Source organism: Talpa occidentalis, unplaced genomic scaffold (genome assembly GCF_014898055.3).
Source record: "Talpa occidentalis isolate TD23 unplaced genomic scaffold, MPIMG_talOcc4v2.1 talOcc4.5, whole genome shotgun sequence".
Taxonomy (NCBI): domain Eukaryota; kingdom Metazoa; phylum Chordata; class Mammalia; order Eulipotyphla; family Talpidae; genus Talpa; species Talpa occidentalis.
Genome location: NW_023604861.1, coordinates 53,751,545 through 53,895,723, shown reverse-complemented (window position 1 = coordinate 53,895,723; position 144,179 = coordinate 53,751,545). Strand labels below are relative to the sequence as shown.

Below are 144,179 nucleotides of genomic sequence, written 5' to 3'. Positions count from 1 at the left end.
AACAACAAAAAATCCCACCCAGATTTTCACATGATATGAACACCACAATGAAACTCTAATGTGATTCTACAGAAAATTGCTAACATGATAGGATAACCCTCTTCCCCTCCTACCAATAGTCATATAAAAATTGATACTGTTTTTATTGTGCATGTTTATAATTGTGCTCACAAAAGAAATGCCCACTGCTATTGAGATGAGCCTCTATTTTGTCAGGATGGATGTATAAATGGTCTTGTTAGTAATCTCTTCAAGAGAGCTTAATTTCCCTTCTGTGCCTTGCTCATTATTTTACAAGCAACACTATATTGCATGTTAAAATACATCATATTCTGAAATGATTCAGAGTTAGCAGAGTAAATAATGTAAACAATATAATTTGTGTATAAATATCATGCCTGTATAATATATTTGGTTATACAGTTTTAACTGGGAAGCTCTATCAATTCAAAACTAATTTTCCAAGAATCAGAGAGATTAACATAGAATTTAAGTTCAGAATTTAAAGTGAAATGCAAAAATATTAAGAAACAAATGATAAACATGTGTGTACAAAGCTTTATCACTTTAGAAGTCATAAACATGAAAAAATTTGGGTTCTTTCTCTTTATTTCCTAGCCCATATTTAGTTCAAAGAAAAAATTTAACCTACTCTATAGTTCTGATTTTTTTTTTAACAGCACCTCCGACTTTTATTATTAGAAGCACCATAACACATTCTGATTTTATTTTATATATTCTTTTATAGATACAGATATTTTTAAAGGCTAGATTCATGTTTTGTTTTTACCCTTTCATTTACATTTCTTCCTGAAGATCCAAGTTTCCACCTAGGATTTCCTTTTGGTCTGAAGAACTTTTAGCATTCCTTGTAGTACAGATTTTTTTGCTGATCAAAGCATTGTCCTTTTTCCTTTAATATGAAAAACATCTTTATTTTGCCTTCATTTTTAAAAGACTTTTTTTTTTAACTGTTTATAGAGTTCTGGACTGACAGCTTTTCCTTTCAACATTTGAAGATGTTGTGCCACTGTCTCTGCCCTCCACCCTTTCCATTTTTCCATTTTTTTTTGAAGATTTATTTACTTATATAAGAACTGGGGTGTAGACCAGAGGTACAGGGCGGGGTGAAAGGGTTCACCAGAGACAGAGTGAGGAGCAGAACAGGCAGATGGACCAAAAGCACTGCTGAGGGGAGCAACAGGAGAGACAGGAGAGGTCTGCCACGCCATGTGGGTATCTCCCTGGCTGGCCGGGAATCAAACCCACACTGCAGAGGCTGCGGACAGCTTCACTGAGCTGCACTCAACCCACTGCACCACCCGGGAGGCCCCTTTCTGATGAGACATCCACACATTCAAACCACTGTTGTCTTATGTGCGATGTTTTGATTTTCTCTAGCTAGCTTCAAAATTCTCTCTTATTTACAAAAGTTTGACTATGATGTGTAATCATATGGTTTTTTTCTTGTTTATTTTGCTTGGAGTTCTCTGAGATTCTTAATTTTAATATCTTTCAATAAATTTTGGGATGTTTGGCCTATTTTTCTTCCAATATATTTAGACCTCATTCTCTCTGTCTCCTTTTTTTTCTTGGATTCTAATTGCGTACATGTTAGATATTTATATACTGCCCCACAGATCTGAGTGTCTCTATTTTTCCCTCAGTATCTTTCTTGTCATAACAATAGATAGTTTCTACTGCTCTTACATAGTTCTAATTTTTCTGATAAAGGCAATTTTGATTTTCTTTTTGGGAGGGAAATAATAAATACCAAAATCTTTTATTTCTCTCTTTTTGTATTCTGACTACTTGATATCATTATTGGGGATTACTTTTATGTATGAATTTCCCCTCGGGAAAATTTAATATTTAATATCTGATCACTTCTTTTCCCCATTTTCAAATCTAACTCTGAGGAACTATAAATTGGAAATGTATATTTCTCAGTTATTAAATGGGTTTTGTGCTGCTCTTGTAGAAAACAGTCTCTGCTTTAAACACATGATGATGACCGGAGAGGACTCCAAAACTCCAGCTCCCAGTTTCCTATCACTGGATGTGCAACCTGGAAAATGCTCAAGTGCTCTGGGGGCCACCCAGATGTGTTGATGACATTGGAGATCCATTCTGAAACAATTTGGAGAGGGTTTGGAAGTAGCAGAAGTGCAAACACTGAAGTAACAGCAGCTCAAACTCAATGGTGCTGGAAACATTTCCCTAGATAGAGGGAGCTATGTGTCCTCACAAACCCTGCGTTAACTTGTGGGCTGTCTTCTTCAGATGACCTAATATTTGTCACCTTTGATCTTTTAAACTATATGAAAACTTATCAACTATAGATTAGCTTTGGGGAGTTTGCATGCCTGCGCTGCATGCGAGCGCACATGCACATGCACGTGTGTGTGTGTATTTTAACTTGTTTTTACAATGTGCAGTCATATTGGAATTGCTATGGTAGGAGCTGTAGACTGATGGTTTATAGAAGACCTTGAAAGGTTTGGTTTTAAGTACTTGTGGCATAGAGTAGATTTGCAGATTTTTTAAAGAATCTGGAATTTGATAGATAGTGGAATTCAGTTGAAGTGCTAAGTATTGCTTTCTGAATTCCTTTATCTAAATTTATCTGAGTTAGTAACACATTTCAGAGGTGACTCAGATTCACAGTTTCCATCAGAGTTTTACATTCCGAGGTAGAATATTTGACTTCAATTTTTCAGAGTTGTAAATCTATTAATTCATCTTGCATTTTTCTTTGCTAAGAATCACATGAGAGAACTAGAGTTTGGCTAGAGGAGAAAGAGCAGTAATTTTAAAGTTTGGGCACTAGAGCAGCTGTGCAGATTCCACGCACTTCAGCTTGGGCAGGGGGTGCAGATGCCAGAGGCAGATTTGAAATATTTACATTGATGTTGGCAGCATGAGCAGCATTGGAGGCAGTCTGCGTTAGGAGTTGAGAGCATCAGTGGGCTGACTGGGGAATATGTCAGTACTCACAACAGTGTTTCTTTTTTTCCTTCAAAATTTTATTGATTTCTCTTTCATTTCCAAATATATAGAAGTTTGGGAGTACAACTTTTTTAAAAAAATGTTTATGGATCAAAAACACTAAGAGATCTACTTGGCACATTTCTCTCCCATTAAATATGTGTTTATGCAACAAATATACACTTCCCGTTGTTCAAAGGTGTTTCAGTTTTCTAGTAGACAGCTTTTTTCTGTATGCTCCCTTCTGTTATTTCTTGTAGCTTCTGCTCTCTCCCAATATCATCTCTCTCACAACATAGGCTTATTATGATGTTCTCTTAAGTCGTCAATATGAGGAACACCTTTTTTCCTTTCCTTTTCTCTTTTAGTTCCATATGTGAATTGCCAGATTATCTCCATTATGCCCAGTTTATTCAATAGAAGAGAAAACTGGGAGTACAACTTTACACCTCAACATGAGCACATGCTTCTCTTGCCTTCCACCAAAGCTCAGTGCCTTGCACCAGGACCCTAACTACTCACCCTAACCACCCGCCTCCTAACTCTCCTGCCTCTCCCCTCATGCCTGGTAACCACGATAGTTTTCACAAGTTTCACAAGTCCAAGAATTGTATATGTTATGTTTTGCTGGGTTTTATTATTTTTTTTTTTTGGTTGTTTAAATTCCACAAATGAAAGAACCCATACTGTAGTTGTTTTCTACTTTCTGACTCACTAACTTAGCATAGGTACCTCAAGATCTATCCATATTGTCTCAAAAGACACCATTTCAGGGCCTCCCCGGTGGCGCAGCGGTTGAGCGCTGGGTTGCGAAGCTGCCCGCGGCCTCTGCGGCGCCGGTTCGATCCCCGGCTGCTCCCCGGCCACCGGAGGAGGGTCCCACATGGTGCGCAGACCTCTCCTGCCACCCGCTGCTCCCCTCAGCAGTGTACTTCAGCCCTTCTGCCTGCTCTGCTCCCCGCTCTGGCTCTGGTGAATTCTCTCACCCTCCCGCGCTTCTGACTGTACCCAGTGCATGTATAAACAAAACAAACAAATATAATAAATAAATAAATAAATAAATAAATAAATAAATAAAAAACATGCCTCTATAAAAAAAAAAAAAAAAAGACACCATTTCATCTTTTTTTTTTAAATAGTTGAGTAATATTCCATTGACTGTGTATTGATATACCACAGTTTCTTTACACAGTCCTCTGTCAATGGGCATTTAGTTTCAATGCATTGGCTAATGATGTTAAGAACATAGGGGTGCATAATTCTTCTCTTAGGCAGATTTTGATAGGATAAATACCATACCTAGGGGTGATACTGCTGGATCCTAGGGTATTTCCATTTTTAGTTTTACAAGGAATCTCTATACCATTTTCCACAGAGGCTGCACCAATTTACATTCCACCAACAGTGTATGAGTGCTCATTTCCCTCCATATCCTTGCTCACACTTGTTGTTTCCAGTCTTTTTGATACAGGCTATTCTGACAGGTGTGTGGTGAGAGCTCACTGTGGTTTTGATGTGCAATTCCCTTGTAATAAGTAATGCTGAACATTTTTTTTTTAATGTCACTGTGGGCCATTTCTCTGTCTCCTTTGGAGCAGTGTCATTTTAGATCTTTTGCCCATTTTTTGATTGTGGGTTTGTTGTTGAATTGTGTGAATTCTTTAAATATTTTGAAAAATAACCCTTTTCATACACTGGGTGTGATGTGCAAATATCTTCTCCCAATCAGAGGTTGCTTTTTTGCCTTTGAGGTGGTTTCTTTTGCTGTACAAAAGCTTTTTAGTATAATGTTGTACCATTTGTTTATATTTGCTTTAGTTTCCTTTATCATTGGAGATAAGTCTTCAAGTACATCTCTGAGGTTGATGTCTATGGGAGTGTCACCTATGTTTTCTTCTATGTATTTTATGGTTCCAGGTCTTATATCCATGTCTTTAATCCATTTTGAGTTAACTTTTATGTATAGAGTTAAATAATGATCTACTTTCTTTTTTTTCAACATGTGGCTGTCCAAGTTTCCCAATACCATTTGTTGAAGAAGCTTTTCTTTCTCCATTGTTTGGTCTTTGTCATAGATTTATTGATCATAATTGTGTAGGTTTACTTCTGGATTCTCTATTGTATCCATTGGTCAGTATTTCTGTTCCTTTCAGAACTAACTGGATTGCTATCACTTTGTAGTATAATTTGAAACCAGGGTGCATGACACCTGCATTTTACTTCTTTGAGGAATACATTGGCTATTTAGGTTCTTTCGTGGTTCCATACAGACTTGAGAATTGCTCTATATCCTTGAAAAATGGCATTGGGATTTTGATAGATGTTGCATTGAATCTGTAAATGACTTTAGGTAATATGGCCTTTATTTTTTTAAAGATTTATTTATCTATGCATATGAAAACTGGGGGATAGGCCAGAGGTATAGGGGCAAGGATGAGAGGATTCACCAGAAACAGAGTGGGGAGAACAGGTAGATCTACTTAAATGCACTGCTAAGGGCAGCAGTGGGCAAGACAGGAGAAGTCTGTGAGTATGGCCTTTTTTTAACAATGTTTATTAATCCAATCTGTGAACATGGGATATTTTCCCATATTTTATCTCATCTTTTATTTCTTTTAACAGTATCTTATAATTTTCATTTTATACCATTTCTCTGGAAAAATTAATTCCAGTTTCCAGTTGACTACACAGAAATGAGCACAATTTGCTCATTAAAGTGGGAGGCCAGTCCCACTAATAAGTGAGTAATAACTCCCATGATAAGAGTGATTATTATAAATGAGTGGTTATTAGAAGCCAAACATGGTGGAAATGAATATGGAAGATGAGAAAATGTGTTAACCTAAAAAAATCTTAGGCCTCGTGATTTTCTTTCATTTCTTGATTCATTTATAGTCATGTATTGCTTAAGCAATGAGCTCAGAATGGTGATTTCGTTGTTGTGCCAACATTGTAGTGTTTAATTATACAAATTTAGATGAAGTATCCTGCTATACACCTAATGTCTATATAGGGACCATCATTGTAAATGTGGTATACTGTTGACCAAAATGTTATCTTGCGGCAGATGATTGTATATCATTCTTTCTCTGATGTTTACTGGTAGTAGAGTTTCATTTTGGGAACAGAAGTCAGATCAGATGTTTGTCAAACACAAACCTTTGTGTATGTAAATAGTTCCCTTGGGGCTTATTGGTCAATTAGATATTTACACATAGCAATTATTAGGTATTGGCTATGTTTGCATGCAGTGGCAAGTTGGTATCTAAGTGTTATTTCAAAGGAGTGGCACCTTCTTTATATTTATGCAAATATTCATTTTAAGATTCCCCCCCAATTGCATTAATTATGTTTTGGGGTTTTAAAAGGTTGTGATTTTGTGGATATAATCCTTGCTATAAAATAGAACTTAAAATTTTGGGGGCTTATATAAGTTATTCATTCAGTTCTTATTTACTCTGTGTCTCTATTGTATCTATACTGCTTATGAGATCCCAAACTAGGCCCTTGGGACTACACAACAAAATAAAATCTTGGTCTCCAGGATTTCATAGCCTAATTAGAGGGGTGGGAGGTCGTTCTTAGGAAAATAAATATCCAACTGTTTCCCCAAATATAAGATTCCTTATCCAAAAAAACTGTAATCTATTTGGATTTATTTCTTGATGTTTTTCCTGGTTTGAATTATATTTTTACTGTGTGTGATTTTTGAGTCACTCTTGACAAGGGTAATTAGAATGGTCCCATTTGGGGTTTGGGACTATAAATAGAGGTGAAATAGAAGGCATAATGGGAATAGAGATTCTTACAGTAAGTCTGTGTGAGAAATGAAGGATACTGAGGTCACCCTGAGGCCTGGGAATTACAGACTATGTCTATGAGGTGAAGGAGGTGGTCTTTGCACATATTACTTCTAAGATTCACCCCCCCCACCAAATTCTCTACTGGTTCAAGAGTGAGTTTGCATGGCCCCTCCTACAGGAAGCCTTCTCTGACCCTTATAACAGTAGTTACAATAATGTACCCATCACCTGTCTGATGATACCATGTTTAGATTATTTGTCTTGCCTGTAGACTGTAATATCACAGAGAAAAGAGACCAGTTCTTATCTTGAAATACCCAGCATATAGCATCATTTTTGGCCCATCATTGATACTTGATAAATCTAGTTTCTAAGGAATTTGGATTTTAATCTGTAGGCAAAAGAGAACCACTAAATTTTAACCTGTGGTGAAAAGAGAAATATTAAAAGGTTTGAACTTGAGAATCACATAACCAAAGGGTTACTTAGAGGATAGTGAAGACACACAGACATAAAGGATGCTTCCACGAGGTCACATTGACACCCGGCTAAGCTGGGGAAATGGTAGTTGAAACGCCATCCTTATTGCTTTATGAGTATTTTTGGCAGTTAAAAATCTGCACTTCCCCAAATAGTGATCCATAATGCAGTTTATTAGTGATTCTTCTCCATCAGTTTGTAATCGCTACTCTGTACCGGCCTTTGGCCAGGAAACTCAACCTCCCACAATATGCAAACATCAATAAAACTTGTGAAATTGCCCACACGCCACTTTTAAAGACATTTAAAATGTATTTTATAGGCAGTTTAACACTTTGCTGGTATTCAAGTACAGGTTGGCACTCCATAGACATCACCTTAAGTAAATAGACTATTAAATGTACAGGAAGAAGGGATGGCAAATGAGTCTGCATTTCAAAGGAATTTATTATATCCCATCAGCAAAGCTATGGGTTCAGGTTAGAAGACTAATTGCATAGGGTTTAATAATAATACAATAGTTAATGTTATTGATAAAAGTGGCTTTTACCTTCTTTCATGCAATATTTATTTTGTGACAGATCTGGTATTGGGCAGTACAGACCACTCTGTGGCATGGTCTGCGGGCTTCAGAGGAGCTCAGCATCTCTGGGGAAAACAAATAACTTGTATAAGGCACCAGGTGTGATTTCCATTATTATTGTGAAGCTGTACACGAGGTGCTAGGGAAGCCCTGAAGAGCTGCCGGGAGCTGAGTAATGCTGCTGCCTGGGGCGCAGGGAGGGTTTCCAGGAAGCTGACTGCCAGCTCCCATCTGAAAGGGAAGCAAGATATAGCTGCTTGCAGGCCTTCTGGGAGTGAAGGGGGATGAGAGTGAGAATTGGTGAGGCTGAAGGGGATATAGCTTGGTGAAGCCCGATTGTGAACAGCCGGGTTTGAAATTGATGTTACTAACATCAAATCAGGGGCCTCCCTGGTGGTACAGGGGTTAAGGACAGCTCTATTAAGCCATCACCAGCCACTGCAGCACAAGTTCGATCCCCAACCAGCCAGGGAGCAAACCACATGGTGCAGCAGACATCTCCTGACTTGCATTCTGCTCCCCTCAGCAGTGTATTTCAGTCGATCCGCCTGTTCTGTTCCCCAATCTCTCTGGTGAATCCTCTCACCCCCGCACCTCTGGCCTACACCCCAGTTCTTATATGCATAAATAAATAAATCTTTAAAAAAAAAAAAAAAGAACAGGGCCTCCCTGGTGGACCAAGGGGTTGGGACACAACCTATGAAACTATCTGCAGCCACTGCAGCACAAGTTTGATCCCTGGCCAGGGAGCTACCCACATGGTGCAGCAGACCTTTCCTGTCTCAGCCACTGCTCCCCTCAGCAGTGTATTTAGTCATTCTGCCCCGTTTCCCACTCTGTCTCTGGTGAATCCTCTCACCCCTCCCCCCACACCTCTGGCAAAAAGAACATCAAATCACACTCCCCTGTAATATTTACTGCTTTTTTCCATGAACAATATATAAGTACATATTCATAGAAGAATTTGGAGAAAACCATTTTAAAGCACAAATACAGCACTTTTCATCTCAATCCCTGGAAATAGGTACAGTCTCTTACACCTGCAGACTCATTCACTGTATGGCGTCCCTCAGAAGTGTGACCAAATCAATTTAGGCTTGGAATGAAGGACTCTGTGAGGAGGCTGCTTTTTTGGGGGGGTGTGCTGGCAAGGTGAAGACAGAAGACAGATGCCCAGAGGGAAGCAGATTCATTGGGAATGAGATATGGCTAAGAAATAAGTAGCAGAGCTGTCCACAGGATTTGGTGACCTGAGGGCTGTGGGATTAAGGAGGAGAGAGAAATAGGATTTCCAGGAGCTTATCTGAGTCAAGGGTGGCTCCATGGTCTCTAATCTGGGCCAGTGATTAGAGTGGTGCTGCTAGCAAATTGGGTTTGCAGGAAGAAAAACTGTCTTATGACAACTGATAGGTTCATTTCTTTCTCTTTTAAAAAAATTAATGAACTTTTAATTTTTAGAACAGGTTTAGGTTCACAGCAAAATCCGGTGAAAGATTTAAAGAATTCTCATATGCCCCCTCCCACCTCACGCCTCCCTCACTGTGGACAGCCCTCTACAGAGTGATTCATTTGTTACAGTCAGCAAATTGCTACTGTTAAATCCCTGTCACCTACATCCCACAGTTAACATAAGGGTTCACTTGGCGGTATGCATTCTGTTGGCTTGAGCAAATGTTTAATGATGTGTACTCATAGTGTCATATAGAATAAGTTCACTACAGGACCTCCCCAGTGGAGCAGCTGATTGAGCACAGAGCTGTGAAGCTGTCCGCAGCCTCTGCAGTGCAGGTTCGATTCCCGGTCAGCCAGGGAGATTCCCACACGGTGCATCAGACCTCTCCTGTCGCGCCCGCCGCTCCCCTCAGCAGTGCTTTCGGTCCATCTGCCTGTTCTGCTCCCCACTCTGTCTCTGGTGTATTCTCTTACTCTCCTGTGCCTCTGGCCTGTACTCCAGCTATTGTATAAATTAAAAAAAAAAAGAATAGCTTCACTACACCCCAAATCCCCTGTAATCCACCTATTCTTCCCTTCCTCTCCCCAATGCCCAGCATAGATTCATTTCTGCATTGGAAAAATCACCATTTAAGGATACTGGAGTGTATAAGTCAGTGATTGTCAACTTCTAATTACAAAAAATTTTTTTAACTTAATTTTTTTTTAGCAGGGTCCTTTCACCAAGGAAGCCTCATTAAGTAAAGCCGAATGAAGCAGGGCTGCTGTGGTGGACGGTGGCAACCACAGGAGGATAATCTCTTGCTTTGCCTCCCCCCTGGTGTCGGGCGCATCCCTGCCACTCACTTGCTGCTGGGTCTGAGGCTCTCTGCCCTCTCCAGAATTCACAGGAACACTGCTTGGAAGCTGCCTGGTAAGCAGGACTGGAGCTCAGAAGAAGGACTGTTAGTTCCCAGATGCAATGACCTCAAACTCATGCTTTTTAAGATCTGATGTCTGTTTTTTTTGTTTGTTTGTTTGTTTTTGCTCATTGTTTGTTTTGGTGCTCTTCCTTGCGGTCAGAACTGCTAGCTTTGATTTCACATCGCTGCCCTTGCTCTGCTAGTAGCATCTCTTCTTCCCTGTCCCGGTTTGCTGCTCTGATTTGCTATCAGCTTGGAGATTAAAGAAACATATTTGTCTAAACTGATTTGAAAGTAGGTTCTGCGTGATCTTCTCTGCACAGACTTGGTAACAGCTGTTTGGGCAGGTAGAAACCTCCATTTTGCTTGTTCTGTGCAGATGAAGTTGCTGGATAGTGATATTTCATACTTTTGTCACCCCGTCTCACTCAGGGTCCATTTACTGTCTTGCCTTATTCTTTCCGACTGATCTGGGAATTATACAGAAAGTATAGATTATGGACTCAGAAATTTCTATCCATTGGCTCGACTGCAAAAATAATAGCAGCTAGTGTTGATTAAAAAGAAGGGGATATCATAATTTTAATTCCTAATGAGTAGCTAATGTGTTAAGGTTGCTGAAATACTGATTATTTTTTAGCCAGAATATCCAGTCCCCCCACATTTTTTTTCCTTCTTTGTCTCTAATTTGTTTCTGAGAGTGGTTTTTCTTTTTTTGGTAACTTTTACATCTACAATGAGGCATTTAGGAGGAATAAGCAAAAGAATAACTAGTTATTAATAATAGATAATACCCCTATGTTTTAGTTTTCAGACTGCTTTTGCATACATCCTCTCAGCATGAGAGGTAGAGATTATTGTTTCAGTTTTGTACAAGAAACAGTAACCAGGCGTTTAATTACTTGAAAGTCATGGTTAGTGAAGGAGCTAGCATTTCCACTTTAGTCTTCTTCCTCCAAATTCTGTGCTTTATCCATTATGTCACATTGCCTCTTGTTCTTGGAAGCACTAGTTGTATTGTGGGCCCTTCCAGACTTGCAGAATAAAATATTCCACTTGTGGGTGGTGTATAATATTTCCAAGCATATACTGACAATGTAAATAATATGGATTGGAATGCTAGAAATTTATGCCATAGTGATCTTCTGAAGGTTGTGTAGACATTCTCTTATAACACAGTTATAAGTTGCTTACTCTTGAAATATCCAGTCTTGCTCTTAATGTTTAGAATACTACATGTAAAAATATATGACATCGTAAGTCTAACTTAAAAGTAATCTAGACTATTTAGTTTCCCTCTTACTGCTCTAATCTGCTCTACTTCCTTTTCACAACATCTAGCATAAATAAAATAATAGGCAAGCAGTGGGATAATAATTCCATTTCCAAAAGAAGTGGAAACTATACAAAATATAATCATCTCTCTATGAAAAAATAATTCTCTCACTGAAACTTGAGAAATGATGTCTAGTCACCATTGACATTCTAGCTGAAACTTCAAATTCAGTGGAAGGCCATGAGAATTGTTTCTGAAGATTTAGGTGAACATAGATCAAGACTTCCCCAGTGGCTTGCTAAGTATGAATCCCAATGACTCTGACTTGTCCTAGCACTTCAGATCACAAGCACAGCTGCCTAGTAGAACCAAGCCAAGTCTTGGGTTGGTCAAAAATATATCAATTTTAGTGAGGGTTTCTTGTTTTAGATGAAACTAAGTATTAATATGAAAAGAAATTAAGGTGTTGGAGGGGTACTATTTTATTTTTAAATATTATTTATGCATGTAAGAACTGGGGTACAGGCCAGAGGTGCTGGGGGTGAGAGGATTCACCAGAGACAAAGTAGGGAGCAGAACAGGCAGATGTACTGAAATACACTGCTGAGGGGAGCAGCGGGCGAAACAGGAGAGGTCTGCTGTGCCATGTGGGTTAGCTCCCTGGCTGGTGATTGAACTTGTGCTGCAGTGGCTAGCATTAGCTTGATAGCACTGATACTTAACCCCTGCACCATCAGGGAGGCTCTTGAGGGGTACTATTTTATTTATTTTTTTTTTATGTATTTTACCTCATTCTTCCTTTTTGTACAATATATGCTTTCTTCTCTCATCTGTAGTCCCCATTAAATTCCCATCACCAATTTATCTGTGCACTATCACCATAGTCCCTTATACTCTTCCTCCCCTGTTTTTATCTCTCTCCCTCCCCATCCTCTGCAGAATGTCTCTGATTTAGAGTTGCCTGTTAATTTTTGTTTTTTTATTATAGTATTTTTTTCCAGATCCCTTATTTGGTTCCCCTATATTTCTCCTATAAGTGGAACCATCCAATATTTTTCTTTTGCTGTGTGGCTTGTTTCACTGAGCATAGTGCACTATTGGTGAGAAGATTCACCAGAGACAGACTGGGGAACAGAACAGGCATATCTAGTTTAAAATACTGCTGTGAGGAGCAGCGGGGGATACAGGAGAGGTCTGCTGCACCATGTGGGTTGGCTCCCTGCTTGGGGATCGAACTCATGCTGCAGTGGCTAGAGATAATTTGATAGTGCTGACTTTAACCCCTGCACCAACGGGGAGGCCCTAGAGGATAAAAGGATAAGTCAGCATAAGAGATAAATTGCAATACCTAATACAACATTCAATGACACAGAATTTATTTTTCAAATAAAATTAGCAGGGGCATTTGGCCTTTGTAACTTTAGAAATTTGGATCACCGAGGAAAATTTAGCTGCCATCCCATAGATTCTGTTTTCGCCCCCTCAGTGTCCTCATTTAAAGCTTTCATTTGAGTTAAAAAAAAAAAAAAAAAGTTGTGCAACAGACAAATTAGGAATAAGAATTTTAAAAACCTGATTCCAGTCCTGATTTTGATGTACTGATGTATTGATAGTATTGAAAGTTCAGCAGCAACTCTAACTAAAAACAGATATTTTAACAAAAGTGTTAAGAACTTTTGAACACAATAAGGATAGCACAGATTTTAGGAAGAATAGAGCAAAGAAGACTAGGAGTAGAGTAGAACAACCTTGACTCTAATGGTATTTGGGGCCAGATAGTTTTTTACTGGGGCGGGGGTGGGGTATCCTCTACATTGCAGGATGTTTAGTACACCCTTGGCCTCTACCACTAGATTCCAATGGTATCCACTCCCCTCAGCCTGGCTAAGACAATAAAAATGTCTTTAGGCATTGTCACATGATTCGCCCCCTCTTCCCTCATTGAGAACCACTAATCTAGGATGACAGAATTGTAGCTGTGTTCTAACAGCAAGATGGGGACAAAAGGATGAAACAACTGAAATTTTGAGCAAAGGAGTGGAAGAAACTTTGTATTATTTAATATTTATTGAGCATCTTTTACATCCCGGCACAGCATTAGTGAGAGTTCTTTAATGGATAATGATAAATTGATAATAAATATGCAAGCAGTTGGAGCTAGAGATGAGTAAGGCAGACAGTGACTGACTTAAGACTGTTGCTTAATTGGCCCTGTGAAGCTGTCTGCAGCCTCTGCAGCGCAGGTTCAATTCCCGGCCAGTCAGGGAGATTCTCACATGGTGCGGCAGACCTCTGCTGTCATACCCACTGCTCCCCTCAACAGTGTATTTGGTTGTCTGCCTGTTCTGCTCGCTGTTCTGTCTCTGGTGAATCCTCTCACCCTCCCGCACCTCTGGTCTGTACCCCAGCTCTTGTATAAAAATAAATAAATCTTTTTAAAAAAAGAAAGAAAAACATAAACAGAAAAAAAAGACTGTTGCTTAATAGAGGAGAGACATATGGTCAAATTAATTACAACCCAAAGTGAAAATAAGAATGAATTTTTTATAGGTACTCACTTACAGAGGCTAATGAGTCCTTGAGCCCAGTTTGAAGGATGAAGAGCAGTTACCTCCTGGAGCGGGTGGGCTGCGGATGAGGCAGTGAATTAATTGCCCATGATGTTTTAGTGGCTAATTTAAAACTAAGGTGAGGCAAAGTTCTCCCCAGGTTGTCACCTCTGTCCAGGGAATAAAGTTCTCAGACCATAATTAAACCTGGACTGACTTCACAGGGCAACTAAATATTTTTCCTGAGGCTTAAGTAGAGTGATTAGTACCTAGCATGTCCCAGAGCTATGCAATTTTAGTGAGTTTGTATACTGTTTAAAATCATTATCAGCACAAGAGGATGAAGAGATGCAAATCTAACTCCCATAATAAATCAGACTCCCTGCCAAATTATATCAACAACTTGTTGATTTTGAAAAAGTTAAAGAAGTATTTTTGCTTCCTCTGGTTAACAGTTTGTTAACTGGGAGGTGTACTGTAATGGAACCTAGAAACAGATGGGACCATATGGTTTAGTTTGTGGAGTGGCAATATATTGCTTAATAACATAGCAGCAGTATTTGCTATTATATAAAAAGCCTACATTATTCTGTGCAATTTACACATATAGTCAACAGTAGTGTTGGTCTTTATACTTCCTTATTTATATTTTTAAAATTTTACAATGAAAAAGAAAGTAATGAGAGTCAAAGAATATCATCAGTGCCTTTATCTTAAACTGAACCCCATGTACTCTTGCTTGGCTTTTACTTACTGGCTTCTATCCCATTAGTAACATTAGTGTTCAGACTTGCTGATGTCACTGCCCAGTTATTTAATTTGACTCAATGTGATAAATGTGTTTATTTAAGATTTTGTTCAGAACTTTTTTGAAAGGTCAGTATGATACTTTTGCATTGCAGAGTATATTTTCTGATATTACTGTAAAATTACATTAGCTTATCAAGACTAATTATTTACATATACTAAAAGCTATGAGACTTCTGATAAAATGCAAAAACTATTTTCCCTCTCAGTTCAGAGAAAATAATTCATTGTTATTCATTCTATTTCACCTTATCTGATGTTTTGTTTTTGAAAAATAGAAAAAGCTCAGTGTGATAGTAATGAAATGATTTTTTGTTTTAGCACATTTGAATTAGTAAAGACTGACTTACAGTGGAATGGTTGTGGCTGCTCATGTCTAGTGCCAGTATAATTTGTTTTTATTTTATTTTATATGTATTTTACATCATTTTTCATTTTTGCACAATGTATGCATTTTCATCTTGGTTATATTCCCCATACAATTCCCACCCCCCCTTATTTTGACCTAATCCCTCCTCCCTGCACCACCCCCACCCCCGTAGTGTGTCTCTGGTTTATAGTTGCTTGTTAATTTTGATTTTTACTTTATTATAATTAGTCTTTTTTCTGATCCCTTACTTAATTTTTCTAAATCCCTGCTATAAGTGAGACCATCCAGACACAGAATCATTAATTCAAAAGGGCACCTGCACCCCTATGTTTATAGCAGCACTATTTACAATAGCTAAGCTATGGAAACAACCCAAATATCCAAAAATAGATAACTGGATCAAGAAGATGTGGTCCATATATACACAATGGAATATTACTCAGCAATCAAAAAAGATAAACTCATGGAATTTGCAGCAGCATGGATGGAGCTGAAAAGGATCATGCTCAGCGAAATAAACCAGAAAGAAAAAGAAAAATGCCAGTGTAGTTTTGAAAGATTCCCTTGGTGCTAGAACCCAAGGCTTAATCACCCCTCTTTTCTGCCATTTCAGCTCTTCTCTCATAGGAATTTTTCAGTCATGTGTTCTCTTCCTCACCTTTCCTCTTTGCTCCACTACCTCCACTCTTATCTCTGAAGAATAGATAAGGCAAGAGCCCATTCATTTATTTAGCAAATATTAATCACCTGCTATATCCTAGACCCTATTCTATGAGCTGTGATATGGCAGTGAACAAAATGAACAAAAATGCTTGTCTTAATAAGCCTATCGGCTGAGGCAAAGAGACAATAAACAATGAGATAAGTAAAATATAAAGCAAGATTGAAAAGGGAGAACAGTAATGGAAGGTTCTCATTCTCAGTTTCAAAAATTACTAAAAAAAATACTGTAAGAAGTTACTATAAAGCTACTATAATTAAAATAGTGTGGTAATTTTGGGCGTATGGCTAGACGTGGACCTTAATGGAATAGAATTGATAGTTTAGAGATAAATGCAAACATCGATGACCAATTGATTTTTGACCAAGGTTTTAAGACCTCTCTGTGGGGAGAGAGTAGTTTCTTCAACAAGTGTAGCTTTTACAGCTGGATAACTACATGCATAAGAATGAAGTTGGACCTCTACCTCCCACTGTGTACAGAAATTAACTGAAAGGTAAATGATCAATAACTTAATGGCCTATGAAAGCTAAAACCATAACACTACTAGAAGAAAACATAGGTATAAATCTTCGTGACTTTAGATGTGACACTGAAATCTTAGAAATGACACCAAAGCACAGGGAAAATTAAATAAATTGGATGTCATCAAAATTAAAAACTTATGACTATCAAAGGGTATTATTAAAGTAAAAAGACAATATAAAGAAAAGGGGAAATATTTGCAAATTCTGTATCTCAGTGTCTATATTCAAGTGCTTTTACACAAATGGCTAACAATATATGAAAAAAGGTGCTCAACACCATTCATCCTTAGGGGAATACCAATCAAAACCAACCTAATTGGTGTTTGTAATGAAACAAATGAAAAACTACTGATAGTATTGGTGAGGATATGGAGAAATTGGAACTCGTATATTGTACTGGGAGTGTAAAATAGTTTAGCTGTTATGGAAAACAGTTCGGCATTTTCTCAAAACATTAAATATAAAATTACTGTGTAACCCAGCAATCCACTCTTTGTTCATCAAGGTATATACAAAGTATATACTCTAAAGAATTGAAAACAAGAACTCAAATATTATTACATCAACGTTCATATCAGCACTGTGTACAATGCTGCTACCTGAAGGTGGGACCAGTGCAAATGTTGATGATGTTTGAATTAATGAACAAAGAGTGAGACCTATATCTGTATCTGTATATATCTATATCAGCCACAAAAGGAAATGAAACACTGATACATGCTACCCTGGGGATGAACTTCACAAACATTATGCTGAGTGAAAAATGTCAGATATAAAAGGTCACATGCTGTATGATTTCATTTATATGCAATACTAAGAATAGGTAAATTGATAGAGTATTGGTGATTGCCAGGAACTTGGGGGGCTGGGGACACATAATAAGGATAACCTGCTTAATGGATGTTGGCTTTTGTTTTATTGCACACATTGCAAATATACTAAATGCTACCAAATTATTCCCTTTAAAATGGCTGATTTCATGTAATATGAATTTCATCTTACTAAAACTCTTGAGAAGTAAAATGTATGGTATCTTAATGATAAGGCTGCTGGGTAAAATAAAGCAAGAAAGAGTTATGGGAAGATGGGGGTGGGAGGCTTGCAATTCAACATGAGGTGGTCAGGGACGGCTTCGCCTAGATGACATAAGTAAAATTCTTAAGAGGATGAGGGAGGGACACATATGCATACCTGAAAGAAGAGCACTGTAAAAATAGAAATGCCTTGAAGTGGTTGCATACTTGGCATGTTCAAGGGAAAGTAAGCAGGCAGTTGTGGCAATAGTAGAGAGCAAGGGAGAACTTAGAAGGAAGATAGGTCTGGGAGGTAAGGGGTGGATGCTCAGGTAAGGGCCGTTATAATGTCCACCAGGGTTGGGAAGTAGTGATGTAAGCCTTGTGAACTTTACTTTTACTTAGAGCGAATAAAATCATTCAAGGGATGGAGCAGAAAAGTAGCACAGAAGGATCACGACATTGACTTACGGGGTCCAGCAGGCTCTTTTGTTAGGAATAGACAGAAAGAGGAACAACTTTAAAAGCAGGTGGATAAGTTAGACATTGGTCTTATAATAATAATTTAATAAAATCTTTTTCTAATTCTGCTTTTTGTATCCTGTACAATTTCATCCAAACAGTACTAAAATTTCATCCAAACAATAGTTTCCTTTCCTCCTTACATGCTGATAAATTTGGAATTTGATCACATTAGTTTAGCCCTGTCCTCTGAGTTCCGGATCCTATATTTAACTGTCTGCTGAATTCCACTTCGATATCATGCTTCCCCCAGCCCTCTATCCATCTTCCCACCTCAGGTTCAGTAGATCCAAAATAGACTTCATTGACTTTCTCACCCCTTACTTTAGTTCCTACTCATTTGTGTCTTGATGAGTGACATACCATTACCCTGGACTCTTCCTCGTGTCTTGAACCTAATAGTCAAGATGTGTTGATATTCTAAATTTTTTTTCATATAAATTTCAAAATCACCCTATCACATTATACAAAAAATACCTGTGCGTATTTGGTCAACATGGTTTGGAATTTATACATTTGTTTGGGGAGAATTGAAGTCTTAAAAATGTTGAGTGAACAAATCCATGACCATGGTAAAATTCTCATTTCTTTTTGCAGAGTGTTTTGCAATTTTCATGGTGGAGTTCTTGCCCATTTGGTTTTTTGCGGGCGGGGGGAGGGGCTAATATTATTTCTAAGTTATGGTCTTCTGTGGTATTATAAATGTTTTTAGTTGTTTCATTTTCCATTTGTTTTCTGAGTAAACAGGAATATACAGTCACACATCACTTCATGATGAGAAAGTATTCTGAGAAATGCATCCGTAGGTGGTGTTGTCATTGTGTGAATGTCAGAGTGTAATTACATGGACCTGGATGGTATTTAGGATGACTATAGTTGCTCTTGTACATTTACCTTGTATCCTGCAGCTTGGTAAATTCACTAATTAGTTTCATTGGTGGTGAGAGGGCTAGATTCCTTAGGATTTCCTTTGTTGATGTTTTCTGTTTCCCGGGAATACGACTTTATCTTTCTAAGCTTTTCAGGAACTTTCTTATGAGCACCAATTGCTTTTAAAATTAAGGGAGTAGCAGCTCTCCTGCTCGCCTGTGACTATGCTGGTGTTTCTTTTCACCAACCTTCTCCATTTGCAAAGCAGCAGAAGCAGCCCTCCTCCCAAGCCTGCCTGCCTGTGACTAAGCAGGCATCTCTTTTATCAGACCTGTCCCTTGTAGGGGCTGCTCTTCCTGCCTGCTTGTGTCTCTTCAAGCATCATTTCTTTCCCTTCCCTTTTTATAATAAAACTGTCCTTTTAAAAATAAAAAATAAATAAAGTTTAGGGAGAATATACCATCTCTCTCTATTCGAGAAAAAAATAGAAGAAAGTTAGGAAAGACTGGACAGGGCAGGGAAGGAAAATTAGGAAAATCATAACATTGGCAAGCATACCACAGAGAGTTCCAGTGCATCTTTAAATGACAATGTTAGATATGTATTTTAGAAACCCAGTAATTTGTAGTTGAGATTTGGGAGGAATGGAGGGTGGTGAAGGAGACAGAGAGGAAGTGATGGTTTTGAAATTTGTTTAGAAAGTAAAATGTCCACAGGATTGGTGGCAGGATGGGTAGGAGTAGAATGAGAGAATTCGGGAAGAGTTAATTTTCTTCCTTCTATATTTGTCAATTAAAGACCAAGACCTTTAAAATTGGCTTTGGAACTGTGCATTGCTTTTGATGTAGGTCAAACTGTGATTCTTTTATTTATGTGATAAAAGCTTAATGTGAACTCTTTGGCTTTTGCTAAGATAGTCCAAAATAACAACAAACGTTTCAAGCTTTCCAGGAGAAATGCTATTTCTTTAATGTCTGAGTAAACCATCATCCATTATATTCAATCTAAATAACTGTACTGGGTAATATTCCCTAGGATATTATCTACACCTAGAATTCAAATCTTTACTTTCTATACCTAAAATTCAAAGTTTAACCAATATGTACCCATTAGTAGAATAAATTCTCTCTGATTACCTAAGTCTACATTGAATACATCTTTCTCTGGAATTCAGTTTCATCTTTATTTAACAATAATCCAGATCTAAAACTTTCAAAATCTAGTGATTATCATTCAGAATCATGATTTATTTTAAAACAATGGTTTTTAACACTCAGGGAACATTTGACAGTACCTGGAAACATTTTCAATCGTCACACCTCACTGTGCTACTGGTGTATAGTAGATAGAGGCCAAGATGCTGCTATACATCTTGTAATACCCAGAATAGACCCTCCCCAATCCCATCACTCCCTGGCCCCACGAGTGTCTGGCTCCACATGTCAATAGTGCAGAGATACAGAGATTCATGGGAGCCCATATTTCAGTGAGGGATATATATTCAGATAGTTACAGTGTTGTTTCCAGTAGTGGAATGGTTTGTCTATATGGGTGTAGTACATTGGGACTCATTAGAAAAGAGATGGCCCAGGAAAACTGAAGATGCAAATTTGAGTATTTAAAGTTGATGGGGAAGTAGAACAATTGAGCTGGTTAACCTGACCTAAGGTTGGCAAGTGCTGGCAGGAACTGACTGTAGGTGAGGGGGTGAGTGCAGGCAGATGGGCAGTTTGGAGCCTCTCACTGTCACATCATTCACAGAAAATTCATAGCCATCATTGCCACGAAAGTGAAACAGAGAGTATGATGTAAATCAATCAATCCTAAATCACAACCAAGGAGTGTTCTTGGGTGGCAAATCTATCAACAGCAGCTTAGATCATGGCCATCTTTTCAAGTGTTGGATCAGAATTTCCATGGAGACTTCTTGTGGAGGTTAAAGGCACCACAGCCACAGAGCAGGGCATTTCTGGAATCATTTCTCAATAGTAAGAATCCAGAATGTAAGACTAAAGAAGAAAGCTCTTGTTTGCACAATGGGAAAGTAGCAGAGAGCAGAGGCCAGATGGAGTGGAAAGAGTAGATGAATTTACAGTGAGAAACTGGTGGCTCCAGGGCCTAAGTGAGTGCAGGGCAGAGGGGTGGCCTCCTTCTCTCTCCATTGCCATGGAGAATTTTGACTCTGTTTGGTCAGATCTGTCTGGAAGGGTGACCCACCATCCCCAGGAGGGTGCAGAGGAGCTGTGTAGGAAGATTTCACTATTCAGCAGTTTTTCTTAAAAAAAAAGAAAATGGAAAATAAAAATAAAATAATGATGGAACATTACAATTGTTATATATGATAATATAGTAACATAAGATACAGCGTTACTAGTGCCACATTTTGTTCTACTTCTCTGCCTTAAGTATTGATAACTTGAGTTTTGTGTTTCATTGCTTTGTTGCTTACACCCTATGTAATCTTCCATTCTCTACTTTTTCCATTTATTATGCTTTTAAGATGAAGCTTTGTGATTACAGTTAAAATATAGTCAATATATTTTATTATCTATAATACTCCATTGTAACATAATTCTATCATTTATCCGTTCATTCTCCATTTGGTAGATGACTGGGTTGTTTCTCGATTTTTGCTCTTTTGAATATTGCTGTCATGAATATTATGGTATATGCAATAGTGTCACTAACACAGTGCCTTTCAAATGGTTTTGTTTTTAACTTTAACTCAATAGGACTATACACAAATTATCTCTGTCATTCTTTGTATCTATGTGTCTAGCACTTTTTTTTTTTATATAGAGGCATGTTTTCTTTCTTTCTTTCTTTATTTGTTTGTTTGTTTTTTGTTTATACATGCACTGGGTACAGTCAGAAGCGCAGGAGGGTGACAGAATTCACCAGAGCCAGAGCGGAGAGCAGAGCAGGCAGAAGGACCGAAGGACACTGCTAAAGGGAGCAGCGGGCAGCAGGAGAGGTCTGCGCGCCATGTGGGACCCTCCTCCGGTGGCCGGGGAGCAGCCGGGGATCGAACTGGAGCCGCAGAGGCCGCAGGCAGCTTCGCAACCCAGCGCTCAACCGCTGCGCCACCGGGGAGGCCCTGTCTAGCACTTTAAAAACTTCAAGATATAATATTTTCCCCTTCTCTGAGCCATTACTAATAAAACCTAGTCTATTTATAAAAATGCTGATAGAGACCCAATAAATGGATTTCATGAATCATTTCTACCTGAGGTTTGAAAACTAGTCTATGTACCTAGTTGTTTAATTATGAGATCTTATGATACACAAATTTCAACTTTACAAGATGATAGGACATTGTTTTAAAAGTGCTTGATCCACCTATTCCTACCAGTTCTTGTTAATCACATTCTTATCAACATTTGGTATTTCAGACAAAATTAGGTTTTCGACAGGAAGTCTATTGACTTAGTAGGTCAAATGAGGACATGTTAATAATTTTTAGTTCTGTTTTAATTTTACAACTAAAATTGTTGAGCCAAATAAAGTGTCAGGATTTCTAGAAGACAAGAGAACACTTAATTGTCCTGAGTTCTGATTTTGTTGAGCAATTTCTTCATATTTTATTTGCTTAAAAGCACTTCTTATTTTTTTTTTTTTTGCTTTGCTGCTCAAGTGTGCAACTACTGAACTCACTCAATTGTGTTTCATACTTGATTATTTTAATGTTAAGCACCACTGAGAAATTATCTGCTAAGTAAACTTTAAATTTACTGAGAGAACAGCTGTGTTGTCCCTGATGCAGTATGACACATTTCATTCTAAATGAAATGGAATTTTTATGGACAGTTAGTAACGTCAATTTTAAGGCTCAGATGATTGATTAAATGTAGACAAGCAGACTGATGGAAAGTTTGCTTGCTTTTATCAAAATGTGGCCTTTTGTAAATCCAGACTTTAGGCTTTATAGTAAGAACTTAGTTCAGTTAGTTTTGTCATTATTTTTAATATTGAAGGTGTCTTTCCTGATCATTTCTTTATACTTGCTTCTGCATGCTAGTGCTTCTCCTATTGGCTTTTGCTGTGTTTCATGACTTTTTAGCACATAAAAATCTACTTGTTTTCAAGAGTCAGTGATTAACCCTACATAGGAAGAATTTTGCTCTGTACAATAACTGACTTTGTATCTTCCTGGCTAATGGGTGATCAGCCATCACCTTTGTAAGGCATGTACTTATGTCTGACTGGTGGCTCCAAAAGAGGTAAATTGCCCTCCTGTTTAATCATTCAATCATGCCTAGCCACCAAATAATGTCATTTTGCATGTATTTCAACAGAATTATCATCATTATTAACAAAAGTATTTCCATTATGGTCTTGCATTCTGTTATTCTTCAGGGTGTGTGTTTTTCTGGCCTGAAAATATACAGAGCTCATTACAATGGATGAGCTCACTTTTATTCCAGTACAGATTCGGTTTTTTGTTCTGTTTTGCTTTTGGTTTCTGGAATCCTTTCTCAACAGCAAGAATACAGAATGTAAGACTAAAGAAGAAAGCTCTTGTTTGCGCAGTGGGAAAGTAGCAGAGCGCAGATACCAGACAGAGTGGAAAGAGTAGATGAATTTACAGTGGGAAACATTAGGGTTCTAGTTGGTATAATGTCCTCACTTACAGCAGATCTCCATTTTCAGAAGGTTTCACCGGAGAAAAATATAGCAAGTTAGTGTAACTTAGTTCATATCCTAGATCCATCCAGCTACAATCTAGGGGAAGAGGAAAGCTGTCCTGTGGGTGCCAGCTACAGACTGGGGCCCTGTCAGGCCTGGGACAATGATGAAAATGTAGGGCTTCTGGTCTGACCTGGGGTTGTGGACTATTTGTGATAAAATCACTGTTTCCACCTTTGTTTAAAATAATAATAATAAAACAAAGTAACATCCCTCTCCCCATAAATCATTTAGTAAAGCCAAAATAGCCCCCCAAATATCCTTGATTGCATTTAAGACTAAATATTTTGAAGCAGTTTAATGGCATTGTGTTTTGACTTATAGCCTCTTTTAACCCCTTAAGTAATGAAGACTTCGGACCTGGGAAGCTATTACAGTTTTAGCACCGAGCACAAACTGGGCCTATGTTAAATACTCAATAACTGTTTATTGACTGAATCAAAGAATGGATAAAAATTTTGAGAAGTTCTTCGGGATGGCTTCCCAGAGGAGATATTTTTAAGGGCTCTTTAGAAATAAACTCTACTCCTTGTGGTACACCTAAGCACAAGGGAAGGTAATTAAAATGTTTTGAGAAACACCAAGCCAATGGCCATTTATTCTTCTGTAGGTTTACATTTCTCAGAGGACCCAGGGGGGAGAAGGAGGAAACATAAAATGTCGCTTGTGTTCATCATAATTACAGGCTGGAGTTAAGGAAATTAATTAAAATTTTTTGAGCAAGCCCCGTATATATTACGTATGATAAGTTTGGAATGAATAATAGGGACACTTTTGAAAAATGATTTTGTCTTTTGTGTTGTGTGCCTGTGATACACTGTGTCTCGTTATATCACTAGCTAACTTTCCTTTTCTGCTATGTTCCGGCAGAGCTGTACTGAGAGAGAGGAAGGGAGAGAATGAATATGAATGTGTATGTTGGAGGAGAGCTCATTTCTCTTGTTCCTAAGCTATCATCGGGTTAAAACACAAAGTCCAACCTGCTTTGAGGTAACTTTACAGCAATGAGAAGGAAGAAATAGTCTAGTTACCTACAAAACCAAGAGAAATATCCCTTTTCTAAATTTGAGCTAAGCTGGTCTACATACATAGCATCTGATATTGAGAATAATACTGCTTATCTGTTTTTTTAAGGACATGCTGGGAACATTTTTAAAAAGTGGTTGATTGACTACATTAGTAAAGTAATACTGCATTGCTTACCAGAAAAGCTGGAATCGTTGCAAAATTCTTAAAGTTTTAAGGATGTTTGGTGTTTTTATGGGCAAAGAGTTTATAAGATAGTGCCCCCGAAACAAATTTGATTTGTTCCAGTTTGCTAACAATGTATTCCTCTTTAGTGCCCAATGAAAATATTTAGATGTTAAGATGGGAATTTTTGAAGTTAGAATTATATTATAGAAGTAGAAATGTAAAGTGAGATCCCTGAATTCTATTAAAGGGTCCAGATTGTTTCTGATTAAAGAATTAACATGCCTTGGGAAGTAAAATTTTGAAGGTTAGCAGTTAACTCTAGGAACTGCAATATAAAGAACTTCACTTGTAAATATTTGTAAATATTTACTGAGTAAAATAATATTCCTAGAAAGGCTGTATTTAAGTCAGAATTTAGTAAATTGAATCATACTTTCATATTGATCATGATTCATTTTGTAAGACAAATATTTATATTTGTGGTAAACCCAGATTTTCATGGGTCAGGATTGCTTGGAGTAAGAATATCTTTAAGATGCCTTGTGTTTTGTAAGATCTGGTTTATTCTTTTTGAGGTTGTTAAGGTACAGAAAGTTTGACTTTTTTTTTTTTTAAGAGCAACAGTTATTCACCAGTATAAACAATTCAGTAAAAATAGATTTCTAAGGTTCTTCCATTTGTAATTGATAAATCGTTCGTGGTGAAATAGTTGGCCTTGATTCTTACTCTCCTTGAGAATGTGGAATGTTTTATAAACACATTAAGAGTTACAAATATAACAGGGAAGAAAGAAAGAATTGTACTGTCAGTGACGTAATATACATTGGTGTGTACATGAAATGTCAGTTAAAGCACTCTACTGCAAATAAACCATGGTAGAATTGGATCTAAGATAAGTATTGACTATCAGCAATACATAGTCTATTTTGTTGAAACCTTCTTTGGGTTCTACTATGAGTCAGAGTCTACTTTGGTTCTGTTATCTTATCTCTCTGCTGAGTTCTGATGATTTAACTGAAGTTTTAGGAAAAGTAAGTGTTTCCAGTGAATGGGTTGTAAGATTTTCACTACCTACTGTCCAATTGGGAACCCATGACTTACTTGGGAGTGAGACACATTTTAGAATTAATAATGCACTACAACTGAACGGATAATGGGAAATTCAGTTTTCCTTCCTGCAATATTAACAAGAATTGAACCAAGAGAGTAATCTTATACTGTTTCAGAATATTTTGAGGAAGAGTGGGGGAATAGTCAGTCTTTGTTAAATGTACAGAAAGAAATTCATCTATGAAGTAGAATCAGTGCTTTTAGAAAAAAAAAAAGGCAGTGGGAAAAGTAATTCCCACTTTTCAGTTTTCTCTTGTGATCTGTCTGACCCTGAAGGTCTTCTTCAGTTAATAGAAAATGCAAAAAGCACAGAAATAACATGTCTTCTATTCATCTCTCACCAATGTTCCCTTTCCAAAAGGAGCTAATATCAGTTTTTTTTGCACATCCTTTTTGTGTTCTGTGTTTATCTCCTGCACCTTCCTTTAAGCTATTATATTTAACAGACCAAAAAACAACAGAGTTAATGATCTCTTTCTTTAAGAAACAAATACTCTGTATTACCATTTCAGAATTCCGTTTTCCATATATTACCTTCACGGTCAAGTAAGACCTGCCTAAAACCCAGCCCTCCCATCACACCTGCTCACTTCCTTGGTCATCCCTCCTTTCTTACCCAAACGTACCAAATTCTCCCCACTGTCTATGCCACCCTCACAGAACTTTCACCTGGAATCACATTTCCACAGTTTTTGGAGAGACTGGCACTTCTTAAATTCTTAGTTTCCCTTACCTCTGCAGTTAGATCTTCCCTGTAGGTCTAGGTAACTCCCTTACTCTTACTTTTCTCTCTCCCAGTGCTATCTTTTTCTCCTGAATACTTCATGATTTGCTAATATTTGCTTGTTTAGTAATAAACAAAACTCTAAGCTCTGTGAGGGCAAGGATATGTGAATGCCTGAATGCTGTGTGTCCAACAAGGTGTGACTCCACTTTGTCATGTCTTTATAACAGACTGTCAACCCTTCAGTTTTGTTAACATGCCTTTTGAGAATCAATTTTGGAGACCCATCAGAACTTGGAGGGCTTTTGACCTACCTTCCTATCATGTATGTCCCTTCCCCCTCCATCCTCTATCTCATCGAGCTTCGACTTAGCCTTCTCTATCACCTGCTGCATCTCTCTTCCATAACTCATGTTATATTTTGTAGAAATTATCAGATCATGTTTTGTTTCTAAATATTTCTTGTGCATTCATCTTTATTGTTCATTTTGTTTCATTCTTCTTTGGCTTACCTACAAACAATATTAACAACCCCTCCTCTTATTCTTGTGACCATTTTTTTTTTTTTAAATAACCCACCCACACCCCTGGAAAGAGCTCTATTTTAATTATTATAATGAGTGTGGGCTGTGATGTCTTGGGGAGATCTTGGTAGGTTAGAGTACATAGTCTAGAGATGTTCATATTATCTGACAGTGGGAAGTTGTTCTGACCTAGACTGATACCACTGAACAAAGTTGGGTGGGGAGTGGGGATATTATTTATATCAATGTGGTGTCCAGCTAGAGATAAACAAGGAACTTTGTTCTACTGTTGGCTAAAACATAATGGGAGTGAGAATGGGATAATCTTTGTGAACGTTGAACTGGTACCCCTGGATAAATAGGAACTTTTAACATAGACAAGAACCTAAAGTGTTATTGTTAGTGAGATCCCAAATTTGAATAATTTCTTTACATTTACTCTTTCTATTAAAAATATATCAAACATACAAGTATACAGAATAACATTTTGAGTATCTGCTACCTTCCAGTTGGCTTTATTAAAACTTTAATTTTTGGTATTTTCTCTTCTTTCCTCCCTTAATGCCAAGAGCCTCTGTGCAGTGAGATAAGAGTTGTGTCTTGTAACAGTAAATTCACAGTTTTGAAACCAGTGAAAGACTATTATAAAATTTTGGAATGTGGCAGTGATACCACATTGCAGAAGGATGGTGGACTCTGAAAATTGCTTTTAAGGTATACGTCAGCTAGACAGTTTGAGGAAATATTTAGAATAATATTTTTCAAACTTTTAAATTTTCACCCACAATAACAAATATATTTTATTTGCATTATAATCTTCAGCACACATACATGCACACAGATACAGATAAAAACACACACACAAATACTCACACGTAACACATACCTCTAAATAAAAAGTTTTAATGAAATAATGCTTAGTCTTTCTTTGTTAACTGTATTGTAACATAGTCTATCCTGTTGCTTCTACTTGGTTCCAATAAATTGATTTCACATATCATTTATAGATAGGAATCCACAGGAAGCTGCCATAATTTCTTAACTAGGAAGACAATTTCTTAAAAATTGTATTTGAGAGTAAATGGGCAGCTTTGCAACCCAGCGCTCAACCGCTGCGCCACAGGGGAGGCCCGTATTTGAGAGTAAATGGGATAGGAATGGAAGGGAGAAGCTACTCCAGAGATGGTTGTAGTAATCTAGGTGAGCGGCGAGGTGAGCTAGGCCTCCGATATTGACGGAAATAGAAAGTTTCAAAATTTGAAAGATACATTCAAGGCATAATTACCAAGATTTAGGGAGTGTTGGTAACCAAGACTTAAGGATTAAGGGAGAGGGAAAAATAAAAAATGACTGAGCGTTTTTAAGTCTAAAAGATTTGAAGACTGTTAGCCTCATGTCCAATGTTAACCTTTTTGGAAAATGAACCTTGCTAAGTGAATTAAAGTCTTGTCTTGTGTTTCAGAATTGACTAGCCCATTCCAAGACTTAGGAGAAAGTCAGCGCACTTCCGAAATTGAATCGCGCACAGTCACTTCCAGAATAAACGGGAAACTTAGGACATTTCTGGAGAATTTGTACTTGCCACCTACTTCCATCAGACCCTGAAGGCAGTGAAGCCTCACTCTCTGTCCAGTTCCTGTTTGCCTAGGACGCCTGCAGTCCACCACTTATGCACTCCAGCACCCCCATCAGCTCTCTCTTCTCCTTCACCAGCCCAGCAGTGAAGAGACTGCTAGGCTGGAAGCAAGGAGATGAAGAAGAAAAGTGGGCCGAGAAGGCAGTGGACTCTTTAGTAAAGAAATTAAAGAAGAAGAAAGGCGCCATGGATGAGCTGGAGAGGGCCCTCAGCTGTCCGGGGCAGCCCAGCAAATGTGTCACAATTCCCCGCTCGCTGGATGGGCGCCTGCAGGTGTCCCACCGCAAAGGCTTGCCCCATGTTATTTATTGCCGCGTGTGGCGTTGGCCAGATCTCCAGTCTCACCACGAGCTGAAGCCACTTGAGTGCTGTGAATTCCCGTTCGGTTCCAAGCAGAAAGAGGTGTGCATCAACCCCTATCATTACCGCCGGGTTGAGACTCCAGGTAAGCTTTCTTCATGCCATTGCCATTTGAAAAATTAAGGGAGTGTGTCCCAGTTGATGAAGGGTGATGGGGCAGGACCAGGCTCCATATTACTAATGTGAGACAGAAGAGAGGGAGGTTCCATTTTGAGAAACTAATCCAAAATTGTGTGGTCAGAAAAATCTAGAAAGAAGATAATTTCATTTCAGTATACATGTGAGCTTTACGTGATCTTGAAAAACACAATTTTCTTTTGATGTATTTTGGAATTATCATCATTGTTTTCTAGTTATTGTGTCCATTGAAGGTCTTAATATGCTTTGATATGATTAACTGCTCAAAACAAAACAAAAAAAAAAAAAACCCCTTCTCCTTCAATTCAACTCCTTCTGAACTCAACAAAAGGTTTTTGGCTGCCAATTTCCTCAAACTCAGATAAGTAAAGGTATCTCATACCTGAGTCCAAAAATAGTGAAAGAGTTGCTAGAAATCCTTTGGGCCAGAAATCCTGTTCCCGGGCCTCCCCGGTGGCGCAGCGGTTGAGCGCTGGGTTGCGAAGCTGCCCGCGGCCACTGCGGTGCCGGTTCGATCCCCGGCTGCTCCCCGGCCACCAGAGGAGGGTCCCACATGGCGCGCAGACCTCTCCTGCCGCCCGCTGCTCCCCTCAGCAGTGTACTTCGGTCCTTCTGCCTGCTCTGCTCCCCGCTCTGGCTCTGGTGAATTCTGTCACCCTCCTGCGCTTCTGACTGTACCCAGTGCTTGTATAAACCAACCAACCAACCAAACAAATAAATAAATAAGACATGCCTCTAGAAAATTAAAAAAAAAAAAAAAAAAGAAATCCTGTTCCGAAAACCATGGGAGTTGGGGGAGATGGCAGTTGTTTTTAAATATGGTTTTAAATATAAGAATGTATTGTTCTAAAACTCTTTATACACCTGGGTGTGTGTGCACATATTTCACTCCATTTTTGGAGACATCTGGTATTTCTCCCTACTCTTGGCAATTCTGAGCTGTTGTCCCTAGAACGTATACATCTTTGTTTTCTTCCTTATTTCCTGCTTCTTTGTGGTCTCTCTTTGCAAACTTACAATAAAAATAGTTAATGTCTGAGCTTATGACAGAAACTTTTCTTTCAAAGATTTGAGCTACACTAAGTATTCAAAATAAACCCAATGAAATCCCAAAGAATTTCATTAAGAAATCCTTTCTCTCTATACTTAGATGAATCTTGAATAACACATGAAAAAAGGGAAAAAAGAAATACTTTCTCTTTACCTAATGGATTTGTAAAATGTATTTTATAAGAAATATCTTGTAAAATGCATCTGGTTTTCCTCTTAAATACTGGAAGACCTAATTTTAAAGGATTTTTGCTATTTTAGTTGTTTTCATATTCTGTAAGCTTCTTCTAGAAGTGGTGGTGTGAATACTTTTACATACAACAGATAGATCTTATCTCATTTTAGATTTGTGTTTTAGAAATGGAAGATGCGTAAAAATTGTATTAAATTTAAAGTACTTAAACTTCACAGTATTTTTTAAATTCCTAATTGATTTTTTAAAAGATTTATTTATTTATACATACAAGAACTGAGGTACAGGCCAGAGATGAGGGGGGTGAGAGGATTTACCAGAGACAGAGTAAGGAGCAGAACAGGCAGATTGATTGCTGAGGGGAGCAGCAGGCAAGTCAGGAGAGGTCTGCTGTGCCGTGTGGGAGCTCCCTGGTTGGGGATCGAACTCATGCTGTAGTGGCTGTGGCTAGCTTTATTGGTTGCATCTTAACCCCTTGCGCCAGGCCCCCTAACTGATTTTTTAATAGAAAATGCAGATTTTTTATTTAGTTTTCTGGCCATGTTTAAAGTAAATATTTTGAGAACAATGGAAATGCTGATGTTAAGTTTGTTTGGTCTCTATTACAAAGTTTCAGTTTTGCCTTTGAAATCTCTTAGTTTTGATTTTCCACTTTAGGAACATGAAGAATACGTTCTGATTTTCTTATCATTCACATATCCACTTAAATAATTGATTTCATTCCTTTTCAAACTATGTGCAGTAAAGGACAGTTTTTATTTTTTAAGTTTCTAATCTGTCAAAAATTGGTATTTTTACACAATACAAATTGATTACTAAGCAAATGAAATTTAAAAAAAAATTACAGAAAACAAGCCTAACTTTTTAATTATGCATTTCAATAGATATAAAATTAACCTGACAAGTTGCTATGAAGGTTTCTAAACATTAATTCTCATTTTTAATACTTGGATCTTCATGGTGTCATACCCAATAGTCGTGAAGTTTCACCAGTTCTCAGACAAGGCGCAGGCCTAGTAGAAGTTCAGAAAATGTTTTCAGGAGACATCATAATTTTACTCCATACAGTTGACAAGAGGTTATTTCAGAAGTGTAATTTCTTCTTTACATCGTATTGGTAAGGAGCAGCTGAGATGGAGAAGTAGAACTTAGTAATTAAGAATAGCTATTGCTATAGAGTGAATAATTGTGCCCATAGCCCCCATTCCTATATTGAAATTTTATGCCCAAGATGATGGTATCAGGAAGTGGGGACTTTGGGTGGTGATTAGATTCTGAGGACAACCCTCATGAATGAGATTCGTACCATTATAAAAGAAGCCGTAGAGAGGTCGCCAACCCCTTCCCATTTTGTGAGAACTCTGAGAAAGTGGCTGTCTGCAACCAGGAAGAGGGCCCTTTCCAGAATCCAGCCATGCTTCATAATGATCTCAGTTTTCCCAGCCTCCAGAACTGTGAGAAATAAATTTCTATTGTTTATAAGCCACCCAGACTATGGTATTCTGTTATAGCACTTCAAATGGAGTAAGACAGCTATGTTTTTAGTAGAAGTACTTAAAAATATGATCAGTGCAAATCTAAGGTAACTGAGCCAGTCAGGCCAAATAACAACCAGGGTGATACCATCGGTTTTCTCTGCAAAAAAATATTCACAACCTTCGGTTTGACCCACATGGGAAAAATATATTATCAAGATATATGCATCGGTAAAGAAAATACATTCTTTCTTTTCTCTGGGTGCTCCAGATCTGCAGGCTATGAAGAAATAGAAGTCTCCACATTCAGAAGGGTTTCAGGTATAATGTTTATCAATGTGAGGTATTAGCTGTAGATACATTACATTAAAACAAAAATTACAGAGATTATTCAAATTCTTCTTTATCCAAAGAAGAAATATGAGTGTTTACTTGAACATTGTTAATATTGTGATGAAGAAACATCTTTGAAAAGCCTCATGCCATTTATTATCGTGGTCCCTGGCTTTCAGACTATTCATGAGGCAAGTCATTTTTTTATTCTTGCATATTTATAGATACATGAAAGGAAATGTAATGGCTTATCATCCATTCATTTTTGCATAGTTCTGTTGAGTATTTGTTCTGTAGTGACATAGGGCAGTAGATACAAATACAAATATTGGCTCTTACCAAGGCAAGAAATTACTTGTTTCTCTGCTGCCCTCATATGTAGTGGTTTAGTTGAAAGTTTTTTATTTATCTGTTTGAGTTGATTTTATACCTGTAGAACTGAAAATTATTGCTTGTTAAGAAAGAAAGAAATATGGAAGTTAAATGATAGACTTTATGATTGAATTTATTGTTAAGGTACTGCATTATTATCTGTTTATTCCAAAAGATACATTTTATGAAAATTTTTATCAATACTTACACGTAGTAACAAATCAACATTGTGATTAAAGACAAGAATCACCCCTCATCTCTAGAAACAACTGCTTTTAAAAAATCTTTCTGTAACATTTTTATTGAGGTATTTTTATTTTTATTGTTTGACAGCCCTATATGATTTAGGGGAATAGGTTCATACCTCATCTGATGTGTGTTACCCCTTCACACTCACCCCCAAAGCACCCATAATCCTCCAAGGTAGTCCACTGGCCCTCCTCCTTTTTGTTCCTTATCTCCACCCTCCCGCTCTGCCTCAGTTATGCAGTCATGTTTTGGCTTAGTTTGGCCTGTTCCTTTGTGTTTTGTTTTTTTTTATTTCACATGAATGAATTTATCTAGTATTTGTCTTTCTACTTTTGACTTTTTTCACTTAGCACAATTTCCTCCAGTTGCATCCATGTTGTCACAAATGGCAAAAGTTCTTTCTTTTTATTATTTCACTATATATTCCTTGCGTATATATACCATATCTCTTTTCTGTCCACTTGTCTGTTGTGCACTTAGGTTGTTTCCATAAGTTGGCCATTGGTAAATAGTGTTGCTATGAACAAAGGAGTGTTGCATTGAACTTCAAATTAGTGTTTTTGCATTTTGATAAATAAACAAGTAGTGAGATTGCTAGAGCCTATAATAAATCTATTTATTATTTTGAGAAACCACCATACTGTTTTTCCATAGGGGATGATCCAATCTACATTTCCACCAAGTGTGTAGGATTTCTTTTTCTCTGAAAATTTGCCAATACTTAAAACAACTGCTTTTAATCATTCTTGCTTAGTTCTTTTGCTAGTTTCTTCCATTATTACTAAAAATTATGGAAGTAACTCTCAACAGTATGCTTACACATTGTCTCCAAGTTTATTGCCTTTAGATTATTTCACTGACACTCTAACATAAAAGGTGAGGATTTAGCTAATTTATGTATTACCTTCTTTCTTCCTCTTCTCATTCCTTGATATCTATATTTTGGTTTATGATTTATGTTATTTTTTATTGTTCTATTGGTTTCCATTGTGGGATTTGGGTGTAAGAACTGTTATCCCGTAGAAGAACATTGGTCCTTTGCCCTTTAGTGTCCAGCTTTGGAAGGCAAATTGGGAAGATGGAAGTGAGTTCCATGTCCATTTTTTTGTGGGTCATCTTCTGGGCTCTGTTAGAATATACATTTTGTTCATGGATATTTAAAATGCAAGGGGATATGACTAGGTATGGTTCTTTTTTCACTCAATGGGCTGTGCTTTTTGGCTCTTTTCAGTCTGATATCATAGATTCTTCTATAACTCTGGGAAATTTTCTTGTACTATTTCTTTTTTAAAAAAGATTTATTTATTTATGCATACGAGAACTGGGGAACAGGCCAGAGGTGTGTGGGGGGTGGTGAGAGGATTCACCAGAGACAGAGTGGGGAACAGAACAGGCAGACTGACTGAAATACTCTGCTGCGGGGAGCAAGCGGGCAAACCAGGGATCAACTCTTGCTTCAGTGGCTGCAGATAGCTCTATAGGTTGTGTCTTAACCCCTTGTGCCACCAGGGAGGCCCTAACTTCTTGTGCTATTTCTTCCATCACTTCTTTCTCTTGTTTTCTCTGCTTCTCTCTCTGGAACTTAGTCTAGAAAGGTAGTCCATTTAGTAACATGTCACACCTCATCAATCTTTATTGAGTACCTTTTTCCTGCCAGGCACTGTGACACGTAAGGAGTTGATTAGGAGCTAGAAATGCCTGGACAGTGCCTGGCCTTGAGAAGTGCATCCATTCCTAAATTTTTATATAGTGTCAAGATCAGGAATACACACTCTTTTTTAAGTATGGAATCCAAAAGGATCAACATAAAATAAAATAAACAGACTTTATTTCTAAGTTTTCTCATTGCTGCTTGTCTTTTACTTATTAACTTTAATTGTTACTCATATTTATGTTTTACTTAACATCTTATTGCCCTTAAATCTTTCTGGTAAAGACAAGTGGAATGTTTTTACTTTACGGCACGCCTGAGTCTTAAATTTAGGCTGGTTATTTAAATAATTCAACATGGTCTCTGAAGTGAAACTATTTTGGGATTCACTTGGGGTTTCATAGCGAGCAATAAAACTGATTTTGCCTTAAAAAAAACACTTTATTGGCAAAATGAAAGGAAGATGTGAACAGTTATGTCTCCAGAGGGTAGGCATTAAGGCAGCTTTGCTAATTTCTGTGGTAGGAATGAAGAGAGTCTCTTAGAGTATTGAGTTGATTTTCCTCCAAACATTCTGTTAATTGTGACATTCTGCTTAAGATTCAGGCTGCAAAGAGAGAGACCGCTGGTCTATTCTGCTTTATAAGCTCACTTTTGGGGAAGAGATGGAACCTTCATCGATGATTTCATAGTAAGCACAGAGAAAAGTAGAGGGGTGGTTCTCATAAGAGAAATAATGTTATTGTCAAAAACTGAGCAGACAAAACCAGCAAGTGTCCACTCTATTTTGTGCTGATGAGCCAATGTTCGATTCTAACCCGCTGGGTCCTTTCTCATCCTAGTGCTGCCTCCTGTACTCGTGCCAAGACACAGCGAATATAACCCCCAGCTCAGCCTCCTAGCCAAGTTCCGCAGCGCCTCCCTCCACAGCGAGCCGCTCATGCCTCATAATGCCACCTACCCGGACTCCTTCCAGCAGCTTCCCTGCTCTGCATTCCCTCCCTCGCCTGGGCCATTCTCGCAGTCCCCGTGCCTGCCCAGCTACCCTCAATCCCGGGGGAGCCCTGAGCCCGACATTCGCTATCAGCACTCAGGTCAGTAAAACTGCAGCCCACTGGGAGTATGAACCAACACAATTATTTATTACAGGAGTACCAGAATTATAATCACTGTAACTAATGTTCATGTAGTGCTTTATGGTTTACATGGCAACCTCCTGTGGGCCACTGGACTCTGTCCACCCTCTGAGATGATCCAGACTAGACCCATTTTGGAGCAGTTTAGCACTGAGCTACGACATGTCTTTTATCTGGTTTCTGGTTCTAATCCTTTGAAAGTGCTCAGAAATGAAGTGGATTGGAATGGCAGCCTTGGCAGTTTCCAGGGATTTTTTTGTGAAGGCAGTAGAATAAGATTGTAAATACTACTTTAACTCATGCAGGAAGGTTTCGCCTGAGGGCAAGCTAGGCCTTTCCTCAGCCTCTTATACAGTAATCAAAGGGACTTCTGCTTGCAAAAGATGTATACATGACCCAGAGGGGCAGAGTGAGGTTCCAGTTCTAGCCAGTGCATGCTTCCTTTGTGCTTTGTGAAGCCTGCACATCATCTTGAAGACAGAGCTGGTCAGTAAATATTTACTGAATTGAAAAGCATATGGAAGGGGAGAGGATGTGCATACCCCTCTGGGAAAGGGAGTCCATTTTCATAGTTAAATATGCTACCACACCTATAAAGTGAGTGTAAGGTTGTGAAGAAAGGACTAATAGGCAGAAGATAAGTGTGCGATAAGTAATATCCTGAGCTAACAAGTTCCTAAGGTATGTGTAAGTGTATTCGGTGCCTGATATTATGCTCTTCCTGATCCATTTATTCATATATCCACTTATTTAACAGCTATCTATTGAACTCTTACTATATGAAAATATTGCCGTAGAGTACTGAAAGAAGCCCTCTATTAAAAGATTAATTAAAAGATTAATGAAAATTGTCTCTGTCTGCAAAGAACTTAAACATGTGGGAAGATAGAGAAGTTGCCCCCTTCCCTTCCTGGTTATTCAGTTCTTCCTTTTGTACCATCAGCAATACATCTACTATTTCATATAGATATCTACTTTTACTTACCACACTAAGTATATAGTTTCTGTCTGTTGTTTCCTCCATTCAGCTGTCAGTGGTTCTCATTTGCATTTCTAGCACAGAGACTGAAACACAGTATTTGTTCATTAGTTGATTATTGAGTGAATGAATTACCTCCCAGGCCTCCCACTTGAAACTATAGCTCAGAGCTGTAGATGTAGATTTTACTGTGTCGGTAAGTACTGACTGAGTACTGACACCTGCTAAGTGCCAGGCCCTGTGCTGAGGCTAGAAGTGTGATGATGATTATCACAGTGGTCCTGACTTTTAATAGCCAATGGCTATTGAGAATGGTCATGTGGATAAGTAACAGTGTGATGAAGGCTGTAGCAGTCCAGGCATGCTTGAGGACTTGAACTGAAGAAGAGGGGGAAAGTAAGTGAATGTGAGGTCAAATCAATAGAACTTGATGTTGGGATGAAGGCTGTGATGCTGGAAGGAAACTTGGGTGTCATTCCTTGAGAGTGAAGGAAGGTAGTTGGAGTCTTACAGGTAGCTCAATTCACTGAGACAAGGACACAGCAGAAAAAAAAGTCGTTTAAAGACAAAAACTTGGTTAAAGGACAGAGGATAGTTATGTCACAAAATGCGTGTTTACATGAAACACATATGTGCTATACAGATTTTCTGTACTGACCATATTCCTGCAACTGGTTAGACTAACAGGTTGATGTTCTTTTTCCTCTTCCCACCCACAAAGGAAGGACCTCAACCTCTTTCCAGAAAATGATTAATTTCTCATAGAAGAAATAGTCTTTTTAAAATTAAAAGAAAATAATTCTTTTCTGAATGATTAACAGCAAACTGCCAACTCAAATAACATGTTCATAGATAAATAAGACTAAAAGGAACATTTGAGATACACTGGTTGAGCCCCTTGAATTATTAAGTTTTATTAAGATATAATTCATGTACCACACAGTTCACCTATTGAAAGTATGTAATTCAATGGTTTTAATATACTATATAATTTTAAAGTGTGGTAAAATATATATCATGTGAAAACTGCCACTTTAACCTGTTTTGAGCGTACAACCCAGTGACATTAAGTACACTGACGATGTTGTACAACCATCACCATTATTTCTAAAATTTTGTCATCACCCCAAACTGAAACCCTGTAACTTGTAAGCAATAACTCTCACTTTCCCTCTTTCTTCAGTCCCTATAATCTACTTTCTATCTCTGTGGTTTTACCCATATTAGGTACACCTCTCATAGAAGTGGAATCATGCATTTGTCCACTTGTCCTTTTGTGTCTAATTTTGCTTAGCATAGTGTTTTACAGTTCATCCATGTTGTTGCTTGTGTCTATACTTCATTTTTGGTGACTGAACAATATTTCACTCTTTGGATATACCACATTAGGTTTTATTTATTGGTTGTTGGATGTTTGGGCTGTTTTCACCTTTGGGTTATTGTGAATAATGCTGCTTTGAACGCTGAGTTGCAAGTATCTGTTTGAGTCCTTGCTTTCAATTTCTTTGCGTAGATACCTAGAAGAGGAACTCCCGAATCCTGTGGGAACTCTATTTTCAATTCTTAACTTTATAAGTAGATTTACTCAATGACCTGCAAAAGGGCCCATGTTGCTTAACTTTTTTGCCAAGGTTGTAGTTCAAGTTCTCACAAGGAAATGCCTTATCCATGCTTTTGCAGGGGATCCATAGACTTTTATTAAAACAATCATGCTAATTTCAACCTCTGATCTATCACCTCAGAATTTCTGAGGGTATAATCAGAAGTCTACATTTTTAACGAATTCCACTGGTGATTTTTATGCATACCTAAGTGTGAGAACTGCTTGAATGGGAAATTCAGTTCAACACAGGCAGACTGACCCAACCTTTTATGCATCAAACTCCACCACTAATGTAACAAGACTATTCTGACTGACACCAGGAATGTATACAGAAGGAATGTATTGTTTTGAGAGGTCATCACTACAGAAGTTTTCTTCTGCCTTGGGAGTTTTTATTGTCTTATGAATTCATTCCTGCTATGCTATTATCTATGGAGTACACCTTTTGTCTAGCCATGATCACTGTCCAGTCATAGAACTAATATTTGGGGAGAAGAACCCTTGTAAGTGTGCCTTATACTCAAGGTGTACAATCAGTTTTCATCTTCTCTGTCAGCTGACACAGAGCATCACTGTGGTCATTGTATAACCCATGACAATATAGGAACTGAAAACTGAGCCCCCTTCAAAGAAGGTTTGACTTTTCTCTCTTTTCAGAGCCAGATAACAGACTATTCTGCCTTTGAGAAGAGCTAGAATAGCCCCAGATTCGAAAAGCTTATCATGAAGTCATTTGAACTCAATGATTAACTCATAAGTCAGAGGGAAAACTAATCAACCCTTTAGTGCAGATCTCAGGACAACCAATTTCTTTTGTTGAACACTTACCATGTCACTTAGAATTGTCTTGTTAAGTTACTGGTCTTTCTTTAGCAATAACTGCTCTCCACCAAGCCCAGGAATTTAATGGCAAATAAGGTTGGATCAGCTGTCTTTGTGTAATTTTATCAGTTGACATTCCTTTGTTTTGCTGCTTTCTTTTAGTTGACACACCACCCCCGCCTTATCATGCCACAGAAGCCGCAGGGACCCAGAATGGCCGACCTCTAGATGCCACAGCTGATAGTCATTTAGTGCTGTCAATGCCTAATGGAGGTAAATTTGCAGATGAACAGCTAAATGTAGCTATTTTCAAGAGTATTTCCTATTTTCCCCAAGCAAAACATATCAAAAAACAAAACAAAGTGTGCTGGCCTGTAGTTTCACATGAGCTTTAAGGGGTAGGTAGCATGGCTTTGCATTTCAGCCCTGGCATACCTCAATACCATAAAGTGCGTGCTTTGTTTATCATACTGCTTAATAGGGTAAGTTGTTATTTTATTATATATTCTTTAATTAAATTTTTAAATTTTAACCTAACATTTAGTAGTTTTATTATTGATGTTGAGTATGGAATTGGGTATTTAAGAAGTAAGTGATTTTGTGCCATTTATGTTTTTTGCTGTAGGATTGTAGTGATATCTTTCCTAAAGAGGTGATCTTAGACATATATGTGATTAGGTTTTTTACCAAATTTTATTTATGTCTTATAAAGGCTAGATAAATGTTGCTCAGCTTTAATGTTTGACCACAGGGTAAACCTGTGTAAATGCAGATTTTGATTTCTCTAGACCTGGGTTGGACTCCAAGAACCTGCATTCCTAACAAGTTCCCAGGCAATGTGGGGCTGCAGTTCCAGGAGCCATACTGAGCAGGGAAGCTATAAAGGGGTTTACTATGTAATTTATCTCAGAGTGAATTACTTTATAAGTGAAGGTGATTTGTGAAATCAAATAATAACCCACTGATTTATTTGTTTCATAAATTTACATTTTAACGCATATAGGAACACACATTAGATGTAAGAATGACTAGAATATTCAAAGATAAGAAAGAGACCTGATGGCAGAAGAAGAAAGAGCTCTGAGCTCTGGTTGGCTACTGGCAACTTAAAACTGAAAATTTTGGGGTGAAAATATAACATTCAAGGATTTCCTGATGAAATAAATAGCTTTCTTTAAAATACTTCAACACCATAAATAACTTGGTATTCCTTATATACATGAAAGGGGATGTGAGTTTTATATGGAAGTTGTTTTTTTTCTTTAAGTAACTAATAGTTCTCCCTGGTTATTTTGATTTAGTTTTCATCATATCTAAACTATTATTTTTCATTTTAGTTTGTTAAATATTCTCTGCTTTAGAGATCCACTTTGGAACAATAATAGCAATAGCTGTCTTTCCTATATAAAGATGAGGCCACCTGCCAACTTCCTTTTAGCTGTGTTTCCTTTAGGGGTGATGAAGATCACATGAATCCATTCAGGTTGTTTTCCTGGCCCCTCAAAACATCTACAAGGACCCTGGTCTCTGTGCCACAGGGACATTAAGCATATGAGCTAATCACAAAAGCATCTGTTAAAGTGACCGGGTTGAAAAGATTGCAAAGCAGCATACCTGGTCTTGCAGACAGTTTTCTAGTTCCTAACATCAATCTAAGTTTCCTGACAGAATCATGAGGTGGGAAGGAAGCCCAGGCCTGACAGTAGTGATGTGCTGCTTCACTTTCTTTCAGACTTCCGGCCAGTGTGCTACGAGGAGCCACAGCACTGGTGCTCAGTGGCCTACTATGAACTGAACAACCGAGTTGGGGAGACGTTCCAGGCTTCCTCGAGAAGTGTGCTCATAGATGGATTCACAGACCCTTCAAATAACAGGAACAGATTCTGTCTTGGGCTTCTTTCTAATGTAAACAGAAACTCAACAATAGAAAACACCAGGAGACACATAGGAAAGGGTAAAAGCATATATTTATTCCTCCATATGTTCATCTGAGCTAAAAAGTAGAAATAGAAACAAGTCATGTGTTGTCCACATAACCTAGTAGGATGATCCAGGGCGGGTGAGCTGGAGAACATTCGCAGGTTACACTGAAAAATTATGTGGGATTTCGGCATATTAATCTCTCTCCCTGAGAGTACTGGAGTAGCATTTTCTAGGGAGTATCATAGGATGGGTATTATGAAGATAAACAAGATGATATATAAGAAAGCAGGATGAAATTGTTGAATAGAAATATTATGAATTATATTTGAATTGCCTGGAGATCCTAAATAGGATACCTTTTGACAAAGAGGAGTTCTGGCTGGCTGATTATTTCTATCATGTTAAGTTACCTTTGGACATAGGTAGATAAAAATCATGACTCTTATGTTCCGCAGCCTTCAGTAGATGACTAGAGTTCAGAAAGTAGGGGCAAGTATGTCATTACTAAAGGGTTAACATAATGTTTGTAATTAAAATTTTACTCTAGGTGTTTTGGGAGGGAGTCAGAAAAAGGAAACTCTATCTCTAATATAATTTTTACCCCAAAGGGAGAAATTTTCCATACTTCAAAGGAAATAATATTTTTATTTTGACTGAATTCTTAACAAATTTCTTTAAAAAAAAAAAAAAATTTCTCAGGTATGGTTCTACTTTCAGATGATTTTTATAAGAATCTGCAAATGAAACCTTAAAGCAGAACATTAAAACACAGTGTTGTGGAGCTGTTTATTGAGGGGCTCTGCAGATTGGTCTGTGTATTAGATTCTTACTGATACCACTTGATCTGAAAATAGAATTAAAATATTAAAGATTATAGGATATCTTCAGGGAAGCTTTCTGCAAGTAGCTTGTTCAAGGGCTGCTGATGCAGACAAGGCAAATTGGTTGTTTCTGTTTGTTTGTTTTGTCATTCACTGAAAGCTAATCTATAGGTCTAAGAAACCATAGGAGCAAGAGTTAAGACCGATGACCTGTGACAAAAACCATAAAACCTAAATGAATGCTCACCTGCATGGAAGGGCACTCCACCCTCACATGGTACCAAAGGCATTATCTCAGTTTTTTTCAGAGAACTGCCTTGGCATTGATTTCATGTGAAAAAAAAAATTTTTTTTTAGAGAAGTATAAACCATGCCATAAAGCATGGCAGAAAAAAAATGTTGGCTTGGAATATTTTTAAAGCAAGAGCTCTCAGTTTCCTATGAAGTCTGGGGCCTGTTTCAGGTGCTCCCTGCATTATTTGGTTCTGACCAGCATGACTTCCTAGAGCACCAGCCTGAATAAATTTGTAGCAAAATGCCCTGCTAGATTAGTGAGTAAGTTAACTTGAGCTCTCTGGAGTCAATTTGTAGAGACACAGATTTCAGAAATATATGTTCATTTCGCAATTATTTCTACACTTAGCCCAACTGTTCTGCCACCTGGGAAGCAGCAATGGGAAACAAATCAACAAACTAAACCAAACCAAACCCAAACCAAAAAAGCCAAAGAAACTTCCTGCCTTCACGGATGGCAGTAAGGACATGTATGCCAATAAGGAAAGACAGACAGGAAATAACATATAAAATGTCAAATGCCAAGTGTCTAAGGCAAAACAAAGGAGGGGAACCAAGTCTCTGGCTACACTTTAGAACAGCCAGAGAAGGCCTCCTTAAGAAGGTGACATTTGAATAGAGAACTGAAGAGGAAATTGACTATGTGGATATCTAAGGGGAAAGAGTTGCAAGCACAGGCCCTGAGCCTGCCTGGCAGTGTGAGGAACAGCAGGAAGCCAGGATGAGTAGAACAGAGAGAATGAGGGTGTGAGGAAGTCTTAGAAGAAGAGGCAACAGGGCCAGGTCACAGGGCCTGAAGGCCAATTAGATTGCTTCAGCTTTGACTATATGCAATGGGAAGATAGATTTAAGTTGAAGAATTTTTAAATTTAGAGATCTGAGTTTTCACTGCAAAAAGGATCCCCTGGCTGAAACATTGAGATTAAATTGTAGAGAGAAAGGGTAAAAGGTATCTACCAAAAATTTTCTTTTTATTTTATTTAATGGTTAGCCATTTCCTTACTCCTCAGCAATTTTCAGTTAGCTTTAGGCCACATCTGGTGTGTGTTCCCTGCCCCTGAAGTTAGCTAAGCTGGCTGGCCCTAAAGAAAGTTAATGCCTCCACCTTGTCAGCGTGCATGCACTTTGAGTTGTGTCTTTTCTAATAGCGATGGCTTCTGCTGATTCCTCCATGTTTTCCATCTAAAGGGGCCCACTGTGAGGTGGTGGGGCTACTATGAATCTCTTATCTGTAACCTTGCAAAACTAAACTGAATGAAAGGGAATTGAACCTATTGCTTTGATGTCATTTAGCAATGTGCTTCAAATAGCCGCTAGCAAGTTAGAACTAGCATGCCAGAGGCTACCACTGAAATATGGAATCAGGAATTTGCACCCATGGTTCTGTCTCTGGGGCCCAGTTGACCTCCTCTGCTGGAGGACATCACCCTTTGTCTTGGTCCTCCTCTTAGTGCATTGTTTGAAGAATGAATCCTTTGATGTAGAAGGAAAATACTTATCATATGCGCCCACAGTGATATGTCACAATCAACTCTGAGATGTTGAAATATAATGCCCATTACTGATAAGTACAGAAATTTTACAGTGATTTACTTTAAAAATATGAATCTGAGAAAATTTTGAATATAGAATGTCACTATTGAAGTCATTAAACTTGATGTTGCAGAATACTTAATATCATGAGAAAATATTCACATGATAGTAATAAATGAAAAGAGTTATAAAACATCCTGTAGTATATGACCCCAGTTTTGTTCAAAAAGAAAAGTTGAAAAAAAAGCATAGCAAATGTTACCTTTGATTATTTCTGGGCTGTGGATTTGTGGCTGGTTTTGTTTTGTTTTTGTATTTCTGTATCTTCTCTATTTTCTCTGGTGGGCCTTCTTGTGCAGGCAAGGAAGATGAGATGGGATCACTGCAGCAGCAGGGAGAGAAGCTCCATGGTGGGCCCAGCCCTGCCAAACTGAGTATGTCAGTGGCAGAGGTGGGGCACGCAGTGTAGCTCAGCTGGTCTAGATCGGCTTTGTTCATTATACTGTCCTCAGAGAATTAAAGTCTTAGTAGTTTTATGGGACCAACCTGACTGACTACCAGTCCAGAGGCGGATTTGTGTGTCCCTTTCTCAAGAGAAGTTGCTGCCATCTGCTGGAGAATTCCTACAATTACTACACAACTCTTGGAAGACTGAGCATGCCCTGGAGTTATGCAGTCGCAGCTGCAAAGACTTTGTCCTCTGAACCTAAGCCCTGGTGTGGATCTGAAATCTATGCTTTTATAGTCTTACATTTTTAAAAATCTACATTCAATTTTTTTTTATTTTGGAAAATTTCGAGTATACACAAAAGTAGAGTCATGAAATGAATCTTCATATTTACCATATCCACTTCAATGATTCAGATTCTTTATCATTCTTTTTCTCTATCCTTTCATGATATTTCATTTCCTTTCTCCAATATATTTGAATATATATCTAGCTATATAAGGAATTTTTGCCATTATTATACTTAGAAGTAGGTGCTATTTAAATGTTTCAGATGATCCTGATAGTCAGCCAGACTTTAAAAATAGTTGTGCAGAAAAGAGAATATCAGAGGCAAGATGATCAGTTACAAACTCAAGGGAAGGGGTTGTGTTTGTGTGAGTAGCTTTAGTTTTTATTCTGCAGAGAGTGGACAGGCATCAGAGGGTTGTGCAGAGTAGTAGGGTAATGACCTACTTTCTGCACACCATTTTTCCCTCCTAGTCATGAGGAAAACCATGCACATTCCTTCTGCTTTGGGACACTGACTTCCTTGAGAGCCTTTACATTCCCCCCCCCCCCACACACACACACATCTTTTTAACTGGCCATCCTCCCAGTCTTTCCTCCGTCATTTGTTTGTCATTCAAAACTATAAAAGAGGAATTGCAGTCTGACTCAGCAAAGCCAAACCTAATCCAAGTCTCTGGTCCTAGTTAATCACAGTACACCATTCCCTGATCTTATTAAGGTGGATACTGTCGCACACAAATGAAAAGAGAAAAAACACAACTTAAGAAGAAATGTGGTCCAAGGTGTGGGTGGAACTTGCTTGAGGACCACATTGTCTTTGGGTTCTTTGTCATCTCAGGTAGCACTTTCTGTGGGCATTTATCCTTATTGCTCCTCTTCTTTATGGTGATCTTCAGTCTATGCGATTTAAAGCCACTGTTAAGGCTTATCAAATGCAGGCAAATAAAATCATTTGCTACTTGACCCTTCTTTAGATGCAGCTGTCTCCAGGCCAAACCCAGACTCCTTCACATTGGGGTTTTTCATCATTGTCCTGGTGACTCAGGTCTACATGTGTTCATCTCATTGGCTCTGAGCCCTCTTTTTGCTCAAAATGCTAAACCACTACCTACTTGCCTGACCAGGCTCTTCTCTGCCTTGTTATTATGCCAACTGCAGTGTGGTTGTGGCTAAGACTAACGCAATTGAAATTCATCCCCTCAGTAAAGACCAGGGTCAGATAACAAAAATCTTATCTCTTCTATATATTTCATAGTTTCTGTGAAGATTACATATTTGAAGGTCATTCTATTTAAACAGCTGCTAAACACTTTTCAGCTTTTTTTCTCTGGCTTTTCCTCACTTGTTCTCCCCAGAGGCACAGCCTCACCAGAGGCAAACCTTCCCCTGGGAGTTTGCAAGGGTTGCTAAGGGAAGTCTGCTTGGATTTGTCCCTGCCTGAATGTGTCAGTGCAGCCACGTAGCCATGTCCCACCGGATCAGGGCAATCCTGGGTCTCTTGTCGAGGCCTGGTCATGGGTATCAGGACTAAGTCTGCTCAAGGAGACAGAATAATGAAGGTTAGAAGGAAATGGGAGAGGACAGGAGACAGTCTGGTACTAACAGTGAGAGGCGGTTGAGTCTTGACCTGTGTGTCAACAGCGGCACTTTCCCTTTGTGACTCTGGATCAGATTCCTATGTAGTTGGAAGGTATGAAAAATGAAAAAACATTTTTTGACATTGATTAAAAGAAAGGAGATGGCTAGAGGAAGCAATAAATAGGGTGGGAGGTAGTCACGTATAATCAGAGCTGCCACGGATGCTACTCAGAACCTTATAGAGATGCTCAGAACAGCTGTCTCAAAACTGTCTCCTGAGTGGAAAGTCTGAGAAACCATGGAGGGTCAGTAAGTTCTCTTTAAAATTTTTGTATTTTCATTTTGATGGGATTCAAAATGCAGTACTGTAAGCATATCCTGGTTCATTCTATAGATGCCTTATGACTACATCGTGATTTATTTACTATCATGTTGGCAGCTAGTGCTGGAGAAAAACTGTTCTGGTGCTTAATTAGATTCCCGTAACCAGATTAGAACTTCTTTATTTTATCTAGCCCCAGTCCCTTGCTGTGAATTTAAGTTGAATTTCAGACCCAAACAATTGGAGGGAAAGAATGAGGGAAAATTTAACTGGGAATGAAAATGACTGGGCAGCAGTGTTTTCAGGATGCTCTTTTGTCTTTTAAGTCTAAGAGTGTGAGATATAGTAGCATTAACTGTATTTTGATTTTGAGTCTTACATCCTAAAATGTGGCAAGAAGTTCACTATTCATAGGTTAAAAAATAGGCATTATTTCTATGACCTATCATACTAAGTGATAAGCTCTAAAATGAAATAGGTCTCTGAAATATTTATTAGAAGTAGATTTTTAATTGTTGATAGAATAAAATTTAAACTTCATTTATTGTTTTCTCTGAAGTGGTTTAGTGTTTACACTTATGTAACATAGCCATGATATTATCTGTTTTCAATTTTTATATTTTTATTTATATGTGTAACTGAAGGACCATTTGATGTTTTCTGCATTGTGTATTTTACATTGAATATTATGAGACTTTATTTTTGGAGTGAATAATGTGAGATTGAGACAGTGAAGAATACATGGGAGTCTACTTATTTGTTCTTGGCAGTGATTATCTACATGGGTTGTAGTTCACTTTTTTAAAATTTAATTTCTTTATTTTTGCATAGAAGAAATGGGGTGCAGGCCAGAGGTATGAGAAGGGGTTGTGGGGGAGGATTTACCAGAGACTGAGTGGGGAAGAGAACAAGTGGATCTACTGAAATACACTGCTGAGGGGAGCAGCAGGCGAGAGAGGAGCTGTCTGCTGTGCCATGTGGGCTAGCTCCCTGGCTGAGGATCAAACTCAGGCAGTTTTGGTGGGCCTTCAAGGTTGTAGCGCTGAGACTAAACCGCTAGGCCACCAGGAAGGGAGGCCCCTGCAGTTCACTTTTGAATGGACTCATGGAAAAAACAGTGTAATTAAAATAATTCTGCACTTGAGTTGCACATCTTGTGACTCTCTGGTGGTAATTAAAATTAACCTTAAAGTAACTTGTCTCATCTCATGAGGCTATGGAGGTCAGTGAACAGGGAATGGTATCACACCTAAAGTCAGTGTGGTGCTGATGTTTGAAGACTCTCTGCTTTGCCTCTCAGGTGTGCATTTGTACTACGTTGGAGGAGAGGTCTATGCCGAGTGTGTGAGTGATAGCAGCATCTTTGTGCAGAGCCGAAACTGCAACTACCAGCATGGCTTCCACCCAGCCACGGTCTGCAAGATCCCCAGTGGCTGCAGCCTCAAGATCTTCAACAACCAGCTCTTCGCCCAGCTGCTCGCTCAATCAGTTCATCATGGATTTGAAGTGGTTTATGAGTTAACTAAGATGTGCACTATTCGGATGAGTTTTGTTAAGGTAAGGAGTGTGTGCCTTCAAATTCTAAAACAGAGAATGAAAAAAAAAAAAAAAACCCAGACAAAAATCTTTTTCAATTGATATGGCTGCATACAGCCTGTTCAAGTAAAACAAATTTGCAGGAACTCTTTGTTTTCAGGAAAAGCACCTCTTCCTAGAGGGTGAACACTCTTGTTTAGCGATCATGAGACAATGCTTTGGCATATCACTTTTGGGAAAAAAACAGGTTAAAGTAGTTATCTGGTAATTTTAATGCAGAGGTTAAAGTGACAGTGATAATTTTGTAGGATTTAATGCAATAGAGATTTTCCATTGCTCAAATTGCTGGCCATTGTCACTCAATAAATGTTGGCAAATTTACCCAAATCAAGTCAGGTATTCTCTTTGCTCATAAAAATCAGACAGGAAAACAGCGGGGATAATATTTATAACTAAGCTACAAGATAGCGCTGGCTCTAATACAAGGTACTGTAAATTTAAGTGCTGTTATAAAGGCATAAACAGATTGGGGTAGCAACATTATTTTGGGTATTATTAATTTTGAGAAAGTGTAGTGGATGTTTTTGAATATTTGTTGAATTTTTCAAATCAGATCCCATTAAAGTTAATGAGAAGGTTGGAGAACTGAGGAAGTTACTTATTGGCAACAAGAAAAATAAATGGATTTGCACATTAAAGCTGAAGGTGTTATCCTTGCTATTTCATCTTTGCACTTGCAAATAATCCTGATATTTCAAAATCTCAGCTTAATTACCAAATTGCCTGGGTGTATATGATAGTTTGCACATTTTCAGATATCCACCCAAGGAATCAGTATGCCTTGTCCTAGGTTTTTCAAAATAGAATTTTTTAATCCTTTAAAATTACAATGAAAAATAATTGTTGCTTTCCTATACTTAAATTATGTTTTTGTTGTAATTATAATTTTAATAATTATTTTAAAACCAAAAATGGAGAAAATAGTTTTCAACTAAAAGAATGGGTTCTTGAGACTGCTTCTCTTTCACAGTGACAAAGTAGTTTTATGAAATTTACTGGAAAGCTTCAAAAGCATTTTACATTGTAAAATAATTAAATACCTGGAAATCTTTCCAAATGTTCTGATGCTTTGGAGCCAGCAGGGGGCATTAAATTGCCATTAATGAACAGACATTTGCAGGTACAGTTACTTTTTCCAGGCCAGTGTTTTTAATATTAGGCTGAAATATCAATATCTCAGAGGTAATTCTTTTACTGTAATATTAGCTTGCATAGAAATCTGAATTTTCTAAGATCAACTAGATGTACCTCTCTCTAATATGCAACACTTAAATTCATGAAGCTACACAATTCATAGAAAAAAATGTACCATATTGCAGATTTTTTTTAAATTAACTCTTAGCAAATATACTACAGATGATCAGTTTGAAAAAATTTAAAAGTTCTTGTCACAAGAAAAATATTTCATCTTAGTGAGGTAGTGGATATTAACTATATAGTCATTTTATAGTATATACATATATCAAGTTATTGTGTTATACACTTGAAACTAGTATAATATTTATGCCAATTATATTTCAATAAAACTGAAAAAAAATTAGTATGACTAAAAATATAAAATCTCTAATAATTTTATATTGATACAATATTTTGAACATGCATAGTTATTAGAACTTTAAATGATAAAAATGAAAAGAAATTATAGATGATTGAACAGTGGCAGCTGCTTCTGGGAGTGCTGGACTAGATCACCTTTAAAGTCTCTTTGGCTCTGATCTTTACTAAGACTTAGTCAACAAATATTTCTTAAGTGAGTAACAAGTGCCAGGCCAGGTGCCATTGTAGGCATTGGGATACATCAGTGATTGTACAGAGAGCTCTGCCCTCCTGAAACCAATATTTTAGTAAGGAAAGACAGATAATAAACTGCACCTCTAAAAAAAGAGGTTCTTGAAAGACAAAACAGAGCAGTTAAAAGGTTTTAGAGCACTGGGAGAGGGGGATGTTGCAAGTTTACAAAGGTGGGCAGGGTAGGCTGTTCATAAGGTGACACTCAGCAAAGATTTGGAGACAATGGAGCCCAGTCCTAAGGATATTTGTGGGGAAAGCATCAGAAGCAGAGGGAAGGATAAGAGCCTACCTGGGAATTTGCAGGAGCAGGGGAGCCAGTGTACCTGCAGAATGATGAGTGAGGGTTGGTGAGATGGGACCAGTAACATAGAACCAGATCAGAGCTTCCCAAGACACTGCAGGGATTTTGGCTTTTGATCTTAAAAGATGAAGAGTCATTGCAAGTATATGTTACCCTAATTTCAGGTTTCCAGGTATAGTTACCCAGCCAGGAATGGATCCCAGGCTGTAGAGGCAGCGCTGAGTCCCAGCCACTAGACTACCATAGGCTGGTGTCTAACAAAGCCGCAGCAGGAACTTTGCTCTCAGGCAAGCAAGCAAAAAGAGGCAAATTTGTTTAGAGAAATCGATATCAGAAAACCTTTATTAAGGAGAAAAGAACAGAAACAAAGAAACCAGGCCAGGGAGGGGCAAGGAAGCTCAAGTGGAGTTGTGCCTCAGGGTATATACACCTTCTTTCCCTAATTACTCTAAAGCCCCATCCATCAGGGATTGGTTAGTTCTCTGTGGTCTCACTCAGTCTTAAAGTTTCTGTGCCCAGAATTATATCTTGCATCTCAGGCCTTATGTTAGAGTCCTTTTTCTTTATCGTCCTTGTCCAGGAATGTCCTGTTGCCCCTAGTGGGAGGGTATGTGGGGGCTGGATTAATCCCCTTTGGAATTTGTTGCCCTTATCTCTGGAGACTCTCTTATTCCTCCTAGGTTTTTTCTATTCTTTTCTGACCCTAAACGCTATCCACTTACCCTATGACTCAGAAGTCGGGGGCAACTTTTCATGATCTGACTTGTTTTCAAGGGATCTCTCAGGCTACTGTGTGGAAAACAGATATTATGCAGGCAAGGTTGGAAATAGGGAGACCTGTTAGCAGGGTATTGCAGTAATCAGATGAGAGAAGATGGGGCTGCCACTGGGAGATTTGTGTGAAGGGGAAGCATTCAAGGTAGGGTAAGAGATAATGAGTAGAGTTAGATGAAGTTGCCCTCAACCAGGATGGAAAGGATGCAGGTGGGTTAGGTTTGGGTATAAGATTAAGATTTTAACTTTGAAGAGAACAATCTCGAGATGCCCGCTGCATATCCAAGTAGAGCAGCTGAGCAGGCAGTTGGATATATGAACTAAGTTTGGAGACAGATGCCTGGATTGGACATGTAAATTTAGGAATTGTCAGTAAAAGGACAGCATTCAGTGCCATAAGCTGGGATGACATTAGCAGTTTGAGTTTAAAAAGAGAAATAAGGGAGAAGTTCTAGAATGGAGCCATGGGACACTTTAATATTTAAAGATGTGGGGGAAGAGAAAGAACCAGTAAAGAGAACAGAAAGTTCAATCAGTGACTTAGTAGTAAAGGTAAGAAAGGAGAGCTCTCCTGCCCACATGTGACTATGCAGGTGCCTCTTTTTCTTTCTCCTTTTAATAAACTGCCCTTTTAAAATGTTAAAAAAAAAAAAAAAGAGGGCCTCCCTGGTGGCGCAGGCGGTTGAGCAGAGCATTGTGAAGCTGTCCGCACCTTCTGCAGTGCCAATTTGATCCCAGCCTGCCGGCAAGGGCCCCACTTGGCGCGGCAGACCTCTCCTGTCTCGCCTGCTGCTCCCCTCAGCAGTGTATTTCATCAGTCTGCCTGTTCTGTTCCCCACTCTGTCTCTGGTGAATCCTCTCACCCTCCTGCACATCTGGCCTGTACCCTGGTTCTTGCATAAATAAAATAAATCTTAAATAAAATAAATAAAGAGGAAAGAAATGAAATAAGGAAGGGGCTTTGTAAGTCAAAAAAGAAGAGAGTCCATTAAGGAGATGGCTAAGTCACATACTGCCCAAGTAATACCACAACTGAGAGTTGAGCACTGATTCTAGCAATAGAGAGGCTTTTTTTTTTTTTTTTAATATTGACAAGAACAATTTTGTTGAAGGCTGAGGCAAAATGCTGATTAATAATGGATTTAAAGAGTTAATGGAAGGACAGGAATTGAGGCAACCAGTAAAGACAACTTTGAGTTTTTGCTAGAAAGAGGATTGAACATATTAGTCAGTAATTGGTGGGGTAGTAGGACCAAGAGAAGTATTTTGAGGATGGAAGATATTTTGGCATCTCTGAATGTTGAGGAATGATCCTGTAGCAAGCAGATTGTTGGAGAGATTGGGGAGATTTGCTGGAATAATGTCCTTGGAAAGCAAGTGAGTCTTATGTATAAATGGATAGACTCTTATTTAGAAATACAGATAATTAATCTATGGTAAGAGGCAGAAAGCCCAAGTATGTGGCTACAGGTGATGTGGAAATTCTCTTTTGATTGCTCCATTTCCCTGATTAAAACAGAAAAGATCATCTGTTGCAAGTAGGTTGAGGAGTAAGTCTTTGACGTTTTAGAGAAGAAGAACAGAGGTGACAGTCATTTGGGGCATTTGAGGGACTAAGGGAGAGCAAAGGAACTGGGGGTATAATGTGAGTGCTAGATGACATCAGAGATCCACTTCAGACTCATGGTCACAAGTGGGAAGTATGATCAGGCAGCATGGTTGTGTTAAAATCTAATTAAGAAAAAAAAATCTGCACAGAGAATCACTATTCCCAGCAACAAAACTTAACGTGCTAGACTGTGATCACTCTGTGATTTTAAAATACATTTTCACTGATGTATAACATATAGAGAAAAATAGACAAATTTGTTCATTCATTCATCATTCATTCTCTCTCATAAATGGTAATAAAAAAGAAAATAGCCAAAACTGAACCAGACAGAGAAAAGAGAAACAAGTTTTGTTAATCAACCCCTGAATATTCAAGAGAACCTTCTAGTTCTCCCTTTAAGACCTAGTCATAGTCTGAAATAAGTGACCAAGTTTTGTGCAAAACATTATCTTAAGCATTTAAGAGAGTGTACATAAGGTCAAATTTCTTCCCTTGTTGAGAGGAAAATGATTTGCCAGCATTTCTAACCAGGTCAGGGCCTGTGCCATCTCTAGGTTCAGGTGTTTCCTTATGAACAAAGGAAATGCATTGACTGGAACTGATCCTCTGACTGATCCTGGTTGATGTAGAGTTGTCCTATACGATCAGGAGTTCACATTCCCTCTCTCAGGGGCTGCTGTGGTGCTTGGGCTCTGTCCATTGAGCTTGTCTTGTGCCTCTAGAGGCTTACTATAAGTTCTGCACAATCACTCTTGGCTCCATTCTTGCTTTTCAGGGGTGGGGAGCCGAGTATCATCGCCAGGATGTCACGAGCACGCCCTGCTGGATTGAGATTCATCTTCATGGACCCCTGCAATGGTTGGACAAAGTTCTGACCCAGATGGGCTCTCCGCATAATCCAATTTCTTCAGTGTCTTAACAGTCTTGTTCTAATCTAAATTTCTATAGAATAGATGCTGTTGCAGGCAGTGGCTTATATGATTTTGGAGTTGCAACTGAAGTTTTTCAGAATATGGATAAATACATATAATAGATATAATTCCTATTTTTTAATTACCATTTGATTTGTGCTTCCTAGTTAACCTGAGGCCAGTACAATGCTGTTAGAAAAGCAGAATTTTGCTGCCTGTGCTATAATAAGAAGCAGCCTTTTTAGTGGAGGAAGCAAATGTAAGTCAAAAACTGTCAATAGTATTTGAAGGATGTCAGCGGAATAGAAGGCAGCTTGTCAGACATGTCATTATAAGGCAAATGTATGGCCCATTATTAAAAATATTAAAGCTCTTTATGTGAAAAATCAGGTACTAGCAGCACTAAAACAAATACAGATAAAACAAAGCAATCAAAACCATATAATTAAAAATGATTTCACTTATTAGTGCCATTGGTAAGAAAAAAAGGAAAAAAAGGAAAAAGAAAAAAAGGAAAAAAAATAAGCTTGTACAATCAATTATATAAGATAAGCCACATAAACTTTATTTCTGAAGTTAAAATAGCTATAGCTGAACTATTTTGCTGATATATTAATGGTACATTTTAAACGAACAAACTGTGATCGGAAAATAAAGAAACTGTGAAATGAGGTCGGGTTGCCTCAGAAACTGCCACTGTAAAGAATAACAAGTCTACTATGGGAAGATAGGCGTAAAAGTGGCATGAATTTAGTTGTATTGCAAGATAAGATCAGAATTTGCCGAAGAATCACCCAGGGAGGTTCCTGCTATCCACCTAGGAAATCAATTCCTGCTTACTTGTGACAGTCTGTCCTAAAGACTCGGTGTCCACAGTGTGAGCTCTAAGACCATGTGTGTAGAGATAAAGCAGGTAAAATAAGAGGATTGGACAAACGCATTACATGTTTACTTATACCTTCTCACATTCCCACATTAAAAGTCTCCAGGTGATAACATTCTCCTGTTGGCAAATGTTAACTATTTACACCTTATTAAAACAATGGAGAAGTCTTTGAGAAAATCTAGGTACACTGATGGGCTCAAATGACTTCCCAAGTAAAATGATAATAATTTCATAATCCCTATAACATCTAGGGAAGAGTGGAACCAAGTAATAGGATTTAAAATATTTCATATATATATATATATATATATGAAATATTTTAAACCTGGGTTTTGTTTTTTATTACCCTTAGATGATTAAAAAGAAGAATATTCCCCAAATTTCTTTTTCTAGGTACTTTCATATATGTGTGTATGTGAATATACACACATATACATACTATATATATATATATGCATATGTATGTGACATATGTGTGTGTGTATGTGTGTATATATATATGTATGTGTATATATATATATATATATATATATATATATATATATATAAATTCCCACCCTCTAAACACTGCACTGCTTGGGAAAATATTTCACATCCTCTTAATATATGTCTAATTTAAGAAGGTAATCATGCTTATAACAGATGGTACTTCAGTAAGCCAAGAGGTTTCTTCATTTATACACTCAACTCTTTCTAGCATTAGTGCACACAGTAGTTGTTTCTCATGAAATTGTATTCAAGGTAGAAATGATCATGTGAAAAATCTATATGAGTGAGTACCACTGTCACCTCTCATAATGACTAGTGTTAAATCTAATAGAAACTTCATATATACACTAGAAAATAAATATTGCATTTATATTAAAACTAGGTGGCCCATTTAGTGTTTAGAAAACCCCATAGTCTATTGGTTCATCAACTATGTATTATGCACCTCTGTAAGCCGGGTACAATGTTAGGTACTGTGGAATCAAATGCAAGCAAGAGACAGTCTCAGCTCTTTGGAGGTGAAAGTCTAATAGTAAATTTGTTTGCATACACATCTTTATGTTTCAGAACTTTTAAAACATGCAATCTTTCTCTTGTTGGAAAAAAAAAGCATTTTAAAAAAAGCATTTGATTTCTTAATTATCTGTATTTTGAAATTTACTTCCTTTCTCTTCTGAGCCATCAGGTAATGGATGAAAATGTCCTAGGATAAGTGCTACTTTTCTTCCATATCTCCAAGTTGTTTTATTTTCCCCCTTGCTTCCCTTTTCCCCCAAGAATTCCTGATCTCCTCTTTTTCTTGAGAAAGGCATTACTTTAGTGAGTCTTTCTTATACAAGTACCACCCCACAGAGAGCAGCCAGTACAAGTGATTTTGACTCCAGGGAGCAAATATAGCTTTCTTGATCTCACCACAAGTGTTCAAACATCCTCTGGTAATTTAATTAATAGGAACTGGTTGCATATGAAGGACACTTAAATATTTGGATTTTCATGTAACTTTGGGAGACCAGGACAAAATATTCCAGTGAACCTGAATTATTACTTTGCAATGTATTTCACACTTATTAGGAATTTAGAATTCCTAATATTCTAAAATCCAGAGAATTTAGAATTGTTGAGACGTTAACCCTTTGTTCATTTTAATATATTTATATTTTAATCAGCCTTTTAAAATTTTTGCTGTCAAGAATCATCAAATGTCGTGCAGTATTTAACTTCAGATTTCTAAATGTACTCACTTAGCATTCATTCCTTGAGGTAGACAATCCAAAAAAAAAAAAAAATAATAGCACTCTTTTATAGGATAGCTAGCAAAATGCACATGCTAAGCCATTAAGTGCAGCAGCAATGCCAAACATGTATAAGGTTGCCATGGACAAGGGCCGTGCAATAGAACAATCATATTTTGTCCTGCTTACAAGATAAGAACATTTAACATGTTGCTGAAATCTGGGTTTTTTTCCTATTAAAAAGATAAAGTTGAGATGTGAAAAGTCTTAGTTGGATGATATTTTAATATCTGTTAGTGCTTTGGAATTACAAAGATGTTATCAACATATTAACTGGTTTTTTTTACATCACTATACATCAGGAAAAATTGTGCATCAAACTAGCATTTAACATCATGAACATCTCCCTCTCATCATCTTCTAAGGAACTGAATACCCAATAACAGCAAACCATTTTGTAAATATTGTTTGCAGGACTTTAATTCTGAATGTGTCCCAGATATTTGGTATATATGTCCAATAAGTAAAGCAAAATATAATATGCATTCCAAATTTTATCTTCCCCTGTTATGATTTAAAAGCTGAAGTGTATAACAAGAAAAGATGTTCCTGGCATATATTAAGTTGAAATTAATGTAAAACAAACAAAAAAAAGAAATTTTCTATTTAAATAATGCTTTTGATTATAATACAGGCTTCAATTACCCTACAAATGCACACTTATGATTACTTATAATAAAGAATATTGCACCTAGCTTGTCTTTTGACTCATTTTTTCCCTACAAAATCTCATAGGACTCATTGCAAATGGGAACTTACAACTTTTAAATTATCTTATTTTGAAAATGGGATTTTTAAAATATAATATGCAATAAAGAATTAGGTAATGGTTTTGATGTAACATCTTGGGATAACTATTATTAAATATAGGCTACTGAAGAGAGTTTGCTGTAATTTTAGAGAGGATATGCATTACTTTTTTCTGGATAGTAGCAAATATGAAGTGATTTAGAGAAGAACAAACATTTTTATTAATGTCAACACCTGTACATGGCTATTTATCACCTACTATAAAAGTGCTAAAAAACACTAGTGAGGAAAAACTAAGATGAAATCTATGAGGAGCTAGGTGTCACTTCTGCTCGGTGATACTATGCAGACAGCTGGGCTAGGGGGAGATTGAGGCCCAGGGGCTTCTGGGCTCCTATATTCTGGACACTTTAGCCCAGGTGTCCCACAACCGGAGGCAGAAGGTCAACCTAGAACTGCAGGGCTATAGTGGCAATAGCTACACTGGGACTGAGTGCCTTGAGACAGGCTAGTGGTCTGGAATACCCCGCCTTCCAAGTTTCCAGCCAGATTATACTGAGGAAAACAACAAAAAAGAAGAAATGTGACTCATGCTAGAGTGTGTAAGAACTGGCTTCCAAATCCCATCTACTTGCCTCGCGTTCATCTCCTAAGCATTCCATGTCATTGGAAAACAGAACATTGTATCATCTATTCAGAAAACTCAAACAAGGATGACAGCTCTGTCTCCTCACCCTGGGGAGTAGTCAGGAGGTGGAGAGTCCATGGTCACTATCAGCCTCTGATTTGGAATCAGGAATTAAAATTGAGTGGGCCAAAGACTTCACTGCTACTTCACCAGAGGCAGCCTCCCCACTGGGTACTTCAGATTCAGAGAACTTCTGGATATCCTTCCCAAGGATTTCCCGTGTTATAGCAGTAGTTGGCTAGAAGGCATTCTGCAGCTTAGCAATAGAGCACGGTTTAAATGGAAAAGAATACAAACCAGGCACCAGCAGCCTGGACAATTAGAAAACCAAACTTTTCCGAGAGCTTCAGATTTTCGTTTAGCTGGATTGACTTTGGAGCTCCTCTTTTCTCCTCTTCAAACCACTTCTACTATGGAGGTGATTCAAGTCTCTACAGCTGAAATCCTAGAAGAGGTATCAATCCATGGTGACTTGCCTATTCTCTGTGAAGTGGCCTCTCAGGTCTCAAGTCTCCCTATCTGGCTCTTGGGTTGGTACAAACTTTGAATTAACACCTTTTCAGGGATGATTAGGATATTTTCTTCCAACCTTTCCAGTAAAGTCTCAGTAACTGGGGGGGCTTCCCTGGTGGCACAGGTGTTAAAGACAGCACTATCAAGCTATTGCCAGGCACTGCAGCATGAGTTCAAACCCCAGCTGGCCAGGGAGCTACCCACATGTCACAGCAGACCTCTCCTGCCTCGCCCGCTGCTCCCCTCAGCACTGTATTTAGTAGATCTGCCTGTTCTGATCCCACTCTGTCTCTGGTGAATCCTCTTACCTCCTCTGCACCTGTGGCCTACACCCCAGTTCTTGTATGCATAAATAAATGTTAAAAAAAAGACTCAATAACTTCTGGCAGGCTGTGCTCTGGCCAAATCAGGACAATCTGTGATGCATCGGTCCATTCTTCCTTTCTGGAGTAATTCTGGAAGCAGGTAATACAATCTCCTCTTGCCACACCCACAGTGGTTCACAATGAATGTGAGTAGAACACCAGGCCTTAAAAATGCTATTTTCTCCCCAAACAATAGATGAGATCTGAAGACTCTTTCAGCATTTATTAAAGAAACATTTTAACATGTGCTTTGAATAAACCTATTTCAGGAAATATTTTTTTATTTAATGAATTTTGTCCTTAAAATATATAAATGATTAGTAAATGTAAAATAAATTTGAATTTCTAATATTTTTCTGAATATCGTATTTATCATTCATATCTGCCATTTGTGATAACAGGTTCCATTAGTAAGACAGTTCTCTTTATAAAGTTAAAAAAAATACAAGAGGGTACTGGAATATATCTAAAAATATAAATTCTCAATTCCCTCCATTGAAATTACCTTCCTATCTTAAGATGGAGGAGGAAAATGTATAAATATTTTGAGAGAACTTAACTTCCCTACTACCTTGATCAAGGTTTTTCTTTTTCTTTTTTTTCATTATTGATGCAAGGGACTATTTTGTGGAATTCCAAAATAAACAAATGAAACATGTTATTCTGGTTCAGATATAGGTGAGGATTCTGAAATCTCCAGCTTAAACTGTAAGTTCACAAGGTGCTAGATTTTAAAAACATAGTAAAGATGTTTTTTTTTGACAGTGTTACAGTAATTAATATTCTATTCATTTTTTCTTGATTTGACATTAAATTTCAACCAAATGGAAAAAAATAAACTGTTAAGTTCATTTGTCCCTGCATTTCCCATGGTTCTTGATCCTGCTCATTGCTTCTAATACTTGGTATTTCAAACATAACTAGTACTTACCTTTATATCATGGTATTTACATAAAATACTGTCTTTAAACATGAACTCCTTTTAGATCATCAGCCTAAAATCTTCCACATACTTATTTATCAGATGGTTCTTAAGTATCAGCTATACCAGGCAGGCACTGTAGAGACAATACAGTTTCTAGCTTACAAGTTTGTGGAGAAAGATGAACAGAACAAGGAAACCAGTAAGGTCAGGCACTATCAGTTGTGACAGGATGCTGCGGGACCAAGGAATGATAGCTACCTCAGGTCCTGGGTAGACACCAGGGAAGGGTCACTTTCCATCAGTTTCTTGGCAAGTCATCCCAGACATTCCTAATTGTTCACTCCCAGTGTACATTTTGGTGTACATTAAAATATTTTTCCCAGGAATGATGCCTGTCCTCTGCTCCATCATAATTTGTGTTTATCATGGTCAGTTGCTGATTCCTGTACCACCTTGTGAACTTGTTTATTTATTTCCCTAGCAGGCTGGGAGCTCTTTCAGGGCAGGATTGTATCTATTCATATTCAGCATTTTCTAGCTATTGTCTAGAAGGGCATTTGGGGCTCACATTGTATAGTCAGAAATGGTATTTGTTCCTATTTTCCTTTTTTAAAAATCACTAAGTATTTAACATCTTCTATTTAAAATGAAAATAATCGCAATTGCAAGCCCTGATTTCATGTCCAGTGACCAGGCTGAAGCTGGCAAGGATGAGAGAAGCATGCTTATAATGTAGTATGGAAATAGATATACAATGGCACAGCAGTAGTAGCAAGGAAAGGTAGCTTTAACAGTTCAACAGTTAAAATTGTTTTTATTCTAAGCACTTTAAAATGTGAATTTGGGTCAAGAAGCATGAGGAATTTTGATGTTGCAATACCAAAATCACAGGAGTATAAAAAGATCTTTGTAGTAAGTGTATTTGCTTTTGATCAGCCATGGTTCCATTATTTGCACCTGATATAAATGTTAACTATGACCTCAGAATTACTCTAAACAATCTGAAAAATGATGTTAAATGGAGTACTTATAGTGAAAATCATATTGCAGACTCACATCTGCAATAAGTTATTTGGAGATAATACAAGTGACAAGCTAAATTCTTATTTCATCATTTAGAATGAAAAAATCTATAAACTCAAAATAGCTCACTGATGCTTAAACACAATTTCATGTTACAAACATGTCATAAAAGTGTTTTATCTATGATGATCCTATAACAGTTTATACTTTCGTATACATTCAGTCTTCAAGATAAACATAATGCCATTTTAAAATGCATTTTTAACAAATTTTGCTGCTCCTGACACATTTATTTATTTATTTAAGACACATTTACTTTAAAAGAAATTAAACATTACTAAATGAATGTGAAAAGTGAAGTTTGTCTTAATATTCATATTTAAAGGTATATTAAAACGATAATACACTTTTTAAACATGTTGGTGTACAATGAAACATTTTTCACTTGAAATAATTTATTGTTCCGGCCTCCCCGGTGGCAGTGGGCAGTGCAGGTTTGATGCCAGCCGGCCGAGGAGAATCCCACATCGGGCGGCAGACCTCTCCTGTCTTGCCAGCTGCTCCCCTCAGCAGTGTATTTCTGCTGTCTGCCTGTTCTGCTCCTTGCTCTGTCTCTGGTGAATCCTCTCATTCTGCCACACCTCTGGCCTGTACCCCAGCTCTTGTATAAAAATAAATAAATCTTTTAAAAAATCATTCATTTTTCATATACCATGAAAAGATGTTCAATTTCATTTTCTTTAGGCGAGTTTGTATGCTTATAGATACCTGTGAAAAGGGTTTGTAAACAGAAGCTGAGAAAACTGACACTTGTTTATCCTGGACTATTAATCAAAAGGAAATACAAAACTTTGTATTGATGAGAAAAGATTTTTTCATCCTGCTAAAAGTGTATGAAAGGACTAATTGGATTGAAACAATTGGTGAAGCAGAATGATCTGTTAGCATTATGTCATGTAAATAATTCATGATGGCTTAAAATAAAGCAAAGCAAAAATAGTTTGAGGCTTGGAGATAAAAAGTTTTGTATACTAAACTAAGATGTTTGGACAAGAGATTCTTAAATCCACAATGACAAAGCATTGCTGATGGTTAGTACTGTAGTTAAAAAGTTACAGGGTTACCAGCCAGGACAGAATATCTTGGGACTACCTGAATCCTAACCACCCTACCTCCAGGCATGCTACAGATTGTTCTGGAAAATCTTGTTGGAAAACACCTATATGAACAGGGAGTTTAAGCCACTAAATCATCATACATTTACAATTTATTATATGGTTGCTGTTCTGGTTCTAATTAGTATCCTGATTCAATTTGCTTTGCTAATATGTCAGCTATTGAAAGATCTCTTTTCAAAGTAAATCCCTCTTTCAGATTTGTGGGAATGCTTGCCACTTAGGTTGCAGCAATAAACAAATCAATCCCTGCCTCCTTTGATTAACATCTGAGGCAAGCTATTATGTTTCCCAGCAAGGGGACAGCGTGGGCAGTGAGGCAGCACAGCCTCTGAGGACATTGTGAACTTGGCACAGCCACCGCAGCAAGCCCAGCACCTTGACTTTCAGGTGACATTAGGGAAGAGTTGAGGGCCTGGCGCTCTGCTGCTCAGAAAGCACCTAGCCTTGCTCTCCAGTTGGGAACTTGAGAGTTGTTCTATGTACCTCAATTTTAAGTACTCATTGCCCTTGAGAATGGGCAATGCTGACCTGGGCAGGGCAATTCCAACTGCTAACAAGGTGTTCAGGAAGGTAAGACATTAGATGGACTTTATGTTCCATTAAAGTGAGCAAATGTCTTGGACTAATAAACAAAAGGCAATTTGGCTGTTGTTGGCACTAAATGGAAATGAAATGGAAGACGCAGTACACCTCATTTGGACGTAAGGAAGAAAGAAAGGTAACACAGATGAGAGAGGAATGCTTGGCTTTTCTTGAACAGGCATATCAGTGGCCCTAAGGGGCCACTCACTAGTACAAAAGGCAGGATGTGTATATATCATGAAGGCTATTTGAGAAAGAAAAGGCCAGCTTTGCTAGTATGAGAGGCACTTAGAAGCAAGGGTCTGTGTATTACCCTGGTAAAAAGCAACCGAGTTTCCATACTACCAGACAGCTTTTGGTGATTTCAGAAAAATACTGACTCTCTAAAACTCAGGTTCCCTCAGTTTCTGAAAGGAAATAACTCTGTCCTTAATTACTCTCCCCACCTGCCCACAATGTAATCAATATGTGATGGTGACGTGAAGGTATGTACATGCATTTTACTATAACTATACTACCATAATAATTAGTAATACATTTTATGCAAATGTTTAGCTTTAATTAATATATTACTACTAATATATCTTGTTTCTTATTAGATTTTCAAAAGCAACTGGTATAAAATCTTATTAGTGTTGATGGAAAGGAACTTTACTATAATTAGTAACCAATACAGAAAAGACAAAAAATATAGTTTCTAAATCAAGCACCCAAAGTTACCTATCCCCTCATGTGAAAAAGTCCACCCAAATGGGATTGGTCCAGAACAAGGCCGGAAAGCCTGCCATAGGTTTAAAGCAACTTCTGACAAGGACCATAGAAAAGGATCAAAAACAGCCAAACAAGTCTGGAGGAAAAGAGCAAAATCAAAATCAAGATAAAAGCTGGCATTTTTAACCTCATCCACATCTGTTTCAACCAGTTCACAACCAAAAGGCAAGCGCAGTTTCTTCCCATGTCTCTCTGCTCCATGTGCCTCCTCCAGGTGTCCTTCTAGCTCTCCATCCTGCTTCCTCCCTCTTCAGGTTTCTCACTAGTTTCTTCTCCCTGCTCAGCTCCACCCTTCTTTAGGTGGGGCAGGGAACCTGGAACCTCCCCTTTCCCTGGGCACCACCCTGTTACAGTCTTTAATGTGAGGACTGTAGTTGATAGAAGTTGAAATTATAAGAGAGGAAAACAAACATCTCACTGTCCTTAACTTCTCTTTTGGTGGTTTTCCTCCTCTTTTTTTCTTTTTTTTTCTTTCTTTTTTTTTTTTTTGGCTGCATACATTCTCAGGTCCTCTTAAACCCAAATTCATCTACTTCATGAAAATCAGCATCTGTGCTTATTGAATACATCTTAAGAAAGGCTGCATACATTTCTATATTAGGGTAATGCCATAAAGAGGAAAGATTATTTTGCTTCTGTAGAGGCTAACAGAAAAAATTTCATCTTTAACACATCACAATAACACAAATGATTATTTGGAAAGTAGAGTGGGATATGTGAATGAAGTAGCCCATGTCCTGATTAGAAGAGGAGTTGAACTCACCTAATTATTAAACATGTCAAATATTTTCGCTGAAATGTTTTAAAATCATGTTAGCTTAAACTCAAAGCAGTACTTTATTTTTTACTTTTTAAAGATTTATTCATTTATGCATACAAGAAGTGAGGTAGAGGTCAGAGGTGTAGGGGGTGAGAGGATTCTCCAGAGACAGAGTGGGGAACAGAACAGGTAGACTGACTGAAATACACTGCTAAGGAGAGCAGCGAGCGAGACAGGAGAGGTCTGCTGAGCCATGTGGGCAGCTCCCTGGCAGGCCCGGGATAGAACTCGTGCTGCAGAGGCTGTAGATTGCTTCATAGTGCGGTGCTTAACCCCTTGCACCACCAGGGAAGCCCCTCAAAGTAGTATCTTTATCAGACTTCTTTCTATAGTGAGCCAAGCCTGCTGAACAAATGCCAATTTGCTCTATCAAATAAATTGCTATCTAAAGTCAGGTCCTAATATATGTACTATTCAGCACATGTTGTTAAAACATTTACTTTTATAGCTACAGATAGAAGCTGAGGAAATGATGACAAGAAAGAATACCAAATTTTCCACATCAATTGGTTACAAAAAATAATCAGGACTATTTGGCAATATCTCAATATCTCTATTAACCATACTTTCTAATTTTACAAAAACAAAAAACTATAAATCCACAATTATTTAGCAGATCCCACATTAAGACCTTTTTAACCATAGGAAACCTAGAAGCCAAAAAGAAATGTCAAATATGTTGAAATATATAGAAGTGAAAAGTTTGTATGGAAAAATCCATAGATTCTGATTTTTAGATTTGAGAAAAATGAATAAAAATGACAAAGTGGTATTTTTATGATATTTACCAAGCTTTTGCACAGTAAGTAGAAAAAGGGAGCCTAAGGAAAAAATAGATATGATAAAAGAAATTTACAGAAGAGAAAACCTAAATAACCAGCAACATATAAAAAGTGCTCAAATTTACTAATATTCAGGGAAATGATAATAAGTGTAACAGCAGCATGTATCAATCAGAAAGGCAGGGGTCGATAACTCCTATTGAATGGGTGGTCCCTATTGCTGGCAAAGATGTGAGGAAAAGAAATTCTTTGTTGCTGATAAATATGAAGTAGTATAGCCTTTTGGGGGCAAAGAAACATGACAGTATTTACATAAAGGAAACATGTATCTATATATCTCCTTCTATCCAGGCAGATCACGTCTGAGAACAAATCCCAAAGCCAAAGAAGTACCACAATCCTGGAGCTGGGATGGTTTTTCTGGTCACAGTAAGGGGTCTTATGTCTCTGTTCCCAAGGCAACCTTATCCATTCCCTTATCTATTCAAGCCTCTGAAACTTGCCTGCTGGGCAAGGAGTGGGGGCTTAGTTTTCAACCTCATTAAGTGATTCCCTGAAAATAGGGTCACATTGCCAAGGATGTTTGCTGCAGCATTGTTCCTAGTTCTAGAAAACCATAGATATAGAAACAATGGCAGCCCATCAACAATGAACTGATTGAATATGACGGAACACTCACATCTAGGATGCTCTGCAGCCAAAGGAATGAATTAGAGCTATACATGTGACTCAGGGATGTCGACACTTCTTTAAAAACAAGCAATATACTGAGAATTATGTGTTGTATGCCCATATTTTTATGTCACAATGACAGTAGCTAAATGTATGTGTGTGCTTTTATATAAAATTACACAAGCATAGAAAAAATAAGGAAGAATATGTGCTGGGTTGCTGACATAGGTTATATGGAGGTGGAGCAAAGCATGGAAGACAGAGGGTAGGGGGGGACCTAAACAAAACCCCTCAGTATACACAATATTATTACATTGGTATATTTACATAAAATTATTTGTGCATACAGAAACTTAAAAAAGATTAACATCTATTGAGATGCCCACTATGTTCCAAACTGAGCATGTAGAAGTGTTAACTCCTACTTTAGCAACAATTTCTACTGTGGAAAGAGCATCACTTTCGGAGACAGAAGATTTCTGTTCAAATATGGCTCTGCTTCTAACAGTAAGACCAGCTTTGGAGTTACTTATCTGATTTTCTTTCCTTATCCCCAAAGAGGGATCATATTATTTGCTATGCCATGTTTTCAGGTTCAAATGTATTAGCACATACGCAAATACATTCTAAAGTAATATAATTAGGGGTTAATTTAAATAAAATTTGTCTTTAAACACATTCCAAAACTCAACATTTAATGTACCAAAATTTATTCGTATGGGGCCCCCTGGTGGCCTAGGGGTTAAGTCTCAGTGCTATCACAGCTGATCCTGGCCAGGGAACTAACCCACATGGCACAGCAGGCGGCTCCTGTCTTGCCTGCGGCTCCCCTCAGCAGTGTATTTCAGTAGATCTGCCTGTTCTGATCCCCACTCTGTCTTCAGTGAATCATCTCATTCCCCGCTCCCCCCCCCCCACCTCTGGCCGGCACCCATTATCCTATGCATAAGTCAATCTTTAAAACATTTTATTCATATGGCCCAATGATAGTGCATTTATTGTCAAATGCAAGGTATGTATGTGTTCAAATTGCACTGGCCTCACTGTGATTACTTCTGCAGAGGACACTGCTCACAACAGTGTGCAGTGAACAAGCAGGGCTAAGTCCAACAGTTCTGTGATCCTGAGCAAATGATCAACCTCTTCAGGCCCGGTTCTGCATCTGTAATAATCGTGCATATGTTATGGGATTGTTGTGAAGAGCAAGTAGGTATGTGGGAATTGTTTTCAAAATTATGACTAGGAAATAGGTATCATTTTGACATGTGTGTCTTTAGTGTAGTATATGGCTGGGACTGCAGAATGAATGCTAAGAAACTCCTGCAAAAGATTTATTTATTTGTGCATACAAGAACTGGGGTGCAGGCCAGAGATGCAGTGGGTGAGAGGATTCACCAGAGACGGAGTGGGGAGCAGAAGAGGCAGATTGACTGAAATACACTGCTGAAGGGAGCAGTGGGCGAGGCAGGAGAGGTCTGCTGCACCATGTGGGTTACCTCCCTGGCTAGGGATCGAACTCGTGCTGTAGTGGCTGCGGATAGCTTCATAGTGATGCGTTTTAACCCCTTTTGCCACCAGGGAGGTCCCGAGGAAAACCTTTTTTAAAATGTTGTACACACGATATAAATCCAAGCAGTACAAAGGACTATTTTGAGATAAGTTGGCCTCTCAACCACTGACCTGTTAGTGGGCAGAATGATGGGCACCCTGGTACCCCTTAACCTGTGTGCTCTATATGGGTTCTGCCATCTACCGCCTCAAGACAAACATAATTTAGTGCATAAGACCTTCAATAGAAAAGCACTTTAAAACAATTACTGTGCAATAGAGAAAAGAGAAAGAATATAGTTAAAATAGTTTCCCCATGAAACACCCAAAGTTACCCATCCCCTCATGGGTAAATGCCCACACAAACAGGGTGGTCCAAAGCAGGACCATGATGCCCATAAGTTTGCTATGTTCTGGTGGGGCCTAATGGAAGGGGCAGAAGGAGCCAAGCAAATATAGAAGGAAAAGAGCACATGCAAAATACAAGTCAAGAAAAGGCTGCCTTTATCAGCCTCCCCATGGTCTCTCACTCACATCTCTGTCTCTTTCAAGAGTTTTCTTCCATGTTCCCCAAAACCCTGGAACAAATCTCAGGCCGAGAAGCAAGCACAGCTTCTTCACATGTCTCTTCCATTTGCATCCTCCAGCTCTTCTCCCCTCTTCGTAAGTCCTCCTCCTAGTCTCTCCCCGCTGTCTTTTCTAGTTTCTCCTTCCTGCTCAGCATCGCCCTTCCTTGGAAGGGGCAGGGAACCTGGAACCGACCCCTTCCATGGATATCACACTCTTACACTTCCACTCTCCTATCCCAAGACAATGCTCCATTTTCCCTTTTGGAAGCAACTTCTAACTTTATATACACGTATATGTATGATTAAATATATATTTGTATAAAAATTTTGGTAGCATTAGTTATAATTAATGTCGGTTTGGAGAGGTGCCGGATTCAGAGAGCAGGGTCCTTAGGTTACTCCTGTTAAATTTTATCAGCGCTCTCATTAGAGCAGCAGTTGGCGAGGTTCCCCAGGTGAGTTCTCCACGAGGCAGAGCTGTTAAGTTATATTCAAAGGGACGGGTTTATTATAAAAGGGGAAGGAAAGTCAAGGATGTCTGCACAGACACGAGTGGTCAGAAGGAGCTGCTCCCAAAGGGACAGGTTTGTAGACAGGCCTGCATAGTCATAGGGGGCAGGATCGCTTCATCTTGCCAGTGCAGAGATTGCACTAATACAGTCTTCTCTTTGGTGGGGTTCCTTCCTTGTGGGATTGTTAACTGCTATTACATTATTTCTAGGGTTGGCGCTTAAGTATTTTTTCTATATTTGATTTGACTGGGTAGATTTGAAAGGGCCAGTGATTTCTTATAGCCCTCAATCTCCATATTCCACCTCTGGTCTGTGTCTTCTAGTACTTTACCTTTCTATAGCTTGTTTAATGAGTAAATGAATCATTTCTACCCCTACCTCCAGTTTCTGGCCATGGGTGAGCCAGTTTCTGGTCTTGTGATGCCTCCTTCCCAAATTTTCTACTCTTAGCTTCCATCAATAACCTTTTTATTTGCTTATTCATAATAAAGTTTTAGATATACTCCACTTATAATTTTGGACTAAAATTGCTTAGCTTCTTTGAGGACTTTCTGACAGGTTGTTTCCTTTATATCCCTAGTAGTTTGGAATAACTACTCTTTTTTTTTTTTAAGATTTATTTATTTATACAAGTATTGGGTACAGTCAGAAGCGCGGGAGGGAGAGATCATTCACCGGAGCCAGAGCGGGGAGCAGAACAGGCAGACTGATGAAATATACTGCTGAGGGGAGCAGCGAGTGTGGAAGGAGAGGTCTGCACGCTATGTGGGACCTTGTCCGGTGGCCGGGGATTGAACCAGTGCTGCATGGGCTGCAGGCAGCTTCGCAACCCAGTGCTCAACCGCTGCGCCACCAGGGAGGCCCTGGAATAACTACTCTTGAAGCAAAACATTTAGCTTAGTTTTCTTTCCTTTATAACACTTTTGGGGCCAAGTTTTTACAATACTCTACGACTTCTGTTTGATGAGCTGAAGCAAATCACTCTGAGTTTCTTCCTGAAGGGAACTGTCCCGGGGTGTTTTTTTCTGTCATTAAACTCTCAGACTTGTTTATTCAGTCCCTCCAAATCATAGTCAAGTGGAAACCTGGAGATGATCTTGTAACTAAGGATTTTAGAGAATTTTATTGGGTTACAACATGTATATTGTATACAGATTTATGGAGTAAAACTATAAAGTTTAGGGCAGTTATGAATCCACTGTGAAAAGTATTATGTGGCTTTGAGCCCACAGTTTCCTTGTTTAAGTATCTCATGCTCTCATTTTTCTTACACTTGCTGTGCAAGATCATAGTGACCTCCATTTCCTGTGGGCCTCACTTCTCCGCATGACCAGAACTCTACTAAGAGGACCCTCTCCCAAGCATCCTAATTTTTTCAACCTCTTCTTCCATAAATGAATCCCAGGCCAAGTTAGCAGTCTATCTTTCCTGCAACTTTGGGTGGCTGAGCCCTGTAAATTAGTGTCACAAATCTGCAGATTGCCATTACAGTTCCCTGGTTTCCACTAGGCTAACTTTTTAATGCCACCCATCAATCCTTACCTGTGTTATGATATAGTTTTGATTGGATGTGAGAGACATTATAATAGCTATGGCAGATACAAGATATTCCCCTTCTATTTCATGTAGTGGTCAAAAAACAGGGGTCACAGGCTAGGATGATGATTCTGCTCAAGGCCATCCAAAGACACAGGGTCCTTCTATATTGTTCCACTTTCCCCTGAGAATTATCCTCCTTTGGCCTACAGATGGATCTGCTGTCTTGTAAATGGCAGGAACGAAGAAGGGAAACGGACTGTCCGCTAATTTTTTTTTTTAGGGCAGCACCTGGAAGTTGTATTATAACTTTTGTTCATATTCCATTAGCCAGAACTCTCACATGGCCATACCCAGCTGCAAGGGTAGCTGAGAAACAGACTTTAAAAAAAAAAAAAAAATCCAAGCTATTTTTAAAATTAAAATATGTATTTAAAAGTACAATTATAAATGCATAGCTCGCTGAGCAAATAGAATACATGCATGACCAGCAGACAGAAGAAAGTATCACCAGAACTCCAGAAGCCTCCTACTGCCTCATTCCAATCCCCTCCTCCTCCTACTTCAGCTACTTTTGTATTTTATTTAAACAATCATCAATACTTCATGCGTGTCTGGAATTATAATAGGAAAGTCCCCAGGGAAAGAGGAGTTTCGGGGTTCCCTGTCCACTGAAGGAAGGGTGGAGCTGAGCAGGGAGAAGCTGGATAGACTAGAATTAGAAGTGGACGGAGATCAAAAAAGAGACCTGGAAGAGGTACATGAAACAGAATGTGAAGAGGCTGAACTTACTTTTCGCCATTGGACTTGTACCAGGGATTTGGGGGACATGGAAGGAGATACATGAAACAGACGTGGTTGAGAGACCCATGGAGAGACTGACAATAGCAGTGTTTATCTTGATTTTGCTCTTTTCCTTCCAGACTTGTCTGGCCATTTCTGACCCTTTCCTATGGATCCCCACCAGGCGATGCCTTAGACTTGAGGCAAGTTTTGGGCCTTAGCAGGCCTGTTTTGGGCCAGCCCTGTTTGGCTGGGCATTTACCCTTGAGGGGATGGGTAACTTTGGGAGTTTCGTGAAAACTATTTTATCTATTCTTTCCCTTCTCTTCATTGCACACTAATTGTGTTAAAGTTCCTTTCCATTAAAGGTCTTACACACTGGAGTACGTTTTGTCTTAAAGTGGCAGATGGCAGATTCTATCTAGAGCAGATTGGTTTGGGAGTCCAGGAGTGCCCCTCACCTTGCCTGGTAACAGATTCTTTAATGTACTATGTGAGAATTAGCTATATTGTGAACTCGCTACATTCTCAACCAAAAATTCCATTACTATGAAAGAAAGGGAAAAATATATCCAGGTTACTAGCTACTAGCCACTTCTCTCTTCCACTTCAATGTATCTTTCTAATTGCCCACTTTTTCCTAAAGCTTTCATCAACTCTTCCACTCCATATTTAACAGATGACTTCTTTTCTGATTTAGCTGGAAAATGGAAGCTATAAATCCTCTATATTCTTTTTTTCCCCAAAGATTCATTTATTTATGCATACAAGAACTGGGGTACAGACCAGAGGTGCGGGGGGTGAGAGGCTTCAACAAAAACAGAGTGGGGAGCAGAATAGGCAGCCTGACTGAAATACACTGCTGAGGGGAGCAGCGGGTGAGGCAGGAGAGATCTGCTGCACCATGTGAGTTGCTCCCTGGCAGGCTGGGGATTGAACTCGGGCTGCAGAGGTTGTGGATAGCTTCACAGCACTGTGCTTAACCCCTTGCGCCACCAGGGAGGCCCATATCCTTTATATTCTTAGCACAACAAATACTTGCATTTTTTGTATCTCCTTACCTAGAACCTCAGATGGACTAACATCATTACTTCTGTCATATTCTGTGAAAGCAGTCACAGGGTCTGCCTAGATTCAAAGGAGTGGAAAATAAATTCCAGGTTTTTTAAAGTAATTTTTTAAAGATGTATTTATTTATACAAGAACTGGGGTACAGGCCAGATGTATGGGAGGGTGAGAGGATTCACCAGAGACAGAATGGGGAACAGAATAGGCAGACTGACCAAAATACACTGCTGAGGGGAGCAGCGGGCGAGACAGGAGAGGTCTGTTGCTCCATGTGGGTATCTCCGTGGCAGGCTGGGATCAAACCCGCACTGCAGAGACTGCAGACAGTTTCACAGTGCTGCACTCAACCGCCCGCACCACCAGGGAGGCCCTAAAATCCATTTCCTAATGAACAGCATGGCATGAGAGTTATGTGAGGTTGGAGATTTTATTCAGGTACTTTTCACCTCTTTAGAAAGTGTAGTCTGCCACTTTCAGTTTGAAAGCATCTGCAGTTATTTAAAACCACAGTAACCACATACAGAACTCTAAGTTTAAGCCATTTCATTTTAGAGTACTTTGTTATGCAGCAATAACTACATAATTAGGAATATTAGTTACCTACTGTCTCAAGAATAATGCATTAAAAAAAGCACCCCAAAACTCCTGTGGTTTTCAATTATAAGCATTATTATTGCTCACAAATACTATAGGTGAGCTGGGTGGGTCCAGCCTATCTGCATACGGCTTGCCTGATCACAGTTGGGATCCAATATACCTGTTCAGTCTGCAGGCTGCTTGAATATACCTAGTTTGGTGAAGCCTCATCAAATGTTTACCAGCTACAGGCTGATAAACAGAGGTTGCTGGTCCATCTGACCATTATCCAGCAGATTAGGCTAGGCTGGATTTTTGCTATGGTAGCTGGGTAGGGTTCTAAAAGAACAAATGGAAGTATTAAAAATCTTTGGCAGTCCCTCAAACGGGCATATTATACTGGCCAAATCAAGTCACAAAGGTAGTCCTCCAGATTTAGTGAGTAAATAAACTCAACCTCTTGGTGGGAGGTGTAGCAAAGTCACAATGCAAAAGTCATGAATACATGGAGGGATAAAAAGTGAGAGTACAGGGCCCCCACAGTGGCACAGTGGGTTGAGCACAGCACTGTGAAGCTGCCTGCAGCCTCTGCAGCATGGGTTTGATTCCTGGCCGGCCAGGAAGATTCCCACATGGCGCGGCAGACCTCTCGTCTCACCTGCTGCTCTCCACTCTGTCCCTGATGAATCCTCTCACCCTCCTGCACCTTTGGCCTGTACCCCAGCTCTTGTATAAATAAATATTTAAAAAAAAAAAAAAAAAGGTGAGAGCACAGTGGAACAAATCTACCCTCTCCCCCAAAATCTTGTTTTGCTTATATATAAAAAATTAACTCCTGGGCCTCCCTGGTGGTGCAAGTGGTTGAGCGCAGTGCTGTGAAGCTATCCACAGCCTCTGCAGTGCCGGTTTGATCTCCACCAGCTGCGAAGCAATCCAAATGTTGCGGCAGACCTCTCTAGTCTCGCCTGCTGTTCCCCTCAGCAGTGTCTTTCAGTCAGTCTACCTGTTCTGTTCCCTGCTCTGTCTCTGGTGAATCCTCTCACCCTTCCGCACATGTGAACTGTACCCTGATTCTTGTATAAATCTTCAAAAAAAAAAATTAACTCCTTTTCTTTTCATTCATCTCTCACTGATTTATTACTTTCCTTCCTTTGCTACTCCTTCTGCTCCATTTTGAGAAACAAGCTGATTTTTTCCCCACCATTCAAGTAAATGACACTGAATTACTACTAAATGACAATGAATTTTTCTGCATTCAGTGTGAAGCAACTAAAGAAAAGAATAAGTGACTAAAACAACTCAAAGTTCAACAACAGAACTTTAATGAATAATTTTGGTAAAAGTGCTTTTGCACAGATATGCAGGTATAAGACATTAAAACCTGAACAAAAAGATTATTTTTCCCCCTTAGGTACTTAGAACAGCTGTAAATGTTTTACTTATATATTTCCAACCTTAAAAACCAATAAACAAATTTTTGCACAGTTAAACTTGAGACATATGTATTCATTGTTCTAACCCTGGAAATACTCTCTTGTCATTTGATTTGTTACTTTTATTGGTAATTTTGCCTCTTTAGAGTTTTCTTAGGAAGAAATACAAGTGAAAGAATCTATCTAGATTACCCATCATTCCTTGAACATTACATAGGAATAACTTGGTCTTAAAATAACTTAATTTTGGAAAACATAACCAAAATGTTCCAATGTTATTTTTATTTTCAGGATCTCTCTGAAAAAGAAATGAGCACAAAAAAATTTTGTCCTCATATTGGTGGGATAAGATACAAGTTTACAAATTTAACACACAAGAGTGTCTACTTCAAAAGTGATCAACACTAACAGGCAATGCGAAACAGAGAAGCCAATTTTAGGAGATGCATTCATTCTAGTATACTTCAACCCTTTCTTAGGTTTTACCAGAACATCTGTTAGATGCACATCCTAATTTCACATATATTTAACAATGATCACTTTCCTTACAGATATAAAATATGCTTACCTCTTTGATAGCTCCTCTTAACTGTAAATAAAAGGTTATTAAAAGAACCCAATTCTAGGTTTTTAAAAGAACCCAATGCCCAGCTACATTTTATAACCACAAGTAGCTATCAGTGTTTCTTCAGTGGACTATAGCTGGCACTGTGGACAACTCTTAGTTGTGTAAGAACATTCCAGATACTGCAGAACATTTTGTATTCCTGCTCCATTCATTAAAAGCCATCAGTTTCTAAGGTTATTGTGACAATCAAAAACATACTTATACATTTAAACCCCCTTGATGAGAACAGAGCCACTGAACTAGATGATCAAAGATTAATATCTATTAACTTCTGGACTTCCACAGAAAGTAACTGCTTCATTACCTTCAGTAACTATGACTGAAGAACATTTTTTAAAAACATTGTAATTAAATGCTATTTTGGAAAGATAAGCTGATTTCTTAAAATTTATGGTGATCTGAAAGGAGTAGATGCACAAAGTGCAATACTTATTTATCCCCAAATGCACATATACATGTACAGGAAAATGACTGATTATGTTCTACCGGCACATCTTACCCCATTTATCTTTAGTATAAAAATATGTTCATATACTACAATAAGATAAAAAGCATGTAGATCCTTTTGATAAATTCCCTTATACTGATGTTCCTGGAAACTGCTGCTGTCTCTGTTCCAAAACTTGCTGATTTAATAGCTGTTGCTGCTTTTGTAAAAACTGCACCACTTCTGGACTTCTTAATAATGACTTGAAAAGAAAAAAGAAAAACCATATTAATATCAATTATCTTGGATTTTAAATAGAAAATATTGTATTCATGCTATGAAATTACTCTAATGTATCCCCACACAAGATACAATATGCTTGCAAAACAACACTCATATTTGCATGTGTTGTACATCAATTAAACTTCAAACTCAAAGTAATAAAACTTGATATCACAAATCAAAACACTGAAACCTAAAAATAATGGGAAAGCTTGATCTTAATGATGACTTGGCACATGAAGGAAATACTTTGTATGTTATACCAACATATATACTCTCCATGAAACATAGAAGAACAAAGAGCAAGTTTAACATGGGCCCAGGTCTATAGCAAGAAAAAAAGAAAATGAAAGGGGGCCACATATGAAAATGGTAGTTAAATGCCAGTTTGGCAATGTATTTATGACTAGTACTGGAACTTAAGTTTCTCCTACTAGCTGACTCACTCTTTGTTAAGAAATTTAAAATTGTGGGCCTCCCCGGTGGCGCAGCGGTTGAGCGCTGGGTTGCAAAGCTGCCCGCAGCCTCTGCGGCGCTGGTTCGATACCCGGCTGCTCCCCGGCCATCGGAGGAGGGTCCCACATGGCGCGCAGACCTCTCCTGCCGCCCGCTGCTCCCCTCAGCAGTGTGCTTCAGTCCTTCTGCCTGCTCTGCTCCCCGCTCTGGCTCTGGTGAATTCTCTCACCCTCCCGCGCTTCTGACTGTACCCAGTGCATGTGTAAACAAACAAACAAACAAATAAATAAATAAAAAATACATTAAAAAAAAAAAGAAATTTAAAATTGTATGTCTGTGTGTATGTATACATAGTTATGTGAGTGTAGATGTAGGTACACATATATTAAAAGCAATATTAGCATATTACCAAATTTTCAGAGACAAATGCAGCTGATCTAAAATCATTTGCTTGTATTACCATTTTTAAATATAGTTATAGTCATACAATAAATATAACAGATTATGTTAATGTTTTACTATAACAAAGTTCTTACATTAGTAGATGAAAGGAAAAAAAAACAACTTTGTCCCAATAAATTAAAAAAAATACAGTGGAAATACCATGATTAAATATTGATTTTAAAATTTAACATTATAGCATAGCCTATTTGCTATTTATTAAGTAGTTTTGTTAAAAACTTATTTATAAAGACTGTCCAATTTTCTATTAAGTAAATGTACAATAGTCTATTTAGGTTATGAAATCCCAGAATTCAGTACAAGGAGATTCTGTTTTAAAATCATATCTCATTTAGATGTACAAGGTATGTACAAGTAATGAAGACATAGGATTAAAAATGTGCCCGTCCAGTCTTAATAGAGCAGTATAAGATTCCAGTGTGTGCTGACAGAGGCACAATTAATTCTGATAACCAGTTTTAAAAATCTCAAGAGTTCCATTTATAACAAACAATTTTTGTTAACAGATTTGTCACTATTTTACAAATGATATTTACCAATCTTTTTTGATTTAATACTTGTTCTAAAAGAGTAGGTCTTGCTGGTCGATCTCCAAAAGATCCTGATCTTTGTTTAACAATAGAGAGTATGTTATCTGCACTTTCCTAGAATAAAAATACAAATAGATTTAACAATTAACATAATATGATTAACAGTTAACATAATCAGTCATAATATGAATAACAGGATTATTGGTTTTTTAATGATATAAAAAACAAATCTCTGCTTCTCTTTCACCATGTCTAGTCCCTATGGGCAAGATGTTGGCATTTAATTTTATATTAATCTCCTCATTTCCTTCCCTTCAGAATTTTCAGTCTAAGATCTTTAGTTTCTTGAGAGGTTTCAATACAGTGGTGCACAGGTGGGGGTGAGAAACAGAGTTACATGTGAACTATTTCAATTATTATAAAAAAAAGTCTAATGGAAATTGCACATACTCCTCATATAAAGCTAATAACCAGGTCCAAAACAATGCCTGCCTTTGGATGGAACATATGAATTCAAAGGCAAGTGATATAAAGATAATGAGACACTCTGCTAACTTACTGTCTCATTTAACAACAAAATAGGGAGGCAGTAAAAGAAACACCTGATAGACAGAGCTTTCAAAATTTGTAAGTCACCAGGAGAAATATGACAAAACTTTCTTTGAAAAGACTGGAAAGCACTACTATAAATAATCTACCACTGGTATAGTCTAAAATGACAGCATATCATAAACATAACTTTACCCAAACAAAATGAGCAGTATTCCCAGTTACCAGGTAGAATCTTAAATATTTAAACTTAAGATTGGCTTAACAAAATATTGCAGCTAATTGAAACATCCTAACTGATAAAACCATGATGCAATATTTAGCATATCCAAAAATTCTAACTAAACAAATACAAAATTATAAGTGTTTCCCATGAAGCCATGCCTCACATGAATTTACTTGTATTTCTTTGCCCTTCATTCAGGTTATCAAATAATCTTGGTCTCTTCTCTACTAACCTCTGAGTTGTGTATTAGAATATCCTCTGTCTTTCTCTTTCATTACACGAAGCTTATCAATCTGATGGTTAAAATTCAATTTCTAAACATTTTAGACCTCAAAAGGTAATAAACTGTAAAAGAGGATTCTAATGCTCAGAAAAAACAAAAACAATCTCTTCCTCCTTCTCTCCACAAGGCTAACTTTATTTATAAGACCATATGTGTACAGTACCGGAAAAAACCCTGAGTCATCTAATGCAAACTTCTACAAATGTTAGATTTCCCTTTTCAAAAATTTCCAACATTTTTTGTCCTAGAGTTTATTTACCAGCTTTTGACACATCCTGTTTGCTATTTGAATAGCTTGAACATTTAGGTAGCTTACTTAGGTTGAGATGAATTACATACATCCCTGTGATTTTCACCTAAGACTACCAGTTAGTTGAGAACTATACAAAATAAATCTACAGCTTCTTCCAAATAATAGCCTTTAAGATAGTTAATGAGAAGGATCACAATCCCATAGGTCAATTTTTTATTTCTAGTTCCATTATGTGTCTCCATATAGCACAATTTTTAGATAAATGGACTAAATATTACATACATTTGTTCCTATTTAACTTTGATCTGTGTAAGAACTGATTTTTAAATTAACTTAATTTCTAATCTTCTCATGCCAAGGCAGATGACCCCTGTGACCACTATTAATCCAACTATCATGATCTAAATATCTCTAAAACAGCTAAACACTCAGTGGGATGAAAGTGAAAGGTCTCTCACTCAGACGCTAATCTGTGGATTAAGTGTGACAGGTTGGTGACTACAGCTCAGGAACATTAAGTATATAAACAGAACATTTAAAATGTCAGTAATGAGGCAGCTGTTAAGTACAGCCTAAAACCAAGAAATTTAAATACTTTTAAATGCAACCCAGGACAGCTTTTGGTTTTCAAATTTATTTTCTGGATCACTTTTACCAATACACATTTTTTTTCTCTGCACCGAGGAACTACTTCTTTTCTTAAAAGGAGAAAAACACATATGATATAATATCTGCTAATTTGTAACAACCTCAAAGTATACTACTACTAACAGCAATAATGGTGGCCAAGATTTGTTGACTTTTACTACCTGTTGGGCACTGTGATCATTCAGTATGGAATATCTCACATATTTACAGCAATTAAAATTAGATACTATTGTAATATCTGTTTTATAGATGAAGAAGTTGAATCTTAGGGAATTTAATAACTTGTTCAAGGCCACAATCAGCATATGATGGATGGAGGATTTGCAACCAGAAGCCCAAATCCACAGTACTGGCTTTAACCTTCCACACAGTTAATATCAAATCTACAATCTTCTGATTTGCACCCCACTGTTATTCAATTATTTTCCTAAGGGTATAAGAAAAGGCATACTGACAATTAGAGTGCTAAGAGGGTTGGTTTTATGACTAGGATTAACAGTACACTAGGACTATTAAGCACAGAGGAACTAAGAACACGGCACTAATAACAGGATATTAAAAAACAGGATACTGAGAATAGGGTAGTGGTAAGAGGAAGAGATTACCTTCTCCAAAGTACCAATTGTGTATCTAGGTTCCTAAGTGTCCCTTGCCTCATCCTTTAGTGATGAATCAGGTCACTCATTTATCTGTTCATATCCCAGATCTCCGAACTGAGAGCTCTGCTGACTTGTCACCTCATTTTCGATGAGATGCATTCATTTATCACAAGGACGCAACAGAACTTGTTAAGGCTTTGCACACATCTGTAGAAACGTAATTTCGGGCAGGCACTCACTCACTCTGTCACAGGTCCAGCCATAACAACCTGGCCTAGTTGGAAGCAGGTGGGCAGACCCGGAAGTGAGGTCTGCTGTAAGTACGGGTCTGCTTCTTCCACCTCCCACTCCCCAAGACCCAGGTTAAGGTCCCATACCTCCAGTTTGACGTTTCCAGTGCTGCCAGCAGGGGCGGCCCCGCCGCAATTCTGAGCCTGGTCGCTTTTCTTCTTTTTGTACTTGTCCTTGTACATCTTGTTGCGATGCTTCTTGCACATCCACGGCTTGCGCTGCTTGGCCACCTGGCTCGTGGTCTCGCTGCAGCCCTCGTAGGTGCAGGTCTTGCTCATGCAGCCCCCGACACTGCCCCGTCTCCGCGTTCCCCCGCTGCCGCTCTCGCCCCCGGAGTGAGTCTCCTCGTCCTCCAGGTCTTCCAAACTAGCCGCGCTCTCGCCTCCCCCGGGAGGGTCGGAAGTGTCCAACAGGTCTGCTTCATCGTCCCCCGCCTCCTCTTCGCCATCGCCCGCCACTTCACACAGGTACGTAACAGGCTTGCCCGGCCCGGTGCCGCCCCCCAGGGCTGGAGCCTGCCTCAGGACGCCCTCCGCCGCAGCCTCGTCCGGGCCCCCGCAGGGGCGCATCACCAGGAGGGTGAACTGCGACGTCGCGGCCGGGATCGCGGCCGGCGCCAGGGCCGCGCCCGCAGCAGGGGCGGGGGCCCCAGGGCGGAGCGCGCCGCTGGCGGCGCCCGGCCCCGCGCCCTCGGCGGCGGTGACACCCTGCACCTCCGTGCTGCCCTGACCTGGCGGGGGTCCGCGACCCCAGACCTTCCGCACCGGTCTGGCCCAACGGCACTTGGCAAACAAGGACCCAGGACGCGCGAGAGGAAAAGGAGGCGTCGCCGCGAAAGGCCTCTGACTGCGCCTGCGCGGCTCTTGGCGCGCGCGTGAGCGTCGCGGTGCCGGCGCCTCTCCGGAAGCCCGCCCGACGCACTGCGCAGGCGCGGCGGGGGCGGTGCTGTCGCGTGTTCCGCAGGCTGCGAGTCCGCGCTTATTTGCTGCGGTATAATGAGTCTCAAACGTTTCAAAGCACTTTTTGCTGGAATTACACTATGTAAGTTAAGATTGTTCCTGAGCAATCTTAGGACTTTTCGTCTTAGGACGTTAATGTTAACGATGTTTTGCCCCAAACAACCTGTAATGGGAGACGTGCAGTTGGGATGCAGTGATGTCACAACCTGGCTCTACAAGTTGGTGAAGGCAGAGGAGGCCTGGTTAGCGGTCGGTGAGGGTAGAGTTCGTCCCGCTGATAATAGTAGATAGAAGAAGTGGGCCTGACTTGGGGTCAAGTTGTTATTTGTGTGCCAGCTAATTGATTTATTTTTGATAATTTTTTTTCCTCTTGGAAACTTACTTGGATTTTAAATACATGACGTCAGAGGTAGGTCTGAAATCACATTTTCATCAAATACACTTAAATGTGAGAAATGTGAGAAAAAAATTGGCTTATTTGGGAAAAAATTATTTCTACCTATTGGAAAACTGCTGTTCGCTAAATTTTGATTTGGCCAAATCTCAGGGGGAATAGGTCCTGCCATGTCTTAACAAAACTGTCAAGCAGATGTTCTCTTTCCGTTTTTTTATTCCTTTTCTCCTAGTCAGGTTTCTCATTCCATCTATTGGAAAGGAAAGCTTTGCGTACCTATGATAAGTATGTTCAATGAAGATGTTTGGCGTTGGCATGTAGGTAAGCCACCAGCTACATTTTGAACTGGAGGCGTGGAGAGAATATATGGAATTAGACAGACTTATGTAACACTGTCCTGTATGATGAGAGCTAGCTGAAGACAGCCTGTCTGAAGCTCAGTTTTCTCATTGGTAAGATGGGCAGGCAATGGTGTGCTAGGCTGGTTGACAGAGCCCACTGTTAAAATTTCAGGAATGGAATGAATTGGAAGTAAAATATTACCATTATTAAAAATTAAGTCACATAAACTTACAATTAACTTATGTTTAAATTATATTTAGCCATTATACATGGCTCAAAACTCATCACTTTTTAACTGTTAGCTAGGCTTTTATATTTATGGCAATTGTAGCTGTATGCGGTAATACTAGATAGTTGTGTGATGCTGGCCATCTTTCCTAATTCTGCATTCAGTGATATTGGTAGCTTGAAACCGGCCATGGTACATGTGTTTATACTTTTGAAATTGTCAATTTCAATGCTAGCTGGGCTTGACTTATTGTTGGTTGTCTCCAGACTTAAGAAAGTGATAGCAAAAATGTTAATGAGGATTGAACTAAATTTTTTTTTTCATATTTATGTTTGTCACATTGGCAATAGTTCCTCTACCCCCCAAACTTGAGGAAATATTCTTTCAATATTGGAAAGTGACCATGGTTTCAGCATAGTTGCTTACAACATTGAAAAGAACAAGTGAACTAGCATATATCTTCAATGTTTCATTTGTGTTTTGACTATTTCATGTAAGCAAAAATACTAGCTAACAGTCATGCCAGAATAATATGTGAATAATATGTGAGTAGTATGAACAACTTTTCTGCACAGTTGCATAGAAATAAAACATATATTTGTAGTTTGAATATGTGACAATATTTTTGGTGAAATAATTAAAAAACTGATAGTGGATTTTGCAAGAAATGTCAGGTCAATAAGTATTGGTGTTTGGAATTTTTAATGATTTTTTTTTTTTTTTAAAGATTTATTTATTTATTTATACAAGCACTGGGTACAGTCAGAAGCGCGGGAGGGTGAGAGAATTCACCCGAGCCAGAGTGGGGAAGAACACAGGCAGACTGACGAAATACACTGCTGAGAGGAGCAGCGGGTGTGACAGGAGAGGTCTGTCGCACCATGTGGGACCCTCACCAGCAGCGGGGGATAGAACCGGCGCTGCAGAGGCTGCGGGCAGCTTCACAGCCCAGCGCCCAACTGCTGCGCCACCAGAGGAGGCCCTATTTTATCATTTTTTATAAATTATGTGTTAAACATTCTTTATATTAGTTAGCCGGCAGTGTTATTTAAATCCTACTATAAATGCTTGTTAATGTCTTCAATAATGTTTGCATGTAAACATTTTTTAAAGCTTTGTCAAGATATATTTATATACCATAAAATCCATCCATTTTAAGCGTACAACATGTTGATTTTTAGTAAGTTTAAAGAGTTGTGCAACCATTACCACAATCCAGTTTTAGAACATTTCCATCACCCTATAAAAAATACTTCCTGCCATTCTCAATCAATTCCTGCTCCTCTTCCTATCCCTAGAAAGCCAATAATCTACCTTCTGTCACTGCAAATTTGCCCTTTCTGAATATTTCATATAAATGTAATACTATAATAAATGGTCTTTTGCATCTGGCTTCTTTGATTTAGGTGTATTGTTTTTGAGATTCATCCATTTTGTTGATTATATCTGTAATTTGTACCTTTATATTGTTGAATAGTATTTCAATGTATGTTGATTGCTTCACCAATTGATGGGTTGTTGTTTGCAAGAATGTTCCATAATGACAGGTGTTATTATCTAGTACTCATCCTATAGAAGCTAAAAATATTTTCTTTTTTCTTTTTTTTTTTTTTTGTGGAACCCTCGCTGGCAGCCGGGAAACTAACTGCCACTGCAGAGGCTGCAGGCAGCCTTGCAGCCCAGCGCTCAACCGCTGTGCCACCAAGGGAGGCCCCCTAAAAATATTTTCTAATAAATCTATTAACAAATGAATGAGTCAGGGTAATGACCCTGAATGGATGCTAAGACTTTCGGATTCTAGGCCAGACTCCATCTCTAAGTGTCATTATGATTGACCAAGCAGAGGTACAGGACTCACTCTGCCTTAATTTCTGAATGATAAAATTGTTTTAAATGATCTCTAAGCTCTTTTCTAAATTTAGAATATAATATACTATAATATATTATAGTAGGTAGGGCATTACTGTGCTAAGGCCTACATTTTGAAATTTTGATTTGGCTGGAATGGGGCCAGACAAAATTTTTTTTTTAATCTTTTAAAAGCTCTCTAGACAATTCCCATATATAACCAGGGTTGAGGATCATTCATTTATTGGTTATAGTTAAAATGTAATCTAGTAGGTATGTATATACAAAGGAATTCATAAACATGGTATCGTTTTTCATCAACTTGTAAGATTTTATAAACATGGTTTATTTCAAATGTAATAGAAACTCAGATTATAGTGAAAACACTATGTTAGCATTATTACTATTATCATTATTTCAAGTAGATTCCATTCATTTAAGTCTTCTTTGGAACTTTACTACCAAAGACAAGGCATTGTGTAAATTTTGGGTGGGCTTTCTCATCTCCTTTTACTTTGTAACTATTCCCTCTATTTTCCTATAGTTGTACACATTCTTATTATTATCAGAAGAGTCCTTTAAGTGGAAACAGTGAGATGAAGAAGTGTTTGTTTCCTTTATATGGTGTATAGACTTTTTGGTTGCAAGGAAGAGAGGCCCATTCAGGGGGACTCAAATTGTGGGTGGTGGGATGGGATGTTGTATTGATCCCTGGTGATGGAAGAAGGGCCAGAAAGGCATCAGAACCAAGGCAGTGCTAGGGACTGGCTGCTCTCCCCACCTTTCTCTTAAGTCATTTGCTACTTTTTGGACAATTATATTGTTTCTACTAGATTTCCACAGATATTTCATGACTTTGGCCTGTATGTGTCTTTCTGGTTGGTCTGTTTGGTCTCTAGATGAACTCACTTTCCTTTCTCTTTTTTATGCTGTGGGAGAATGATACATACCAGAGCTCTCACGATGGCTGGCTTCCTATTGCGTCTGGCTAATCATTAAGTCACCAGAGGGCAAGAAGAGAGCAGGAGGTAGGACATTTGTTCCCCTTTCCCTCCTTCCTCAACTGCTCATCTCTGGCATTCTCTATATCCTTATATATGTCTATGCCTGTAGCTCCCACTAAGAGGCCCTCTTCCACATTTCCATGTCTCACTGGGCTTCAGTAACACAGTTTCTATATCCTGTCTCATAAGGCCCAGAGTAGTAATGGCTTCTTTTTACTTCTCTGGGTGACCTTAGAGTCCTTTCTTTGTTCTTTTAACCCTGCCTACACTTCTGTAAATCAGCCTATTAAAGTCCCTTCCTTTGAAGCAGCTGTGTCTTCTGTTTCCTGCTAGGACTCCGCATGATATAGTGAATGTCGCTGGGCTCATGTTCTGTCACTCTTTAGCATCTTTTTTGTTCTCGATTCCCACTGCTTGTTGGTTGCATTTCTCCAGGGTTTCCCTTTCAGATTGATTCCTGAGATTTGTTTCACCTTGCTTCTTTTTATTGCTGGGCTGATGAGAGATCACTGTGAATGTCAAGAGATGGTCTACATTTGTGTGAGGTGCCTATTCCTCATCCAGCAGTGGGTGAGGTGAAATCCTGTCTTATAGAAGATGGTTGCTGTTGAGTTGTGGTCTTCAAAGTTTCCCTTTAAAAGGGGATATAGATCTGCAGGTGAATAATTGACATGTAGTACTGCTTTAACTTTCCTTTCTCATTGTTAATGTAATTGACCCTGACATAAGCTTTTGCCATTGCCAAAGACAATGAGGTATACTTAATTTTTATGTGATTTGTAATGCAAGTAAAGTTGCTTTAAACCTGGAACCAGAGGTCCACACCTTTTTTTTTTTTCTTTTTATTTACATCTCAATAGACTCTTTCCTTTTTCTCTAGCTTATTTTTTCTTCCTTTCTTGCTTTCAGATAACAGTATTATGCTTCCCTGAGAAGCAGATAAAGACAATAAAAGTTAACTTAGAGCTCATTTTTGAGCCTGTATTTGTATTTCTTGAATTTATCATTCCACAGATAATGCATGACTGTAATAAAAAAAAAAACAGATGTGTTCAGGTTTCTAGATATATTGTTTTGATTTTATTTGGAGGATCCAGGAGATGGCCTCTTTGATAGAGGATTCCAAAGAGTTGTTGGACACATTTTAAGATTTATTTATTTATGTGTACAAGAACTGGGATGTAGGCCACAGGTGTTGGGGGTGGTGAGAGGATTCACCAGAGACAGAGTGGGGAGCAGAACAGGCAGATCTACTGAAATACACTGCTGAGGGGAGCAGCAGGCACCATGTGGGTCAGCTCTCTGGCCTGGGAAAGAACTCAGGCTGCAGTGGCTGGCCATAGCTTGATAGGTGAGACTTTAACCCCTGCACCACCAGAGAAGCCCTGTTGGACACATTTATATTTATTGTATCAGTGTTAAGAGCAGAGTACTTTTAGGGGACAAAATATTCCTAGATGTCTGACTTTCCTGATATTTTGATTTTAATCAGAGGATGAATGCCTATGTTTTTAATCTTTTATAGCCCAAATCATTCTTCAAATGGCACAAATGAATACGTGTGTTAATGGAATACAGGACAACAGGAAAATATCCAGAAGAGTGATACTGACTTACAAATTGTTAAAGGTAAGTTTACCTTTCTGGAGTTTTTAATTTTTTTTTTATTTTACTATCAGTAAGGGCATCCAACAATTTGTGTCTTACACAGACGTGGCCTTGTCATTTCCTCTTAGAAGTTACTAGGTACCAATTGGAATAATTTTCCTACTCTACTGTAGGGTAAGGAAAAATGTCAGGCTTTTCTGCCCTCCTGCCATCAGGATAGATGATGGATCCTTGCGGTCCTGAATGCATGCCTGATGGCGGGCACCTGGAGTAGGGTGTGGGCATAGGTAGATGGGATTCACCTGAGCTAAGACTGGGCTTTTAAGGGCGGTGTCACGGGGACGCCAGCAGAAGCCGAGAAGAGCAGGAGAAGCCGAAAGAGAAGCCGAGAATGAACAGAAGCCGAGAGAGAAGCAGAGAACGGTGGAGAGCCCAGATAGAGTGAAGATTTGCTGGGGGCTGGGAGGACTGCCAGCCTCCCGGCCCCCCAGCACTCCTGCCTGCCATGTACCTGCTAAATCCCTATAAAAAGACCTGCAAAAAAACCACTGAGGACCCTGACTCCTCCTTTAGCCGGTCTGCTGGATATTCGAAAACCTGCACCGTGTCCAGTCCTGCCCCTTACATCTACCTATTTAATTTTTGAGCTCGCTCATTCTAGCTGTGCACTCAAACTAATTTTGGTAATTCATAACTGCCCCACTTAGGCCACTTCAAAGAAAGAGCCTTCTTAGTTAATTCCTCACACATAGAGAGCCTCTTAAAAATGTTCTCCCTCTAAGTGTTATACATAAAACCTGCAGGGGTATTGGTAGGTGGTATGTTACCTGACATTAGGGTTTTTTGAGTTTTATCCCTGAATTGGCAAGAACAAAAGCTTTGCTCGGAATTTAAATGACCAACATATGGGAGCAGCTCAGCTATCTTTGAAGAAAAGACAATTGCTCCCTCTGGTCATCAGTTGGGTGTTTCTAATAGAACCTGGCAGGGTTACCTGAGACTAGATCTTGAGGTAAGTAGTAGTCCTATAGGAGAAACACTAAATCCTCTGCAAGGGAGCAGGGCAGGGAATTCCAGTCTCCAGTGTGGAAATCTAGCTTCCCTGGAAAGGGCTAAAGGCAGGATTGTTATTCTCCTTTAACAGTTTGTTTTTGTTAAGGGCCAAAGGAATAGTATTCCTAAATTAGTAAGAGACTAGTTCCTATTAATTTTAAATCAGGTGATATGCATGCACAATAAATGGCAGGGTAAGCAGGTTTTTTTGAACAGTGTACATATAATTAATACTACTAAATTGTACATTTTAAAGCACAATTTAAGGTGCAGTTTTATGTTTATTTTAGTACAATCAAATTAACATTGTTTTAAATGTAAAACAAAGTAGATATTAAAATAAATTAATTTATAATCAAATAATGTGTGTAACTAACATGTTAATTTTCAGGCATAATTAGACCAGAAGATACAATATAGTCAGATGTCTTCATCCATTAAAATGAGTAAGAAAGAAGTCTTTCCTTACAAGGGGTATGGGACCAGGAAAGAGCAGTGGCATAGGTGGACACCAGAACAGAAATAGTTTAGAGAATAAGCTAAAACATAACAGTCTCATTTTTATCTGCTAAAAAAGGGGAAACGTTTAATTGAAGTAGGAAAACACATTGTAAGGTCAGAAGGGCCACAGTGCAGGTTTTCTGATCCAGCAGACCGGGTAAAGGAAGAGTCAGAGTCCTCAGTGGCTTTTGCAGGTTTTTATTTAGATTTACCAGGCACATGGCAGGCAGGGGTGCTGGGCGGCCAGGAGGCTGGCAGGCCTCCCAGCCCCCAGCAAGTCTTCACTCTTTCTGGGCTCTCCAGCGTTCTCTTGGCTTCTGCTGGTGTCCCCGTGATGCCGCCCTTATAAACTCAGTCTCTCAACCCAGGTGTACCCACTCCAGGTGCCCGCCATCAGGCATGCATTCAGGATCACAGGGTTCCCTCATCTATCCTAATGGCGGGAGGGCAGAAAAGACTGATACTTTTACCTTACCCTACACACATGAAGACAAATTAAGGGCTGTTAAAGGAAGACAAGGACAAAAAGTTGGGTATATATGTAAGTGAGGGGTGAGCATTGTGGCCTTGAGCATTGTTAAGAGTGTCTCGAGACAACATTTCTTCTTTCTAAAATTCCCATAATTTAATGAGTTACATGTAACCGCTAGAACTTAAAAACAGGTGAAAGAACATCCTGTAATAAGTGACAATAAAAGAAACATATTGGAATGAGAGTAAATTGGGGAAAAAAACCCCACAAAATAAACACATAGTTTCAAAATGTAATTTTCATAACATATCATAGTGCTTAAAAGTTAAAAAACTGAAATGTTTGAAAACTTTCTCATTGAAATTTAATTGGATGTCTGTGTTTCCTAGCTTTATATTTTAATATTTTGCACTATCTATTAAAGTTACTTTAAAATATCCTATCACATGTTTGCAATAGGTTTTCATGACTCTTGCAGTAAGCACATTGGCTAAAATCATTCTCATATACGTGGTAGGAAATAATGCCCTAACTTAGTTTCTTTTCAAACAGTTGGGTGTGAAGTCTTAGCTGGATCCCCCAAACCTCTTTAATCAATCTCATTAAATCATCCTTTGTCCTCAAAGCCCTTTTGAAACATAATTAATTTTTTTTTTGTATTTGATTACATATATTTTTTTTTAAATAATAAATTTTATTTTTATATTCCCCTATACAATTGCAAAAGCCCCATTCTGACCCCAATCCTTCCCTTCCCGCCCCCCACCCCCCAAAAAGTGTCTCTGGTTCATAGTTTTTTGTTGATTTTGATTTTCACTTTCTTATATTCATTTTCCTGGTCCCTTATTTAAGTTTTCTAGATTCCTGCTATGAGTGAGACCATCCGGTATTTTTCTTTTTCTTTTTGGCTTATTTCACTGAGCATGATCCCTTCCAGCGCCATCCATGTTGCTGCAAATTGCATGTGTTTATCTTTTTTGAATGCTGAGTAATATTCCATGGTATATATGTACCACATCTTCTTGATCCAGTCATCTATTTTTGGGCATTTGGGTTGTTTCCAAAGCTTAGCTATTGTAAACAGTGCTGCTATAAACATAGGGGTGCAGGTGTTCTTTGGAATTGATGTTTCTGTGTCCTTTGGGTAAATACCTAGGAGTGGAATTGCTGGATCATATGGAAGCTCTGTTTAGTAGGTCCAGAAATCTCCACACAGCTTTCCATAGTGGTTGGACCAGTTTGCACTCCCACCAACAGTGCAGAAGAGTTCCTTTTTCTCCACACCCTCGCCAACATTTGTTGTTGCTAGTTTTTTTAATATGTGCCATTCTCACTGGTGTGAGATGGTATCTCATGGTAGTTTTGATTTGCATTTCCCTGATGACAAGTGATGTTGAACATTTTTTCATATGTCTGTTGGCCATTTGCATTTCCTCTTCAGAGAAGTTTCTTTTTAGCTCTTCTGCCCATTTTTTGACTGGATTATTTTCTTTGTTGTTGCTGAGTCTCATCAGCTCTTTGCAGATTTTTGTGATCAGTCCTTTATCATTAGTGTTGGGTGCAAAAATGTTCTCCCAGTTGGTGGGGTTTCTCTTTGTTTTTGTTATTGTCTCTTTTGCTGTGCAGAAGCTCTTTAATTTGATGTAGTCCCAGCTGTTTATCTTTGCCTTCACTATCACTGCTTTGGGTGATGTGTCTGTAAAGATGTCTTTGATGTGCAAATCCCATAGTGTTTCGCCTATATTTCCTTCTATGTATTTTATGGTTTCAGGTCTTGTGTCTAGTTCTTTAATCCATTTTGAGTTGATTTTTGTGTATGGTGTGAGGTAGTGGTCAAGCTTCATTCTTTTGCATGTAGCGACCCAGTTTTCCCAGCACCATTTATTGAACAAACTTTCTTTGCTCCAATGCATAGTCTTTGCTCCTTTGTCAAAGATTAGTTGACCATAAATCTGTGGGTTTATTTCTGGATTTTCTATTCGATTCCATTGGTCTGTATGTCTGTTCTTGTTCCAATACCATGCAGTTTTGATGATTATGGCTTTGTAGTAGAGTTTGAAGTCTGGGAGTGTGATGCCTCCATTCCCTTCTTTTTTTTTCAGGAGAGCTTTGGCTATTCGGGGTTTTTGGTGATTCCATATGAATTTCATCAATAATTGTTCTATTTCTTTGAAGAATGACATTGAAATTTTGATTGGAATAGCATTGAATCTGTATATTGCTTTTGGTAGGATGGCCATTTTAATAATGTTTATTCTTCCAATCCATGAGCAGGGGATGTCTTTCCATTTCTTTGTGTCTTCTTCTATTTCTTTTAACAGTGTTTTATAGTTTTCTTTGTATAGGTCCTTTACCTCTTTTGTTAGATTTATTCCCAAATATTTGATTTTTTTTGTTTCGATAATAAAAGGGATGGTTTTTTTGATTTCTTCTTCTTCAGATTTGTTGTTTGTGTATAGGAAGACTACTGACTTTTGCGTGTTGATTTTGTATCCTGCCACTTTACTGAATTGATTGATGAGTTGAATTAGTTTTTCTGTGGAGATTTTGGGGTTCTCTATGTATATTATCATATCATCTGCAAATAGTGATAGTTTGACTTCTTCTTTTCCTATGTGGATTCCTTGGATGTCTTTCTCTTGTCTTATTGCTCTGGCTAGGACTTCCAGTATTATATTGAAAAGCAGTGGTGAGAGTGGACATCCTTGTCTTGTTCCAGATCTTAATGGAATTGCTTTCAGCTTTTCACCATTGAGAATGATACTGGCTGTTTGCTTGTCATAGATGGCCTTTATGATGTTGAGGTATGTTCCTTGTATCCCAAGAATTTCAAGGGCTTTTATCATGAATGGGTGTTGCACTTTGTTGAAAGCTTTCTCAGCATCTATTGATATTATCATATGGTTTTTATATTTCTTTTTGTTGATGTGTTGGATAACGTTGATTGATTTTCGGATGTTAAACCATCCTTGTGTCCCTGGAATGAATCCAACTTGGTCGTGGTGAATTATCTTATGGATACATTGTTGGATTCTGATAGCTAAAATTTTATTGAGGATTTTTGCATCAGTGTTCATTAGGGAGATTGGCCTGTAGTTTTCCTTTTTTGTGTTGTCCTTATTCGGTTTTGGTATTAGTGTAATATTGGCTTCATAGAACGTGTTTGGTATTGTCCCTCCCTTCTCAATTTTTTGGAAGAGTTTGTGAAGGATAGGCACTAATTCGTCTCTGAATGTTTGGTAGAATTCATTTGTAAATCCATCAGGTCCTGGGCTTTTGTTTTTGGGGAGGTTTTTGATTACCATTTCAATTTCGCTAATTGTAATTGGTCTGTTTAGGTGTTCTATTTCTTCTTTATCTAGCTTTGGGTGATTGTAGAGTTGTAGGAATTTGTCCATCTCCTCTAGATTGTTGAACTTGTTTCCATATAACTGTTCATAGTAGTTACTGATTATTCTTTTTATTTCTGCTGTGTCCGTTGTGATTTATCCTCCTCTTTCATTTATGATCCTGTGTATTTGTGCTTTCTCCCTTTTTTCCTTTGTGAGCCTGGCTAGGGGTTTGTCTATTTTATTTATTTTTTCAAAGAACCAGCTCTTGGTTTCATTGATCTTTTGGATTGTTTTTTTAGTTTCAATTTCATTTATTTCTGCTTTGGTTTTTATTATTTCTTTTCTTCTACTGGTTTTGGGGTTTTTTGTTGTTCTTTTTCTAGATCTTTGAGCTTCGAGATTAGGTTGTTTCTTTGAGTTCTTTCTTGTTTTTTGATGTGAGCTTCTATTGCTATATATTTTCCTCTTATTACTGCTTTTGCTGCATCCCATACATTTAGGATATTGGTGTCCTCCTTGTCATTCAATTCAAAGAATTTTTCAATTTCTTCTTTGATCTCCTCGTTAGTCCAGTTGTCTTCCATTAGTGTGGTTTTTCATCTCCATGAGGTAGGATAGTTCCTTGCCTTCTTTTTATGGTTTATTTCTAGTTTGATGCCTTCGTGGTCAGAAAAGATGGTTGGTATGATTTCAATCTTGGTGTATCTGTTGATGTTTGTCTTGTGCCCCAGTATGTGATCGATCCTGGAGAATGATCCGTGTGCGCTTGAGAAAAATGTGTACTCCTTTTTTTTTGGGTTTAGTGTTCTACAGATGTCTGTTAAGCCCAAATGCTCTAGGTCCTTATTTAGAGCTTTAGTTTCTTTACTTATTTTTTGTCTTGTTGATCTATCCATTGTTGATAGTGGTGTGTTGAAGTCTCCCACTACGTATGTGTTTTCTCTGATGTCTGTTTTCAGAGAGGACAACAGTTGTCTGATATATTTTGGTGCTCTTTTGTTTGGTGAGTATATGTTAATGAGTGTTATTTCTTCTTGAAGTATTGTCCCCTTGATCATAATGTAGTGACCATTGGGGTCTCTTTTTATTTTTTTGAGTTTGAAGTCTGTTTTATCTGATATAAGTATAGCTGTTCCTGCTTTCTTTTTTGGCCCATTTGCTTGTAGGATTGTTTTCCATCCTTTGACTTTGAGCCTATTTTTATCTTTTGTAGCTAAATGTGTTTCCTGGAGACAGCAAAAGGTTGGGTTTTGTTTCTTAATCCAGGCTGCAACTCTGTGTCTTTTTATTGAAGAGTTTAGTCCATTTACATTTAGAGTTAATATTGATATGTTAGCATCTGTATTTACCATTGTGTTTGTCTTTCCTTTGATTTTATTTATTTATTCTTTTAATAACTTTTTTTTTTTTTTTGGTCTTTTTTCGTTGTTATTCGTCCCTCTGAGGTTCTGGCTTTAGGATTCCTTGTAGTATTTTTTGGAGTGGGGGTTTAGTCACAATGAAATTCCGGAGTTTCTCTTTGTCTGGGAAGGTCCATATTCTTTCTTCATGGAGGAAAGAGAGCTTTGCGGGATAGAGTATTCTTGGTTGGCATCTGTTTTCTTGGAGTCTGTTGACTATGTCCCTCCACTCTCTCCTTGCCCGTAGTGTTTCTTCAGAGAAGTCTGATGTCAGCCTGATTGGTTTTCCTTTGAAGAAACATAATTAATTTTTCTTGACCATCTTGGATAATATATTCCACACATATTTAAAACCCTCTGATTTGGTGTTTTAAAATGTTAGCTGATCTTGAAGTCTAATTATCAAATATAAATACGAGAGTAATTTACTTCTGAATTAGTATCTTTTAATCTATCCTTTCATATAGATTATGCTGCAAAGCTGAAAACTATACAAATTCTCAGTAAGCAAGTTTAGTTTCAAATATTTCAAATAGTTGAGTAATCTATGTTTCCTTTCACTATAATAGGTTGGTCCCCTCTGCTTAAAATTTAAGAATGACCTCATTTACTCTATAAATGTATCTTTCAAGAGATCTCTGTCTGCCCTTCCTCACCTACATGATAGCATTAGTAGAAGGAGAAGGATTGACTTCTCTCTCCTGGTAGGCAAATATAAAGAAAAGCACCACATATGATGTATTCTTGCCAAAAATTTTCAACATGAATCTAATTAAGCCTGTTTAACTAGTTTCTTGTTTATATGGAAAAGAGGGAGAAGTAATCACACCACATGAAGATAATCAGAATGTGGAAATTCTAAAAAACAACTGACCTAATAGAAAAAAGTCAGTACTATAAACAATTTTTTTAAAGATATGGTTAGGAAATATTTCAGATTCAGAGAGACTGAAGATCTGCGTAACAAATGCAGCATGTGAACTTGATTGGATTCTCATTAAAAACAATAATAAAATAAATATAAAAGGTATTTTAGGAATAATTGAAGCCATTTGAAAATAGACTGGAGAGCTTCCCTGGTTGCGCAGGGGTTAAAGACAAAGCGCTATCAAGCTATCACCAGCCACTGCAACATAGGCCGGGGAGCTAACCCACATGGCACAGCAGATCTTTCCTGTCGAACCTGCTGCTCCCCTCAACAGTGTATTTCAGAAGATCTTTCTGTTCTGCTCCCCACTCTGTCTCTAGTGAATCCTCTTATCCCCCACATATCTGGCCTACACCCAAGTTCTTGTATGCATAAATTAATAAATTTCAAAAAACAAAACCAAAAAAAAAAAACCACCAAAAAAAATAGACTGGATATTAGATAATATTAGGTAATTATTTCACAATTTTAGATGTGATAATGACATTGTTATGGGAGATAAATAATGTCCTTATACTTAGGACATTTTTAGTTGAGAGTATGGGGTGAAGCGACATGATATCTACACTGTACTTTGAGATGCTTCAGTCAAAATGTACATGTAAGGAGCAATTATGGCAAAATACTTAATAATCCTTGAATCTAGTAGTGGGAATATGGCTGTTTATTATTCTGTTTCAGTTTCTGTATATTTAAAGATATCATATTATATATTATAAATTAATTATAAGTTGAATAAAGAGAAGGGCTTTTTCAAATGTGACTTAAAAGATACACCTCATTTTTTATAGTATTTCAAATTTGATATTTATTTTTCCATTGGTTATACAAAAATCCATAAAGGTCCATAATACGAGCCAAATCTTTTTAAAAAATTCTTGGAGAACTCTTATTTGAATATAATTTTTAAACTCTTCATTGACGTTTGATTAATCATTGAAAGTATTACCTTTAGATATTCATTCATCTATGGCCTCTTTTTCTAAGACTCTTGGTAACTAAGTATTGCTGATGAATAATAAAATCACTTTTAAAAACATTTGGTGCTTTTCACTTTGACTCTAAACTAACAACTGAGGTGCCATCTGTTAAATAAGTAATGATGTTGGAAATGAGATTTTTTCTTTTAAGTAATTTTGAGGGTTGCAAATATTGATAATATTTTGTATTTAAGGTCAGTAATTTTGAAAATATTTTCTCTAACTTTTTCTGTCTTGCACACTTTACATATGCAAATAGTAAAGCTTTTCTATGATACCAGATGCTTTGATGTACTTGTAAGAAAGATTTGTAGGGCCTCCCCTGGTGCAGGTAGTTGAGTGCCACGCTGTGAAGCTGTCCACAGCCTCAGCAGCGCGGGTTTGATCCCAGCTGACCGGCGAGAATCCCACATGGTGAAGCAGACCTCTCCTGTTTCTCCCGCTGCTCCCCTCAGCAGTGTATTTCGTCAGTCTGCCTGTTCTGTTCCCCGCTCTGTCTCTGGTGAATCCTCTCACCCTCCCGTGCATCTGGCCTGTACCCCAGTTCTTATATAAAATAAATTAAAAAAAAAGAGAAAGATTTGTATACATCATGCAAATACAAACTACATAAGCATTTCCATGACCTGGTTTCTATATACAACCCTGAATTGTTTCTTGATGAACCCCACCTCTGCATCCCAGGTTTCAGTTGTACCAAACTATTTGTAGTTGATTTCAACATCTTTTGTAATCTTTTAAAGCAATATTGCAGTGGAATAAAGGAAATTTTTTAATAAGGACTAATTTTTATCACTCTTGTAATCTTTTATACAGCTGATCCAATGTGTCGCAGATCATATTTTATGATCATTTAGATTGTCCTGTCTGAATAATGCCTATGTTCTTCTGCATAAAGCTTATCAAATATTCTGGTAACAGTATTGCATCATTCCATTGTCTTTCAGATCAGAAATATATATATAAATCTTTTTCAATTTGACCAACGTGTTTCTTTGTAAAATGTTCACTTAATCTTGATGGTTCATTGATTTAATTACAAAAGATGCTTTGACAGATTGGACACATTAGTAACTGTTCATTTGTACAAAAAGATATGAACCCAATTTCAAATATTTAACTGAATACCCCCATTTTAAATGTATATCTGAAAAAAAGTATATCTGATACTTTGAAATAAGAGCTAAATGAAGAAATTTGTGTATTTACTTTGATTCACTGTGATCCTAAATCTACAAAAACAGACTGATAATGTGTTTTGATGACAAAATTACCCACTTCAGAGATACCCTTAGTGATCTCACTTTCTGAAATGGGAACAACTCTCGGTAAAGTTCTGAATGTATATTCTTTTCTCAATTTATATCATAGTTGTATTCCTGTGAATTCAGTATGCACTAACACTATGCAGTCTTCTGGTTATTTATAAATCAGTTTGAATCTCAACTCAGGTAACTATAAACTGATTTTTTTTTTGCCCACATCAAAGTTCAGTGGAACATTCAAAAATTGGACATCATGTCTACAGTTCCTTTTTTTTTTGTGCAGACCTATCTGCATGTTGCAAAGTGTCCAACATCCTGGTCTGCCTACTGAATGTTTGCTTGTAGTGCTCCCCTCACCTCCACTGAAAATATTTTTATATTTTCAAAATGATGCCAGTGATGCTATAACATATCTTTTGAGAACCACTGATTTAGAATTTAATTTAAAAAATTTAGAGAAAAATAAAATATTGTAGGAGCTATGATTGTGTGGGTAATTCTATCAATATCTGGATGATATAAGGAGAGCTCCATAGAAGACATGAAACTTAACTTGAGCCTTGAAATATCTACATTGACTAGGATAATAGGGCATGCCAGACAGAAGGAAAATTTGATAAAGTCTATAATGTTCAGGGGGCTACAAATAGTTTGGTACAACTGAAACCTGGGATGCAGAGGTAGGGTTCATCAAGAAACAATTCAGGGTTGTATATAGAAACCAGGTCATGGAAATGCTTATCTTCCATGCTAAGGAGTTTGGACTTTTTAACTTTCTATTAATAACTAAACATATTCCCTATATGTAACATCATACCAGTTAGATCTCATTGCATTTTCCTTTTTCATATCTAAAGACCTCCGTGATCTCATTTTTAATATAATTTCCCTAAGATTTCAACCATACTCCTAAAGAAATACCATTCCTCTAACATAATTTGTTTCTTCCTTTATTTTATGTTTTGATATTAATACTGAAATGGTTTTCAAACCACACCAGTTTTTCTGTGATATTTTTAGCAATTATTTTCTCTAGAGAAAGTGTTTTACAACTATCAATCTTTATATTTGTCTTTGGATCAGCAATAATTTTACTTTATCTAGTGTAATCTAAGCTGATATATACTTTTCAATAAGGATGACCATTATTTTTATTGTTTTATCAATAAAATCTACCATCCTTTTATGGTTGGATCCTTTTATGTTGGATTTCAATCTGAAATCTAAAGCCTTCGTTTGAACTCATGATATTAACAAAGTCAGGGCTCACTTGGGTTTGCATAGTTGAAGTGACTCAAGATGGTAGACAAACCACTTGAATTTAAGATTAATCCCTCTGAAGTTTCCTTCTTGTTCTGAATGTACAATAAGGAATAAGATCTGGTACAACCTACTTGAGCTTGACATTAACAGTTTAAAACTGGAATCTCATATGTGGCCCATGTGGAATTTAACTGTCTTTGCCAACCTTTAAGTAAAACCATCACAGAAGTGGTAAAATACACTGCTGCAACTCTGCCTCTTTCAAAGCAAGACTTTAATGAGGGCTGGAAAGTCTCCTGGTGATATAATCCCTGTAGCAGCTCCATCTGTGATCATAGATGGACTGTGTTGTTCAAGGTCATCTGCAGCTGTTATTTTCCTAACTAATTTGCTTGCTGAAGTCTGTGTAGCTAATGTTTTGCTAAGGCACGTAAGATCACCTGAAGTGGTCAGTGCCTGCAGCCTAGTCAATATGGACAGGTAGCCACCAGGAGAAAATCTTTAGGTAGCGTAAGACTCAAATTGAAGCAGCTTAGAGCTAATCTTGTGAAAAGCACAGAGTACAATATTGGCCACAGAAAATTGCTAAGATTTAAAATCCCTGAGCTTGGTAAAGTTATCCCAAAGCTTAAATGATACCAATCCATTCTTTCCAGCTTCTAAAAACTTCATTCTCCATATGTCCTAGTTGGTCTCCTTGCATACCACAACTTTAATAAATCCCATAAAGTGGGAGTCTTAAGACTTTAGTTAGTGGTTAAGGGTATGGAATCAAAATCTAAGTTCATTTTCCTATTGGAGAACTTCGGGCAAGTTGATTTTCTGAGCCACTGTTAAATGGAGATCATATTAATTCATAGAGTTGTGATTTTGGTAAGGGTTAAATGTATACTGGCTATAAATATCCCAGTTAGAGAGCAAGTGTTCAGTACACGCTAGCAATCATTTCTCTCATTTAAATGCAATTCCTAAGTAATTTCTTATAGAGTACTATCTGCGTATGCTGTTATCTCTGCAACTCATTTTTACTTCATGCCTCACCATCTTATGTTAATGACTTCTCACATAAGATATTTTTGAAGATGTTCACATTTTAACAGTTTTTGTGTCTGTGTTTTTATACCAGTGATTCACGAGTATGAATAGGAGCGCTCTAAGCAATTCAGATAAAATGCTTTTCTTGGACCAGAATCAGCATTGCATTGCAATTTTGTAAAGATTAGGAAACGGTAATGGAGTTGACTTTTACTCACAAGTGAAAACTTGCTGCGATTTAAAAATTATTTATGCGTTCTGATTTTTGGAGTTGAAAGGAACTTTGGAATGGTAGAAGAGGTTTTGTGATAATAATACATGAAAAATTTCTCATCACTGTGATAACATTTATATGGTTGCAATCAGAAATTCTTTGAGGCTAAAGATACACAAGATTTTTCTATCTTTATTGGAAGTTTTCTATCTGTCCCTTGATTCAATGAGTAAAATTATTTACTTGAAACTTGCCTTATTTAAACTCTTAGCTATGAATAAAGAATAAGTATTGTAATTTATAAAGTACTGTTGAGCAGACTGTTGGCCTACTTTACCTGAGAAGAAATTCTGGGACTATTTACATGGAGCTGTGATTTCGTGTCTTTCTATATCTGTTATAGTAGTGAAAGCATAAGGAAAGTGTTAGCTGTAACATGTGGTGAGGGTTGTGCTCTCATCTATGAATATCTGAACCATTCTCTTTGGACTTTTTTGGCTCCATGTGCCTTATCGCATATCTTGGGGTTTTCCAATTTCATAAGCACCTTGACATAATCTCATTTAATTGTCATAAAATTCTTCTGAAGTATGTATTATTATCCCCACTGTATAGGTGAGAAAATTGAGGTAATCATGGTAGATATCTTGTCCTAAATTGTGTAATTCCTAAATGGAATTGCTAGAATTTACACTCATGCCTTCTTACTCCATCCCCAGAACTTTCTGTTTCCTCATTGCTGTTGGACTTTGTATTTCCTCATTGCTGTCATGGCCTCTTTACACTAAAGATATTTTGATATGCTGCCTTCAGCATAAAACTCAGTGCTTTGCCCAGGCGAATATACCCAATGACTGTAAAGGTATATATGAAGAAAGGAGATAGTGGAGAAGACTGGTGATGATTCTACAAGAAGTAGAGTAGATGAGAAAGCACATGGAATTCTAAGGTAGTGAGAACTCTCTTTTGATTCTTACTACACTGGAGTAAGAAACATTTGTAATGCAGGAAAAAGCACGCACCTCCTTTGAAGTCTCTCTCTTCAACATCTCCCCAATTAAGGCCATCCTCTTAGCCACTAATCTTCTAAACTCCCTTTCCATGCCTGTCAGGTATCAAAAAGGGAAACCTGATGTATCTTCCATAGACTTCGAAGAAGACAAGTTGGCGAATGAAAACCAGTTTTATAAAAGGTGCCATGATAGGGCCTCCCCTGGTGGCGCAGCCATTGAGTGCTGGGCTGCGAGGCTGCCGCAGCCTCTGCAGCGCTCGTTCACTCCCTGGCCACCAGCGAGTGTCCCTCATGGAGCACAGACCTCTCCTGCCATGCCCGCTGCTCCCTTCAGCAGTGTACTTTGGTCCTTCTGCTTGTTCTGCTCCCTGCTCTGGCTCTAGTGAATCCTCTCACCCTCCCACACTTCTGGCTGTACCCAGTGCTTGTATGAATTAATAAATAAATCTTTTTTTTTTTTAAAGAAGGTGCCATGATAGTCATCTGACTGACGGGGATGGGGAGTGGGGGGTGGTGGTGGGGATAGCCCTAAGGGAATAGAAAGAATGTGAAAATGCTGATATGAACTCTTGGTCTCTATTTATACCATCCTAAGGCTAAAACTCTGAATTGTTAAATCTCACTTCTAGCCATCTTCTCCAAGGAAGCATTGAAAGTTAGACAGGAAACTGAGAGGTGCAACCCATCTCTCACACCCCATCCAGTTCCAATAAAATGTGGGATGCCAGGTCCTTTCAGATTTCCGACCTGGGTTTGAGTTGGGGTATTAAGACCATTCATTTCCATCTGTGCTTCCTGTAAATTTCCTTCACAAGTCATCCCCATTGCCTGTCATTTCTTCTGTAGGTACCCTCTACTGTGCAAGTCAGGTCTTCCCCATCTCTGTCTCTCACACATGAATAGATGACAATCCTTAAGACTGATACCTCGGAATCATGTTCTGTTTTAAGAAACTTATTCTGGGCCTCCCCAGTGGCGCAGTGGTTGAGCGCCAGGTTGCGAAGCTGCCCGCAGCCTCTGCAGCGCCGGTTCGATACCCGGCCAACGGGCGAGGGTCCCACATGGTACACAGACCTCTCCTGCCGCCCACTGCTCCCCTCAGCAGTGTATTTTGTCATTCTGCGTGTTCTGCTCTCCGCTCTGGCTCTGGTGAATTCTCTCACCCTCCAGCGCTTCTGACTGTACCTAATGCTTGTATAAATAAACAAACAAATAAATAAATAAATAAATAAACCTTAAAAAAAAGAAGAAACTTTATTTAACATTTCAAAACATTCTCTTCACCATTCCTCCCTACATATACCATCTTGTCAAGTTCTGTCCAATGGGGAGGACTTCTTCTTCGAGGTCTTACATCATTTGTGTATATAATTTGGGAGGGAAAGGATTCATATTTTATAAGGTAATTTAAGAAGTAATGGGTTAAGAATTATTGTCTTAAAAGCATAGAGACCCTCTCTCCATACTTCACCCTCTTTTAAAAGAATAGTTTTTACTGAAAAATAGGTGACATATACTATCATATCATTTTAATGCATACAACATGATGGTTTGATTAGGATGAATTGTGAAGCGATTGCCACATTGGTTAGCTAATGTCTAATTTTCATATAGATACAATAAAGAGAAAAGAAAAAAAGGTAATGGGAACTCCTTGTGATAAGACTCTTAGGATTTACTCTTTTATCAACTTTACCTTATATCATTCTACAGTATTAGCTATAGTCTTTCTGTGCATTACATCCCTAGTATGTACTTATATTTTTAAATTATTTTTTTATTTTATTTTATTATAATTTTTAATTTAATATATTTTTTACGTAATTTTCGCACAGTGTATGCATTTTCATCTTGGTTATGTTCCCCATACAATTCCCACCTCCCTTATTTTGACCCTAATCCCTCCTTCTCTCCCACCCCCCATAGTGTGTCTTTGGTTTATAGTTGCTTGTTGCTTTTGATTTTTACTTTATTATAATTAGGATTTTTCCTGGTCCCTTATTTAGGTTTTCTAAATTCCTGCTATGAGTGAGACCATCTGGTATTTTCCTTTTTCTTTCTGGCTTATTTCGCTGAGCATGATAAAGGACTGATCACAAAAATCTACAGAGAGCTGAAGAGACTCAACAAAAACAAAGTAAATAATCCAGTCAAAAAATGGGCAGAAGTGGGCCTCCCCTGTGGCACAGCGGTTGAGCGCTGGGTTGCGAAGCTGCCCGCAGCCTCTGCAGCGCCGGTTCGATCCCCGGCTGCTCCCCAGCCACCGGAGGAGGGTCCCACATGGCGCGCAGACTTCTCCTGATGCCTGCTGCTCCCCTCAGCAGTGTACTTTGGGCCTTCTGCCTGTTCTGCTCCCTGTTCTGACTCTGGTGAATTCTCTCACCCTCCTGCGCTTCTGACTGTACCCAGTGTTTGTATGTATAAATAAATAAATAAATAAATAAATCTTTAAAAAAAAAAAAAAAATGGGCAGAAGAGCTAAAAAGGAACTTCTCCAAAGAGGAAATGTGAAAGGCTAACAGGCATATGAAAAAATGTTCAGCATCACTTGTAATCAGGGAAATGCAAATCAAAACCACAATGAGATACATCAGTGAGAATGGCACACATTTAAAAAACTAGCAACAACAAATGTTGGCGAGGATGCAGACAAAAGGAACTCTCCTGTACTGCTGGTGGGGGTGCAAACTGGCCCAGTCACTATGGAAAGCTATGTGGAGATTCCTTAACCTGCTAAAGATGCAGCTTCCATATGATCCAGCAATTCCACTCCTAGATATTTACCCAGAGGACACAGAATCATTAATCAAAAGGGCACCTGCACCGCTATGTTTATAGCAGCACTGTTTACAATAGCTAAGGTATGGAAACAACCCAAATGCCCCAAAATAGATGACTGGATCAAGAAGATGTGGTACATATACACAATGGAATACTACTCAGCATTCAAAAAAGATAAACTCATGCAATTTGCAGCAACATGGATGGAGCTGGAAGGGATCATGCTCCGTGTACTTATATTTTTACTAGAAGTTTGGATCTCTTGACTCTCTTGTTTCAATTCGCTTTTCTTGACACCTCTCCCCCTGGTAACAAGTCTGCTCTTATTTTTCCTGTGAGTTTTGTTTTGTTTTAGATTTCATATGTGAAATCTAATTATTTGTCTTTCTCTGTTTGCCTTATTTCACTTAGCATAATGCCTTTAACATACATCTATCTGGTTGCAAATGGTAAGATTCCCTTGCTTTTTGTGACTGAATAATATTTAATTGTATATGTATACCACAGTCTCTTTATTCATTCATCTACTGATGGACACTTAAGTTGTTTCTATGAATGGTTACTGTAAAAAATGCTATTGTGAACATGGAAGTTCAGGTATATTTTCAAGTTAGTGTTTTCATTCCTTTATATACCTAGAAGTAGAATTGCTGAATCATATGATAGTTCTATTTCTAATTTTTTTGAGGGTTCTCCATACTGTTTTTCATAGTGGTGGCACTGATTTATATTCCCACCAGTAGTGTACAAGGGCTCATTTTTGCTACATCCACATCAGTGTTTGTTATCTGTTATCCTTTTGAGGATGGTTGTCCTAGCAGGTATAAGGTGATATATCACTGTGATTTTAATTTACATCTCCCTAATGACTAGTGATATTTTTTTGAGCATCTTTTCATGTACCTGTTGGCCTTTCATTTATCTTCTTTGGAAAATGCTACTCACCCTCACTCCTTTTGAGTTTGATGGATATCCTCTGCTTCTCGTTGAAATTCTCACAACAAATGTACAGTACTCATCATGAGTTCTTTCTCTCTACTTTCCCTGTGAGCTATGTAAACTTGTCACAGAGCAGTTTCAGTATGCTGCCTTTATTAAGGAGGATAACAGAGTAGGAATTTCTGAAGTGTATAACTATGCAATAAGCATTAAACATTTTTTTCTGCTGAATTTTCAATTAGTCAAACAGTTCAATTGCTATTATAATTTATCACCTGAGTAAGTTTCTTTTAAAATTTTGTTATATTATGTCATAACATATTTTACACTTGTTTTAGTTAAAAGTGTTATGACTTAGGCTCTATTTTGACCTATAAAAATTAATATTCCCAATTTTGAGACATGACATTTACTTGTTAAAAATTAAAGATGAACCAGAATTAAACATAATGTTAATATCATTTTCTCTCTCTCTCTCTCTCTCTCTCTCTCTCTCTCCCTCCCCCCCCTCCCTCCCACCCTCTCTCCCTCCTTCTTTCTTTCCCTCCCTTTTGTGGGAAGAAGACTCCATATGGAAGCAAGGATCAATTTTGGACTTGCCTTTATCTTTTAATTCATTTGCCACAAGCCTGCACATATCTGATGTAGGCAGCTGCTCAAGGTTTTGCAGTTGGAGAACATATAAGTCTCCGATTTTTAGGCGTTTTCTCAGCAAAATTTGACCTCATATGGAGGAACACTGAAAATGTGTGCATAGTCCAAGGCATTGTGGTCCTCAGAGCATCTTCACATGGAAATGAGTGATGGAGGTACGTAGTGCTTCTCTGCATTTTATTGGGGCAGGGTAGGTGGAATGGAGGATACTACTTTTATAAATTCTTTGGCAAAATTAGGAAGTCATATATTTTTGCCCCTGAATGATTTTAATAACAACTCAATGACAAAAGTGGCATAACTCACTTGTTCCACTGTATTGCAATAGATCCAGCTTATTTGGTGACTATAGGGAAAAATAAAGGGTTTTTTAGGGTTTTGATGAGTTTGTTGCCAGGCCTGGAGTGAGTCCTATCATGCTTCCTTCATTCTCAGGTGATCCTGGTAACTGTCTCAGGAATTGACTCGTGCTCTTAATCCTTACTCTGGGTATATAAATGTGTGTAAAATACAAACTTGAGAACTGATTTGCTCTTTCTGTTGGTCTAAAAATGAATATAACACACACAGGCTTTGACTCTCTTTCCTTTCAAAGGGTAAAATCTTCTTTATTTTTAAATGCCAGTCAATAAATGAGAAATGCTTGGAGTTATGTACATTAAGGTGTAGTCTCATCAGATAGTGTGGGGCTCTTTGACTTTACCTGATCTTCATGCAGGAGAAAATGGGTTATTATTTTGTAAAAAAAAGTAATAGCAATAAGGTTGTATCCTTTTCCATTTAGATATCTGCCTAGAACTTGCATTGTAATTATACTTAAAATATTGAAAGGGCCGAAACCTGGGCTTCTGCCTTCTCCAATGGCAGCTAATATTCATTGTCAGCTTTATATTTTGTTATCTCTATGCCCAGTATCGTAATATTATAGTCTGAGGGTTAGCAATAACTTGGCAAAGGGGTTTTCTCATTGGAGCCTTTGGATTTTTAAAGAAACATTGCTCTGTGGTAAGGACAGTGAAATCTCTTTATTCTGTGATTGTTGTATTTTCCTTTTTACACCATATCTTACTGAAGAAGGGACTCACAATCTATATAACGTATTTGTATGATTTCTACAATACTGGTTGCCAAGTTACATTCTTCCCTATTCTTCCTGAGCCTACCTTTGCATAGCTACATGAACTTTACTAGGATTCTCAACAATGAGAAAATTCCAGAATGGAACAAGAGAACAGTCTGTTTTGAAATTTTAATTTTAAACTTTATTTGGAGCATATCCACGGGAAAAAGCAAGACAAGAGGATATCTAGGTCTTAATCACAATGAGCACCATTTCAGTACATTTCCTTAGAATCTGGAATAAACATTTCCACATGAGCTTGAGATGTGTCATCAGATACTTGAAATTTGTATTAAATGTGATACTTAGCTTAACATTTTTTGTCTTAACAAAAACAGAGGTGGTGTGATGCAATGTAAAGACAGTGGACCAAAGTCATAGTCTCATGTCTGATCTTTTTAAGTGTTCAAACTTGGACCTGTCAGTTAAAATCAATTCATTGATTGACATATTCATTTACTCAGTAGGTACCTATTTTGTGCCAGTCATGTGCCTTGACCTGGATTCCTCTTCTACAAAATAGGACATGTAATCTGAGAATCAAATCATGTAATGTATGTGACAGTTGTTTACAACTGAAAACCATTCATTTTAAATCATATGATGAAAATGAAATTTGGAAAAACAGAAATACTTGTTAAACTATGGGGAGGTTATTGGTGCTTTGGTAGTGGGTGTGATATAATAACATACACTTGAAAATATGTAAAGCTATATCCCTAAAATGTATACAGTTTTGTAAACCAATGTTATCTCAATAAAATAATTTAAAAGCACTCATTAAAAAAGTAAATGGATGCTGTATGTGGTATCATAAGATATCTCATTATTTATAAGAAAAGGTTTACCTAGAATACATTTTTTTTTAAGATTTATTTATTTATTTATACAAGCACTGGATACAGTCAGAAGCGCGGGAGGGTGAGAGAATTCACCAGAGCCAGAGCAGGGAAGAAAACAGGCAGACTGACGAAATACACCACTGAGGGGAGCAGCGAGTGAGACAGGAGAGGTCGGCCATGTGGGACCCTTGCTGGTGGCCGGGGATGGAACCGGTGCTGCAGAGGCTGCGGACAGCTTTGCAGCCCAGTGCTCAACCGCTGCGCCACCAGGGGAGGCCCCTAGAATACATTTTTTAATAAACATTGATTAATGAGGCAATAGCTCTGTCTTCGGAAGTTAGATGTACTCAAAGCAGAACAATTCACTTTGATGATAATGGGTGCTGTTTTCTAGATTTGTGATGGCTCAGCTTATTTTACTGCAATGATAGATAAATAATCAGAACCCATCTTGTCTTACCAGGAAATTGATGCCTATCACTAGAATTGTAATTTGACTAAGAGGATAGTTTTCTGTGTCTAGAATATTTGAAAATTTTTTTCAGAAGTTTTAATTGAAGCCTCTCAGGTTAAAACAAAATTACCAAGTATGGCTTTTTGGGTGAAAATATTCCAAAACATACTCTGTTCTGCTCTACTGCTCTTGCAGTAGGTTTACCTCCTATGACATCCCAAAACGTGATTGATGGAGTTATGCATTGGCTTATTAAGAACATTAAACAAATACAGGAGTCCTTTGGTCATTTAGAGAACTATTTAAATTTTTTTTTTTTAATTTGAACACCTAAAATTCCTTGTTGAATAGTGTCTGTTCTGTTATTTAGAGAATAAAAATTTGTTTGAAATAACTACCTTTCTGACTTTTGTAAGTCTGAAAAATAAGACTCCAGAAGAGTGATTTGAACTCCCAGTCCCTCCCCAAAAAAATACCAAAAAAAAAAAAAAAAAAAAAAAATGCCTGAGCTTGAATTTCAGCCAGCCCTGCCCCGAAACACCTGAATATAAGGTGCATCCATTCACTTTGAAAGGATGTTCACATGAGGTCTTGCTCCAAGGAAGAGTATGGTTCAGGCAGAGCTGAGGCTGTGAAGGCTTCCTGACTCATGTAGTACCAGGTCAGGAGGAGAAGTCTTGGCTGCTTTGGGTGGACAGCACTCAGGTTGTGTACATTGGTCTCCCCTTCTTCCTCCCTGCACCCCGCCGCCTCTTCCCCCCACCAACAAGTCAAGTATGGAGTAGACTATGAAATGCTCTTATGTCGACTTTTTCTTCACAGTAACCCCACGTTGTAGACCTGGTGAGTTTTTTTTTTTTAAAGATTTATTTATTTATGCATATAAGAACTGAGGTACAGTTCAGAGGTGTGGGGTGAGAGGATTCACCAGAGACAGAGTGGGGAACAGAACAGGCAGACTGACTGAAATACACTGCTGAGGGGAGCAGCGGGTGAGTCAGGAGAGTTCTGCTGCAACATGTGAGTAGCTCCCTGGCCAGGGATCGAACTCATGCTACAGTGGCTACGGATAGCTTCATAGGTTGCATTTTAACCCCTTGTACCACCAGGGAGGCCCTCGTGGGTTTTATTACTCTTTCTTTTACAGAGGAATAACTTGAGCTTTCGATTAATTAATTATTTGATAAATTATTATTTGATAAATATTACATAGCAAATAAGTAACAGGAGAAGGGCTTACAATGAGGCCTGCTGAACTCTAAACTCTGCATCAGCTGGCTGTCTACATGCCTGTCACTCAACACAATTCTGTGTATGAAGTAAAAGAAGGAAGTCATTCCATCCACTTAGGGAGGAACTCAGAGACATTGCACAGAGAAGGAGGGACTTTTGGGAGAAAGGAAGTCATGGCCATAAACAAATTTACCACAATAGAGAACTAGTTAGTTCCTGATGGTAGGTAGTTTGGTTTTTGTAAGGATAGGTTGAAATGGTATGGTCACACTTCTGGAACTTATAATCCATACTCCCAACATATCTCTTCTACAGAGGGCTTAATTGTTAGATTTTAAATCTAATCAGAGCTATATTCAGCTTAGACATCAGTATAAAGGACGTGACAAGATATAAAAGACTTGTAACTGAACAAATTAACTATGTGAGCATGTTTATGAAGCAACATTAGAAATGTCCTCCTCCTCATTCCGTATCATTTTAGAGAATGAGAAGATGCTTGTCAATGTTTTTAAGCTTTGTGGTGGGAGGTGTAAAAATCAATGTACAAACAGACAGCTAGTGAATAGGGTAGAACAAAAGAGTGGATTTATAATGAACATGCTGATGGAAAGATGTATCAGACAACATAATAAACACATCATTTCTGTGTCAAATTTCTATAGTCTTCATCATGTGTGCCTGTATTTTCTGTTCCTCTAGTTCAGGAGTTGGCAGAATCTCTTTTGTCTTAAACAATATAACATGTGCAATCACAAGTTTCCATCTAGATGTTGTGATAAACATCCAAAGAGACAGACTTAGAATATACCCTTATTGTTCAAATTAATACCAATTTGCCCACTTAGTAAGACTCCTACTCATTCTTTTCTCAGATTTCTCACATTGAGAACTTTATTAGGTGGTCAAAGGTCTTAAAACAACCTTAGCTATTATTTCATCCAACTCCTTCATTGCTGGGAAGTAAGTCCCCCAAAATTGCCTCCATTAATGAAAAACTAGTTCAGTGAAAAGCTTATCTGGAAGGTAGGACTCCAGTCTTAGGACCATCAGTCTAGTGCTCTGGTTACTCATGCTGGCTCATGAAGCACTAAAGCTGCCCTTGCAGAGGTCACAGGAGACCTTTCAATTTCCAAACCCAATGACCTTTTTTTCACTTCTCATACACTTCAGCCTGTGTTCTTGGGCAACAGAGACAAGAGCTATCTCAGGGATAGCTACCTTAATCTCCTAGTTTCCAACTGGTGAAATTATTTACTCTTATTGGCTTCTCTTGAGTTTTACCTGCGCTCAATCTCATCCCCTCCAGTTTCCTCAGAAACTTTTATCAAGAAAGAAAGTTTCTTCATCTTCAAATATCTTTAAACTCTCCTGGGCTGCCTGTTCACTAGTAAGGAGAAGTACACTCAAGTCTGATATCTCACTTAGGGCTTCCCTGGACCCTTTGACTCCACTATTTTTCTCTCATTGTTGTCAGTACTAACCTTCTGTCTGCGCCTCCTCTTCTCCCATTCACACCTCCACTCCCTCTTGTGTGTTTTTCTGCTGTCATTTCCCTAGCTTTGATGTTGCAAGCATTTTAGTGTCCTCTAGTTACCAAATTCAATGGATACTTTTTGGTCTTTTACTTTTCTGTGACATTTGACATTTTTGACCTCTTGTGGACCAATTATCATCTGTTTTGGAGGCCCAGTCACTTCCTTCAGGGAAAAGTTTCACCTTATGAGGCAGGACTTTTCTCCCAAATGCTATATATCACCTCCCTCTCTGGCTTTTTTTCACTGCTCCCCCTACTGCAATGTAATTACAAGGATTTGACTTTAATCCTCATGTGTCTCTATGTCAGGGCTTCTCAGTCTTTTTATTAATACCATGGCACACACAGAAAATATCATAAATGAGGAGTAAATGAGAAGGGATTTGGGGATGACTGGGAGGTGTGATGAAAACCAACTTGTTATATTTTCTTTATGTAAGTTCAATAAGACAACAGAATGAAAACCTAAGTAATTATTTAAAAGATTTTTTTTTGTTGAGAAGCTGGAGTTTACTTCTGTGAAAATTATTTCTTTTTAACAATTCACCGTTAAATGAAATACCTTATCAAGGCTTAAATTCTTTATGGCCACCATGCAAAAGTGATAGTACCACAAGGCACATCATCAGATCCTGCTCTCCTTTGGCCATTCTTCAAAGCACTTCAGACTGAAGCTGCTCATGGCAGCGTGTGTTATGGTTACCACTCAAGAATCTACTGGTCGTTCTGTAACTTGTAGGGATCAATTTCTTGTGGCAGACCTGCAGCTGATTTAAGACACAGTACTTTGGTCTTGCTGGCTGGGAGCCTCTGCCTAGTTCGAAGGATATATACCTAGTTTAAATCACTAAGCAAACCTGAGAAGCAGATGGTCTTTAAGGTGTATAGTTTTATTTTTCCAAGCAATTTGACCCATTAAGTATCTAGTGTGTTCATACTTGTGTAACTGTGTATATATAAGGGGGTAGGGAGGTCAAATATAATTTTTATGTAACACATTATATTGCATATACCACATTCTACAGAATTTGGAGAGCCAAATTCTACAGATATTCTATGGAAAATTATTGTAGTTATTTTTTCTCATATCTTACTAATTGGATATTTTGGCATAGAGTCTTATTTATTTGAGCAGAGTAGCAGGAAAATCTATTTGCAGTTGGTATTAGTGTTGGCAGCCCCAAAAGATCAGATTGCAGCTCTGGGTGATGGTCAGAGTACAGAGAGGGAGCCTGTGAGGATGAGACTGAACAATTGTGATGTTACAGATTATTGGCCACATTTTAGCTTATTTTCATAATGTAATATATCAGCTTCTGAACTCTGAACCCTAAATACCTACTTGGACCTTTATGTCCTGTTTTGTTAGGCAAAAATGCATCATTATACAATGACGATAATTATTTGGATTTCCCCCTCTTCCTCTTCAGAAACATTTCTACAAACTGAAAAAAATCACCTATTCACTAATTATAGTCCTTAAGTGTCAGGAAGGGGAATCTAGTAGTAATAGAAAAGTAGAATCATAGAATAATGACTCAGCAGTGGGTAGAAGAATATATGTGTGTTGATTTTATATTGTAGAATGTTTGTATTTCTAGTACAGTAAAAAATTAAGGTGATATTTTCTTTTAACCATAAATGATTAGAATTTTGGTCAGTTTCTTGGTGATTTAAATAGATTACAATGAGGCAAGAGAATGATATAAAAGGAATTCAAATGGGGAAAGAGTAACACTATCATCAGTTGCATATGACATGATAGTAATTATAAAAAACCCTTAGGATGCCGCCAAAAAACTGCTAGAAACAAGGTACAGTGAAGTGATAGGCTGTAACATCAATACAGAAAAATTGGTTGCATTCTTATACACAAAGAACTAGAAGAGAATGAAATCAAGAAAAACCATTCCATTTACAGTTGCATCAAAAAGAATAAGATAATTTTAAAAGTAAGAGAGCTACATCCAAAAGAATACATCTAGACCACGGTCTCACACCATACACAAAAATTAATTCAAAATGGCTTAAAGACTTAAAATATAAGTCCTGAAACCATAAGATACATAGAAGAGAAAATAGGCAAAACTCTTAGAGATCAGATTTAGTGTTGTCTTTTGGGACTTAACTCCAACAGTGAGGGAAACAGACAGAACTAAATAAATGGGATTACAATGAGTTTAAAAGCTTCTGCAGAGTGAAATAAATGATCACTAAAATGAAGAACCATTACCGCAAAGGAGAAAATGTTCCGCAAGGGAGAAAATGTTTTCACATCATAATCTGACAAGGGGCTAATATACAAGATCTACCAAGAACTCATATAGCACAATAGTAGAAAATGTATAATTCAGTAAAAAAAAGTAGATAGAAGAGCTAAAAAGACATTTTGCCAAAGAAGAAGATGACCAAAAAACATGTGAAAAAATGCCCATCGTCATGTATTATCAAGGAGTGTAATCAAAACCACAATAAGATATCCACCATCCCACACCTGTGTAAATGGCCCATATCAAAAAGACCAGAAACAACAAATGTTGGTGAAAATGTGAAGAAAAAGGAACCCTCTTACATTGTTGGTGTGAATGTAGACTGCTCCAGTCCCTATGGAAAACAGTATGGAGGTTTCTCAAAATATTAAATTAGATCTACCTTATGATACAACAGTTCCACTCCTAGGTGTCTACCGAAGGGATGCAAAACCACTAATTTGAAGGGATTTATGTACTCCTATATTTACTGCAGCACTATTAAAAGTAGGCAAACTAGGCAAACAATTTAAATACCCAATGACTGTTGAGTGGATATGGAATATATGTTTATGTATACAATGGAATACTTCTCAGGTTAAAAAAAGATGTCATGTTTTGCTGCACAAAGAATGGAAGTGGAGGGAAGTTAAGTGAAGTAAGTCTGAAGGAGAAAAACAAATATGACATGATTTCACTTACGTAGAATATAGGGAAACAAAACAAAGAAACAGACAACACTAAACCGAGAGTCCCTAAATATCTGACTTGAGAAATGAGACAACCGGAGTAGGAGAGTCTGGTGTGGGGAATAAAGAGATGAGGGTTGGGGTGGGGGACAGTGGATTGTGTTGGGGGATTATGAGTGCTTTGCTGGTGGTTGTGGTCTGGTAACCTGCATCTGTGAGCCTGTTCTCTCTCTTTCTCCCTGCATTGTAAAGTGTTTTAAACCAATGTTACCTCAATAAAAAATAATACAATAAAATTTAAAAATTAAATTAACAATTACAGAAATTAAATTGAATAACGAAGTAATGACGCCTCCAAAATAAAAAAAAGAAAATGACATAATGACATAACTGGATTATTCTACCCTGTATGCCCATTACATTTTATTTCTGCCCTGTGCTTATAAATCTTATATCCTAATAGGCAGAGCTGTTGACATAAAATTTTTTGTTAAAGAAATTCATTAATATTAATATAAAATATACTGTCAGAATGTCTTTTTTCCTTTAAAGGAATAATTCCTATAACTTCTAGCTCTCAAAATTAATGTTCTTGTTTAAATACGAAATGAGGGCCTCCCCCGGTGGCGCAGCAGTTGAGCACTGGGTTGCGAAGCTGCCCTCAGCCTCTGTAGCGACGGTTCAATCCCTGGCCGCCGGGCAAGGGTCCCACATGGTGTGCAGACCTCTCCTGCCACCCGCTGCTCCCCTCGGCAGTGTACTTCATCAGTCTACCTGCTCTGCTCTCCGCTCTGACTCTGGTGAATTCTCTCGCCCTCCCGCGCTTCTGACTGTACCCAGTGCTTGCATAAATAAATAAATAAATCTTAAAAAATAAATAAAAAAATAAATACAAAATGACATTTTATTTGTTTTTCAGTATTTAAACACTGGGATACTATAATTATAACAGGAGCCTTTTGATGTTTCTTTTTGTTTTAAGATTTATTATCACATATATTAAATATTATCTATCTTCAAGGTGATCTTTAATTAAAGGAAAGTGTTTTCTTTAATATTTGCCCTAAACATAGAATGACATTTTAAGTTGAAAGCATTACAGAATTTTAAAAGTCATTAACTTTTATAAAAATTATCCCACATTGTTTGTCATTGTTAATAACATTTAATTCCAAAGATTTCAATTAAAATAAGGTTAAGAGTATATACTTTGGGGGAGAAAATGATCAGGCAAAATTTGTTTATTGTAATTTATCATAATTAGTTTCTGGATCATGGCTCAGCATACTCCAAGACACTTTTATCACAAAGTTCTTCCTGAGTGGTGGGAGGAATGTGGGTAAAGTTTCTTTTTCTCCTATATAAATATCAAGGGAGAATTTAGTCTGACTGTAGCTCCTTTGGCATGCTTAGGAAAGGTGACACCAATTCTCCTTTTTTTTAAAATTTTTAAAAAAAAATTATACAAGAACTGGGGTACAGACCAGATTGTGGGAGGGTGAGAGGATTCACCAGAGACAGAGTGGGGAACAGAACAGGCAGATTAACCGAAGTACACTGCTGAAGGGAGCAGCAGGCGAGTCAGGTGAGGTCTGCTGCACTATGTGGGTTGCTCCCTGGCTGGCTGGGGATGAAACTCGTGCTGCAGAGGCTGCAGATTGCTTCATAGTGTGGTGCTTAACCCCTTGCGCCACCAGGGAGGCCCCCAAAAATCTTTTTTTTAAAAAAGGATTTCATCTATGGAAATATCTCTGTGACTTTATTCCATAATATTTTTTTAAAACCATTTAGAGTAGCCATTATTTTAAACTTAATTTTTCCATAAATTATTGTTTTTATTGTTTCTGTGTCCTTTGGGTAAATACCTAGGAGTGGAATTGCTGGATCATATGGAAGCCCTATCTTTAGTAGGTTGAGGAATCTCCACACAGTTTTCCATAGTGGTTGGACCAGTTTGCACTCCCACCAGCAGTGCAGGAGAGTTCCTTTTTCTCTACATCCTCGCCAACATTTGTTGTTGCTCATTTTTTTTTTTTAAAGATTTATTTATTTATTTATACAATCACTAGGTACAGTCAGAAGCGCGGGAGGGTGAGAGAATTCACCAGAGCCAGAGCGGGGAGCAGAGCAGGCAGAAGGACCGAAGTACACTGCTGAGGGGAGCAGTGGGTGGCAGGAGAGGTCTGTGCGCCATGTGGGACCCTCCTCCAGTGGCCAGGGATTGAACCGGTGCCGCAGAGGCCGCGGGCAGCTTCGCAACCCATTGCTCAACCGCTGGGCCACTGGGGAGGCCCTGTTGTTGCTCATTTTTTTAATATGTGCCATTCTCACTGGTGTGAGATGGTATCTCATTGTAGTTTTGATTTGCATTTCCCTGATTGCAAGTGCTGTTGAACATTTTTTCATATGCCTGGTGGCCATTTGCATTTCCTCTTCGGAGAAGTTTCTTTTTAGCTCTTCTGCCCATTTTTTGACTGGATTATTTTCTTTGTTTTTGTTGAGTCTCATCAGCTCTTTGCAGATTTTTGTGATCAGTCCTTTATCATTAGTGTTGGGTGCAAAAATGTTCTCCCAGTTGGTGGGGTTTCTCTTTGTTTTTGTTATTGTCTCTTTTGCTGTGCAGAAGCTCTTTAATTTGGTGTAGTCCCAGCTGTTGATCTTTGCCTTCACTGTCGCTGCTTTGGGTGATGCGTCTGTAAAGATGTCTTTGAGGTGCATGTTATTAATTCCAAAGAGCACCTGCACTCCTATGTTTATAGCAACACAATTTACAATAGCTAAACTTTGGAAACAACCCAAATGCCCAAAAACAGATGACGGGATCAAGAATATGTGGTACATATACACAATGGAATATTTCTCAGCATTCAAAAAAGATAAACACATGCAATTTGCAGCAACGTGGATGGAGCTGGAAGGGATCATGCTCAGTGAAATAAGCCAGAAAGAAAAAGAAAAATACCGGATGGTCTCACTCGTAACAGGAATCTAGAAAACCTAAATATGGACCAGGAAAAAGAATAACTATAAGAAAGAAAAAAAATCAAAATCAACAAACAACTATGAACCAGAGACACTCTTTGTGGTGGGGGGGGGGAAGGAGGGATTGGGGTCAAAATCGGGGTTGCAATTGTATGTGGAATATAAAAAAATATTGTTTTTATTAAAGAAGTTACTGTTGAGAATGTATCTCCTTTGGTACATGTTTTCCTGTAGTTGTTTATAGAAACTGAGTCACTTTCATATTCTTTGTAAGAATCAGACTAGTAATATCATAGCTTGTTATTAGATCTTTAGTTATTGGATCCTGACTTGTTAATAAGATCTTTAGTCTTTTCTATCTATACAGAAAGAGTCCTGCACTATATAATTAAATCTTCATTTCTTTACGTCTTTAGCAATTTTTGTGACTGTTTCAATTACATTTACTGATAAATGAATGCCTTTCAACTTATCCCCATACTGAGTTGGTTGTTTTTCAAATATTTTCACCATAATAGGAAGAATATGCATTTATCCAATTACATATGACTTTTTATCTTTTTAATCCTTCAGCATTATGCAAGAAGACTCAAAAATACTTTGAAACATTCTCATTTATTTTAGGGAAGTTTTATGAAGTGCTAGATTGACTACTATATGACTTCATGGTGTAGTTAGGTGCTCCAGAGAAAGAGAGAATAGAGAATTGCTCTCTAGGCACAGGAAGAAGCAAATGCAGGAATATGATGATGTGAAAAAAGTGGGCAGCTCAGAAACCTGTCAATAACTCTGTATTGCCAAAAGAGGAGTGTAGGGAAGATGAGATTGAAAATGTTGGCAAGAGCCATATCTGAGGTTTTATTTAGGTCGAGTAAGCAATGAAATGAGATTTAACCCAGGTTCTTCACCAAACACACCCAAGGAAAGGATTCCCTACTAGTATTTTCTTGCAAAGAGTAATCAGTACACTGATACAGAGGGAAAGCAAAATGAGTCAAGAAATGATGGGCGGTAACACAAAATCTTCATGATGGAGCTAGACATTGCTTCAAGGAGAAACATAACCAGTTTTTCAGCCACATGAAATATCAACATATAGGTTTAAACAGAAAAATTTTGCCTTAAAGCAGTCCATCATAGGATGTAGGAGAGATAATTCATCTGCTAGCACTCTCCCTTTTCTTGTCTCCCACTGAACAAGGTTCAAATATAAGGTATTAATCCCCTGAACCTCTGGTTTGCATTCCTTGGCACTTCCTGGAGAGCCAGATTCCGTACTTTGCGATGTGGTGCTTCTTCTGAGTATGGGAATAGGAGGAGAAGCCAGAGACTCCATCTGTCAGTCTCAAACAGCAGGTCTGCGCCAGTCCACAGGGAATTGGTGATTATAGCAGTGGCTAAGGCAGAACCAAAGAACAGCCAATGGCCAATTGACAGGTGAAGTTGAGAGAATCTGAGACAGTACATAAAATGTGCCCAATACAAATAACTTATTGTATTCATTAGATCAGTTTGTGACCTATGTTATATGTGGCTCCCTCAATACAATAGAGCTTCCATGTTTTTGAGAACAAGTTGCCCTCACTGCTTTCCCAAGAGGCGGGGAACAAGTCAATCTGCCACAGAATCCCTTTCAAGATGATGGCTAGGTGTGATTTCTGAGGTGTGGAGTAATATACTACAATCTTTTACTGGGGCTGGTTCCTGAGGCTCAAATTCTATTTTTCATCTCTTTATCTCATATTCTAAACTTCCTTCGTCCTTGGCCAACTTTAACTGGTCTTAATTCCTGTCCTTGTGAAGTGACTCAGGCCTTCAGTCTTGACCTTTTATTTGCCCTGTGCTTTTCAAGTCATGGTTGCTCCATTTTCCCATTAGTCATTATCTATGAGCATGACTATATTGAGAGAAATCCAGTGACTTTCATGGGTCTCAGACATTATCTCCTATGATATAATTCTGTAGTAGTAATACCAACTCCTTAATTACTTTAATCAGACAGTAAATCATCTAGCTGTTGGACTACTGACACGATGACCTAATAGTCTGATGGTAGTCATTGTTTTAAGCTCATTGGAACTCTTATTATATACAGTGGCAGAAGTTTCCCTCTCTGGGAACTAAGACCTCTAAATAGGAAGGAGCTTAGATTGCAGAAGCAGAAGCACAAATTTTATAAATTGAGCCCTGTTTTGATGAGAATGACTGCTTCTCCTTCCTTTGGTCTGTGGATCCATGCATTCTTACTTTTGGAGGTATAGTAGTATATATCAGATATTGATAATTAGCTTACATATCACTTCTTGGAAGACATCAATAAAACCCCACAAGATGTTGGGCCTGTAGCTGAGACTGCTTCAGGCTGTTAAACATTCTGTTGTACTGGTTGCTTCTACATGGTGGGATACATAGTATAATTAGTGAATTCCGTTGTGACAATATGTCTTTGTATCTCCTTTGCTGTAGGAAAGGCTCTATGTTGGAGGGAAGGTTGTGTGGAAAACTTGTTGAGGGACAAACATTCTGTTAAGTTGCTTGATAGTGATACTGACAGAGGTATTGAAAGGCAACCCCATATCCGGAGTATTTGTCACTTTTTGACATGAATTATTAACCATTGTCCCCACCAAAGCCAAAAAGGTCTGAGTTAATTGACTTGCCTTTAGGTGGCTTGTTGGTTGATACCTTAAGGACTGGTGATGTACAGAGGTCACAGTTTCAGTTTCTGCTGCTGGCACATTGTCCACTTAAAAGAACTGGCTGTAGCTATATTGACCATGATGAAAAGAAGTGCCTATTATTAGGCCCATGCATGGTCTTCATCCCTGATGTCCTGACCATTTTGTTCATGGGCACATTGCACAAACTGGGCTGGTCAAGGACTATTCAGGGTCATCCCATCAGATTAGTTTCAGTATCTCCCATAACTGAGGCCATAAGGTGACAACTATCCATTTCTAGCTACATCAACACAGAACTCTGAAATATCAGTGAGCCAGTCCAGTCTTTTCTTCCTCTGAGAGCTGGTCATTGGTTTCAAGGAAAGACAATGATGCAGTCAAATTGCATGGCATGGCAGTCTGAGCCAGCAGTTAATGGTAATTTACTTAGAATTTTGGACCTGCTCCAGCCCCATCCCAAATGTACTGTTTTCACCATAGAGTGGTTTGTCGCTTTCTGTTCAACAGTGTTACTTGGTGGATTTGAGAACATTCTATATGCAGAGGTCATATCTGCATCTCAGTGATCAGTCATAGTAGAGATATTAAAACAGGTTTATTCCTAGGAGATAGGAGACCTTTCTACCAGGAAATTCTGGTAGCGGTCCTGCCAAAATTTCCTTAGAACTGCGCTGCCATTGAACCTTTTTTCCCTCTTTCTCTGTCCTCTAATCAGAATCAGATTAACATTGTTGTCAAATCTTTTTTTTTTTTTTAAGATTTATTTATACAAGCACTGAGTACAGTCAGAAGCGCGGGAGGGTGAGAGAACTCACCAGAGCCAGAACAGAACAGGAAGACCCACGAAATACACTGCCGAGGGGAGCAGTGGGCTTGGCAGGAGAGGTCTGTCACGCCATGTGGGACCCTTGCCGGTGGCCGGGGATCGAACCGGTGCTGCAGAGGCTGCAGGCAGCTTTGCAGCCCAGCGCACAACCACTGTGCCACCAGGGGAGGCCCTGTTGTCAAATCTTACATTGGTATTTACTAATTGGAAAGCTTGAACTAACAAGAAGTCCTTTACCTGAGTCTGGAAGTGGTTGAAGAAATCTAGAGGTTCCAGGTCTTGCTTTCAGGCAGGATCTCCATACACAGGCATTGAGATGTTTGAAGTGGCTATAGTTGAGGAAGAGCAAGTGACAGAGACCTGGGAGAAGAGGACAGAAAGTCCTCAGGAGGTGCAAAAGATATGTGTAATATGGACAGTTTTCAACAATAGCTTGAAACTTGCAATTTTAAGCAGATCACTCTGGCAGTAGTAATGTGAATGCACTGGAAGGTAGCAAATAAAATAACAGGAAGACTGGTCAGGAGACAATATTCCAGGCAAGAGATAATGCGTATGTGAGCTACAGCAGTCACACTAAAAATGGAGAGGAGTGGAGATGTGAGATGGGGGAAATCAGTAGGACTTGGTCATATTAAGTTTGGATATTGGGGAGAGAGGAAGAAAAACTGATTCTTTGCTTACTCTTTGGAATAACTAAAAGGATACAGAATACAGAGGGAAATATTTTTTAATGTTTCTGGTCACATTGAGTCTAGGTTATCTATGGAATAATCATGTTATATGTGGGATGTATAGATTTGGAGTTCAGAAGTTGATGATACAGTTGAATAGCAGATACAGATTTTGGAATTCTTAACCTTAAGGGGAAGCTCTCAGCAAGGATAAAATTGTCCAGGCAGAGCATAAAGAGAAAGGGTTTCATGATGGGAGTCTGGGATTCACCATTGTTTAATGGCAGGAGAGACGATGAAGACACTGGGAAGGAGGATGGATCTGAGACGCAGCATGAGAACTGGAGCCTAGAGACCAAAATAGAGAAACTCAAGAAAAGAGGGAATCATCAGTGGTGTTGGGTGCACTGCAGTAGATAAAGAAAGTAAGGACTGAAATATAATATATTTGCTTCGTTGTTATTAGAGATTTCAGCAAGAGGAATTTCATAACCAAATCTAGGCAGAAGCCAGATTATAATAGGTTTGAGAATGAAAGGGGAGTATAAAAGCATACATGTGGGAAGGCACTTCTTTTTTAGTGAGTTAAGTGTGACATGGGTTGGCAGAATTCTAAGAGGACATTATTTTCTGTTAATTACTTTTATTTTTGAGATGGCACAGACATACACTGTGTTTCTAGGCAAGTGGGAGCAGAAAGGGAGAGGTATACGTTACAGCAGAGAGGAGCGTGAAGCAATGTTAGGCTTGTCAAAGACTATTTTATTTCATGGAAGTTTCTAGATGAAGAGAGATAAAAGGAATTTCTTCCGAATGAACTTCCTTCATGTAAATCAATCAATCCATTAATGTCAGGTATTCCATTCAGCTCCAGAGATCCTGTGCCTCTGTGCACAACATGATGATGACAATGGCTGATTCAGGTGGAGCCTTAAGAGCCTCTGCTGAGCTTAATGAATGAAGCAGGTTGAATCTGCCTAATTCATTCATTAGAAATTCCTGTAACTGGGCCTCCCTGGTGGCGCAGGTGGTTGAGCGCAGCCTTGTGAAGCTGTCCGCAGCCTCTGCAGGGCAGGTTTGATTCCCGGCTGGCCAGGGAGATACCCACATGGCATAGCAGACCTCCCCTGTCTTGTCCACTTTTCCCCTCAGCAGTGTATTTTCAGTCGGTCTGCCTGTTCTGTTCCCTGTTCTGTCTCTGGTGAATCCTCTCATCCTTCCGCACATCTGGCCTTTACCCCGGTTCTTGTGTGCATGAACAAATCTTTTTTTTTTTTTTAAAGAAATTCCTGCAACAATCTGACCCTGTTGCCATCCAAATCTCAGTGCAAAACTCTCAAACAATTGACATTTTATTAATCAGAGAAAATATTTATTCAAAATTCACTGTAAGAAAGCTGTAGTCTAATTTCCCTGTCACATTTCATTATGACACATGTATGTCATTCCAGGTTCTTATATCATTCCAGTACACAGTTATATTGTCATTATAGACAATTAGTTTTAAAATCAGTAGTTTTTAATACACTCAACTTTAAAATTACTCATTCATTTATCAGCTTGTTATGAACAAAATATGCCCCTTTTCCCACTAGATTCTGTGTCTGATTATATTTTTGCTCAAGTTCTATGTCCTCATGTTTTCTAGTGGAGGGGAAACCCTGAGAGTCTTGGATGAAGTTATAATGCCAGCTTTTTCAAGCTGCTGACATTCTTATTTTATGAAGATAATTGAATCACCAAATTTAATGAAAGGCCCCTGAAATATCAAGAAACAGATTTCTGTGGAGTATATGAATAAAACAATGAACAAAATGAATTTTAAAGTTAAAGGGAAATATTTCAGCTTTTTTTTCAGCATTGCTGTTCCTTCACTGAGATATATTTAAAAATTCATTATTTCATATTGACAAAAAACATGATACATGGGGATCTTCCAGTAAAAGAACAAATTGCAATATGAAAGTTCAAATAATATAAACTTGTCTTGAACATTTTCCAAGATATTTTACCTTGTAAATGTCTCACTGATTTCATTGTACATTCCTCCTCCCCAACCCCAGAAGAGCCCCTATGGTTCTCTGGAGCCTATAGGTCCACGATCCTGCCTTGACCTGAATACAGGGCAGGGTGGGCTTTTCCCTCCTTTTATATCTGGCTCTAGGATTCTAAATGTTCCAATCAGGTGTGAGCTAAACCAATCAGATGCAAGCTCAGTTCATTAGTTAATTATTCAGATTGAAATGGGAAATGAGATGATTGGTGGTAAATGTTCCCAACAGATGCTTAAGATTGAAAACTCAAAGGACACCTGCACCCCTATGTTTATAGCAGCACTATTTACAATAGGTATACTATGGAAAAAACCCAAATGCCCAGAAATAGATGACTGGATCAAGATGTGGTACATATACACAATGGAATATTACTCAGCAATCAAAAAAGATAAAGTCATGCAATTTGCAGCAACATGCATGGAACTGGAAGGGATCATGCTTAATGAAATAAACCAGAAAGAAAAAGAAAAATACCAGATGGTCTTACTCATAGCAGGAATTTAGAAAACCTCAATAAGGGACCAGGAAAGAGACTAATTATAATAAAGTCAAAATCAAAATCAACAAGCAACTAAAAACTAGAGACACACTATGGAGGGTGGGGGGGAGAAGGGAGTAGGATCAAAACAAGGGGGGTGGGAGTTGTATGGGGACTATAACCAAGATGAAAATACATACATTGTGCAAAAATGAAAAATGATGTAAAAATATATAAAATAAAAGTAAATACATAAAAAAGAATATATTATGCCAACGGAGAAAAAAAAGAAAAAAAAAACTGTCCAATCACGCTTGTAGGGTGAGAGACCCTGAAAGGGATTCAAGCAAAGCAAGAGCCAGCTTGATTCATTCAGCTCCCAGCCTCTGAAGAAAGAAGTATTCTGCTCCCTGCCTTTGAAGAGAAAGCATTTATCATTCATCAACCACCTTCGAAGAAGAGGTTTCTGCTCCTGGCCTCTGAAGAAAGGATTCATCAAACTACCTCCAGAAGCACCGAGCAGATGAACTCAGTGGAATTCAGTAGACTCCAGACCTCTGTAGACTCCATAGACACTATACCTCTGTAGACCTTTGCAGACATTCCACTGCTATACCTGCCTCCAGCTCTGCGTCTAACTCTGCCTTTGACATTGCCTGCAAGGAGCACCGTTGGCTTGGGACAATGTCTCAAGGATCTGTCCACAGCCTTTGGTCTCTGGCCCCTCCCTGGTGCTATTGAGTCTGTTGCTGTCTGGTCCATTATCTGGCCCAGCTTTCAGGCTGCTATTTTGGGCTGCTTCAGTGTCACCTCATCTGCCATGCATAGCCTTTGTTTGGGATGTCTAGATACTGCAACCACTATTTGGGATGAGAGAGCTGGCCACTGTGGCCTTGGAAACTCTTAACTTTTTCCATCTCCTGTTTGTTAATTAACCCTGCTGTTGTTGGACCAGGAGCTTGTGCAGTCTTGCTATTATGTGCACGCGTGAGAACCCACTCAGAGTGACTTATCTCCCACCTTGGGCACTTTCCCGTAGTACTGTTTTAGCTCTGTTGTGTCTTTGCACCATTTTTAACACTATTTCAAGTGCAGATACTGCTGAAAAATCTAAAGAAAGTCTGATGGACGTGCCTTTGTATGTTGCATTTTTTTTTCTCTAGTGGTTTTTATTATTTTTTCTTTATCATCGACTGTTGATAATTTAACAATGCTACATCTTCATGAAAGTTGTTATGCATTTAGAAATTTGGGCATTCTTTCTGCTTCCCAGATATCCCTGTTTAGTTATTTCCCTAAGTTTGGGAAGTTCTCAGATATTTATTTTTCTTTGAATAAAGTCTCTGTTCCTATCTTTCTCTCTTCACTCTCTGGAATATCCATTATTCTTATGTTTTCTTTTTTAATGGAGAGTTATTTTTCTCATAGAGTTTCTTTATTTTTTTTCTAAATCTTATTTCTCTCTCTCCTTCCACTTGGTTCATTTGTACTTCTGTAGCTTCAATTTCTGATATTCTCTCTTTTGCCGGTTTAAGTCTATTTAATATGCTTTCCATATTTGTCCTCATTTTGTTCGGCACATCTTTTTGTGCTTTTCGTACTTTAGTAAAGAACTTGTTTTTTTCCCCCTGGATCTCTTCTAAGATTTTGGACCTCCATTTCTATGTTGTTTAAATTCTATGATCTCTTTGAGATTTTGGATTTTTATTAGATTTTTATTCTAAAATCTTTGTTACATTATTAAATGTGTGTCCTTGACATGTGTCTCTAGACTTCTCTTACTGCTTGGCCATCTTCTGTTTATATGTTCCTTGCTTCCTAGGAATGTATGTTGCCTTATTCATTTTTCCCTCTTGGAGACACATATTTATGGTTTTTGTTTGTTTGTTTCTCTTCTTTAATTTGGAGGCAGATGAGAGAGGAAGGGAGAGTTGGAGTTCAAGGACTCAGTCTTCGTCTTGGTGTGGAGGGAGGGCTAGTCTAGCAGACAGATTCATTCTGTCTCTTCTTTCTCAGGTATATGCTCTGCTGACTGCTACAAATTCTAGGATCCTGCCCCATTGCCACTCAACTCTGTGGTATAGGGCTGGCAAGACAGCACCTAGAGCATGTTAGTTTGGCAGGGGTGGGGGGGTGGGTGAGGTGATGACACTGTCAGGTCTCATGATTTTTCAGCAGGAAGGGGGATGGGACTCTGCCACCCCTGCTGCAAGCAGTGAGATTTTCCACCTGTGACTATGCTAGTCTGTGCTTCCTGTTCTTTGAAATGTCGCACTATGAAGATTCACCATGTCAGGTTTTACCTTTCGCCAACACCGTCTGTGTTCAGAGCCCTGCCTGTTCAGTTGATTGGAATGGCCTCCACCCTCTCTGCAAAACCTTTCAGCTCCCCACCTGTTCTGATTCCACAGTTTATCACCAACTTCAGTGCAAAATCTTCCTGCAACAGTCACCTGTTGCCGGCAAAATGCTTATGACATTTCCTGTGAACAATCTTTATTTTTTGTTTTTAGGCATGCTTTTGGGGGAGGGAGAGTTTCATTAAGGCCTCCCTATATCACCGTGTTTGGGGGCAAAATAACAGAAATATATTTCTCTCACAGTTTTGGGAGCCAGAATTCCAAAATCAAATGGTAGTGGGTGGGCTCCTGTTAGAAAATTTAAGAGGGAATCTTTCCTTTCTTTTCTCCCACTTCTGGTAACTACCAGCAATTTTTGGTATTCTTTGGCTTGTAGATATATCAGTCCAATCTCGGTCTCTATTTTTGCGTTCCCTTCTTCTCTGTCTCTGTGTCGAATCTCTCTTTCCATCTTCTTACATGGATACCAGTCATTGGATTTCAGGTCCACCTTAGCCTGAAATCTTTACCTTAATTATGTCAGCAAAGTTCCTAGTTCTGAATAACATCATAGTCTAGATACATCTTTTGGAGAGACACTATTCAGTTCAATAGTCCATCCTTTTGTCCCCAAAATTTATGGCCATCTTACGTGCAAAATAATTTAATCTCATTTTCAATATCCTCAAAATGTGAAAATAATAAAATATTGTCAAATAGAATCCCAAAATGTGCCTAAAAGTAATATATAATAGCTAAGTTTATATGATTCTTCATAAATTTATTTCTGCAAGAATGGTTTTATATATTAAGATTGATGAAGAAATTATGATCCTCTCAATAGGTTTAAAAAATGGATTAAAGGCCTCCCCAGTGGTGCAGTGGGTTGAGCACAGGGTGCTGTGAAGCTGTCTGCAGCCTTTGCGGTGCGGGTTTGATTCCTGGCCGGCAAAGGAGATTCCTACATGGCACGGCAGACATCTCCTATTGTGCCCGCTGCTCCCTCCCCAGTGCTTTCTCTCTGTCTGCCTGCTCTGCTCCCCACTCTGTCTCTGGTGAATCCTTTCACCCTCCTGCGCCTCAGGCCTGTACCCCAGCTATTGTATAAATAAATAAAAAAAAATCTTAAAAAAAAAAAGAGTTCAGGGCCTCTCCTGGTGGCGCAGCAGTTGAGCGCTGGGTTGCGAAGTTGCCTGCAGCCTCTGCAGCACCAGTTAGATCCCTGGCTGCTGGTGAGGGTCCCACATGGCATGCAGACCTCTCCTGCCGCGCCTGCTGCTCCCCTCTGCAGTGTATTTCGTCAGTCTGCCTGTTCTGTTCCCCGCTCTGGCTCTGGTGAATCCTCTCACTCTTCTGCACTTCTGACTGTACCCAGTGCTTGTATAAATAAATAAATAAAATCTTTAAATAAAAAAAAAAGAGTTCAAATGAAAGGAAGAGCTTCCTTCTCTTACTTTAAAAAATTAGAAGTAATTGAGCTTAGCGAGGAAGGTAGATCAAAAATCAAATAGGGAAAAAGCTAAGCTTTTGCATCAAATAGTTTAGCCAAGTTGTGAATGCAAAAGAAAAGTTCTTGAAAGAAATTTATAGTGATGCTCCAGTGAACACATGAAATGTAAAATAGCAAAATAACTTTATTGTTGATATGAAGAAATTTTAGTAGTCTGGAGAGATCAAAGCAGCCATTCCCTTTAGCTGAATCCCGACTAAGACCGCATTCTGTTCAGTTATATGAAGGGTGAGAGAATGAGGAAGCTGCAGAAGATAAGTTTAAGAGAATAGAAATTGGTTTCGAGGTTTAAGAAAAGAGCTGTCTCCAAAACATAAAATCACAAGTGAAGCAGCAAGTACTGATGTAGAAATTGTAGCAGGTTATCCAGAAGAATCTAAGATCATTTGATAACGGTGACTACAATACAAAATAGGTTTTCAGTGGAGATGAAACAGCCCTATAGTAGAAGAAGATGCTATCTAGGCATCTACACATCTGCACATCTATACTAGGGCTTTCATAGCCAGAGAGGAGATGTCAATACCAGGCTTCAAAGATTCAAAGGACAGGCAGACTCTTTTTAGGGGCTAATGAAGCTGGAGCCTTTAATTTGAAGCCAGTGCTTATTACCATTTAAAAAATTCTATGGCTCTTAGGGATGATGTTAAATATGCCTGTGTTCTAGAAATGGAACAACAAAGTCTTGATGATAGCACATCTGTTTACAACATGATTTACTGAATATTTTAAGTCTATGGTTGAGATATTCTGCTTAGAAAAAGATACCTGTGGAAAAGATGACTTTTCATTGACAATGAAACTGGTCACCCAAGAACTCTCCTGTAGTTGTACAAGAAGATGATGTTGTTTTCATGCCTACTAACATAACATCATTCTGCAACCCATAGATCAAGGAGTAATTTTCACAACTTTTATGTCCTATTTTTAAGAAAACACTTTCTGGAGCCGCCCTGGTGGCACAGGCGGTTGAGCACAGTGCTGTGAAGCTGTCCGTAGCCTCTGCAGCACGGTTCAATCCCGGCCGGCCAGGGAGATACCCACAAGGCGTGGCAGACCTCTCCTGTCTGGCACGCTGCTTCCCTCAGCAGTGGATTTCAGTCAGCCTGCCTGTTCTGTTCCCCGCTCTATTTCTGGTGAATCCTCTCACCCTCCCGCACATCTGGTCTGTACCCTAGTTCTTGTATAAATAAATAAATCTTAAAAAAAAATACTTTGTAAGGCTATAGTTGCCACAGATAATGATGTCTCTGGGCCAAGTAAATTGAAAAAATTCTGGAAAAATTCATCATTCTAGATGTCATTAAGAACATTCATGATTCATTAAAAGAGGTTAAAATATCATGATAATCTGAAGTTTGGAAGAAGTTGATTCCAATCCTGTGGATAACTTTAAGGGCTTCCAGACTTCAGTGGAGGAACTAACTGTAGGTGTAGTGAAAATAGCAAGAGAACCAGAATCAGAACCAGAATTAGAAGTGGCATCTGAAGATGTTGTCCGGAGCCGCCTGGAGCATGCGCCGTGTTGCGCAACACACGTGCCATTAATTAGTTTTCGCTTTACCGTTTTGCCTGCTGAGAAACCACAGGTGTTTCCTATTAATCAAATGAGACTGGGAGGTACGATGGGAGGAGCTACCAGGATATAAGAAGAGAACCACGAGAAGGTCAGGAGGTTATTGCGAGAGGAGCAGAGAGAAGGTCAGGGAAGGTAGAAAGACAGGGAAAAGTAAAAGAAAGGAAAAGGAAAAATAAAGAAGTAAACGCTAGCGTCAAGTTGTCTCAAGCCCCTCATTTCAATCCTCAGCCCTTCTCTTTTCGTGCCTACGAATCCCGCGGGTCGGGACAGATGTGACTGAATTAATGAAATCTCATGATAAAACTTGAGTGCATGAGAAGCTGCTTCTTATGGATCAACACAGATTATTTCTCGAGATGGAATTTTTTCCTGATGAAGCTGCTGTGACCATTACAGAAATGACAAAAGATTTAGAACATTAATAAATAAATGCAGTTGATAAAGCAATGGCAGGGTTTGAGAGGACTGATTACAATTTTGAAAGAAATTCTACTGTGGGAAAATTGCTGAAAGAATATGGCATGTTACAGAGAAATCTTTCCTGAAAGGAAGCATCAATCAGTGTGGGAAACCTCACTGTTATTTTAAGAAATTGCCCCAGTCTCTCAATCTTTAGCAGCCACTACCCTGATAAGTCAGAAGTCGTCAATATTGAGACAAGATGCTAAAATAGCAAAAAAGATGACTTTCTGAAGGCTCGTATGATGGTTAATTATTTTTAGCAGTATTTTTAAATTAAGGTGTGTACATTGTTGCATAGCTTGTGCGTTGTGTATAATGCCATTGCACACTTAATCGAACATAATATTGTGTAAACACAAGTTGTATATACACTGGGATGACAAAAATCTTGTGTGATTCCTTTTATTAATATATTAGCTTTATTGCAGTAGTCTGGAACTGAATTGACAATATCGCCATGGTAAATGAACCAAATTGATTTTGTGCACATGTGGTGGAAAATAGTGAAACAGAAATAGACTTTTAATGTTTTGGGCACAACCTTTGTTTACATTATACAAAAATCATTTGGAAAGATAGTTATACCTCAGCTCACCACTCAAAGCTATCTGGAAAAAGAGGAGGGTGTGAGGGTTAATAATATAAATATAATGGTTAATATAGATAGCATATCCAAAATCAGCAGAGATTGAACATTTGCACAGATATGTAACCAGGTACAATTTGGAGCTCACACAAAATGCAAAATAACACAACAAATTTGTAACTCTCCTGCATGGAACCTTTAATAATAGGTTTACTTGATTTTTTCTAGACTTTTCATAAGATCTGAAGCCTTACCTCTGAAAATCAATGTTTTTATGCTTTAGTTAGAGTTTTGGAACTAAAGGTATTATTAAAAATAAAGCTCTCTGGTGGCACAAGGGGTGAAGCACATCATTACGAAACTATCCGCAGCTTCTGCAGCATAAGTTTGATCCCCTATCCTATTAATGTGTGTTCCTTCTATCCCGATAATTTCAAGGGCCTTCTTAATACTCTGCCACATTGTAAGATGAATAAAGGACATTTTTGTCTGCGGTTACTTGTGTTTGTGCCTCTCCAGTGAAAGAGTTTGTCCTAGAGACTGTCTCCAGTCTGCAATCCATAAGGCAGGCTAGCAAGCAGTTCCTTGCCTGCTTGTGGGGGTTGAGAAGTAAGTGGACTTTGAGGGCACAGCAAACTGACTACTGTGTAGGGACCTCTCCTGGTTGAAATTCTCCCAAGAAGAAGGTGAGTAGGGAGGGGACAGGAACTTGGCCTCCTGCTCAAAACATCCTTCTTTTTTCCCCCTTTCCTTTCCATCCTCCACAGCAACATGAATTTTTGAGTTGCTTTTCATTCCTATTTATTTTATAGAACCAAAATAACATAGCTTATAGTTCTTTCACTAAAAATCTAAGGCTATTTGTAAATAAATAGTTTGAGTATCCTTCTGGATAATTTGAATAAAACTTGGTGCCTGAGAGATTCTTTTAAATGGAAATGGAAAATTGTTATTCAATTCTGATCAGCTTCCATTTTCATTTTTACTTTAATTACTGAGCTTCCTTTCTCGGAAATCAAGTCTCTAAAACAGACCTTAATTATCCATTTTTAACTTTAGGAAGATTATTATTCAAAGAGCAGCTACCAATCTAGGGTAGATGTCATTTTGTTCGTGGTAAATGGTTTACCTAGAAATATTTCTATAATGGGAATATTTTGTTCAAAAAGCTTCCAGACCAAAAAGTAGATGGTTGAAAAACCAGAGATTTCAAATAAATCTATAACAGAGAAAGATGATTTAATCTTTTGAAATCATTGGTGGCATGTTCCTCAGGGAGTAAATGAATTAGATTAACATAATCAGAAAAGAAACAATACAGACCAGAAAACAATCTTTGCATTCATACAGCAACTTATTTTTCCAAGTTCTCTTTTTATTTTATATCTTAATCAATGATCCCTTGAAGATAAATACTGTTAAACCTTTCTTGTCTTTTAAGCACCCATCTAATCTTCTCTATGAGCACTCCCCCAGAAGTGATTTTCTTTGTAAAATGAGTCTCTTTGATCTATAGCCTTAAATCATAGAACTATATCTGCAGTGAGATATAAAGGCATCATCATTTTCCTTTTAGTTCTCTGTAGCTTACTTTATAAAGTTTGCTTGTCAAAGATTTTAGGAAATTATCATTTCTGGAAGCCTTTAAAAGGAGAAGAGATATTTATCTTGTTCATGGTTCTAATCTGGTTGTGACTGGATGGAAATGTAAGAGAGATACAAATGTGTCTGGAAAGAGAATGTGAAAATTACTTGTAAACATATTGTTCCAAGTATTAATGGTATTTATAAGTGGATGTGTCATATAGGTAGATAGAAATCAGAACCAGAGCTTGATAGAGAGGCCAAGACTAACAAGTGGGACTAATCCAGACAGGAATGATGGTTAAAACTGTGAAAGTAAAATACCCAATAAAAGAGAATCAAGGCTCTGGGTAGGATAAGAGTAAATGGAGAGTCATTCTATTGTTTTGAATTTCAAAACTTACTCTGAGTTAAAAAACTGAAAACTGTTTCCCTCAGTTTTGAAATCAGACACCAACTCTCAAATGTTTTGTTATGCACTTTATATTCTAAGTTGGGTAAGAAGTGATTTAGTAAGAGAACATCCTCTCATCTAGTCATTAATCTTGGCTTTAATCCTGTAACCAGGATTCCCAGTACAACCATTAAATGCTAGCAGAAGCTTATATAAAATAAAATTATTTTGATCAAACATAAAAACTTAGTAAAATATTGGTTTGTGTTATTTTTAAGTAAGATAGGAGGTGCATGGTGGCTAGTAAACTGCCTCCCATTTAAAAAAGTTCTCATTAAAATACAATAGACTAAAACTTATCTCCTTTCTAAGTATTTCCATCTTTGTATCTTTTAAAGTATTTATCAAAATACATTTTTTTGAAATGTTAAATAGGAATGGTAAGAAGTTTCATAGACTAAAGCAAGCTATAAACCAGTTAAACTTCACTAATAGGCAAAATTTCCTTTTGCATTTTTCTGATAACTCTTTGAATTTCATGGTCTACCACTCTCTTCGTCCCTCAGCCTTCATCTACTGAAGATTTTGGCACCTAACTCACTGGAGTCATGACTTTCAGAACTCCTGCCATAATTAGAGACAACATTAACATTCGGTAAGTTATCCACCAAGTTTCAACTTGATTTCCTTAACTTTCAAAACTTTTACTTATATTGTACATGAACAAACCATCATTCCCACCAAGAACTGCTCCCATTTTAGAACCTGGAAACTCCAATTTAAATAATTTGTGATTACAGCTTATAAGTCAACCAACTTTTACCTGTGATACCCCAATGAATTCTCTAGCCCCTGAAACTTCTTTTTTTCCCTTATTTCTTCCTTCCCATCTCTCCAACTCTTCTTTCTTTTTCTGCCAGTAGTAGCAACCTTTCATCTTGACCCTGGCTAACTGTAAAATAGACTTTTCCTACCTCTATACCATGTATTGCAGATTGCTGGAGAAAATCGAAGATGGTTGTCTCCACATATTTTGGTTCCCAAATCTCATCCCCTCAAAGTAATCCTCTGGCACATTACTAGGGGCCAACCTTTCAATTTCTTCAATGAACCCAATGATATCAGTAATGTCTCATTCATGTTTCAGTGATGTTCTTGAATAACTGAATTAGGGAGTTGAATGAACACATGTTAACAATTCCTAAAGTGTATTAACACATGAAGTATAAGAAGTGTAAGGAAAGTTTTCTGGCAGAAGGAGCTTAAAATCGAATTTAGAAACATCTGGACATGACATTGTGTAAAGTTTTGAACTATGTGGTATTGAAAATTAGAGATAAGCTAATATATAAGTAGGCAATTATATATTATAGGCAGGGTAATTCAGACAGATTTTTATGGTTTGTTTTTGTTCTTTAATGCAAGAGAGATCATACCCCTCAGCACTGCATGTTCTAAATTCTCCATATGTCTTAGAAAAGAAGAATGAAATACTATTCTCCATATTGCTAGAGAGTAGAAGTGTCAGATTTAAGGTAGTATAGAATGAAAAAGGGACTTCTTTCTTGGAAGTAAGGCGAAAGGAAAACCATGAATCAAGGCAATGGGGAGAGGACAGTGAAGATTGCATCAGGGAAATGACAAGATCAGTTTAACTGCAGCATTAAATCTAATAGGTAGAATATGGATATAAGAATGAGGGCAGGGAGTAGGTAGGGCAGGTAATGCTTGAAAAAGCTAGGCACAGAAATTTCAAGCTAGGGACTATTTTGTTACATATATATTACAACTAATGGGAACCACTTTAAAGAAAGTTCTATAATGGTGCACTCATTTTGGAAGAAAAACGCTTACTTATGATTCTATGCTAGTAGCTGGCAAGAATAAATCACTCTTGTCCAATCATTAGTAAAGAATCAGTGTCTTTAATAATCATTCAACAACTTGAGGTTTGTCTGCCAGATGTGCTCTAATTCCCTAGATGTTTTGAGACACATGAAAGTGTATAAAAAAATCTCATGGTTGTGGAGAAAAAGAATGCATAAGTAATTTGTAATGCATAAATACCTAAGTTATGACTATTTCAGGCTTTTATGTGATCACCACCAGGGGGCACATTTCCTTCTGCTTATAAAACTAGCTGTCAGAGGAAAGGAGAAACTGCTTCCTCTATAACCATTGGAAAGAAAAATCTGATTTATTTTCCAGCATTAGAAAAGGTAGTAAAAGTCTCTTCCTTAGTAAATAGTAGGTTTGAACCAGTTTTCTAAAATTTATTTTATTTCCCCATGGACATAGTTCCATAAATAATGATTAGGTTTTGCAGGATGATTCTAAAAGCAAATATTTTAAGTAATCCTTGATGTAGTTAGAAAAAACAAAGTCTATATAATTTATCATTTTCTTTGGAAAAATTTCTCAAGTACGAAATTTCAGAACTTAGTCCACTTATATTAGTGACTGCCTAATACTTTAAGGCAATAACTAAATGTCCAATGCACAGAGCTTTGTATTCGCCCTTAATATTTTTATATCTTTTCAAAGGTAGAATTACCTATTAAAGAAACAATAAGAATTTACCATTACAGTTTAAGATAACCTACTTTCCCTTTTATGAAGGATACATGTTCAGCTCTGTTTTTATGGGTTCATGAAAAGGCTCCTCTCCTTCACCACCATCCCCATTTCATCACCATTGTTTGAGAATAAATTATGAAAGTTCCAGGTCAGGCTAAAAATGAGCTTATCAAACAGTTTCAGGCTCTGCAAATACTTTCTGTACTATAATCACAATCACAAAAGCACTTTCGTTCATTGTACATCATTTTTTTTAGCCTGATGTGTTTCCAAAGCTATCACAAGTAGAAATTCCTGTCATTAACGTTCTCTTCAAAAGAATAAGACAGACAATATTAACAAGGCTCTTTACTCATTTCTCACAGTGCTCTGACCTTAAAGGCAAACATGACCAAGATCCATGGTTTTCTACCCTCCTGAGACCTTGCCCCTTTCAGATTTCAAGATTATTGGGTGTCTGCTACTTTCTCTGCTAAAAGCCATTGTAGCTATAAGCCAATAATGAGCATTTTGTTCTGGGTAAGGCCATAGAAGAACCATGATTCTCATCCTTCAAACATCTAAGACCAAATTTTTCTTTCATTGTATCTTTAGTTGGAAGCATTGTATGTACAAAATCGCCTTTCGCTGAGGTGGATTAGTTTACTATGAGGAATGGCTTATCCAATTTCAGGCTCTAGATCAGGGATTATAAAATTGGATGCAGTAGGGACTTCCAGGGGTTGAATGACCTGAAGTTATATTAACATTGTGTGAAAGTGTGTTTTTTTGGAAGAGGGACCAGAGTTTCACTAGATTCTCAGGTTGGTGACTCCTAAAAGTTTAACAATCACTTATTTAGATCTTCCACTTACCTCTCTTTTTCTTACTGATTTTATGTCTGTTTAGATTGTGAGTATTGACTTTAGGATTTGAAACACATGAGTTGAAAGCTTGATTTTTTTTTTGACACTTAATAACTGTACAATTTGGGCAAGATTTTTTCTCTCATAGCTTCCTCACTTGTTAAAGATGATGCAAACTATTTCTAATCCACAGGGTAACTGGGATCTTAAATGAAGTGTGGAAAGGTTCTTAATTTGAAGACTGTATTAGAATCACCTGGAGGCCTACTTAAAACAGTTTCTGATTCAGTAGGTCAGTAAGTAAAGGATGGGGTATGAGGATTTGCATGTCTAGCAGGTTCTAAGGTGATGCTGGTGCTACTGGCTTGGGGACCACATTTGAGAACCATAGTTCTCCTGAGACACTCATGGAAACCTGGCTTTGTGATTCACTTGCCTGTTTTTTTATTCATCACCTTGATTACTAGTATAAATCCTTCTCTTCTATCTTTCAGAATCAGGATCTAAAGTCCATTCATTACATATTTCAGGATCTGAAGTTTCAGCTCGGGCCTTCAAAACTGGCATACCTGCTGGGTACAGTCTGGCCTAGTAGGCAGGAAGAGGATGGACTTCTCCTTTTAGAGGAATCTTACCTAGTAGAAATAAAATGTATGACACATACATAATTTTAAATGTTCTAGCAGTTATATACAAAAAGAAATAAGTAAAACTAACTTATTAGTTTTATTTCATCTAATAGATCATGATTGGCTATTATAATATTAACATAATCAATGTAAAATTTTTAATGCTATATTTATATTTTTGGGTATTTATTCATAGAAATCTGATATGTATTTTGTAGTTCCAGCACTTGTCAATTCAGACTAGATCCATTTCAGGTGCTCAGTTAGCCACATGTGGGTGGTGGATACTGCACTAGATAACATAGCTAGAGCGTGTTTGTGAATGGAAGTGACCTGGACTGTCCTAATGTGTTTTCAGATGGAAAAATCTCCTGGTGAATATTGGATTCTTTATGCCATCAATACTTCTCTTACAAGAGTAGCACAACTTCTCAAAAGGCCATGAATCCTATTGTCAAAAAATCGAAGGCCTGGATCTGAGATATTTTTATAGGAAGTTACACATTTCACCAGGCAAAGAAAACTCTTTAGAAATGTGTTATAATTCTTCTTAGTGCCATTCACATTTCCAAAATTAGACTTTTCTTCCTTGAAATTAAACTCACAGTATACCCAATGATTCTGAGATTTTAGTCAAGTCTAGGAGTGGTGAATAAGCTACTTTTAATTCTTTCAAGGAGAATCTGGGAGGCAATTTTGAATGGAACTCTTTAGGTAAATCGTCACATAGGTATATTAGTCACTTTATTCTCATTGTGGCCTCAGTAGTCATAGGTAGGAAGGCCTACCGGGAATGAGACAGCCCACTCACTCCAGAGAATGTCACATCAGAGGTGGTCGAGTATTCATTAATAAATAAATAAAAATAAAAATGTTCTGTCTAGGTTACGGTTTCTAGAACACTGAAACAGTCAATTATTTTCATTTCTGCTTAAGTAGTTCTTAAACCATAATACGTTACCTTTGTAGACACCTCAAGTTGAAATAATTTGTATTTTGTCTCTTCAGAGTCAAGTTTTTAAAATTTGTGACTGCGCAGTCATGAATTTTAAGTAAAACGTGAGTATATTTCAGGGACACACTTCACAGACTATATTTTAATGTTGGATGTTTTTGGATTTGCATTGGAATTACCGAAGTGCCACTGATGGAGAATAAGATATGGTGTGTGATCTGTCTCTGACTTCCTCTACCAGAACTTCAGGCTATATCTGGGCATTTTTTAGAAATATGATTTATCAGGGAAGTGTAACATTAGTTGAAACATATAAAACTATAATTTCTTATATGTAAAAATTGTTGAATATTGGCAACTTTATAGAAATAACTGTAACAATAGGGCATGGAATTTTTTTTTCTGTTTGTCTTCCATGTTATTTAAAATTGTGTAGTAAAGAAAAGGAAAAAAAAATCTATGAAATTCAAAGAAATAGAGCAGAATGCTTTAGAGCTCTAGTTCTTGATCCCAATAAGGTAAACTGCATGGCAAATACAACCTAAGGTGACCCCCAATGAGTCATGTGTGGTAGGAGATGGCAGATGCGATGGGATATCACTCCCTTGATTAAGTTTATCTTATAACAAAGATGATGTCTTACTCCCATAACTAAAAAAAATTATATATGACTTTTCAACAGACTAAGGTAGATATTCTTCCGTGAAGAGGTCTTTTGCCATGTTGTAAGAGGGCTTATAGGCAACTTATCAGAACTGAGACCTGTGCTTTAGTGACAACCAGCAAGAAAATGGAGAGCCCATTCATTCCCTAAAGGAAACTGGGACATATCTTTCCCCCTCATTCAGACCCCAGCCCTGGGTGATCCTTGAATATAACCTTGTGAGGTCCTGAGTAGGAACCTAGATTTCCTACTCATACAACCTGTTAGATAGAAAATAAGTATGTTTTATTTTATTTTTTTCATACTTATCTCCACTCAGCTGTGAGATCTTGGAGAGTAGAGACTGTGTCCCTTCATTGCTGCACTGCCAGCATGAAGTAGACAGAGAATTGGGAAGTATGATTTAAAAAATTAAATAGCCTTTGGAATGTTCTTAATTTTACCCAATTTTGGAACTACATGAAAGTTCAAACTTCACTGTAGTGCTAGCCAGACATTCTCCAGTCGTCACCCCTTCTCACCCAACAAGCATGTGACCATAGCCACTCAACATTGGAGACCACCACCATAAACAAAACCTTTATTTTTTTCCACCACAATCTCTTATTTCCCCTTTGACCCTTTTTCTCTCCTTCCCTCTTAACTTCAGAATCAACACTTAGTTTTTATAAGTATTTTATTTTGTTGAATTATTATATAAATTTCTAGTATTTGTCTTTGTCATCCTGTCTTGTTTTACTGCACATAATTCCCTTGAACTCTTTCCATTTTTCTATAATTGGGAACATTTCATTTTTACTTATGATTGAACAGTAATCCATGTGAATATACCATCTCTTTTTGATCCAGTCTTCTAATAATTGGTATTTTGATTGCTTCCATGTCTCAGCTTTCGTTGATAGTGCTGCAGTGAGCATTGCAGAGCATATAGTTTTTTGAGCTGATGGTTCATGGTCTTTGGATAGATGCCCAGGGGTGGGATTGCTGGGTCATACAGTATTTCCACTTTTAGTTTAATTAAGTAAATCCAGATTGCTTTCTAAAATGATTGTATCCATTTACATTTCCACCGAAAGTGTAATAGGGTTCCTCTTTCTCTGTATCCTCTCTAGTCTTATTGTACTTTTTTTTTTTAATATATGCCATTCTCATGGGTGTGAGATATATCATTGTGTTTTTAACCTGCGTCTCCCTTATTAAAAGTGATGGTGAACACTTTTCCATGTATCTGTTGGCTTCTAGATATTCTCTTTGGTGAATTTATTAGTTGGATTGTTTATTTTGTTATTGCTGAATGGTATATGATTTTATATAACTTGAATATTAAACCCTTGTTGTTTGTGTAATGTATAATTATTTTCTTCCACTCATTATGTTTTTTTATTCTATCATTTCTTTCATTGTGAAAAAGCTTTTAAATTTGAGGTAATCCCAATTGTTTATTTTTGCTTTTTTATTTCTTTTCCATTGGGGTTGAATCTACAAAAAAGTCTTTATCATTAATGTCATAGGGCATATCACTAATACTTTCTTCTTTCGATTTTATTGCTGCAGGTCTTATATATAAATTTTCAATCCATGACCATACAATTGTCCCTTTTACCCATCCTACCCCAACATTCTTCCTTTCCGTGTCCATCAGTCTGTTTTCTGGTATAAATGATAGCTTTTAAAAGCTGGGGGTCTTTAAAAAATGTAGGATGTCAGGCCATACCCCAGACTAATGACATTAGAACCTCAGGCAGGAATCCAGGCAACATTATTTATAAAGCACACCAATGACTTTTCAATGCAGAGTGAACTGAAAACCAATGCTGTGTGAGTAGGGCTCTGGATTTTGAGCTACTTGAATTCTGACTTCTTTCAGTACTTCCTTTTTTAAAGATTTATTTTATTTATGCATGCATGCAAGAGCTGGGGTGTAGGTCAGAGGTGGGGGGGCTGTGAATTGAGAGGATTCACCAGAGACAGAGTGTGGAGCAGAACAGGCGGATTGGCTGAAACACACTGCTGAGGGGAGCAGCAGGCGAGACAGGAGAGGTCTCCTGTGCCATGTGGGTTAGCTCCCTGGCCAGTCATGGAAGCTTGCTGTAGTTACCACTGATAGCTTCATAGTGCTGATACTTAACCCCTTGTGCCACCAGGGAGACCCCTTTTCACTACTTTCTAACTAGGTGACTGGCAAGTGACTGATGGTAACCTATCTTTACCTTTGCTTCTTCACCTATAAAGATTGTGATGTTATATTACTTCCTGTGGCTCAATAGGGATGAAATTTGATCATGATTGCTAAATGTTCAGTAGTACCTATGTCATAAAAACACTCAATATGTAACTTTTCATTTTAACTCCTGGATGATGAGAATAGCATCTTGTCCAGCAGTGTAAATGAGCCTCTATTAGACTGTGTGCCCTGCCATAATGAATACCACAGACTGGGTGACGTAAATAACATGTTTATTTTCCCATAGTCCTGGGCAATAGAAGCTCAAGATCAGGGTGTCAACAGATTTTTTTCTGAGGCCTCTTTCCTTGCTTGTAGATGGCTGCATTTTTCACAGTGTCTTCAGTTGGCTTTTCCTCTGTTCATGAGAGAGGGAGAGGGTGGGAGGGAGGAAGAAAAAATGAAAGAGAGAGAGAGGGAGGGGGGATCTGGTGTCTCTTTCTCTTCTTATAAAGATACCAGTACTATTGGATTTGGTCTTCATTCGTATGACCTCATTTAATCTTAATTAATCCCCTAACGGTTCTATCTCCAAATATAGTCACACCAGGAATTAAAATGTAAACATGAATTTTAGGGGGGTGGCACAATTCAGTTCATAATAGACCCATATACAAGGTATAACATCAGAGTTTCTGCAGGACGTTTTATCACTAAGGTAACTGTAAAGATGTCTAAGAGAACCTCATTTGCCAGTTGTTTTGTTTGTGATTCTAGCCAAGTTTTCAACATGCTTTCATGGAATTCATCAAAGTCTGCACTTTCACAACTTAAAAAATATTCAATTTGCAATGAGTTTGCATTGTATTTCCAGATATTTACAACATCTGACGATCAGAGGCAGACTGATCTTAAAACAAAGGAATGTATTTTAGTGTGATGTAAGAAAAGATGGCTGAATAGGGATTAATTTTATAAATAACAGGTTCATTATTAATTCCTTAATGATTATTTCCATAGTATGCAAGATCATCTTACTGGCATTTCCAGGGTGTTTATTATTCTGGTTAGCCTAAATAACGCAAACTTGAGGAAATATAATTTTGGTAGTGAGAGTAGGTGGGTTTGACTCCGGTGACAAGGGACTCGGTTTCTTGTAAAAGTAGATGAAATCGTTCTGTGGAGTTTGGAAATATGAACTGCTCTTCACAGGACATTGGTCTAAGAATCAAGAGCATGTTGAAGGAAACTCATCAAGGGTTTAACATTAGGGTGCTTGTTACTTGAGCATTAGGAACGCCGTGTTTGCTAGATATTAATTTCTATCCTTCACACATTTTCATTAGATTTATATTCATCAGTCCTTATATTCAACCAATCCTGAAAGTTGGCCATATGTTCTTTATGGAGGAAGTATATAGTATTTTTAAATTATTTTTTAAAGATTTATTTATTTATGCATACAAGAACTGGGGTACAGGCCAGAGGTGAGGAGGGATTGGAGGATTCACAGAGACAGAGTAGAGAACAGAACAGGCAGATCTACTGAAATACACTGCTGAGGGGAGCAGTGACTGAGACAGGAGAGGTCTGCTGTGCCATATGGGCCACCTCCCAGGCTGGGGATCGAACCCATGCCACAGCGGCTGGGAACAGCCCCATAATGCTGCATCCCAACCCCTTGTGCCACAGCGGCTGGGAACAGCCCCATAATGCTGCATCCCAACCCCTTGTGCTACCAGGGAGGCCCCAATATATAGTATTTTAAACGGACAGCTTTGTAAGACAATAAGAGATGTTCTAGAGAGAAATCACTAGGCAAAAGTCATCCCCCATTATCAGTAGGGAAATTGTAGGGGAGCCAGATATCTCACCATCTATTTTATTTGAAGGGCAAGGAACCTCAGCTGACTCTTGTTCTGAACTTCTGTTTTTCTTTTATTAGTGGAGTAACTAATTGTATTTTTGAAAATAAACATATTCTGAAATCTTCTACAAGTGGTATTTTAGAATCTGAAAGACACTGCCAAATGCAATAAATGAGTTCCTGAATAGTTTTACATAAATTAAAATTTTGTAAACCAAATCACAAATGTCAATTTTCATGTATTAAAATTGTAGTGTTATTTTATCTTACTTTGCAAATGATCTTTAATTAGTGGTGGTTATGAACTTAGCTCTCTGATCTTTAATCATTCATTTCTTTTTGTCTTGTTCCTTAATAGATCTCTTTAGTTAAATGGCAACGATTTTTGTTGTAAACAAATATTTTAACTTACCCACGGTGATGTTATTTAAAATAACCCTTCCATTATCATTTTGTAAAACCAAGAGATCTTTATAATAGGAGTGAAACTCTTGTATCATCTGCTTTATAGTTTGGATGTTCAAGTACTAGTTTTGTGCACATAATCACTTTAGTCAAAAACCTTTAATGGAAGCCAGGGACAAAAGTTTTGTTTCTTTTCTACTTAAACCTGTTTCTTAATTCTACTATTTTCCGATGACCCTCCAATTCAGCCATACCGGTATTCATATGTCCCTCCAATTTGCCACATACACTATGTTATTCCTCCTTTCCTATCTTCTTGGAACAAATCATATTTTTCCTTCTAGAGCTATCTCAACTCTTTTCTTCTTGATATTAATGGTGATCATTTTGGCTACTAGTTTGGATTTTCACTCCTTTTGTGTCACAAGGTAGCTGTTATCTGTCCCTCTGCTATGTCCCTCTGCTATGCTTTTTGGCAGTTTGGGTTCATGTCATAAAATAAATTACTTGTTTCACAAATATTTACTAAGACTCACTGTGCATCAGACATGTGTAAAGACTGAGAGTATAGTGGCTTCATGGAATTTTCAGTCTAATTGAGGAGACGGTCATTAAATGACATCAACCAAAAAAAAAAGAATCTCAACAAATATCTGTATGATAACAAGTTTGATAGGTGCAGTAAAGGAATGCACAGGGTGCTGCTAAACATGAGGGATCTAGTCTTATGGAGATAGGAAATAAGCCTCCTGCCCCTCTATCCTCATAAGGAGTTACTGAAACCACTAATCAATGATAGATCAGAGTTTGCCTTGGCTGAACCGGCAACTCTGCTCTATGTATCCCCTACCTCAGACCACAGTCTCCAGGCATTTTCTCCTTTTCCCTCCTCTTTGATGAAGTGTGACTTTCTTTCCTGTCTCCTCTTTTCTGTCATCATATGTGTTGATCTCTGATGTCCCAGGGGTCTTTCATTTTTGTCTCAAGCCCCAAGACTTTCTGGGTAGAGTGTTCCTCTGGTTAGCTGTTAAATGATCCTCTCGGTTGTTGGGAAGCATGGAACACCTTATAGTGCCATTTCGGTTTGTCTCATGAGATTCATTTTAATAAATATACTTCTTTTCAAATGTCAGAAGCATTCAAATTTATGTCACTTTGTAGGTATGATAATCTGGTCTCTTTTTCATCAAATATTCAGTAACTTCCACATCCTTCTATGGGTGTACTTCCCATTTTATTAAATTTCTATCTCTTCATCTCTTGACCAGTCACTATTCAGCTTAGAGCATGGTAATTAAATTTCTTGAAACTCTAAACCCAAAATAATTGCATGATTGTGTAAAAGCTGAACTATGGTGTATAAATAGATTTTATTAAGTTTTGAAAAAAGAAAGTATTTAAAATGATTGCCAAAAAGGATATATTTTCTTGATTTATTAAACTTTTACAACACTACTGTTTGAATAGGAAGTAGTAAAAATACTTCTGAAATTAGATACTGATAGTAACTATGCTGGAAAAGAGAATCCATATTTATCTGTGACTATTTTACAAGATCATCTATAGGAATAGATGGTTTGAAAAAAAAAAACTGAAAAAAAAAAAAAAACCTGAAGTGTCATGGTGTTACTAAAATATATATAACTGCTGTTAGAATTTTTTTTATGCTTTGAAGAGATTACTTAAGTGCTTTTCCACTGAGTTGACTCAGAAAAAGAAATTTATGCCTAGTTTTATAATCAAAATTCATACTCAGTTACCCATATTGCACTGAACTACTTGACATAATTCTTAAACCCTTTGGTAACTACACTGGATAGCTATATAAAAGTGTTTCACTAACTTAAAGCTCTAAAATAATGAGGGTGAAATAGATAAGAAATATCTTTCATTTCTTTGTGCTCGCAGAAAGAATTCCTAATTCATATTGAAAACCTTAAAAGGAGCACCCTCTCAAGGTCTTTAAGTTTTGAGAAACTCCAGAAAGCATTAGAAGTTATAGCCAAGGGAGAGTGATAATGAATGGACTGTGAAATTCTCTCCTTCCCTTAGTATGTTGGAGTCATCTTTGATTCCTCCTCGTCCTTTAGCCATGCATTCCATTCATAAGCATGTCGAGTCTTTCTCTAAAATGTATCTCACATGTATTCACTGCTACCTCAACACCCAGACCACCATCATCTCTTGCCTGAACTGTTATAACAGCCTCTCAGCTTCTCTTTCCGTAGTCACTCTTGTCCATCTTGAATTTTTCAACTTAGTAAGTTCTTCCAAAGTGCTTTGGTATGCTTCCAAATGCATACCAAAGCGCAATGTACCTTAGACACATTTTCATTTTATTTTGAATAAACTCTATGGCTACAAATGGCTAAAACTTTCTATAGACAGGCTCTGGCTCCTGCCTCTCTCTAATCTCATTTTTTGTATCACTCTTCCTAATCAGCTCGTTTTAGCCTAACGAGCTATTCCTGGGGTATGCTGGCACTCACCACGGACTGTTTCCCTCTCTGTGCCTGATTAATTCCTTTCATTAGCCTAAATAGTTCCTCCTCGAAGATTTCCTTGACATGTTGTCTAAAACACAACTCCAATCAATTTTGATTTTGTCTGTTCACATTTTTGCTTTGTCTCCCCAATAGAGTGTAAGCTCCATGTGGCAGAGACACTTCTATATTTTTATATTTATATAGCACTTTATATATAGCACGAGGTCTCATAATAGGCCTTTCATTAGTATTTGTTAAATGACTGTTGAGGAAGAAAGTGAATGGTGCAGAGTCCCTCTGTAAAGTTTCCGTACATAGGCAGGGCATTAAATGCTTACTTTTGGGGACCTCTGAAAGGACCTGCCTCCCTAAAAGTTTCTATCCCATCACCACTATTTTGGTTCTGTTGTTCCTTTTACATACTTGTGCATATTTCTCTATTAGCTTTACTTCTCTTCTAAGTGTGAGGTCACTGTTACAACAAAAAGTAATCAGCAAACAGGTGTAGTCTTACAGGAATTTTTACCTTTCCCATTTGTCTACTAGTAGAGAGTGAGTTAATTTACTATGTTAGCCAGATCTTTTCCATGGGAAGTCCACATTGTCTAGGTAAAGATTATACCTGCAGTATAGGTAAGATTCATAAGAGGGGGTGGAGGAATAGGACTTGGGTCAGAGCATCCTGAGAAGTCTGCTCAGAGAGAGTTTGGTAAGGATCAACACATTGGAAAGGGAGCACAGTCTTCTTCATCTTCATGTTCTGACCTTGGGACATTCCTCTGCACTTTTTCACCCATTTATGATTGGAACGTGACTAGGAAACTCTCTTGACTATTTCAAAAAGACTTCAACTCTGATCTGTCTCTATTGAGAGGAATCCCAAGACCAGGGAGCCCTGAAGTTCTTTCTCCTGGGAGACAAAACCCCAGCACATCCTTAATATTCCTGGTGTGCCCTCCAGGATCTTCTCTTAATGGCTGCCAGGCCAAAAAAAAGATGATACAAGGGTGATTCTAATCTAGGTTTATGGTTTTCTGGATTTGAACTGGGAAATGAGGTTTCAAGAATAGGAGTCCTCCTCAAATATTTTTTTGGCTTTTAAGTATTCATTGACCCCAGTCAATTTTATCAGTACTGACTAGATACATTTCTGCTTTCCATTCCAAAAAGTCAAGAAATCATAATCTCGTAAGACTGAAATTAAAGGAGTCAGAAATCAGAAGAGGGCCATAGCACAGGGACTCATGAAGGGACAATTCTAATGAAGACTGGGAATGCTGAATTTGTGCCTCTGAAACTAAAGTTGTTTAAGGCTTGATTAGAATATATTTCCTGAAAATTATACATTTCGTAGGTGGATAGAGTGAACCTGGGTGAAGACTTAGAAGTGAAAGTTCTCAGCATTTGGAAATCTAATTGGCAACACTCCATTAGATCAGTCAAACTTGAGGTCTGTCATCAGTGAAGTTGCCCTTAAGATGTTTCTTTCCAGTGGGCCAGCAATAACATTTCAGGTGCAGAGGACGTCTGATGTCCTCCTGTGTGTCAAATCAGGTGTAGTGCTTTTAATGATTCTTACCCTGTACATCACAGACCAGATGATGCATGGAGGACAGGGTGAATTCAAGGTAACCCCTGGTGTACGAGGTCTGGTGCAAGCCTTATGATTTCCAGCTCTCCAATTTATGTCATTATGTTCTGCTAAAAACGAAGATGGACTCCTCCCAGGCTTATCTTAGGGATGCAATTTCCTGTTGCCCTCCTTTGTGAAAATCTGTTCATCTGGCATTTTGTTCTTTTTCATTGCTAGACATAGAATGATAAAGCCCTCCCTGGACCATGGCTTCCCCTGGAGTTGAGCAGTGGTCAAGGGAGTGGAACTGTGTTGTTTATCTGGGGTCTAGATGCTTACCTCTACTAAGATTCTACCCCTACCTGGGCTGTGGCCTGAAGATCCATCCCAAAGGTGTGTATTTCACCTCAAGCACACCCATAGAAGTTGCACAAAATTCTGTCAAGGAAACCTAGAGAAACTTTGGCCTTGTCCTGACCAGCATGTCAACCTATGTAAACAGGTGGTGATGAATTTAGTGTGGCGTTTTTAAGGGATGCACCCAGATAGGAACCTGGAAAAAGGAATTTTCATAACCGGAATAGCTAGTTCTCATCTGCTATACTCTGATTTATTTTCTTGATGCTTCCAGTCACCATACTCATTGCCTGTCATTGCCGTTGTCTTGCCTTTTTGCCACAATATCCCACCCTGTCTCTCTTACATTCCAGTCCGTTTTCCTCCTAACATATATTTTTTTCTCCTTGACACTGCATTCAAAGATAACTCTTGGAATAATACTCAATCTAATTCTACCTTGTTTGCTTAATATTGTCAACTCCCTTTTGGTAATTTATC

At 38.1% G+C, this 144,179-nt stretch overlaps 2 protein-coding genes and 1 long non-coding RNA gene across 9 annotated transcripts in view; 2 read left to right on the top strand and 1 right to left on the bottom strand.

Annotated features, from left to right (window-relative positions):
* The window catches only part of SMAD9 (SMAD family member 9), a 58,569-nt gene extending 4,119 nt beyond the window's left edge, over positions 1 to 54,450 (top strand). Inside the window, exons 2-8 of one of the 4 annotated variants that reach the window (XM_037527189.2) lie at positions 10,019 to 10,219; positions 28,564 to 29,182; positions 35,401 to 35,652; positions 39,261 to 39,371; positions 40,831 to 41,052; positions 47,609 to 47,865; positions 53,158 to 54,450. In XM_037527189.2, coding sequence (XP_037383086.1) covers positions 28,771 to 29,182; positions 35,401 to 35,652; positions 39,261 to 39,371; positions 40,831 to 41,052; positions 47,609 to 47,865; positions 53,158 to 53,301 — 1,398 coding nt within the window. In that variant the 5' untranslated portion in view covers positions 10,019 to 10,219; positions 28,564 to 28,770 and the 3' untranslated portion in view covers positions 53,302 to 54,450. Of the gene's footprint in view, positions 1 to 10,015; positions 10,220 to 28,563; positions 29,183 to 35,400; positions 35,653 to 39,260; positions 39,372 to 40,830; positions 41,053 to 47,608; positions 47,866 to 53,157 lie in introns of all 4 variants that reach the window. The other 3 variants (XM_037527188.2, XM_037527190.2, XM_037527191.2) reach the window with 3 other exon arrangements.
* Positions 54,451 to 72,413: 17,963 nt separating this feature from the next.
* On the bottom strand, positions 72,414 to 79,536 carry RFXAP (regulatory factor X associated protein; the record flags this gene model as incomplete). The annotated part of the gene is made up of 3 exons (XM_037526813.2): positions 72,414 to 74,371; positions 75,846 to 75,953; positions 78,775 to 79,536. Coding segments are annotated over 3 exons (981 nt in total), but the record flags the coding sequence as incomplete, so codon positions are not given.
* Positions 79,537 to 79,638: 102 nt separating this feature from the next.
* On the top strand, positions 79,639 to 133,277 carry LOC119258846 (uncharacterized). 4 transcript variants are annotated; one of them, XR_008554199.1, is made up of 5 exons: positions 79,639 to 79,729; positions 84,990 to 85,093; positions 102,812 to 103,056; positions 129,744 to 129,832; positions 132,793 to 133,087. It is a non-coding gene; the product is annotated as an uncharacterized LOC119258846 (long non-coding RNA). The 4 variants fall into 4 exon arrangements; XR_008554200.1 differs by lacking the exons at positions 79,639 to 79,729; positions 132,793 to 133,087 and adding exons at positions 83,133 to 83,488; positions 133,094 to 133,277; XR_005128342.2 differs by lacking the exon at positions 79,639 to 79,729 and adding an exon at positions 83,133 to 83,488.
* Positions 133,278 to 144,179: the final 10,902 nt, after the last annotated feature.